At 39.6% G+C, this 117,615-nt stretch overlaps 5 protein-coding genes and 2 long non-coding RNA genes across 18 annotated transcripts; 4 read left to right on the forward strand and 3 right to left on the reverse strand.

Moving 5' to 3' along the window:
* Positions 1 to 322: 322 nt before the first annotated feature.
* Positions 323 to 6,042, forward strand: stc2a (stanniocalcin 2a). The gene is made up of 4 exons (XM_077532776.1): positions 323 to 621; positions 1,958 to 2,100; positions 3,573 to 3,784; positions 3,924 to 6,042. Exons 1-4 carry the CDS (start codon positions 483 to 485, stop codon positions 4,276 to 4,278), a joined length of 849 nt encoding a protein of 282 aa, XP_077388902.1. The 5' UTR covers positions 323 to 482; the 3' UTR covers positions 4,279 to 6,042.
* Positions 6,043 to 8,940: 2,898 nt separating this feature from the next.
* Positions 8,941 to 23,820, forward strand: LOC144025578 (cytoplasmic polyadenylation element-binding protein 4-like). Of its 5 annotated transcripts, none has more exons than XM_077531786.1 (12): positions 8,941 to 9,069; positions 9,910 to 11,044; positions 12,582 to 12,665; positions 13,187 to 13,280; positions 14,673 to 14,723; positions 14,937 to 14,960; positions 15,598 to 15,774; positions 17,996 to 18,085; positions 18,167 to 18,285; positions 19,090 to 19,204; positions 19,277 to 19,458; positions 20,882 to 23,820. In XM_077531786.1, exons 2-12 carry the CDS (start codon positions 9,986 to 9,988, stop codon positions 21,107 to 21,109), a joined length of 2,223 nt encoding a protein of 740 aa, XP_077387912.1. In that variant the 5' UTR covers positions 8,941 to 9,069; positions 9,910 to 9,985; the 3' UTR covers positions 21,110 to 23,820. The 5 variants fall into 5 exon arrangements, with proteins under 5 accessions (XP_077387912.1, XP_077387914.1, XP_077387911.1 ...); XM_077531788.1 differs by having other exon boundaries at positions 13,190 to 13,280; XM_077531785.1 differs by having other exon boundaries at positions 8,942 to 9,069; positions 12,567 to 12,665; positions 13,190 to 13,280.
* Positions 23,821 to 24,435: 615 nt separating this feature from the next.
* On the forward strand, positions 24,436 to 33,738 carry LOC144025731 (B-cell receptor CD22-like). 3 transcript variants are annotated; one of them, XM_077532041.1, is made up of 11 exons: positions 24,436 to 24,572; positions 24,689 to 25,018; positions 25,818 to 26,039; positions 26,883 to 27,164; positions 27,584 to 27,835; positions 28,156 to 28,234; positions 29,083 to 29,110; positions 29,703 to 30,001; positions 30,113 to 31,214; positions 32,041 to 32,126; positions 33,455 to 33,738. In XM_077532041.1, the coding sequence occupies exons 1-9, from the start codon at positions 24,536 to 24,538 to the stop codon at positions 30,171 to 30,173; spliced, it is 1,590 nt and encodes a 529-aa protein (XP_077388167.1). In that variant the 5' UTR covers positions 24,436 to 24,535; the 3' UTR covers positions 30,174 to 31,214; positions 32,041 to 32,126; positions 33,455 to 33,738. The 3 variants fall into 3 exon arrangements, with proteins under 3 accessions (XP_077388167.1, XP_077388170.1, XP_077388169.1); XM_077532044.1 differs by lacking the exon at positions 29,703 to 30,001; XM_077532043.1 differs by lacking the exons at positions 24,436 to 24,572; positions 24,689 to 25,018 and adding an exon at positions 25,144 to 25,461.
* Positions 33,739 to 34,627: 889 nt separating this feature from the next.
* fam13b (family with sequence similarity 13 member B) lies at positions 34,628 to 81,361 on the reverse strand. 4 transcript variants are annotated; one of them, XM_077531712.1, is made up of 24 exons: positions 81,025 to 81,361; positions 73,015 to 73,164; positions 71,774 to 71,975; positions 69,384 to 69,596; positions 67,155 to 67,332; positions 66,059 to 66,203; positions 62,371 to 62,495; positions 46,957 to 47,001; positions 44,149 to 44,247; positions 44,025 to 44,061; positions 43,875 to 43,957; positions 43,361 to 43,394; positions 43,012 to 43,108; positions 41,504 to 41,596; positions 41,066 to 41,345; positions 40,327 to 40,468; positions 39,202 to 39,283; positions 38,747 to 38,860; positions 37,393 to 37,610; positions 37,238 to 37,318; positions 37,061 to 37,159; positions 36,530 to 36,894; positions 36,346 to 36,447; positions 34,628 to 35,682 (listed from the first exon to the last, which is right to left on the reverse strand). In XM_077531712.1, exons 3-24 carry the CDS (start codon positions 71,937 to 71,939, stop codon positions 35,559 to 35,561), a joined length of 2,922 nt encoding a protein of 973 aa, XP_077387838.1. In that variant the 5' UTR covers positions 71,940 to 71,975; positions 73,015 to 73,164; positions 81,025 to 81,361; the 3' UTR covers positions 34,628 to 35,558. The 4 variants fall into 4 exon arrangements, with proteins under 4 accessions (XP_077387838.1, XP_077387837.1, XP_077387839.1 ...); XM_077531711.1 differs by having other exon boundaries at positions 37,238 to 37,321; positions 81,025 to 81,358; XM_077531713.1 differs by lacking the exon at positions 41,504 to 41,596 and having other exon boundaries at positions 37,238 to 37,321; positions 81,025 to 81,357.
* LOC144025925 (uncharacterized) lies at positions 52,957 to 54,411 on the forward strand. Its single transcript, XR_013284989.1, has 3 exons — positions 52,957 to 53,370; positions 53,740 to 53,826; positions 53,908 to 54,411. It is a non-coding gene; the product is annotated as an uncharacterized LOC144025925 (long non-coding RNA).
* LOC144025544 (uncharacterized) lies at positions 54,498 to 56,005 on the reverse strand. The gene is made up of 3 exons (XR_013284906.1): positions 55,691 to 56,005; positions 55,014 to 55,244; positions 54,498 to 54,747 (listed from the first exon to the last, which is right to left on the reverse strand). It is a non-coding gene; the product is annotated as an uncharacterized LOC144025544 (long non-coding RNA).
* Positions 81,362 to 82,999: 1,638 nt separating the features above from the next.
* Positions 83,000 to 97,609, reverse strand: cxcl14 (chemokine (C-X-C motif) ligand 14). 3 transcript variants are annotated; one of them, XM_077532615.1, is made up of 6 exons: positions 97,571 to 97,609; positions 93,413 to 93,499; positions 88,301 to 88,399; positions 86,664 to 86,769; positions 84,087 to 84,200; positions 83,000 to 83,383 (listed from the first exon to the last, which is right to left on the reverse strand). In XM_077532615.1, exons 3-6 carry the CDS (start codon positions 88,362 to 88,364, stop codon positions 83,368 to 83,370), a joined length of 300 nt encoding a protein of 99 aa, XP_077388741.1. In that variant the 5' UTR covers positions 88,365 to 88,399; positions 93,413 to 93,499; positions 97,571 to 97,609; the 3' UTR covers positions 83,000 to 83,367. The 3 variants fall into 3 exon arrangements, with proteins under 3 accessions (XP_077388741.1, XP_077388742.1, XP_077388740.1); XM_077532616.1 differs by lacking the exon at positions 97,571 to 97,609 and having other exon boundaries at positions 93,413 to 94,657; XM_077532614.1 differs by lacking the exons at positions 93,413 to 93,499; positions 97,571 to 97,609 and adding an exon at positions 92,212 to 92,230.
* Between the last annotated feature and the right edge of the window lie 20,006 nt (positions 97,610 to 117,615).

The following is a 117,615-nucleotide window of genomic DNA, read 5'->3' on the forward strand; positions in this document are numbered from 1 at the left end:
GCCTAATTCTTTGTCCAGCTTGATGCATTCAAGAACACAACATGCACTGTATCGTAAATGCAAGTCATCTGAGGTTGTAAATGTTGCTTTGGGCTCACTGGCATTCCACTCCAAACGCTGCTAACTCATCCAAGAGCCACCAATGCCAGTTCAGTGTTGAACATTTCTATAATAGCTCCACAGTTTTGTGTGAAAACGGTGGTGTGGCGGAAGGGGGTAGTTTCTCTGGCCACGCCCCCTTGAAAACGACGGACTTGGATGTCGGGTCTCTGATTGGCTGAGAGGTGCCGAGCGACAACACCTGCTTAACTCCTTCATCCAAATTGACACCCGCGACTCTGAGAGATATAGGCAGCATCCACGGCGGCGCATGCATTCACTTCGACGCCGAGCCGCAGCCGCGCGGTTCACAAATCCGAGGCGAGCCGTCACGCGCCATCCGGGCACGGTTTCCACATAGACTGGCGGATCTTTGAGACGCGATGTTTTTTAAAGTGACCGTAGCGCTGCTGGTTCTCTCGGTACTGGAGCAAGTGGTCGGCTCGGATAATATCGACATTTACGACACTCCGCCGGAGAAACCTGTCATCCCCAAAGGACGCCTCTCGCTGCAAAACACAGGTTAGCACTACAGCACAATTGTGTGGGGCAAGTGGGACACGTGCGTTCTTGCACGTTCGTGTGCGTGTATGGCGGAATGTTGGAGTCGGCTCCATGTTTGAACGTTTACTGCTTTAAACTGTAATGTGTAATCTAGGCACAAGACATACACTATCTTGATGTCTAATAATCCTGGACATGAATCTAATATGTTGGGTAACTATTAATAGTTTGGTCTAAGGCAAATGTTTCCCAACATTGAGCCAAGGCAGGGATTTTACATAATAAAATCAAATCCTCACAGCACACCAACAAAAATGTCATGAACAGTTGTAGGTATACACTTATGTACCTCCTGCCATCTAGTGGAAGATTATTTAAATTTTATAAGTTGCTGGCATAGAAGGATAAACAAAGCATTACTTGCACATTATTTGTGGTAAATAAATAATTTTACATTTGTTCATTTCCCGTTGAGCTCTCATATGCATTTTGGTTGTGAATCACTAACCTAAGGTAATTGGTAATGTGTACAAACAAAAAACGCACTTCCTGTGCGTCAAAAACGGTGCGACTCCATCATTGCTTTTCTTATAATCTTGCACCTGTACATGGTATGACTAATGAATGCTACCCCAGTCACTCAAACTTACTGGTGCAAGTATTATAGGCCAATTTCTTTGATGAAAATTATCAACTTCACAGCAGGTTTAATAGCGGAGCCCCCCCACACCTCCACCCACTCCTGCATCAGCAGTGTGTAACTCAATGCACGCTGCGGCCAAGCTCGTAAGATCCAAGCACATTCCCCTGATGCCAAAACAAGCACTGCCGTCAGCGGCTCACTTTTCCTGCGCACTTAAGCTCAACTAAGGCCTACAAACCAGGAGGCTTGTGTGGTGACTTTGCACTCAAAGCAAAGCTTCGAGCGATCGTGATGACGCTTTACTCCAACAGGTGTGATGCAGAACCCAAACGACTTTCAACAGTTTGCATTCTGTATTTCTGTGGTTTGTCTCTGCCATTCATTAGCGTAGTGAGACAGTAAAGTGACAACCAGTTGCCAATATTCGCAAAGTTTTCTCCTGGTTACAGTTGTCAATATTGTGGTTTTATTGCACATTCAGGAAATTGAAATGATTGCACAGTGGAGTACACCAGAAGAAAAGAAGCCTGCATCTGCAATGCACCATACCAATGCTCAATTCAAGGCATTGCAGATATGACTGTGGTGCAATCATTTCAACCACCAAGGGAAATTAGACCTTACCCCCCCTCTCTCAGGCTAAGCACTAACATTTGCGTAAATATTTGTATGTGATGTTTCCAGCAACTTCATCTGCTCTTTTTATTCCAGCTGAGATCCAGCACTGTTTGGTGAGCGCGGGCGACGTCGGCTGCGGCGTGTTTGAGTGCTTTGAGAACAACTCCTGCGAGATACGAGGGTTACAGGAGATCTGCATGACGTTCCTGCATAACGCTGGCAAATTTGACTCTCAGGTATTACCGGACTGTTTGCTAGAATTGTATAACCAGAGGGCAACATTCCTTAATGCTGACTCGCTGCCCCAGGCTCATCTGCGAATAGATTTGTTTATTTCTGTTTGTGGATGCCTCTAAAAGGGGATAGCTCTTGTAAATATGTAATTGTGGTATCACCTCTCCTAATTGCTAAGTTGATGCACATAGGTACAGTTATGAGTCTCAAGCAGGCTCACATTTTTTGACTTGTCACATTGTGCCTCATTATCTCCGTACGTCACATTTTTATATCAACTATTGTTTTGTTTTGTTTTTCCCTAGCTTGTGCAAAGGGTTGTCTTGCATAAAAATTACCTTTCAAGGGCGGCACGAAACTGCTGAACAGCAAACCATCTAATTTTGTGCATTTTTTTTTTTTCCAGAAAAATCAACTCACTCAAAATCATATTATTGAGATATTACGTTTGTCCTGCATATCATTCCAAATCTGCATAAAATATTCGGTCTGCTTGTACTTCGTTGTAGTAGGGCAATATAAGACCTGTAAGCCATGAAAGCCATCTAGTGGTGAAGGGTGATATTACAACTTAAAACTACAGTTGACCCCTGCACACTAGCATATTTGCATATATTATATATGTTATATTCGAGTTTTTTCATCCATCCATCCATCCATCCATCCATTTTGTTGACAGCTTATTCCTCACAAGGGTCGCGGGGGGTGCTGGAGCCTATCTCAGCTGGCTCTGGGCAGTAGGCGGGGTGCACTGGACTGGTTGCCCAGTTCCCAGGGCACACAGAGATAAACAACCATCCACACACACAAGCACACTTAGGGACAATTCGGTGCGCCCAATTAACCTGCCATGCATGTCTTTGGAATGTGGGAGGAGACCGGAGTACCCGGAGAAGACCCACGCAGGCACGGGGAGAACATGCAAACTCCACCCAGGAAGGCTGGAGCCTGGACTCGAACCGGAGTCCTCAGAACTGGGAGGCGGACGTGCTAACCATTCTACCACCATGCCGCCCCGAGTTTTTTCAATATATGTATATATTTTTTTTTTATATTTTGAGTATTTTTTATTTATTTATTTTTTTAATTCCAGGATACACCTGACCATCACCATCATCCCCCTTTTCTGTGAAAAACATAATGAACGTTTGTCAGTATTATTTTTTGAAGAAGAAGAATTTTTTTTGGGGGGGGGGGTTGTTAAATTTTTTTTAATTTTAATTATGATCTATTAGTCCATGTGATTCTCCTTTTGCCGATTCATCGTTGTTGTCATTGTAATAATTCCACAAGTGGCTTTTTCGCCATTCGGAGCGCCACGCATTACTCTGACATTTGTTTACCAGTCTCTAATCGAATATTCATGTGGATAGAGAATTGCAGAATGCCAAAATGCTTTATTCCATAACATTTTTAATGCGAAAGGGCTTTGTCGCGCCATTATTTGCATTCCTGTATGTGTTTTTCTTTCCAGGGGAAATCCTTCATCAAGGATGCCCTGAAATGTATGGCTCACGGGCTCCGACACAAGTTTAGCTGCATCAGTAGGAAGTGCGTTTCCATTAAGGAGATGGTGTTCCAGCTTCAGAGAGAGTGTTATGTCAAACACAATCTGTGCTCAGCTGCTAAGGAGAATGTAGCCGTCATGGTGGAGATGATCCATTTCCAAGATCTCTTCCCTAAAGGGTAAGGAACTGGACGGCGTGTTTCGAAATAAAGCCTGACCTTTCTGGGTTATCTTTTTGCCATTTATCCTTGTTTAGTCAAAGTATTTGACCTTTATTTGTCCAAACATGATGTAATTTATTGGTGTCTTTCTGCCTAGTCCTTATGTGGAGCTGGTGAATATTCTGCTGGGTTGCGGCGAGGAGGTGAAGGAGGCATTAACTCGCAGTGTCCGGCTTCAGTGCGAGCAGAACTGGGGAGCTTTGTGCGACAGCCTCAGCCTCTGCTCCTCCCTGACGCCCTCGCCCTCGGCTGCCGACCAGCGCCGCCCCTCGCCGCCCCACCCTCAGCCTGAGCACCCTCGCCACGTGCGCCACGGTGACAGGGACAAAGCCGGCAAGGCTGGGTTCCAGGCGCACCCCCGCGGTCGCAATCAGGGACTGCGCCGCCAGGGTCCAGATGCCGGCGTGGCAGTGGAGCAGGAAGAACCCGAGGCCAGTGACATTAGGAGGTGAAAATGCAGAAGATTACAACACTGATAACCCTTAACACCATTTAATAGCACACTTGGACATTTTTGCATGAACACAACACATACACACACTGAGCAAGGGGTAAACAAAACCCTTTTCTGTCTTTTTGTTTTTTGTTTTTCCCCCCCCACCTTCTCCAGTCATTCCAGCAGTCCCACATGGCAAACTTGCAGGGTAATTGTGGCATAGCATGTATTGTTACGCCTGACTCTAGGCCACATTTTTTTTTTTTTTTTTTTAAATGAATAATGATTGTTATTACCGTGATGATTTCTATTTTTAGGACTGTTTTTGCTCTAATCTAGCATTTCTCTAATCATACTTACTGTAAGATTTGACTGTATTTTTATTATTTATTTTCTTTATGCAATGTTGAAATATTAAAATGTAAATAGGGAAAAAAATATCTATATTTATATGAACATGTATAAATATAGTAACATCTAGGATAGTTATGATGCGTTTTAGGTAGAGTACAGTGTTTTCTTCACAGTATTGCACCTATCGCACATTGTTCTGTAGATATGTAACATACACAGTCTTGTTTGCAAGTGGAAATATGGATTGTGATTATATAGATACTTGATAGTGGAATACCAAGTGTACAGGTTTGAAGTCCAGTTCTGGCACATATTAATTGTAATGCATTATTACAGCCATGACGCCGACAGAAAAGTTATCTTTGAAAACATAAATTTGGTTTCGCGTGTCACCCAAAACTGTTAATTGTTGGCTGGTTAACAGTGCAGACAGGAGGAATAAGCTACAATGTTTAATTTAGATGTGTAGTAAAAGGCACGTCATTCATTGAACAGAACAGAAATGTCACATTCAAAGCTGTTCCTGTGCACTGGCAAATGTTGAAACATTCTCTCTCCATGCTTGTTTGCCATTTGCACGATTGCATCTCACAGGTGAACAAACACGCAATGGAAGGCGCATCAGCGTGTTAAGTGAGGTGATTGAACGTTCTGTTTTTATGATGATGTTGAGCCACAAATGTCTTTGCTGTTGCACTTTTGTCCGCTTTTGTTGGACTGCTGAAAGTTTGAGAACAAGCCACGTTTATCAACAGTCCCTCTGAACAGATCGCATTCTACGGGATGTTTAATTTGACCGAGCATCATCTATAGCACCGTGTGTGCTCAACAAGGTCTGTAGCGATGCGGGGGCCCGTTCTTCCGTCTGTTTAAGCTGCAGGCGATACAGCAAGGACCCAGGAAGTGCGTTACGTCCACACATGGGGTATGTTATTATAAATGTTATATTTACAGAGGCCACGAGAGCATTCCTCTGGGCCTCAGCCAAGATCCAGCAACTCCAAGAGACATGCCTGTGTAGGAAGAAGCAGGAGAGAAAGACCCCCCCCCCCCCCCCCCCCCCTTCCTTGAGATACTTCTCTCAGATCATCGACACAGGCTGTTGACCTTTTAAGGCCAGCCGTGCTTTTGCAGTAGAAATGAAGTTTAGATGCATGTAACACCACACTTCAAAGCACAATGGCAGTATACAATCAACACAAATTTCATTTTTTTGTTTAATATATAACCCTGTAATTTTGAAATCATTACAATCTCCATTTTTAAAACTTTTTTTTTTCCCATCCTGTTACAGAATTTGGAGGAGACATAAGCTATTTTTATTGAATATGTACTGTATATGTGTACCGTGACATTCTGTTTAATGTAGTGGCTTTTCTTTTATGTGTATGGAGAACAATAAACTAACATGTTCCTTCTATCATTATCCAATGATGTATTTCATGTTCTCTACATGACATGGTTTAGAAGTTTTCCTTCACAGTTTAAGCTTATGACCCAATCAATGCACATTTTTTTTGACATTCAGGAGGTCATATCATGCCATCATTAAAATGTTTATATCTTTGTTTCGTATAGCAAACAGTGCTTGTGTAGTTTTATCCCAGTTTTTACAGCAGTTATGCAGCGGTAGCAGTGCAAATGTATTGGCGGTAATAAAATCAGTTTAGCAGAGAGCTTTCATCGTCTCGGGTGTCCACACATGTTAAAAGACACCATGCTCTCATCTTACTAGCCGTCACTTCTTTTGGCAGTGAAATGCAGCCCGTGTTTAAAGTTTTAAAGTGGAAATGGAAATGGCTATCTACCGAAGCGTCAAAACATTGACATCATCAACTCAGGGTTAAGTTCACAATGATTGTTTGTATATTTATTTATTGATTGATTTTATTTTTTAATAGAAATATCCGCAAGAGAATGTAATTGCATGAAAATTTAACCCAAAACTGTAATTTTATAGATGCACCTGCTATGAAGTCATCATGTATATGGGGATAATTTACTAGTGTCAGATTTGCAGTGGCTACAAACTTGACGATGTAGGAAGACCGCATCTAATGGCACAATACCATAGTTTTATTTTATGGCGTATCCTCCATCTGATTTACTCTGAGTCAAAGCGTCATGACTTGAAGAGGATGCGGTGATACAAAACGACCACTGGGTGGAGACATTTATCAAATGTTTCATGGAGGGCATTTAAAGCTCAAGCTTCAATTGTTAAGCTGTTTTAAATACTGTTTATCCATTCTAGTCAATAATTGCCTGACGTTTGGAGTGGAGTGTCAGCCACCAAATTAAGACGTCATCCTACTCTAGGTCTTCATTGCACTTACTCTGAGTCGCTGCAGTCTGTTTGTGGGTGTCACTGCCTTCACCATCTATCATCAGTTTGTGAAACCCGAGTTTTATTGAAGTCAGATCAGACTACTGACCGTTGATGCATGTTCAGTGTATTGGCCTTCAAAATGTCTTGGATTTGCTTTCAGGTAATTATATATTTGCACTTGAAGCGTCCTGTGAGCAGAGGAGCATAGCCATATATTGTACACCTCGAAATTGTTCTGTCAGCAGTACCACTGTTCAGTGAACATAATCAGAATTGTGAGAACTAACTCAAGACTTTTTGAAGACTGAAAATATTCTTTACGTCCATATAAGTGGTCCAGTCTCCAACCAATAGATTGGCAAGACCCGCAAGAAGTAGCAATTGGATGTAAAGGCCCCCCTAGCAAAGCATTTCCAAGGAGCAAAGAACTAAATTAGTTATTATTGCGAATATAGAATTATTTTCTATTTCCATGTATGGTACATAGACCAAATAGTACTGTTACACATGCTGCTTGCTTGTAGCTGCAACACTAGCCTGTGCGAGTGTTGACCCCTTGCTTGCTGGACTCGAATCCACTACACTCACTGGTTGATATGGCAACTGAGCTTTATCAATACTGAGAAGTGCAGAGAACACAGAAAGTGTCCTCTGAACTGAGAAACCTGAGATAACCATCGTGGCTGCATGGTGACCATCTCTGTGGGAGCTAATAAATATATGAATGACTTGGTGCCAAGACGAATTAATCATTTAAGATCAGTCAGGAATGATTGGATGCAAATGTTCCCATTTTAAGCCTGGAAATAAATTATTTGATGGAACCAAAATATGTAATAAACATTGCATTCCATTTCAATACTAACTGTTTAGCCTTAGCAGCCCAGCTCAGTTTTTACAAAACAAGGGCAACTTGGATAGGAGTGGACTATAAATGCATTAGCCATACGTTCAAAATCTGATTCAGATAAAGATCCAGGTAAAACACTTTATATGTTCGACTGTGAATATTAAACCAGGAAGCACCTGGACCTCCATCTTAATTCTTAAAAGTAATCATAAGCTCAAACCAGGATGTGTTGTTAAACCACCCCAACAGGCCCTGCAGCACATGAGAACGGGTTGGGTGTTGAGTGTGAGTATACAAATGAGGGGGTGAGTCTGATATTGCAAATGGTAAACACACTATAGCTGGAAAAAAACATCATACTATATTAAAATAATGTCATATGGAAGTTTGTATATAGAGAATTTACTTTTGTCTTCTACGCCAGATCAACATTCAAAGCATTGTTGCAAAATTGCAAAGTCATTCAAATTTGTTCAGAATAGCCACCATCAATCAAACTCGCTGGAATTGGTGAAAGAAGCTTGTTTTGGTTGGACAGGTTTAACATAAGTCACCTAACTCCCACTTGACTCATGTATAATGCAGGCCCTCAGTTGAAGATCTCTGGTAGAGTGAGAGTGAAAAATGCAACATCTATTCACGTATACTTTTCTCCTTGTAGAAATGTTCTACTTGTGGAAAATAAGGGAGAAATAGCAGTAAGACCGTTCTGGTAGTAATTCTTTGAGGTGGTGACTATGCTGATCTGACAGCAGATGCTCAGAGAGAAAACGCGTCTCATCAGATTGTGCCCGCTGCATTTCTTTTTCATAAAATGGCTGCTGTTTAAACATTTAAATAAATTTACCTAACTTTGAAACGACCCAATTTTACAAAAAGGCCTTTGAACAACATGGAAGGATATCTACAATTGATTATACTAAAGTGTTCCACAACAACTCCTCCCATTGATTTCAATGCATCCTTATTTGGGAGGAGAACATGTGCCATTCGTTGAATAAAGGCGTGCTATAGGCGCGGCTGCACAAGCATTATCCAATCAAATGGAAGACGAGGACTCGACTGGGCGGGACTATGTGGAAATCTTGACGCTCATTGACTCCCTGGTACTACTCGGGGCGGGGCCTGTAGTCGGAAGTGTCCGCCGACTGGCTCAGCTGTCATCTCGATGAAAGGAGAAACCATTTACACCGGCCGTCTGGGAAATGCAGAAAAAGGAAAAACACTGAAATATGGCAACATCAAAACGATAAGGTCATGACGCCGAACTGAAGGTAGTTACGACCGAGTTGCTACCGATTGACGTTAATTCTCCCTGCCTCAGAGCAGCGGATGGGATTGCGATGCGTTGTTTCGAGGTGAAATTTTGATGGCTTTGCTGTGTGACATTGAACATACAGGGCACGAAATTGACGAGGTCGTTTAAAGAGCCAAGCTCCATTTCCAACTTGTCACCCCCCTGGAAATTTCCACCGAGCTCTCGTCCGTTATGGTGTCGCGTACGTTCGTTCGTTTCGTTTGACGTTGTTATCCGCAGAAAGCGCTTTAATGTCCACCAGCTGCTGTGCAATTATGCTAGCGTTCCATCGTCCCTTATGCTAGCATAGCGGCTCCGGGAAAAGAACTACCCTACATTGAGAACCGACGACAGACGTCATCAACATTTTGCTGTATTTAAATGGCTACGTGTGAGGAGGTCATTGCTTAGAAAGGAGGATTTCTCGGTATGTGTCCACGCTGTGGCCGACCTCGGCGCTGGCCGGGTCCGTCACAAATGCACAGTAATGTTCAGAGATGCTTTAAAATAGCCTGGTGCGTGTGCATGATGAAAAGGACACATGCAAGGTGGTGTAGCCGATGTTAGCTTTGCTGCTAGCTGCGCAACGACCTTTGTAGGCGTCAAACCGGCCGTTTAGTTTTTGCCTATGCTGATTCTGTTGGGTGTTTTCCTTGCTCGCTTACCACCATTATAATCCTGGAGAGACGTGTCTTGCATTTCATCCACTGCCATATTTACTTGAATGTATTTTTTTTTCATAACCAGACAGCATTCAAGGTTTACCTTGAAGTGAGATTTGTCATCCTTTTAATCAATTTGTGCCTCTCTTTTTCAGGGTTAAAAAAAAAAAAAAAAAAAAAAAAAAGTCGGTGAAAGCCCAAAACCTACTGAATATTTACTGGGTGTCCTAAATGGGGGACTACGGGTTTGGAGTTCTGGTGAAGAACAGCAGTGGTAACAAACCTGCTTTCCCTGTAAGGATCCCGCCTCACCTGCAACCCCAGCACCCTCACCACCCCTCCAACCCTCCGAGCCCCCCCTCCTTCGTGAACAACACCTGCTCCACCAATGGGGGCAGCCCTTGGCTCTTCCCAACAGTAGCCCAACACAGTAACATGCAAGATGAGATTCTGGAGTCGGACAAGTCTAAGGCTTTAGACCTCCAGGAAATGCAGGAAAAGTCTCAGGTCCAGGCCCAGCCTCAGGCCCTCTCTCCAGGCCAGCAGGAGGCCAGCGCCACCTTAGGAGAGCTGGAGGGAGCTCTTCCCGAAGACAACTTGATGGAGAAAGGTTCTCTGGAGAGCAGTGGTGGGAAGGAGAAGCTAAGGATGGAGTCACCAGTGCTGAGTGGTTTTGACTACCAGGAGACCCTGGGAATGGGTACAGGGTGCACACAGTCCCCCACTTCCTCACTGACGAGCTTCAACAACTGGTCCCCGGCTGTTCCTTCTACCCAGTCTCCAGTGGTAGGTGATGATGTTGGGGGCTTCTTTGGTCCTGCTGGTTCCAATGGCAACGCACCTCCCCTGCTGTTCCAGAGCTTCTCCCACCATGCCGGGCCTGGCTTTGGTGCAGGTGGGAATTTTTCTCCGCAGATCGGACCAGTCTCTCAGCACCATCCTCCCGCAGCTCACCCCCAACCCTATCACCCTCATGGACAGGGGGTTCCCCCGCAGCACCGGCGCTCCCCGGCAAGCCCTCATCCTCCCCAGCCCCCCTTCCCTCCGCACGCTCATCGGACCGGAGGCTTCCCCCAGATGCCCCATCTCACTCCTGCTCAGAGCAAACACCCTTCACCCTGGGGAAGCTACCAGAGCCCTTCCACGCCCACATCAACCACCTGGAGCCCCGGCGGGTATGGAGGCTGGGGCGGCACACATGGGGTTAGAGAGTACCGACGTGGTGTAGGTGGCGGAATGACTGGCCTTAACTCCATCTCTCCGCTGAAGAAGTCCTTCCCTAACAGTCAGGTAGGTGCAAATGTCACGACTCATCAAAAAGCTCATTCCTCTGTACCGTGGAAACGTCGTTGTTGAAGTTGATTTTTTATTTTTTTTTCTTCATAGTAATTAATGGAGATTGAATGAATTAATTTCACTGTTGCCATCGGGCTTTAATTTTTTAATTATTATTATTATTTTTTTAAATTTAGAAATAACTAACATATTCAACTGTCACTGAAGGGTAAAAGGTACAAAACAATACTTACTTATACAACTTGCACCAAAGGAACACTACTCATAATTTCAGACCAACTGTCAAGTCACATGAAGGAGAGGAGGAACACAGCAATAGGCTACTGTCGCCTAATAGCATTTTATAGGAAATTATAAGTTGGGCATCAGTCTGCTGGCTCTGTAGGAACACTAGTTTTGTGTTGCGTTCCCTGAAGACTGTATCCCATTTTAGGAATTGAATGTTTGTTTAAGGGGGAAGTCAAGCCAAAAATATTCTTTACATTCACATGTTCTTTACATTAGTTCACCACACCCAAAATAATATTTCAAGCCTTTTATTTATTTCAACTATTGACGATGGTAGAAGAACACAAAAATAACTAATCCAAATCCAGTGTTTCACAAAATTAGAATATCAGGAAAATGCTCAACATTGTAGGCTCCCTGTGTCCCTCCCAATCTTGGCAGCGAGTTAAAGTCACAGTGTATAATCTTTATCGTCATCTAGTGGTGAACTAATAATTAATTTAATAAAAAAAACAAAAAAAAACACTATTGATTTAATTAATATGTGACCCTCTCCGGCACAAAGGTCCGCATGTCGTATGCATCGTAACTAGGGAGTGGTTTTTAGCTTCGCTCAGTGATTCTCAACCCTGGTCCTCGGGGACCCCTATCCAGCCTGTTTTCCATGTCTCCCTCAGCTAACGCAGGTGAGGATCATTATCAGGCTTCTCCAGAGCTTGTTGATTAGCTGATCATTTGAATCACCTGTGTTAGCTGATGGAGACATGGAAAACAGGCTGGCGTCATGTTTTACATTGGTAAATATATTTTTTTTGATGAGCTACTGTGGTCGTTGTATTGCTAGTCATTAGTAACTATCCTCTCGTTTGAATAATATTTGTGTAAGCTTCATAACGCACCAACGGCTGCGACAGTTGCTTATTTACTTTTCAACTTAGCTTGTAGCAGTCGTGAGACAATTTATGCATGCTGTGCTGTGACATTTCTGATCCACAAGTGAAGGGAGACTTTGCCTCGCTCCTCTTTCATCTATCACCGCTTCAAACAACAAAGTCTATGTAGAAATGGAGAAAAATATTTTCTTGGTGTGTCATCGTATCGTTTTGTCACGTCCTGTAAAGTGCTTTGTTACAGCTGCAGTTGTTGTGAAAGCAAAGCACCATATAAATAATGTTGAGTTGAAGAAGGATGTGCTTGATTAAAATTAAGGTTCTACTGTATCTTCATATCTGCTACTATTAATGCAAAATAGTGTTTGTCTCTAGATGAAATTCTTACTGTTCCCCAGGTTCCTTCCCAAAAGTTTCCCCGAAATAGCTCTGGCTTCAATCACAAGGGTTGGGTAGAGGATACTGTGAACCGCAGTGATAGTGTCTACCCTTTTCAGGTGAGGCTGTTTCAATATTTCTGTTCATTTTCTTCAATTGTTTGCCAAGTCTTGCATTGGAGTACCTATTAGTTGTCAGTAATAAGTTGATAAGTAATGAAACCTATAATGCTAATGCTATTGAGTGCTGTGCTCAGCACCAATTGCAACAAATGAGCCATTGAGCAAAACAGGATATATGACAGTCATAAACATCCTTTCACTTGAAAGACTTACTCTTATCCCCTGGTGGCTTGCCGTTGCCTTCATTTCAGAAGGTATATTATACTGAAAGGTTTGCTTTAAAGATTCGTAGATGGCACAGCATGCCCATCATGTTTTCAGAATTACCCTTTCAAATGCTAGCATTTTGTTTTGTGTCATACTACTTCCCCCTCAGTCTTTACTGTAATAGGTCCATTAGCTAGCCCTATTAGCCTGGCATCACTAGCATCACTAGCTAGTTATGTCAGGACTGTCTCTGCCTCAGATGGTGATGGGAGAGCTGTGAGGAGGCTAATTGTTTTCCTTCTCTCTTTCAGCAGGAGAGAACCCGCTCCTTTGATGGTTTCAACATGCACTCTCTGGAGAACTCCCTGATCGACATTATGAGGGCTGAACAAGATTCCTTGAAAGGTTAGTTCCCACAGTAATAATAGTGAGGATGAGCTCTGTTGCCACTGGCTATAAATAAATACAGCCTTATATGACAGTCAGAAGCTATTGGGTGTTTCCGCATAGCATGCAATTAACACACAGCAGAGAAAAAAAATTGGAAAATGTTGATTTTGCTTTGTACATTATTTTGTGCTGTGCATTTTATTTATTGTGTGAACACCCACTGACAAACCCAGCTTTTTAGGACTGGTTCACACGGTAAGATATTCAAATTGTCAGCTGACTTCTAAACTGTGAAGGGGACTTGGGCACAACTTGAGCCACAATGTATTAATTTAGACGGATTACTATAGATGTTTTTTTTTTAGTCGAACTTAGCTTGCTCTGACCAACCAACCAAAGGATGGCAACTACTGGTGCATCATTGCCCTTTAAAGCAATTGTGAAATATGATTGTTTAAAGAAGTAGTCTAATTGTTAATATAGGCAATTTCACACTGCTACCCAAGCCCAATTGAATAAAAAAAAAAATAAAAATATATTATTATTTTTGCCCATATGCGACTTGGGACGTACCGATAACAGTAATGTCGTGATATCAGAACAATAAAACTGCCACAATATATAGTCGTCGTCATGTCACGATATTAAAAGCAGCACATCTGTTAAAAAAAAAGTCAGGTTGATTTCCATTTGTGCAGTTCTAGCACCCTCAGGTGGCTAGTTTTTGTTTCAATGTGTATGTGCATTAGCAAGTAAGTATTAAATATTAAGTGTTAGTAGAGTTTGTAGGTTGTTTATATGCTGTAATGTACAAAAGCTGTATGAGCTTTTATTTTATTTTATTTAACAATATAGTGACCTCTTTTTATCGCCAGCTATTTTTTTTTATTAATGATAAAAGTGCATTTTGTAAACTGTCAAAGCTGAAAGCACATAAATGATCAATTCATTGTCAAAAATAACTATCTCAAAAACCAGACAATTCAAAGAATTGTCTTTATTTTATTTTATTTTTTTTATTTTATTTTATTTAAGCTCAGCAGCCCAAAATTACACAGAAAGCAATAAATTATCTTTGGCACGGTAATTGGCATATTGAATAAAGTGTTATGCAGTAATTTATTTAAATAATTAGGCTTAATAATTAGATGACAGGATGACTTATACCATAGTGAAAAACCATTCCTGTTCAGTGGTAGTAGTGTCGTGCACTTGTACATTTGCACATGTAAGAATAAATGTTTGAAATAAGACACTATTTAATTTGTCTGAACTAACTGTAACTGAATTCATTGTAAGCACAAATTTTACTCAAACTATTTGGCTGCAAATAATCCTTGACGGAAATGAGGTAATTCCAGTTAGCAACATGGTTTGAAGGCTTTCCTGTTTTGTCATTCACGGTAGGACGCTTCGGCTTCTCTCACCAGGGCGGAGACGGGCCTCTGCCTATGAATGGTATGTAAATTACATGCATAAAAAGCACCATGGCATAACTGAAATTGATACGTGATACAGTGCAACAGAATAAGTCCCTAAAGTTAAAAACTTTGATGCCTTTGTTTCATTGATGCATTTTCTGTATTTAGCAACCAGCATGATTAATTTGAAGCAGCTGTTTGCATTTAACAGCAGAACTATGTGAAGGTTTTTGTTCTGTTTTGCACGCAGCGAGAAGCTATGGCAGAAGACGAGGTAAATCTTGTAATGTGCTTGGAAAGACAAAAATCAGTTCAGCCACCACTGTAAATAATGAATAACAAATTGAATGTTCTGTCTTGTAGGATATCCGCATTGTGGCCCCATTTTTGCATTTAAGTTTGCCTTCATATAATTATGCTCTAGCTTTCTTCACCATTTCCTTAATATCACTGGTCAGCAAATTTTTACTAAATTTTAGTAAACATTTCTAGATGAATTTTTCTGCGCTTATTCTGAATCTGTCCTTGTTTTTTCTCTAGCGCATCAGGTTTTCATCATGGTAGCAATGATAATATAATTACAGTAATATAAATATAGTAGTATGTTTAGTAGTATTTATGAATTATAGATTAGGTGTGCGGAAACACATGGAATGTTTTCTGAACCATCATAATGTATAAATTATAATGCTTGTTAAATACTTGCTTGTTCAAGCTTTTATTGGTCAAAGTTAAAAATAAAAAATGAAAATATGTCAAAATCCTAATGTGCTAGGGAATAAAGTAAAGGCATTTTTGAAATCAGTGTCAAAAATGCAGTCGGTGACACACAAAATCATCTGATTTTAAATTTGCTGTTGACCAATGACCAGTGTATTTTTTATTTATTTATTTTTTTAATCCTCTTGTAGGTCATTCCTCTCTGTTCCCCATGGAGGATGAGCGCTCTTTCGGGGAGGATGAGACCACTGAGCAGGGCCTCGGTGGACTTGGCTCAGCGCACTGTTTCCCTCACCTCAACGGGGAGCGCATAGAGCGCTACTCTCGCAAAGTGTTTGTAGGAGGGCTGCCCCCAGACATAGACGAAGGTACAGCGACTGCCATCATCCGAAAGACATTAAGCTAGTGAAGGTTTCCTACGCAAGTATGGAAAATGTATGTAATACATTTTCAGGTCTGGAAAAGTATGGAATGTGGAAACTATCGTATGGGAAAATGTTCATGTTTCCAAGACTGCTTAGTTAAAAAAAAAAGAAAAAAAGAAATATTCAATAACAAAGTAGTGGGATCAGGGAATTATACAGTACCTAGGTTTAAAAACACACACAAAAAAAGCCATACTTTCATTCCAACATGTTGTTTAATGTCTGTTACAAATGGCAAAAGTTATGGAAACCAGTCTCAGTGGATGTTTATTCGTTTTTTTTTTTTTTTCCACCACTGTCATATTTGATTCCACAGCGTTTTTGATGAAACACTGCACCAAATTTATCGTTTCATATCACTCCACAGCAGGAACACTCACTGATGATTACTAATAACTCACAGCCCCTCAAGCGGGCTGAACATCCGTGACTGTTTTCGTAGGTGGAAATGTCAGCCGCTAGCCGCAGAAACCCATTTGAGAGTTTGACATCAAAAGGAAAACATACCTGCGGCACTAATAATTTCTTATTCTTTGCTGTTGAAATGGCTAACTGGTGCAGAAGTGTGTCCGTGGCCGTCCTTGGCTGTGCCGGCCTGTGGTGATAACTGCTCTCATGGCTCATGCTTTATATTGCAAAATGTTTTGGGCACCTGAAAAAAAAAGGACACTCCAAAAAAAAACATGTAGCAGGGTTTGAGAAAAACATCCTGTTCCCTCATCTAGAACAAAAAAAACTTGTGTACAGTGCACGCCACTTCATTTTTAGTGGGAAAAATCATCCACACCTAACCGCATAAGTGCGTTTTCAAGCATATTCATATGACAACACTGACGTGATCGTATGACAGGAAACTGCCCTTCAATGTAAGGATGCAGTAACTCCGACAACGATAGTAGAAAGGGCCGGGACGTATGTAAATTTTCATGCCATTCCAGCAAAAGCACAATTTCCGGCTCCATCATTCTACCACCACATGTCAGTGCGTCCCAGTCTGACGTCTGCATCATTGACAAAGAACCTGCCTGTGGAATGGCAAGGTGGCAGAAAAAGAACCGTCCTTAATGTCGTCCTTTGCATCCTTCTTCACTTTTTGTTCTTGTACACCGTCAGGCGTCCCCGATCCTGATTCTCGATGGCCGGAGTCTTGCAGGGTTTAGATGTTTGCGTCCTCCAATACAACTGTTTCTAAAGATCAGGATCATTATCAAGCTTGTACACAGTTCGCTGATGAGCAGATTGTATGAATCAGGTGTGTTGGAGGACCGGAACATCTACAACATCTACAAACCCAATTATCTTGGCTTGTAAAAAAAAAAAAAAAAAAAAAAAACGCCTGTACAAGTCATAGCGCTAAAACGTTTGTTAGGGCATCCATACTGTTTCCGACAGGTCGCATATGTGGCGTAAGAATGTATTTTGTCACATTGCGAAACACAAAACCCCAGTTATTGATGTCTAAATGCAGATACATAAACGGAATATTCGCAGTTCTTCACTTCGAAGGTTTTTAAAATGATCGTTCTTAAGCCGTACAGCTGTTCTTTCATATAGATGACGAGCCAAATCACAGAAAAATATCTTAGTTTTGTGAGACGTGTGGGCAAGGCCCAAGTGTAATTATTTTTTACAACCACTAGAGGATGTCATTACACTCTTTTCTTTGGGCATTTGGACAGCATTAAGACAAGCCAACTTTATTTCTAGCACATTTCATACACAAGATAACTGAATGTGCTTCACATACTCTAATTACAAGTACAACATTTAAAAGCAGTTTCAAATGATAATGACATTTAAAAGAAAATAAATACATAAAAAAAATTGCTTGCTCAAAAATTACTAAAAGAGACACGACAGTGCAAGAGCATTTTGGAAAATGTGATTTTAAAAATGCTCTAACTTCATCATAGGTATGGCAAAATAACATTTACACTTTATTGGTATATTTTGAATTTTTATTCATTCATATTCAATGTAATAGTAAATGATACCAACAAATCAGAGGACCATACTAAATACATGTAAGGAAAATATATACATATTTTTAAATCTTAAATTAGATTAATTGATTTCTATGCCCATCTCTAATTTTGAGCATCTATATAGAGTCTTCCATGCCACTTAATAAACATTGATTGGACATTTGATATTTGCGTTTCAGATGAAATTACTGCCAGTTTTCGTCGTTTTGGTCACTTGTTTGTTGACTGGCCTCACAAGGCAGAGAGCAAGTCCTATTTCCCACCAAAAGGTGAGCATTGCTACACGCTTGTTCTACTTTGGATGCAACAGCGCTGTGATGACCATTGCTCTTCTCATCACACCTTTCAAGGCTACGCCTTCCTGCTCTTTCAAGATGAGAGCTCCGTTCAGGCTCTGATAGATGCCTGCATTCAAGAGGACGGCAAACTCTACCTGTGTGTCTCCAGCCCCACCATCAAAGACAAGCCTGTAAGTGTTTTCATGCTCTTTATTAGCCTGAAATGTAAGAACAGATAAGAATCAGCATTAGCCGGGTTTACACGGAGCCTTTATAGTTGTGCTGATTGAAATCATTCCGAATGAAGACCTGTTTACATGTGACGTGATCCATTTCATGCCCAGCTCCTTTAATCTGATCAGCCCCACGTCAGACGCACAGACTTCGATCACGTGATTTATCAAGATGGCGTTCATGCATCATTTAGCACAGTTTGAACACTTATATTAAAGCAACATCTTGATAGAAACAAGTTCCAATAGGTACCGGCTAGGGGTGTTAAAAAAAAAAAATTGATTCGGCAATATATCGTGAAATTATAACGCACAATTCTCAAATTGATTCAGTATGCGGCCAAATTGATGTTTAGATATCAATTTTTGATGGTAATATTAAACAAAACGTCTTACTTAGGGTTAGGGTTCACACTTTAAGCATGGAAGAATGTCCAAAAAAGTTTTGGGCTTCTATTTGACATAAAAATGAAAACAAATAACCTCTTATGTAGAGGCATTTTGAAAAAGTTTTTAGCATATTACTGAGTCCCTTTACAGTTGTGGTAATAGAAGAAGAAATATTATTTGTCTGCATGACTTTATTATGCTGCCTCCTTTGACAAATCATATTGAATGAGGGACTGGTAAGAGGCTTGCTGCCTCTGTGGTTCCATCCGTGTTATGTAAAGACTGCAGTGTGATAAACAAACACATTGCCAAAGGGGAAACTGCTTTCATACATGACATGTAAACCTGCTTTGTTTTTATTTCTTATGCCAGGTTCAAATCAGACCCTGGAACCTAAATGATAGTGACTTTGTGATGGATGGCTCTCAGCCATTAGACCCACGGAAGACCATCTTTGTCGGAGGTGTCCCTCGCCCTTTACGTGCAGGTACATTTGGGTCATGACTTCCAAGTGTTGTAGTCAGACCCACTTTGACTTGTGTTGTTGCGGTCCTTCCAGTGGAGCTGGCCATGATCATGGACCGTCTCTATGGCGGAGTGTGCTATGCTGGTATTGATACAGACCCTGAACTGAAATATCCTAAGGGGGCGGGGCGAGTGGCTTTCTCCAATCAGCAAAGCTACATTGCAGCCATCAGTGCCAGATTTGTTCAACTGCAGCATGGGGAGATTGACAAAAGGGTAAGTCAGTCTGGTGTTCAAATTGGTGGTTTACTTCACAGTTCTTTTCTTGCAGCTGCAATGTAACCTCAAGTGTTGTCTATAATTAACTGCTGGTAACGCAGTAGTGAAGTCATAATTACACTCTAAAAAGAGAATTGTTGAACCAACTTAATTTTAACCCTTTCAGGCCCACATTTTTTCTTTTGGGCAAAGTTTTATTTATTTATTTATTTTTACTGATTTTTTTCCCCCCAACATAAGAACATCATGGAAACATTTTGGGGGCGTTCTCATGTTTTTATTTGTTATAGTGGACGCCAGGATAATATGGCTGTAACGCGTTGTGAACTTACCAAGCTTATATGTAACATTTTTAACATGAGCATCATGCAAATCAACTTGCAATTGTGATTAGTTAGCTAGGATCAAATCATGAACCAGAAGTGTTGACATCATCCAAATTATGTTTTTATTAGTTTAGACACACAAATATGTCATGTCCACTGCAATCATCTATGGGTTCAAAGAGAGGTTAAAAAAAAGAGTGGTTGAACAACTTAAATAATAATAATAATAATAATAATAATAATAATAATAATCACTTCATATAGTAACACACGATTGAATTAAGTTAATCCAAAGAGAATATATTAAGTTTAATGAACATTAACTTTAATATATTCACTTTGGGTTAACTTAATTCAATCGTGTGTTACCATTTGAAGTTGTTTTAAGTTGGTCAACAATTGTATTTTTAACGTACATTAAATACATGTTTGAAGAACACTTAAGTCCCTAAATATAAAAGAATCCAAAAAGTACAATGGTAAGTACCACATGACGATGTATTCTTCCGCAACGTGCCGTTCGTAACCACAAAATTGTCGGATAGGCGATTGGTGTGTTCTACGGAAGCATTTGCAAATGGTGAATCAGTGACTGTTAACTCATTTGCTCCCTAAAACATATACATATTTTCTATTTTAAATATTACCAGTGTCCCAAAGACGTATTTATACGTTTTTTTGTTTTTAATGATAGAGCCTACAGAATGTTTTGCTGCAGTCTCTAAACCCAAGAGAACAGTTGAAGCAATGTTAGTTATTACAAAAGCTGCCAGTAGGTGGCAGCAGAGTATAAGAGATCAACCAGGGCCATGTTGAAACGAGCTTTCTTCGCCACTGTTTTAAACAGATTTGTGAATAACAATGAAACGTAGCTGTATTCTAATGCTAATTGCTGCAAAATGGAATCAGATCCAAATATACATTTTTTTTGCCTGATGAAAGAAGAGATCTGTAATATTTCTTTTGGTAGGTTCGATGTTTTTATAGCAATGACTCGAGTTCAGTTGAATGACATTCTTTGGTCGTGTGCACGATTTCACCACGTCCCCGTCCTTGTATTTCATCCCTCGCTACTACTCGTGTGTGCCGTGCAGGTGGAAGTGAAGCCATACGTGCTGGACGACCAGCTGTGTGACGAGTGCCAGGGCACCCGCTGCGGGGGGAAGTTTGCACCTTTCTTCTGCGCCAACGTGACCTGTCTGCAGTACTACTGTGAATACTGCTGGGCGGCCATCCACTCCCGGGCCGGCCGTGAGTTCCACAAGCCCCTGGTGAAGGAAGGTGGCGACCGACCGCGCCACATCTCCTTCCGCTGGAACTAAGGCAAGGGAGAGAAGCTAGGATTATTGGGGTAGCATGGGAAAAGGGGTATGGGGTGACCCATGATATGAAAAATATTAATGCACTTTTCTTTTAAGTTAAAAAAAAATATTTAATTTATATTATATTTTTTTTAAATTGGGCCCTCTAAACATAGTAACTGCGAAGAAGAGAGTAAGATCCCATTTATGTTTTGACTTCAAGCGTGCATGAACATATGAATGCATTCTATTTGGATTTTGATGTTTTCTTACTTGACTGTAATTTTGTTTGGTGTTAGCTGGCAAAGCTGCTTACATTTGTTGTCAAGAGTAATGAAATTTAATTGAGGTTCATCATTATACCTTAAATCAGAATACTGAATATGGAAGCGGCATTGAAGAGTTTTTTTTTTTTTTTTAAATGTGTGTGTGCAAAATTTGATAGTAAGTACCATTTAACCAAAGTTTGAGTTGTGTTTGGCTCGAGGGAGGAATGTTAATTTTGTTTGGAAACTGGCCAACGTCACGCATCAGTCTCCCCCCCGCCCCCGCGTCTGGCAAAAGCTGCGTTTGAACCGCTTGCAATTGTTTGAGTTTCCAAGTTGACACTTTGTAACCGGCAAACCAAAGATTGGCCGAAAACGCACCGTCGAGAGCAGACGCCAACGTGGGCTCGTCGGAAGTAGCGGTAGTCTTGTTGGAGTTTGAGCTCATTAAGGCCCAGCCCTTCGTGGCTCAGGTATTGGCAGTAGTATTTGCTCGCTTTATATTGTCAGGGATATTAGCACTGGAAGCTAACATGCTAATGTAGTACAAACGATGGGCATGCACGGTCCATTCTCCCAGAGCTGTCCTCATGGTGTACCACTGCACGCGCGCTCTACCTGGATTGGAGCTTCTCTCACTCGTGTCGTGGTTGGATATGGTTGTAGCTAGAAATTGCTGTCACAGAGATAAAGATATTATTTTATACATGGCCTGCTGATTTTTGTACAGTGTTTTATAGCTGATTATTTTGTCATGGACATATATACATTTATTATGCACTACTTTTCTAAATATTTTTTTCAATAGTCATTTTAGGCACATTTTTCACAGATGGGAGAACTCCTTTTGCAATACCTCATTTTTTTCACTTGGTGAAAAATAATTTTGTACCTTTGTTACTAAGAGATCTGCAATTATGGTAAACTTAATTTAAGAAAAAAAAAAGAATGATATTAATATAATTTTCTCAATTAGCTTTTATATATTTAAGTGCTGGTAAATCTGAACATTGTCTGGTGTATTGGTGTGATTCCGGAGCTTCAAAATAGGCTGTCATTAGCCAATCGTATACATAGATTCTCCTCTGCCCTGGTTAACATTATTACGGGATCTTAAGGCATGGCAAGACCTTTCTAAAAGATTTTGATAATAGTCTTGAAAATGCATATATATATACATATATATATATATATATATTCTGGTATTTCACCCTTAGGTGTAGTTGATATGATTATGAGTAAAATAAATGTTTTGGCTTTGGTCAACATGTAATCATCCTTCGATCACCTGAGTGGGTTTGAATATTTAGATCCTCGTTCTGGGACTGCCTGAAAGTTCTACTTCTTCTTGGCATGCATAATTATGTACTACAGAAACTACATGGCTAGTGTTAATGCAGGACCTAACGATGTAATGCACTAGCTCTCCTTCCTTCCTTCCTTCCTTCCTTTCTTTTCAAGATCACCTCTCTCTTTACATGACGGAGTCTGCCTTCCTCACACAGACATGTTTATGCAATCTACACTCTGACAACACTTTTGTAATGTAGAGGACACTCGGTAGGACATAGGCGAGAAGACTTGATCACTTGACCCCTTTTGTGATGTGGCATGCTTTGGGACATAACCTGAATGTGATGTAATGTTGCAAGTTAACTGTGAGCCATTATGTGCAATACTTATTTTTCTTTGCAGAAACAAGTCTTCGCAGTCATTGAATTCATAAATCATGCAGTCACATTATTGTTCCCTCATTTGTGTTCCCTCATACGGGATGTCTGCGAGACATAAATATATAAATATATATATTAAAAACAAAAAAAGCTAATTTATACATGAATTTATTTTTAAACCTTTAGTTTTGTGCTTACGTACTTATTTTGCTACTACCATGCAACTGTGATTGAAAACATTGTATAAACAAGGTTGATAATGTATTACATTTGCTATATTTCCAATTGAAATGTATGAATATGATTTGGATCAGATTTTTGTTATATTTTTGGGGTGATGTGTTTAACTTGTCGATGTCTAGTTTTTCTAATTGATGTTTTGTGCTCTGCATTTTCAGATGAAAAAGAATATTGAATATGACTTAGTATTACTTGATTGCAGATGTTCAATAGTTTTTAATTGTATGCTGGCAAGGTTATATTTATTAACTTTTTTTTTTACCTAATATAATTTGGATTTTTATTTAGTAATTTCACATTTATAATTTGGATTTTTATTAAGTAATTTCACATTTATACGCAAGTTCTTATGTTTATATTTTCTTCCTGATTATTTTACGCTACAATACCAACATCAGTTTTTATAGCTGGTTTGTAGAAGTGAAGTTAAAAAAAAAACAAAAAACAACCATCTGTCATTCATTTGCTGCCAACCTTGTTTGTAACTGTCTGCATACATTTGAAGTATTTGTAACGTGAGATGTTGAACGAATAAAACAGCTGTGAGGAAGAATCAATCTCTTGGCGTTCTTTTGAAGGAATCCTTTCCATGATGACAAATTTCGTTTTATACATAAAAGGTCAGATGCCAAAAAAAGGGGCACTATTGTACATTATGAACAGATTAAAATGAAAAATTAAAAAGAAAAAATGTCACTTTTTTTTTTTTTTTAAACTTAACATGGTACACATTTCCTAATTTACCAAATACTCTTATTTTTGTGACCACTGTAGGCTAAAATCATCCCAGCGCACTTTTACTAGCTGCAGGGTAGACATTTCCAACTTCCCAATTTTATGTATTGCATCATCATATCTTAGCACACTTACCATAGAGATTATAAGTGGTTGGGAAAATGATGCATGGATAACCGACACAAGCAAACTCACTTTGTCTATCAGAAGATGCCGCTATGTGGACCCCAACACAATGAGAGGATTGTTCATTTCAAATTGCATTTTACTGTTTTAACACTTTCAGGCTTGAATAAAGAACGAATATCTCTTACTATATAATATATTTTTCTCTAAATTGACAACTTGTTGATTGTGCCACTAACGTTCATGAGAGAGGAAACAGAAGGGGACTTTTTGTCTCCCAACTTCTGCTTATTCACGCTCTAACTGTTTTGTGAAATAATTGGCAGCACAATGTGTTTAAGGGGAGCCTAGGGGTAGCAAATTTGAATCCTCTTAACAAATAGAATGTATTTCAGGTTTATTTAACAATGATGGAAAGTTGGATTATTCTGATACTCATTTCAGGTGAGTCTCATTTTACCTTTGTAATCGGAAATGAGTTGTTACCACATTGACCATGTTACTTACCTGAAACTGGTTGATGGTTAATGTTTATTCATACTGACTTCCTTTGCTCGAAGGTGTATTGAGTGGCGACTGGGGAGTGACATTCAAGGATCAATGTGCTTTGGAAGGGGCGACGGTGCTTGTGAAGTGCCAGTACGACTACCCTTTTCCTCACTTTGTCCGTTCAGTTCGCTGGTATCAAGGTCTAAGGGAGTCAGGCAGGTGGCGCCTGCTCACATCCGCTTCCATCCCGCCCCACTTTGAATATGTGGGCAACTACCGGGGAGACTGCAGTCTAAGAATCAGAAATGTGAAACGTGCCGATGAAGGATATTACCTCTTTCGTTTTGTGACATCGCTGAGCAGTTGGACGAGCAAAAATGCACTTCAGTTGTCTGTAAAAGGTATAGACGCTTTGTTTTTGACAATGGGGTATATGCCACGGAAGTGGCGGGACGTGATTTTGCACATTAGCTTATTTCCGGTACGGGTTGCGAACGCGTAACTGAGGAAGTCGGAAGCACAAATATTTTTGACGCAGCCCACACACGTCGCAAAGCCGAACCGGAAACAAACTGATGTGCAAAAACAGTCCCGCCACTTCCGGGGCATATACCCCATAGGGGGTGGATGATGAATAGATTTTGTTGATTAATTTAAGTTTGCTGCTAATCGAGTTAAAAACAAAACGAAAAACAAAACAAAAAACAAAAAAACACGTCCTGTAATTCAAAGATGCCCATGTGCACTGCTAGCACTAACAATATGGCTGTGAGCGGAAAGGAGCTGCTAGTTGCATATGCGTTGAGCATCTTAGCCATGCATTTTTATGGTCGATTTTGTTATGGTAAATTGTTGAACATTTACTGAATAATGTACATTTATTAATTATTGTGTTTAGATTCTTTTAAAAGGGACATTCCACATTATCTGCAAAGGAGGGGGGGGGGGGGGGGGGGGAATATATTATTTCTGTAAAATTTGACACAAATTAACGCTGAAGTTGGAGTTCAAGGCATTTTTTTTTTAGATAAATTTAATCCCATATGAGGGGAATGATAGAAATTAAAACTCTGACTAATGTATTTTTTTTGTAAAATAAATAAATAAATAACACATTTTAATTGAAGGCCTTATCGTGGCGTTCATTCAAATTTTGGACGGCAATCAAAGATCTGATTTAATCGCAAATTTCTTGAGCAGAACTGACCGCCGTTGTGGAGCCAAGCACAGTGACAGAAGGGAAATCTGTCCGCCTGACCTGCAGGAGCGAATGCGGCAACCATGTGCACATCTGGTACCGAGATGGAAAAGTGGTACCAGAGCCGGTTTTCCTTGCCAACAGAAAGGATTCTGGCATGTACTACTGCGCTGTCCTCGGACAACAGTGGATCAGATCGGTCTCTGTGGCTCTAAATGTTCAATGTGAGTATTTGTTGACTCTTTTTCAAAGCACAATGTAAAAAAACAAAAAAAACCCTGCATGATAACAGAATTTTACTTCTTATATTAAAGATGTTTATTTATTTTAAAAGAATCATTTAATTTACAAAAATAAACTCTGATTTTACATGTAAAATAACATGAATTCAGTGTAACTGTAAAAACACAGTTTATGCTCTACAAAAAACTCCATTACAAATACATATAAAGATTAATACGTTCACAAATGTATCGGAATTTCACAAATATTTGTCATTTAATTGAATAAAATGTAAAATTCAACTTAAAAAAAAAAAAAAAAAAAGATAAATACTGTAAATCCTAACTCCCGGCGCAATGTAAGCGACTTCCAGAAAACTATCACGTATGTAGATTACAAAAGATATGTTACTAAACTGATCAACGAGGTGTTGTGAGTGGAATAACAAGTATTTTATAGACGTGTTTTAGTTGTCATATTGACTGGCGAAGATAATTTGCAACAGTTGACTGTTTTTTTGTTGTTGTTTTTTTCCACTTCCGCAAGGAGCTTTTCCACTTCAAACGTGGTCTCGCCATTATTAAAAACAAGCCTCATAATGATGCATTCATGAGTTTGATATGTAATCATTTATTGTCATTTGTTTGTATGCCAGTCATCAAAATACGTTGCGATGAAAGTGATTTGTCTGGTCCATGCCGCTGCCATTGATGGACATCCAAACATAAAACAAAGCAATGCATCGTAGAAACATTTTTTTTTGTGCTAGTCTTATTAGGCGATGAATGAAATGTTAATCCGAGTTTGAATTCTCCGTCTTGATTCATTTTTGTTGTTCACATCAGATGCTCCGAGCAACGTGGTGTTGTCAATAACACCAGCGGGAAACGTCGTCAACGGAAGCTCTGTGACTCTCAACTGCAGCAGCGATGCCAACCCACCCGTTCCGCCGCAAAGTGGCTACAGCCTGTACAAGGGCGATCAATTGATCAGTACTGGCCCGAGTCACACCATCTCTCTCCTTCAGCCCAGCCACGGTGGGCTGTATCGCTGCGAGGCCTCCAACAATATCAGCTTGAGGGGCAACACGTTTGTGAAATCGACTGAGCTCAGCCTGGATGTGCAGTGTACGTATCCTCACATATTGATTTCATGTGCTGTCATTTTGAGTCACGCACACCCAAGTATACAGTAATATACGCACCACCAAAATCGCCCTTCAAAAGCCTGATTTTGCTTTGTACACTCACTGGGTTTCTGGTATCCACGCACAAAAATTGAAATATTACCCACATAGATGAATTGTTTTTTCTTGTGTTCAGACTAGTGCTGGCAAGCAATTCAATTTTTTAATTAATTAATTGCACAATTTTCTGGGATTAGTCATCATCATTTTTTTTCTACGACGCCTGCAACAGATGAGTAAAATCTTGGAATTAAGGTAAAATGGTCAAAACCGTTTTTTGTACCACAATAGCTGTTTCACAAGAGCATGTCAACACTCATTTTTTTTCATACTGTCTATCAAATGTCTCATTTTTAACAGATCTGCCAAGTGCTGCAGACGGAAGTAGTGTCAAGGTGATGTGCAGTGGCACAGCCAACCCTGCCACCCACAGCTATGTGTGGTACAAGTGGACCAGCTCCAGCTCCCTACTCCAAGTGGGCTCGGGACAGGTGCTTTCTCTTTCCTCCATGGAAACGCCCCACACTGGAATCTACCTCTGCCAGGCCCGGAGCCAACTTGAAGTCATCAACTCGACAAAAGTCCTCGTTGCAATGGAGGAACAGAATTCTGGTTTGTGTGACTTTGCGTGGTGTATATAATCAGCCAGTCTTTCATTGATCATGCTAACTCTTATTTTGGAAGCAGTATAACTGTTGGAATGTAAATTACAGGCAGGATCTCTTTGAAGAGATTCCTTTTGAGTGATAGTTGATACATTCAAACTACAATCATCATTTTCAAGCCATTTCCCCTGTTTTCTCAATCACTCAAATGACACGTCAGGGATGTTTAAAAATAGTGTCATTGATGAAAGTCCATCTTTTGCCACTCGGCAGTACAGTGTGTGTAACATTATGGTGAAATGTATTTAACCCCACCCATCTTTACAGGTCGTCTGTCTGTCCCGATACTTGGTGGACTTGGAGCCTGTATTTTCAGTATACTTGTTATAGCTTTATTTTTTCTCTGGTAAGTTACTAATAACTGTGTGACTCAACAGTTACAAGAGTATTTTTTGACATCTCTTAACAAATGTGGGTATTTTTGCACTTCCTCTGTATGCTTGGAGATGTAATTCAAGTGTTGAGCAACTTTGTGAACCACGATTCCCTAACCATCGGTGTATTTCACAAAGCAGGTTCAACAAGCTGTGAGAATAACCCTGAACAATGAGTCGACATACCCTCAGATAGGAAACTGTGTTTTTGGTTCTAGTCCAGCAGCGGACGGAATGAATTGTCGTGTGTGGCTGAAAGGAGGCGAGTACAGGGAAAAACTCGAGGTTCATTATGAAAAACCTGCTACCAACCAGGTTAGGTTGATGGACCATGTTGCTATGGAAACTGACCGAGAGCTTAAATGACCTCTTTTTATGAAACAGGCTAGAGTTCCCTCTTATCCTCTCGTTTTAGTTACCTTCCTTTCTGAAACGGAAGACGCAGTTTCCTTCTCACTAAACCTGCTTTGTGAAATACACCCCAGTGGTTGTTGTAAGGAGATAAAAATCTAAGTGCCCATGATGGACAGGAGCCCAAGAACTTTTACATTTTATTTTATATATCCCCCCCCCCAATTTTCCACATTGAAGTGGTGGAGCCCAAAGTAATTTTTTTTTTTCATGGGCTCCAAATCTCTGACAGCCACATAACATATAGACAATCTAACATTATATTATATATTGCAATATAGTGTAAATGTTAACCCCCCCCCCCGAATGTTTTCATGTTGTGAAACAAAGAATTTGCTTCCAAACACTGTGTTCATGAAACATACTGCTTTTCATAGTATTTTATTCATTTTGTTCTATTTTGTCTTAGGATAAAACAGAGGAAGACAAAAAAGAAGGTTTGTATCTTCCGTACATGCATTTTTAAACAACTCATGCTAGTTCTACTGCAGATGTTAACCCTGGCCAGCTGTGAGATACTGTCAGCCTCTTTTGTGTGAAAACCCCCACGGCAGATGAACCAGTTTTTGATTGTTTACATGCACAGAGTCCTGGATCCAAATTATTCTGACGTTGATGCGTGAAAATGGCTCTTTTGAACATAAAGGTTGTTGACCCCTTGGCTATACAATAAGTAGCCCCTGCAGAATTCACCCCCTGGTTGGCCATTTTCACCTCTATAGGCACATCCCTGAAAAATTGCAAGCCAGCGTCTCTATTTCAAATTTCAAGCCATGCTCCAAGCCCCTCGCCCTACTCAAGACACTCGAGCCTTCCATATGTCAATTAAGTTTAAGTAGTTTCCTAAAATAGCTACACTGAATAAACAAAAGGAAAGTTAGTTTGCTGGAAATCACATATATAGAGTGACCAGTGTTTGAAAATATTCCAAGGATATGGGTATATATATATGTATATATATATATATATATATATATATATATATTTTGTTTTTGCACAACTAATCACTCATTATTATTGACCAACCAGGCGATGTTTCCATTCCAAGAGGTCAGCTCCGCCGCCACTGAAGATCAGTCCAACAACATTTATGCTAACTTCAACATGCATACGCCATCTCCTCAACCTCCGCCACGAACATACTCGAAGAAACAACACTCAAATGCGATGCACACGTATGGACATGTGAAAACCCGGCGCCAGCGCTCACGCCCACGCTCACAAAATAACAACTTTGCCATTTCCAATAATGACGAGGTTACCTACTCCACGGTCACCATTGATGTCAAAAAATCCCATTATGACCAAAATAGATCACAAGAATCCAGGTAGGTTTTACTGCAGGCTCTAAAACACTGTGACACAAAGCGAACATAGCTGAGGGGCGGGGAAGTTACATTCATGTGCTCATTCCTACTTTTATGTTTTTTTATCCATAGGTTCAAAATGGGACAGACTGCCGACTCAGTAATCTATAGCACCGTGGCTAATTATAGCTGAATGTACATTGTGGCATTTTTTTTCATTTTCTTTGTGAGGTTCAAGTGGTATGTTATTGCATACATCTCAAATGCATCTTGTACAATTCTACATATAATAAATATTAATGTTTTGTTTTGTTTTTAAATCTTATCTTTGATGACTCAATGTGAATGTAGGCTAATAAAAACCAGAGGTGGCAAACATACTTTACTTTTAAAGGCGTATTCAAGGATCTTTTGTCTCTCCAGCTTCCGGGTGGATCATCTTAACAATTGGTTCTCGATCCCGTCAATCAATCTGCCGTAACGACCTCGGGCGTGCTCCTTCTTAGCCGAGCGTGCGAACTGACAGACAATTTATGTCATCTAATTTAGCATTATAGTAGAATGTTCCTGAAGGAGAAATTAGAGACAAAGCCTATTCATAACATGTTTATTTATACAGCTGTTAAATATTATATCAATTCCTACAACTGTGAAAAGTGTTGGTGTTTATACGTTTTGAGACGTCAAAAGCATTTACTAAAACCTTAAACTCTTTAGTTAGCTGGAAAGGATTTAAATAAAAAACAAAAACAAAAAAAACACATAACTATAAATATTACCTTTGCTTTCAAATAAATCCGAAACATCAATGACACTATTTGTTTGAAACCAAGATGATGCTGTGATTTAGTGACGTCATCACCAACTTTAACGTTTCACGTCGTCCGGATTGGGCACTGCCGCCACCTGCTGGCTGTACTTATACAAATAAAGGAAGGCTTGATTAATTGCCGACGCGTAGACGGCTTCGTGCTGTCGAAGAAAAAAGTCGAAGTTAGCAACTCTGGACTCACATTGTCACTCGAGTCAAAGATGAGAGAGGAAGCGCAACAGAAAGAGAAACATGGTTGTAATGGGACTTCCAGGCGTATGCGAAGGAAAAGGAGCACGACAGAAGACAAAAACTCGGTCTCGCTCAAGGTCAAATTGCCAAAGTTAGCCAAAATATCTTTGCCCCAAGATATCGGTAGCCAGAAGACACCCGGAAGAGCAGCAGTGTTCACGCACCCCAAAGGTAAAAAAAAAGAAAAGAAAAAGAAAGAAATGGTTAAAAAACAAAACAAAACTCACCCTTAATGGGGGGAATAAATAACGTTGCACAATACACATTACTGTAGTCATTTTTAATAGGTAGCCAACTGGCTAGTCGTGTACCTTTAGCCTTCAGTTATGTGTCAGAATGTGTCTGTTGTTGATCAATTACGCCATAAAGAGGAACAAATTTAAACATACAATATGGTTTCTGGGCAGTTAATAATAATAATAATGAAAAAAAAGGGCTATTTGACCACCAGAGTCGTTTATGGAAGCGTATTGCTCACACGTGAACAAAATGCTTCCAGACAAGAAAATACCTGTACAGTTTGCTGCTATTCTCAATGCGAATTTAAGAAATAGAAAAAAAAATGACTATATAAAAAAGGACACCATTTGTTATGTTGTCATATATGTATTATTTAATAAAAACCTTTGGATTAACCTAGGGATTAACCTGTAATAAAAAAAAAAAAAAAAGAATACAAAAGTCAAAATTGAAAATTTGCTCCTCAAATAAATTCATTAGCTCCTCAAGGGGGGGTATTTCGAGCTTTGAAGTATATGGTATGAGTCAGTGTAGAGTGGTCGTCTTGCAACCCAGAGGTTGTGGGTTCGATCCCATGCCATTGTGACCATGTCAAAGTATTCTTGAGCAAGTTACTGAACCCCCAGTTGCTCTTGATGCTGCGTCATCAGTAGGTGAGTGAGTGGTCAAAATGTAAAGTGCTTTGAGGGCCTTGTAATGTGGGAAAGTGATATTATAAATCATGTACTACAATAATGCAGATGTTTTGTTTTGTTAGTTGCTGAAATGGATTGCAAACATGATAAAGACCATTTCTCCTCCTGTAAGAGATCCCAAACCAAAAAATCCAGCGACAAAGAGAAGGTACAGTAGGTTGTTTTTGTAGCGTAATATGTGTGTTGATTGTTCACGACAATATGTTTTATGGCAGGGGTGGGCAAACTCGGTCCTCGAGGGCTTCTGCGGGTTTTGGATGTTTCCCTTCTCCAACACAGCTGATATATGATCAGCTCATCATCAAGCTCTGCATAAGCCTGATGATGTAACTGTAGATTGGAATCAGCTTGTGTTGGAAGAGAGAAACCTCCAAAACCTGCAGGACTCCGGCCCTCGAGGACCGAATTTGCCTGCCCCTGTTTTAAGGCGATCAGTTAGTGTTACAGGTGTTTCCCTCTTCCAACACATCTGAATCAAATGATCATCTTATCTGCAGAAGCCTTATAATGGTCCTGATTATTTGATTCGGGTGTGTTAGAGGAGAGAGGACATGAAAAACAGGTTGGATATAGGGGCTTTTGGGGACCGGGCTCGGAGACCACTACCGCTATTTTAGTGCTTGTTGGTTGGCTGCAACAACAAAAAAACCAAAAAACAAAAACAAAGACTCTGTTCCACCTGGGAGGACCAGAATCATGCACAGCACTGAATGTGGGGCTGCAGGAGCCAGTGATTGTGCAGCAGACAATGAGCCAGAGCGGACTCGCTACCAAGAAAGTCTTAAAAAAAAGAAAGAAAAAAAAAAGCGGATTTTCACGAAATGTCTCTCAAACTACGCCAATCATCACCAAAATTTGTATGCACATCTCTGCTCATGCCCACTTCAACCTCTGAAAATAATATTTGCCCCAATATTTTGGATTTTATGAAGCCTTGATATTCATAGCCTTTGATATTTTCAGAGGTTGAAGTTAGGCGTAACTTGACAGGATTCCCAAAAATGAAAATCTATAAGATCTATCAATGTTGGTTCGGACTATGAGCTGTGGTTTCACTCTTACTTCTTGTAATCACTCTTCTGTTTGTTTGTTTGTTTGTTTTTTGTATACTCAATCTCATCAAACACAAAACAGTTGTTTAATGTATATTAACTTGGAATACCCTAAATAAAAAATAAAAAAAGTTTTAATCTGGAACCACAAATAAATAAATAAATAAATAAATAGCAGGTCATCTGCTTTTGTATTCAAACGCTTCAAGTCTTGACAACTGTTACGATAACATAAACTTACACACTGTAAACACTGTGTCTTGCTCTTTAAATAGGGACACGCTGTATTATATAAAGTTAACATAGTAATGTCATCATGTGGTATAATAAAGGTTCAAATGAATGTTTTATTTGTGTGAATAGTGATTTTGTCTCCATGAACAGAATAATAAGGCACTTGTTACTCTTTTTGTTATGTGTACAGGCAAGGCTTTCTGTTCTCGAGACCATCTCCAAGATGGTGGAGGAGAACCGGGTCATCAGGAAGCGTCTGGCCTCCCTCAAACACGCCGTCTGATGCTCCTTTCACATTCAAGATTTGCATTCATTGTTCTCCACTTTCTCACTGTTCTATTGTTGCATACGTTTCTGAAGCACAGTTTTTACCTTTGTGTACTCAAGTTGTTTATAGCAGTTGTGCACAAGTAGCAATACTTTCATTATTTGTTACACGTAAATATATACATTAAACTTGTATCTTATATATAATTATTCCTTGATAATTATGCTGCCTCATACAGTTACAAGTTTCTAAGACTAAGGTTTGATTTATACAAGTCTACATTTTCTTCATGTGGTAAAATGCATTGACGAAAACATCGGCATGCTTCCAACATTAGAAATCAATATCTGCAGTGCACAGTGTCGACCCCTAGATGTCAGTAATGCGTAGGGCATGAATGTCCGAATTTCATTGGCTTTTCAATAACATCAGTCACCAGGAAGCTTTGCTGTGCTGAAGCCTCGTAGAAAACTATAGCGGGAGGAACTTTTTACGTACATGGATAGTTTGCATTTTTCTGATGGGAATTTTTAAAGTTTGCAGCAGCAAATAATGTGGCTTGATGGATGTAAGGCTTGGTGTGGACTAACATTTTTAATGGTTAAAGAAACACAAGAGTTATGAAAAACTAACCAGCTATTCTGTGAAATGGATCATTTCCCCATGGCCCCAGCCACCAGACCCTCGCCAGAGGAGGGGCCCCGGTGACCCGCGTCCGGGCAAGAAAAACGTATTGCCATTCATTTAATTAGTCATAAAGGGTCTAGAGTCATGCTTTGTCTGATCCCATGGGTGACCCTGCCAGGGGCATGAAGCGTGGAATCTGCTGCGCACACCGGTTGGGATCGTGTGGCATTTTGCGTGCAGGTATGCGTATGTGTATCTACGCATGGTTTTATAAATCTCTATTTTTTTCTGCGTACGTGCGTTTTGAGTTTCGTTCGTACGTACATTTCTGCGCAGGTTTTTACGCACAGTTTAATAAATGAGGCCCCAGGTGTTCCTGGCGGTGACAATAGTGGCCATTAGAGGGCGATGATGCACTACTTGTAAGGCCGAAATAAGTTTGTGGAAAAAAAAAGAAAAAGTCAAAAATAAATGTGTAGATCAACACACTTTTATTATTGCTGCTTCTTTATGGCACAAATAATAGAAACAATAAAACATTGTGTCATTGTTGCTATGTTGTAGCATGCAAGGTTTTTTTTCCTTTTAAATCTGAAACATCACAGGACGAGCATGATCACGCACTAACACAAATTCAAAAGCTGCTTTATACACTTTGCTGAGTAGATTATAAAAAAAAAAAAAAAAAAATCATTGTCACACATTAAGTCAGATATGAGGAAATCACAGCAATAATAAAAAAAGAAAAAAACCCATCAGGTGTCACAACTATTATGCAAAAAAAAAAAAGAAAAGAAAAGAAAAGTAAAAAGACTGAGGCGACCGTGATATAATTTAAACATTTATGACATTCATCCTCATGTGGTTGTATTTACACAATATATATATATTTATTTATATTTGTATAGAAGTAGTGCTTCATCTTTAAAACACACACACACACACAAACAGGGCTGCATTCTGAAGAATGCTGTGCAAACAATTTTTTTTTTTTTAAACACATCATCATAAACACTTTTACCCCCCAAAACGCTGGCTTTTATGAGCTTTCCACAAATGTCTCACGGCACCTGCCGGCAGGAAACCACCAACACTGCCAACATGAGGTTGGAGGAAGCTTATTAAAAAAAAAAAAAAAAAAGGAGGAAAAAGAAAAAAAAAACACTTTTTGTTTACAAAAAAAAAGAAGAAGACATTTTTATGTTAAAAGGACGCCTAAAAAGTCCCGAGGTGTCAAGAGCAACAACTCTTTGAAGCCCCGGTGCCGACTGAGCTCTGCTTGGGGTTGCTACGCGGGGAGCAGTGATTGGTCGAGGCCGCTAATGATCGAATGATGAGAGCTGCTCAGTTTTTTTTCTTTGTGAAGACTGAATGTGTGAGTGTGCGCGAGCGTGTGTGTCTATATAGACTTTGAGGAATCCTGTTTGCTAATGAGCACCTCCAGAAGGCGCAGCTTGGCCTTGAGTCTCTTGTAGGCTCGGTACTCGTCCAGCATGGGCTCACGGTCCTCCTTTTGCACGTTCCTAACAAGGTGAAGAAAAACACAAATAAATACATCAAAATACTTTCTGATTGTGTTACAATTGCACATTAGACAAACCCTAACGATACGATATCACGATATGAAGGTCACGATACGATAATTATCACGATATTGGCGATATTTAAAAAAAGATCACAATATTGTTAAAAAACCCCACAACAAAACAAAAAAACAAACATACAAAAAAAAAAGAAAAAAAAGCACAATATTGTGCTTTTGTACATTAATGGCAATGCATATAAACCACCTACAATCTCTAATAACAATATTGAGGCACTAACTTGCTAATGCAAGCACAAATTGATCGCTTCACAAGCAAATTAGGTTCCCTTCACCTGATAATAGCATAGATTTTAAACATATTAGGCCAAAACATCCCTAATGAAAATTAAAATGCACTAATAAACTAGCCACTAGAGGGTGCTAGAACTGCACAAATGGAAAAATTTTTTTTTATGTGTTCCTTCTAAATATTATAAACATGACGACGATATTGGGGCAGTTTTAATATCACAATATCGCCCTTATCGTTACATCCCTAACACTGGGTTATAATTAGGGCTGAAACAACAAACAAATTGGCTTGACACCCCAATTTGAAACCATATACGTGGCTTTAAAGCCTACCTTGATGTGCACGTACCTGCCGTTCCGCTGATAGAATTCTTCCTCAAATTCTCTGATGGTCTTCCTCAGTTTCTTCTTCTCTGCTCTGGCTTTCCACAGCTGTTCCAGCAGCTCTGGCCTAACGAGCACATACACAGGAAGTGATGTCGTCTGGAAACTTTGTCGCGTGCGTGCGTGCGTGCGTGTGTGCGCGCTCTCACATGGACGAGGCGTTAGAGCTGGACAGTCTCAGGTCGAGCGCCATCTTCCCGGAGCCTTCCTCCATCTTGGTTCTCATGGACCCCCCTGCGCTGGTGCTGGTCTCCATGGCCATGATGACCTCTGAACTCTGCATCTCTCCTCCGCTGCTCTCTCCTTCCTCCTCCTCCTCATCTTCATCGTCCTCCTCGTTGAAGTCTTCCTCCTCCTTCTTGTCTTCCTCCTTGTCGTCTTTTTCTGCTGCCACTCGCTCCTCCTCGTCCTCGTCCTCCTCCTCCTCCTCTCTGATCTCCTCCCAGAAGTGAGCCGTCTCTCCCTCAATGATTGGCTGGAGGGTTTGGCTCCTCCTTTTAGGAGAAGGAGACACCTAGACGGGACATGTCAACATAAGATTGTTGCTAATGTTAATTCACGCTAATGCTAAATTATGTCTCCATGCTTTATTATGCAAATGCTCACATGCTAACGCTAAATTGAAACGATGCAAACATCCATGCTATTGATGCTACTGACGCTAATGTGCGCAAACTCACAGTGACGGCGGGCGTGATGGTGACTCTGGTGAGCATCTGTTTGATCAGACGGTAACGCTCGTAGAGAGGCTTTACCACCAGACGCTCCTCGCGAGTCACCTGGCACCACACGTGAAGAGGAAACATTGTAGAGTACGCGCCAGAGGACTGGACCAGCAAGTGACTATGTGAACTGACCGGTCGCCCGTGCAGTTCCTCGTAGTGCAGCAGGTTTTTCTGGAGGACCGTCTTCTCGCAGGACAGTTGTTCTTTTGTCATCTTCTGCGGCGAGTACCAAAGAACTGAGTGAGGATATCACGTGACGCTAACGCTAATGCTAACGCGCGTCTCACCTTGATGTCGTCAGGCCAGCCGTCCTCCTGCCGCCTGCCGGTGACGCGTCGCTGGATGAGCTCCATGGTCTCCTCTCGGGTGGGGTGCGGCGCCGAGGCCTGCTGCGGCTGCGCCGCCTCCGACGTCTGCTCCAGCGTGGAGCCGAAGCTCTTGGGCAGCGTGTTGCTGCGAGGGCGAGTCTGAGGGCCCAGCTCGCTCTCGGCGCGGTGTTTGGCGTCTGCGCCGACGACCGAGAAGAAGGACAAAGAGCGTGAGGGAGAAGTTCGGAGGGAAACAACGACCGAGGTTGAGTTGACGTCAACACATGGACAACATGTTAGACGCGTGCAGCACGTGACATTGACAATAGACAGACGTGAAAGAAGAAAATCTATCAGCAATAGAGCTGGGTTTTCATTTCTAATTTCCCTCAATGAATTTGATTTCGATTCACAAGAATTCAGTTTGATTCCATTTTGATTTTTTTCCCCCCGATTTGATTCAATCCGATGGATTAATTACGGCACATCAATTCTTCTTAAATGTCAACGACATGATTAAAATCTACACAAATATAAAATTCTAAACTACATTTTGTGGAGGCAGTAACTGGTCAAATTATTATTATTTTTTTTATTAATGAAAGTAAAATATTTTCAGAATCTAATTCAATAATTGCAAATATAAGTTACAAAGATTCTGCATTGTCTTAAAAGTACAATAAGTCAGGTTTTTCATAAATGTAAGAAAATACTTTAAAAGGGTTCGGGTTACATTAACAGAAGCCCAGAGGTGTAGATTGAGAAGGAGTTCATGGGTATCCATCCTGCATTTCCCTGAGTGAAAACGGAAGACCCTGCCTTTAAATGAGTCATTTTAAAATAAAAAAGGTTCATATATCAATTTAAACAAATCCTATTTTGTAATTGTGGAGCGCAATAACTGAAATTGTAATTGAATTTTGACTAATTGCACACCCCTATCGGTGAGTACCCAAAGAGTGAATAGTCATATCGATATCGGTTTGAAATAAAATGGTATCAAACATCCCTACTTGAAACTCGAACCTAGATATGAAATCAAAATTTGAACCCCCAACCTCATTTAACCCTGATCTGAAACCCCCCATCCTGGCATGAAACCCTAATTTGACAACTAAGACAGACTTGAAGACCCCCAACCCAAAGGACCGATGTGTGCTTCTGATGAATTACATCGTTGCTGTGTTAATAATTACCTCAACATCACACGCATGACACAAACATGACACGCACGCACACACAGAGCACGTGCGGACGTGACGGAAGCGGGATGCTCTCACAGTGCCACCTGACAGTGGACGACGCGTCTACTTACGGCCACGCTGCTACTTACTGAGGGGGCAATGGGAGGGGGGCGTGGGGGCGGGCGGCGCCGAGTGGCGCCTGTGTGAGTGGAGCACAGCCTGGTGCCTCAACGTGCTCCTGGGGAAAAGGTGGTGCTGGCGTCCTGGGTCGGTCGGGGGGCGAGAGAGGGAGGGAGGGAGGAAAGCGGTGAGCGGCTTCTCGGGTTAGTCACAAGACAAACGCGCCGGCGGGAGCGGTCGCCTCGCCGAGGGGAGACCGCGGGATTGGGCGCCACGGGACGAGTGCGACCACATCCGCGTTGCGGGACAAATTCATGTTTGCAAATTTGACACACGTCCCACTGATGGGTGGATGTGTGAGAGCCACTGGTTAGTGCTGCATTCATGCAGTGAGTTTGCGCATGTGTGTGGGCGTGGCCACGGCACAAGACACTCACAGCTCATACGACACACGCTCACATCCATCCAGGTGATGAGTGCCTACCTTTGATCTGCCGGCGGATCTTGGTGAGGTCGGTCATCCACTTGAGGACTTTGGTGTTCGCTGCCTTGTCGCCGTGAGACGGCTGGGAACACAACATGGAAATATGATCAAAGAGATGTTTCGTTACGCATTCGGAGTTGTAATACAACACACGACAGGTGGACTCTCAACTCATTCACTGTCGCAGACGTTTATACGCATCAGATTGAATCCAACTGTTTACTGCCACTGACGTATATATTTGTCATCTGCTTTTCGCATGTCATATGCCCCACAAAAATATTAAACATCGAAAGCATAAATATGCATGCTAATATTTCCAACTCATCACACAACATTACCCTAATAAAGTTACTTATACTTTCGATTTGAATTAGTAAAATGTGCATGTACATACGGCTAAGACTCTTCATAACATCCACTGACAACACAGGTTATTTTAGTTAATGAAAGCTAACGAAACAAACAAATTCAAAAAAAAATTTCATTAAAATTAAAAGTGAAAATTCTTTAAAAAAAAAAACCCCGAAAACTAACAAAAATACTAAAGCTAAAATTTAAAAATCTTTCGCTAACAAAATTAAATAAACTTTAAAAAAAACAACAACCTGAAACTCCATTTGACCTTTACAAAACTATAATTGTAGCAAAAATGTCCTTCGTTTAAGTCTTTGGTAATCAATTTAATACATGAGCCACTGGGGTTGATTTTAAATGTACATTTATTTCAATATTAACCGGAATAAGGACGTTTGAAAGTTTGTTTCACAGAAGTGACATCATCTAGCAGCAGCCAATAGAAAAGCACTTTCAGATGACGTCGCTCCTTTTGCATGTTTGACTTTTGGCTCCAATGGCTCGGCTCGCCTGCTTTTTCATTTGACTCAGTCGAAATGCAACGTTAGGTAAGAAATACGTGATTTCATTTTACCAACAGCAACAAAACTGCCTTGACACTGATTACTACTTTCCTGTCAGCCAGGGCATTAAAGAGCGCAACAATGTTTTACAGTAACAAACACAAAAAAAGTGAATTTGTGAAAATTTTACATGGCCGTAAAATCAAATGCGAAAGGGCGATTAAATACTTTTCCAGTTGGATCATACTTGACATTGTTCTTGTACCTTGTAGTTCTTCTCCCTCTCAAACTGCTCCTCAAACTGTTTGATCTTCTTCTTGAGGTGTTGAAGCTTCTTGGTGAGCTGGTGCGTCGCCGAGTCGCCTCCTCTCAGCGAATCTTTGGAGCCGGGAGACGCTCGCCTCGGCCTGAAGGGGGAGCCGAGAGCAATGATGGCAAATGAGTACAATTTATTTGTTATTACACTCAATAGAGTGGCCTATCTTATCTTAAAAAATGCTACATTAAAACTATTCTGACAATTACTAGTTATTAGGGGTGGGAATCTTTGAGGCACGACTCCGATTTTTGGTCTGTAATTTGATTCAGAATTGATTTTCAATTCAGAGAATGATTCTTGATTCAAAACGATTTGATTGACAATGATTTCTGCTTCATTTTATAGATGTGAAAACAATCGTCATGATCTACTCCAGTTTGGTTTGCAAGACAATGGACAAATAGAGAAATTAAAATGACCCCGCCCCCCCCTTTTTTTTCCTCCAATTTTTATTTTATTTATATTTAAGTTTTGAATTGTAAGGAAAGTGCCCTTTTCCACAAAAACTGTGTGAACCACAACGTCTCTACGTAGTTAGCTATAAATTTTTATAGCTTTTACAGTATATTCATTACAACCCAACTCTGGTGCCAAGTTATTAAAACGGGTATAATACATAATTCAGATTAAAAAAAAGAAGAAAAAATTGTACATACAAAAGTTCCATCAGTCGTTCTACTTTCACCTGTGTGCTTTGGTGGGCGAGGTGGCGTCGGCGTCCTGCTGCAGGAAGCGCTGTGCGCCGTGCACGCCGAAGTCCAGGAAGCGGCGCGCCAGGAGGTGCGGGTGCGAGCGGGATGACGAGGGCGAGGCGTCCTCCCGCCCGGCCCCGCCGCCACCCTCGTCCCCGTCGTACTCCTCCAGGGGCAGCAGGGGGAGGGGGACCATGCGGCCCGCCAGGGGGGACAGCTGGGCCTCGCCGCTCTCGCTGTCGTCCTGCCACGACTTGAAGGCCGGAACCGGATCTGCAGGAGGACAAGACTTGTGTTGACATCAAACTCTGCCATTGGAAGAAGAATGAGGAACAACGTTCCAGAGAAGCCGTTTTAATATGTCGTGGAGGACAGCAGGATGGGAGGGAGAAGGAGGACGGGTGAAGTCGTGTTGAAGTACAGCCACTGACCTTGGCCTTCTTTCTGCAGGTGCATACATGAGAAGTCTATGGGAGGGAGGTGATGATGATGATGATGATGATGATGAGGAGGAGGATGTGGTGCTGTGTGGATGCAAGGAAGAGGAGGAGAAGACGAGCGGTGAGCTCCATCGGTCAACGCAAAGACGCACTCCGCTGATCCAATACAACTAGTCAGCCTGCCATTATATGTAACTGGCATAGATAGATGTGCAAAGTTAAATCATTTTCAGATAAGTCAAATGTGATCATTCACTGATTTAATATCTACAGTGAAAAATTGTTTGTTTTTTTCTAAATAAATATATTGATATTTCTATTGCAAACGACAACAGTGATGCCTTGATTTGTTGTGCGACGATGCCCGTAACTCATACATAATCTTCAATCATCTCTCCCCAGAAAAAGGATGGAATAACCACTAATCTGTTACAAAAAAACAAAATGTTTAAGGAAAAAGGAATTATTTACAATTTTGTTAAATTGAGAAAAGATTAAAAGATTAAATTAAGAAAGAATTCAACCGTTTATATGTCATGATTCTTAGTTGTGACTGTGCAGCTCCCGGTGTGCATGCCTTTTTTTTTTTTTTATTTAAATTAAAAAAAAAAAAAAAAAAAAAAAAAAAAAGACTATACTTTCAGGGATCATTTCTATAGTTTCCGGTGTGCATGCCTTGGCCTCCAGGGGGCACCATTATACAGACGTGTACACAACTGCTCAATAAATTGCACTAATAGTTGTTTTTAGCAGAGGACAAAGAAAATATGCCTCAATCATTTGAGTTCAAACATCTAAATATCTGTTTCTTAAAAGAAATTATGATGCCAAGTCCTTTTTTGTTTTTTTAGAGCAGATTTAGCTAAGGTAAAACTATGCATTTTTTTCTTAATATACGATGAGTATTTTTATTTTCTTCATGTTTAGTTTGACAGTAAACTTTAAGTGGAACAGCTTGAAACCTCTATTATGGAAAACCTTTCACCATCTGCCAAATTGCTGCGTGCTCAAGTGTGTCGAGTTCACCACAACAACCAGATTTTTGCTTGTAAGTCAAAGCAAAAAATTGGCAGAAAAGGTTTGTATCTTGAAAAATTCCTAAATCTATTCACCCATATCTCAAAGTACGACTGCATCTTCATTTGGATCTTCAGCTGTCAACTTACGCCACTGTTGGCGTTTGGGTCCTTTCTCTGCAACATTCAGAAATTTGCCACCCAGTTTTTTGTTGTTTTTTTTTTCCCCCCTGGAATCTTCAATCACACTGCTACTCACAATCAACTCAAATTACTCAGGGGCCAATGCTAGCTATTGCTTCGCAAACATGTCACGTCAGGAAGGTGCAGATTGTGTTTGGGCAACATCTTGTGGAGTTACAGAAAGCACAATTTGGTGTGTTTTTTTTTTGGCTGTTTCTATGTTACTGAGCAAAAAAATAAATAAATATGCAAATGAATTAGGCGGGGGACGAGGAGTGATATTTTGTGTCTGTCACGCACCATCCCATTGGTGGTCGGGGAAGAGCTGGATGTGAGGGGCGTGTCCACTGCTTGACGTTTGGCTGCTGTTGGCATTCTGGTCGCACGAAGAATCGTCCTACAAGGTTTGAACAAGCGAATGCGTGTTACTTCATGTTTTGCGTTATGTTCAATCTGCTAGACTACACTACATTGGTTGCATTATGGGCACTACAGAGTGCGTTTTGTTACGTTCATTATATTAAATTATGCGTTCAACAATTTGTACATGTGTTTTACTCGGTTACATTTGTAGCACCGCACGTGTGATGTCAGCTCTGTTACAGTGACGTGTCACAATATGCATTATTACATGAGTATGCAAACTTACACAACTTGTGGTGTCACCAGGCTGATTGTCCTCCCTGAAAGCACAACACAAATATGGTCACATCTAATATTTTCATTTTGTGTCAGAGGGAACAAACTATTAACAAAACATTACTATTGGTTCATGTTGAACTCTGACATGGTATGAACATGTGACATGATGCTGCTGGTGACTCGAAATCGCTCGCATATTTTCCTTGGCGGCGGTACTACCCTCCGTGTCCAAATGATCACAGCAGCCATGACACACCATCACGAGTGAGTCACATGGCGGCTCAGCCATCTGATGTGATGATTTGAACTGCATTTTTGTCACGAGCTAACTCAATTAGCGTGTAGGAGAAACCAGGGCGAGCAGTAGGAACTGCAGATTGACGACACAACTTCATTGGGCCGCTTGTAGCCAAGCAAACATGGGTGATGTTAATTAATAAGCGCAAGAGGAAGCCTCCAGTGGCTCCAGCACGTGAGAGACGCTTTACAAACAGAACCAAAAAGGTGGACAGAACCTCTACCTGGCGGCATCGATGTTGTTCTCGGCATCTCGGAGGGCGTCCAGCTCCATTCCCAAACTCTCCTCCGGGGGCCCCGGTGCATCCTTTTAGGAACAAATAAGTCATTAACAGGCTCGCAAATCAAGACTCAAAGACTTCTTCGGTTCTGACCTGTGTGTTTTCCTGATCTGCAGGCTGCACTACGTCACTGAAAGAAGATGACGGAAGGTGAAGCGGAGAAGGAGAAACGCGTGTCACACAAAGTTTGGGGTGACAAGTCGTGTTGATCTCTCACCCTTGTTGGTTGTCAAAACTGCCGAGGTCCTGGTCAATGGAGGACTTCAGATCAAAGAAATGTTGCTCCACCGCTGCCCTGATGGTTCGTTCGATGATCCTGAAGACGCACGACACGTTCAACGCCACTTCATTGACACTTTACAAACATTTTACAATTCCAGTGAGAAGTTGCGGAATATATGCTGATCATACGCATTACGTTAATTTGTGCTGTCCCACGTTACATTATGCTATATGTTATATGTGTAACATGCTAAGTCTAACTTCAAAAATAATGTTTACCAAATAGAGTAATACATTGACGGCAAGACAAATAGCCTCAGTACACTTTTACTTTGAAGTTCACCCACGTTGTGTTGTGATGGCTAGCTATTTCCATTTTAGACGTTTCTGTATCGTAGTTGATTGACATTGTAGTTGCAGCCAACATCAACACAACACAATGCAAAACTCATGTTCAAATTGCTAAGACGCAAAGAAACCGCTAATTAATTATGCCATCATTGTATGACGTACGTGGCTAGACAGCTAGCTGTTAGCAATTTAGCATTACCAACAAGTGGCCGGCTGGTTGTAAATGAGTTTGACAGCTTACTTTAATTTAAAAGAAAAACAAAAACAAAAAAAAACAAAAAAAAAACGGAAATAGAACTTTGTTTTCATTTATTTTATAAAACACTTTTACCCATTAAAAAAAAGAAAAACATTCAACTCAAAATGTCAAATGTAGCTGTTCAGATTATAGGACAACTTTAAGCCATTAATACTTTGTTACTTTACGCATCAACCATGTAAAAATAAGAATGTTTCTGCCTTATAATGCACTTAAATGTTACGTTTTTAAATCCTAAACGGCTATATTAGACCTTTTGAATTTATTTATTTTTTTAGTTTTTAATTTAATGGGTAAAAGCGTTTTACAAAATAAATGACACTAAACCCTATACGGCTATATCAGACATTTTGAAATGATTTTTATTTATTTTTTTTTAATGGAAAAAGCACTTTACTAAATGAATGAAGACAAAGTACTATTTTTTTTTTGTGTGTGTGCTGATCAGAAAAACAATCCGATCCGAACCGTGGCTTTTGTAATCCGTTGCAGACGGCACACTCAATGTTTTGACGAGCAAGTTAATAAAATGTCTGCCCAAGGCCTTCAGCGTGCGCCAATGATGCTAAAGACATCAAGCCAGGCTGTAAAAGGTAAAAACGCTCGTCCCACCACACACTTGATCCTTAAGATCTACGGAGATTTTGAGACGCTTTCCTTATCTTCCTCCTCGTTTATTTTAGCTCCGAGGCCCATCAGGGGCTCGGGACACGTGATGGGAACATGGTGCGGTAATAGTGTGTACGCAGCTGTCTGCAAAGCACGAGTGGGCAATTAGTTTTGCAAAGGGGCCACATGAGAAAGTGGCATGCTTGCCAAGGGCCAAAGCCAACATGTTTACCACAACTTGGTCTATATTATTTTTAATTCATATTGTCTTCTTTCAATAAATTGCTATGTTAGATACGGTATGTGTTGTGATTTTTTTTTTTTTTTTTTAAACAAAATCATTAAAATGACATTTTTATACTTTTACTAACATATCTTTTTTTTAGATTAGGGCTCTTAAAGATTTGATAATTGACCTGGAATATAGTCACTTTTTGGGACAAATTGGTCGTAAAAATTGCTAAATATAGCAATAAGTTCATTAAGTTGGCAATACATTGCAGACACGTCTTAGCTCTTGCTTGCTACCTTGCTTGTACTAGCGTCCACAAGTGCACATCAAATAAAAGCAAATGAGTGACTTTCAAAATAAAAGCACAGAATATTTTACGCTCAACTTAAATGTGAGGGCCGGTCTGAGACTGTGGGTGGGCCGAAAGCGGCCCCCAGGACTACTTTGCCTAGGTCTGAAGAAGGCATTCATTTGAGAAGAATGACATCATCAAGAAGTCTGGGTTTGACCACGCAATACACAGCTTGGCACTCATATAAGTGTTTACTTCCACCACCCCCCATTTTGTGGTTTATGACATTACCACTTATGACCTAACACTTTTATTGCAGTCTTAAGTGGCTTCTGTCGCACCTTTGACCATATTCTTCCTCATCACAGAGATGACATTCAAATGACAGCATTTCATAATGTGACGCAAAATGATCATGGTGGTCAGTATGAGTGTGATATTGTTTGAAGATATGTTTCAGGATCTCACTACGGGTAGTGCCCATGTCAAAACATTTGCTACTCAGAGCCAAAGCAGTACGGGTAATTCTCAACATATGAGGGGGGGGAAAAAAAAACAAAAAAAAAAAAAAAATCAAAAGTTGAGGAAACATACAAAAAAAAACCCCGGAAGAAATAAACAGAAAACACACAAGGAGGAAAAATATACAAATTAGAACAAAAATAGTTGAATCAATAAATACAAACAATTATGCAGAAGAAAATACACAAACATGAGAAAAGAATACCAAATATGTTATACAAGCTATCAGAAACAAAATACAAAAGTAATAAAAAAAAAAAAAAAAGTGCAAATATTACAACAAAAACATTGGAAAATAAATAATGAATTAGAGTATTAGGAAAAGATGATAAAAAAAATACACAAAAACACAAAAATAAGTAATTTATGTAGGAAAACAAATAATACAAATAAAATTGGATGAAAAATATAAAAAACAAAAACGCAATGAAAAAATAAGCTCCACATCACCTGCCCTTCCTCCATGTTTCATTACCCGGTAGCTATTTGTGCACCTTTATTGTACCACGCGTGACTGTGTGCGTGTGCGTGCACTCACTCTGCAGAGTCAGCAGGCAGCATGGGCACAGGGGAGAGATGGGAGCTGCAGAGAGAAGAAAAAGAAGAAGGCGCGCTTAGAACATCCTGTTCTCCTGGACTGCCATGACAGACATTGAGCGACCTTGGTGCCACCACGTGTGTGCGTGGGAGTCAAAACAGGAAACAGAATAAGGACGTTACAAGGATGCTCACAAAGGGCGCCAAGGCATACAAAAAGTCAGTGGCGCCACTTCAGGCAGACACATTGTTATTTAGGCTACTTTATCGATAACACTATATGAGACTGTGTGCGTGCGTGTGTGCTTGCTATCGAGGTCACACTCGCACAGTTGTTGTTTCGACACAGCTGAGACTCGGCTGTGGATGCGCGCAAACGCTCACCGGGGCACATTCCAGGGCAACGCGTTTACGTAACAACGCAAGGGCGGTTGTGTTATATAGAGCAATAAAGTACACGAGTTCAAGTACACACTCGAGTCGAGGTGTTAAGTGGGAAAACACTTTAGAAAGACATCTTCCGTTTACTGCGATTGGCTGGCAACCGGTCCAGGGTGTCCCCAGCCTACTGCCCAGAGCCAGCTGAGATAGGCTCCAGCACCCCCCGCGACCCTTGTGAGGAATATGCGGTCTAGAAAATGGATGGATGGATCTTCCATCTAAATGGCCTTGCATGGAAATAAGATTTTAAGTGCACTTCCTACCATGATGACAGACTACAGCTAGTGCTACTGGCTAGCGCTAGAAATGTTACGTAACCTGCAGTAATGTGCCATCTCAAGACTGGTAGACCCCAACGACTTCTTGTCATTGGGGGGCCCTGAGGGGCCTCCTGACAGACAAAGCTAATTTAGTGGATCTGTGAGGTAACAAGTCAAGTCTTTCCAAGATGACGCTAAGGAGTCAAGAGTGTTGTTATAAGAGGGCATGCAAAATCTATTAGACATAATAAACATTTATAATTGCCTATATTAATAGTTTAAATTGTAAATATTACACAAACTCTGATCCTCAAACACTTTTATACAATTCCAAATGCACTCTGCAACATTACCCCGAGGAAAAAATAAAAAAAATAAATAAAAAGCTTTACTGAAGATTTGATTTAGAAAAAAATAATAATAAATAAATAAAAAAATATACACCCTAAGTGCACTTGTACATATCCGGCTAAGACTGTAAGAACCCTGGCTAAATTTAGGTCCTCCTTGACATATCCCAGAATATTGTCTCTTTGTCAAGATGTAACCCTTGAACATACTTCCTTGGATAAATTGTACTACTTTTCTATTTGGCCACCAATACAATTAATCATTAGCAATTAACTCATTCACTCCCAGCCATTTTCACAGAAGCAATCCCGTTCGCTCCCGGCTGTTTTACTGAATTTTGACTGATTTTGCAAGGCCCACAGAATATTGTGTTCAATTGCTATAAAAACATGGAACCTATCAAAAGAAAGATTAAAGTCTCTTCTTTCATCAGAAAAAAAAAAAAAAAAAGTATGTTTCTATCTGTTTCTGTTTTGCAGCAATTACCATTAGAAGAGAGCTAAGTTTTATCAGTTTTCACAAATCTATTTAAAATTCTAAGTAATTTAGCTTTTTTTTCTACAAGGCCCTGGTTGATCTCGTTTGCTCTGCTGCCACCTGCTGGCCGTTTCTTTATTAACTACCATTTCTGCAACCGTTCTTTGCAGTTGAGAGGCTGCATCAAAGCCTTCTGTATGCTCTAGCATAAAAAAACAACAACGGATAAATACGTCTTTGGGACACTTTAAAAAAAACAAAAAACGTATTTACACGTTATTGGGAGCAAATGAGTTAAGCGGTCGAATATTCGAGAGTTGCTACAACATCCTACAACATTTCCAGATTAGGCCTTAAGATCATCCAAGCTTTTTTTTTTTTTTTTTTTTTTAAACCAAGTAAATCCTTTGTTATTGTTGTCTCAATTTTGTAGATTATGACAACCACACAGAGTTACTTTGCACATAACTTCAGGGTGAAGGCCCATAACTACTTTAGTAAATGGAGCTACATTAAGTTTGTCAGATAAGCGGCACGCTCAACTGTTTTGATGAAGTTGTCAATGTGGTGGACGGTAGGCGGGATGCTATTTGATATTTATTTGCGTGGGCGGTGAGGTGTCCACGACATGCACCGATCTGTACGAGCGTATGTAGCAGATTAAACGGGGAAAATAAAGGATAAAAAAAACAAAAACAAAAAAAAACATTTTGATGTTTCAAATATGTATTTACATATGCACGAGCAATGAATCTGTTGGGAGGCCTCACGTCCTTGAAGGTGCTGCTGTCAGCGAGTCAGCAAATACGACCGTGACGCACGCAGACGCGTCATAAACTGATCCGTGAGCGGCGTGTGAGGCGTTCACAGCCCTTCGAGGACGCTCATGAGCTGGGGTGTATCAACCAAAAAATGGCCAGATGGGCCATGCCAGTCAAAGATAAAGGAAAACTGAGCGACAGCGCCGAAAACTTTACATCAGTTGCCAATCTCAGACGAGTTAAGGAATTAAGTGCTTCAATTTATTTTTGGAGAAGCTGCTAAACATTTCAGAGCTAGAACTGTGCTATGTTTGGGCACATTTCATGGACTATGGCTTTGTCGTGGCAAGCTTTCACTACAAAATCATTTGTAGCTTTTATGCGACACATCTATACATTGATTAAGTCCCCTCCGCTGGCTGCAAGGTCGTGCAATGTCACCATGCAGGTTTAAAGTTAATAATTCAGAGTAGATTGAAAACGAAGTTTGAAGAAGCCAACCTCCACAAACCGTTGCAAACAATTCCATGAAGAGAACGGTGGCCATAAAACGCTGATGTACACTAACGGGAACAAACACGATTGGTTAGTTCTTGCGTCAAATTAAGGAGAACAGAGAGACAATCACAACAAAGGTCATTCACATATTGAATAATGAGAATATGGACCATTCAATATGAGTAATTTCTGACCAACGAATACAGCTGCTCATTTCAAACAAAAAAAAATCTTGCAAATCTCATAAAATATCAATATAATATATATATATATATATATATATATATATATATATGATAGAATAAATTAAACTGAATGAAGCAATTATTACATAAAACCCAAATTGTTACACATAATAAATACAAAAAAAATCCATTTAAAATTGTTACTTTAATTATCATGAGCTAGTTATTGAATTATCAAATTTGTTAAATGTGTATATAAAATCATTACAGCAATATTCTATATTTTCTTTACAATATATTAACCAATAAGAAATTAATCCAAATGCATGCATACAATTTAAGGAGGTGAAAAACGCTAAAATGAATGCAGCAAATGCAGCAGGACTCCTCGGCAGGCTGCAGTCAAGAAGGGAACGGGCCGTACGGAAATGAACTCTACAACACAAAATGCTAAAACTGTAAGCATAGGGGGGTGAGATCCACTTTGCATTCATAATTCAGAACTGTGCGATGCCACATCATTCATTCATTCCTGAGTTATGCAACTGCCGTGTTTACCTCTGCAGCAGAACGTCACAGGACATCCTCATGGTTGCTGTTACCACTTTTTACAAAGGGCTTCTTGAAAAAAAAAACAGAAAAAAAAAACTGACTACTGCGTCTATTTGCTGGTCAGTCAGACCTCCTGCAAGGTGAACAACATCCAGCTGCTGTCTTCAGACCAGCACCCGGGTGCATCCTACATCCAGCCGCGGCGGTGGAGCTGCCCAAGTAAAGTCCTGACGTAACCAGGCAACAACACCAGCAGGCTGGGGAGGCGGAGTGGCAGAAATTGGGGAGGCAACTCCAGTTGTGTGAGCCAATCGGAATGGAGGGAAGAGAGGAGAAGCAGGCAGAGACCAAGGGAGAGGTTTTTTTTTTTTTTTTTTGCGTTCATTATGTGAGGAGTTTTTCTACCTGGTCCACTTGCCCGCACGCCAGTCCTCAGACATGCAGTCAATGATTGACAGCAGCAAAGAATCAGCGAAGCTCGAAGAGGAACAATCCAGCCTGAGTCACGGCATCCCTTAAACAGGGACTCAACTTTTGTCTGACCTCAGGGTCCAACTTTTCCTGCACCCGTTAATCAAATATTTACACTGTATTGGTTTAATTGATTAGCCAGGTAAATAAATCAAATCCGTTGCTAGTTCAACAAGCTGGAATCGGTCGCTGTGACGATCACGTAAAATGTCAGTTATTTTGACATTTATTCTATGAACTGTACATATACCTAAGAACAGGCTAACGTCCCAAGTTAGGCTGATTGGAAATGTAATAATAATACGAGTTAAAGTGGAAGCAAACCTTAAAATTTTCTTGACATTATGTTATATGTGACCTCACTAGTCTAAACACGATAATCTGATTAATATTACATTTGTGGAATATGATTTATGAAACAAAATCCAGCCGTTTTTATCCATCTGAGGGGGGCGGCCATTTTGCCACTTGCTGTCGACTGAAGATGACATCAGTGTTGCTCAGGGTTCTGGCAACAACCAATCAGAGCTCACCTGCTTTCTGAAGCCGCACTGCGATTGGTTGTTACCTGAGACCTGAGCATCATTGATGTCATTTTCAGTCGACAGAAAGTGACAAAATGTCCGCCCCCTGAGATGGATAAAAACGGTTGGATTTTGCTGCTTATCTCAATAATTAACCAGAATGTCACGTTGAGACGAGTGAGGTCACATATAAAATTACTAAAATTTTGTATGCTGCCTCTAACGTTAGTTATCAAACTACTGCTGAAAAATGTCAGCGTTAACGTTTTGCCAATTGCGATGACACAATTGGGCGAATGTACGCAACATCGCCCTATACCAAATTTTTCCAACCATGACTTGGCAACGAGTGTGGGTGAACATCCACCATCGTCAAGTGACGGCGCCACATGCATAAGACAGGGCTGGGCGATAAATCAACATCAATGTGTATTGCGATAGGCACATAATCCAGATCGACAGAGAAGATGTAGAATACAATTATGAAGGCCACCGTAAAGAGCAAAGCAATTGGTTGGGAAATGTAAACAATCTGTTACTGTTCTGATGTCATTCTTGAAGACAGAAAATGATCAGTTTGACTCAACAGTTTCACAGGCATTTTTTCATGCAAGTGCAGTGAACTCGCTCAACTGCGAAAAAAAGCAATAGTCAATCTTGTCGAGCGTCGGTCAAAGCTTTAGTAAGTCCGCTTTCTGCCCATTCAGCTTTTTTTTTTGTCTGTCCTGCTTCACTTCCCAATGTAAATAATTAACTGCGGTTCAGTAAATCACTAATAAAATTGTAGGCCATGGTTTTCATTTGACCTACATGTCACTCGTTAACCCTCATTCCAGACATCGATTACCGTAACCACATGTAGAGGTATTCATCGACAGAATTTTCAGGACAGTGAAACAGAGTATGACTTTTTTTTTTTTTTTTTTTTTATAAATTTAGATTTTAAACTTCAGTGACAAGGAGGCAGGATGGAAATAATAATAACAATAATAAAAAGTCTTCCTGGCAAAGCAGTGCAATACCAGGAAGTGTGGGTCAGAAGCGTTAAAAGTGTGGGCGTTATCTAGGTCAGTTTGAGGATCTCATTACACGCAGCGAGGAATCAGCGCATCGTCGGCAAAGTTAAGGACGTGAGGATGGCACGCAGGCCAGGCGTGAGAGCTCAAAGAGAGGACGGCACTTTTTTTTAGCAAATGCCCAAGTTACAGTTACAGGCGTGAACTCACAGTTTCTTAGTGCGTGTTGCCAACTGCTGTGCTGCGGTACATTAGTGTCGTGTTTCTTTGTTGTATCTATGCCACTTATGTATAGTGGCAGGCAGCACTAACTAAATGTCCTTTTACTCAATGGCAGAAAGACCAATGAAGCCGTGTATCCACCTGTTGCAATCGGTTCAACATGAATATAGCTTTTAAATCGTCCCCCTACTTCAAGTTTACTGTAAAACTAAATAAACCAAAAACTATTCCACATTGCCTATAGGTCGCTTGCACATCGTAATGCATCATGGGAGTTTTTCCTTCGGGCGCCATATTGGGTGTCCACCGGTTCACAAGGTACACTCGCGAGTTACACGGTAGAGCTTATCAACCTGATGTAATTTTCGCAGTATTTTCACGATTTACCGGAAGATCAAAAACAACGATACAGGCAGAAGGTGTCTCTGTGTGGCGGGATTGATCCTAATTACGTCCTGACCAAGGGTGATTTTTTTTTTTGACGGAGAAAGCTTGCTGGCCAAATGTGACTTCTCTGGACATTTTTCACTACCTCGTGTTGACAACATGCTCCATAACACGCCAACAAATCCCTGGAGGCTTACAATTATTTTGTAAGCGGGTGGATACAGAGTGTAAACTTTAACATCGCATCAGAAGAAACTGTTGCTGTTGCACGTAAGTAAACCACATGGTGTTGGTAATTCTGCACACAAAAATGTTGATTTGTTCTCAGGCTTCCTGTTATCATTGTGTTTACATGCACAGCTAGGTTTACCTGATGTGGTTTTTCTAACAATTTTATAACAGGCAAATATGGCAGAGCGTATAAGAATAAAAAGTAACTATGCACAGCCTCCCCGTGGCTTAATTAAATTTAATGCTACCCTTTCACTAGTTACATGTTACTTAATCAACTTATTCTAAATGGTTAAGGTTAACCACTCTCAGAGGACGTATTTTTAGTTTCAGTTTCCAGTACAATAAAACGTGTTCATGGTAACTACTGAGCATACTGACAGCTTTTCTTATGATCTCACGGTTAAGGAGGCTGTCACAACACCCAATTTCTGTCTGGTGCCGGATGGCAACAATTCCCATCACTTGTCACGACAACACCAATATTATTACCAGGTATGTATGGCTTTACTTTTTGTAGTTTCTTATTTAATTCTATGTTTCATATTTTCATTACAATGTTTGTAATATTTTCAGATTCAGGCACAGATGAGTTTAACTGGACGGGACTTCTGCGACTTTGTGGTGTGGACAAAGTGTGATTGAGCGAGTCCACCCAGATCGCTCGTTTTGGCCAGTTGGAAAAGCCAGAGTTTTTTTTTCCCAAAATCCCCTCCTTACCTGAACTGCTCGGGAGAGCATTTACTAGATCAGCAGTGGACTTCCAGTGTTCCTGCTCAGCCGCTGTCACCTACCACTTGCTCATGTACTTCAAAGATGCGGAATAAAGTAGTTTTTTTGTGCTGCAGCAGATTGTAAAATCAAATGATATCACTTGAAGTGTGCCAATCTAGACTGCCAAAAGGACAGTGGTTTTGTGACAAGTGTGAAACAAGGATTATTGGGAAAACTGCAACACAGTACTGGTACTTGTCTTACATTAAACAAATTTAAAAGAGAGCAACTTTTTCCTCTGTACATAGCATAATGAAAGTCATTGCGTACCCCATCAACATTACATCATACCGTCATCTCAGGATGGTAGGCACCTGTGCTAAAATAAATACATTAATTAACAGTTCAATTTTTTAACCCTGAAATTACTACATCTAATCATTATTCACTTCATTTTTTGTGCTTTTAGAAATAATAGAGATTTATGCCATTACTTTAAGAGGGACCATATTGCACATTGAGTCAAATCCTGTCATTTGTATTATGTATAGCTTTGTAAACAAACCCAACAATAGAATTTGTATAAACGCTGCCTTTATTAGCGCCAAACAAACAGTCGCATGTTGTCCTCCTCCAATGCTTTGATGCTCGCCTTCGTTTCCATCATGTCATTGGCAATCAAGTCGGTGTGGCATGAGATCCCTAAAGAAAAAAATAAAGAAAAAAAAAATACGGTACCAGTAATAGGTTTAATATAGTAAAGTAGTATAGTTTTTTTGTCAGTGTAAAAGAAATGTACACATTTTGTTGCATTTTTTAATGTATGAACATTGCTACAGGCAAATACTTATTTCTATAAACACTTCCAAATGTCTCTAAAATATAAGGTGCGTGTACACACACAAACAAAAACACATACATTCACTCATGCATACAATATATCATGTAATGAATTCTGAGTGGCATACCAGAGTCAATGATGTCAGCAGTACTTGAGGGTACAGGTTACTGGAGCCATCTGGCTGCATAACTGCAACAATCTCTGCCACTTCGAGTCGTCTTTTCTTTGCTTGTCTCTCCTGTGCACGTTCATATCTTGGCACCGACTGGGCTGAGACATAGATGTTGTAACTTGGGACCCAACTTTAATGTTGGAGCCCAGTCGGGATGATTGGACAGAAAAACGGGCGCAGGGCGACCTGTTAAAATAAACAAATATATAAACAAATAAAATATGGAAAGACTGGTTATTTTACCGCAGTAGGGTGGCCGTGAATAAGTTCTTTAGCATGATGTGTAGGCTACCGAATAAGTTCTTTAGCATGATGTGTAGGCTACCGGGGCTCTGTTTTCTTGCATCAGCCCCTTCTGTCTCTTTTTTTTCCAAGTTTACATTTTGCCACCAAAAAACATGTTATCGGCATTAAAAGCCCAAGACTAATCAATCCAATTTCAGCAGTAAACACTTTGCACTAGCACTACTTGGGTGAAAATGTTCGATGTTAGCTTTCGGCTAACGTCCGCTAGCCAGCTTGTACTACCGAACTTGCTTGCTCATGAATCCAAAACATAAGCAACTTGCCCATATATGGGCGGTCGAAACGTTATTAATCCTCATGCATTAAATAAAGGTAAACAAGCTTACCGCTCACAAAGTGATCGCTGCACACACGAGCCCAAAGTAACGACTTCCCTCCGGAGTCCGCACTCCTCTGTCTCCAGGCCCTGGTTCCTAATTATTTTCGGAATTCGGAAAAAAGACCGACCATTTTCCCCCTTGGCTTTGTTCGAACAGCCAACGATACAGCAACAATGTACCATTTTAAACGCAGAAAACAAACGTGATAGATACGTGTTAGACCGAATCGCTACGTAAATGGAGGCCACCCAGCATGGCGACTACGAGAAATCCGAGGCGGAAGTGACGACATGTGCAAGCGACCTATTTAAACAAACCACACAATTTTACCTGGTGAAAGCCTGATAGCTTAAAGCTAAATCAATGCAAAATGCTAACAGAGCTAGCATTGATGCTGTGGTGTTATAACCTTTTAGGCAAGGCGATTTGGACCCAAACAGGGCAGTTACTAACAAATGTAGCTAGACAAAGTAATAATATTTACAATGTATATTAATGTGGAATTGTGACAATCTCAACTCAACTTATTAGTGTTATTTTTTATTAAAAACGATTTTTTTTGTTGGTGTTTTTGGGGGACGGAAATAAATTAGTTGGCAGTTCATTTATTTCAATGAAAAAAACAAAAAACATCCTCAAACTGTTAACATGAGTTACAAGGTCGTGGAACAAAATGAACTCATAAGTTAAGGTAGTAGCACTCGATAAACTTTTTGTAAATATCCTCGTTTGGTGGCGTGCCATGAGATTTTGCTGCCGCCGCCTGACATTTTCCGCAACATGTGACACAAACAGGAGGCCTACCATTCCCCGCTGCAGTTTACGGCACGGCGATAAACACGCCATGTGCTGCGAGGCTCTGTTTTCATGCCAACACGCTGGTCAACCTCGGCCTGTTTGTTTTTAAGAGCAATTCTCAGCTATACTCTCACCTTTGCATGCGAATATCAGTTGCTCGAACATTTCACAAATAGACTGTTAGCATCCCGTGCGTGGAAACAAAGTTAAGTCGTTTGTGTGCAGCTTTGACTGATGGTGAGGTCTGTTTTCTTCAGTTGCCATGCAGACAGAGCACAGCATACCACACATTAGCCTGACTAAGTCCAAGTCCGCACGGAAATGGAGCTGGATTTAGATGGATAGAGATAGATGCTTTTTTTTTTTTTTTTTTTTTTTAATCGTACTTTTGCCCTGTTGGACTATAACCTTTTTACCTTTTTTCTCGTTGAATTTTAACATTAAAATATTTGTTTTCCTTGTAAAATTAAAGATTTAAATTTGGAAAGATTACTTTCACTAACACTATTCTTTTAAGTTTTAACTTCTTTTTTTTTTTTTTTTTTCTTGAATATGCCTCCCTCATCATCTCCACCCAAATTAACACTCGAGGAGTCAAGATTATGATTCCCCACGAAAAAAATGGTATTCTTTTCATACAATTTTTTCGTTCTTAAATTATAATTTTAATCTTGTAAGAGTACTTTCTCTCAAAAAAATGTATGACAATTTTCTTGCTAAAATACTAACATTATGGTACTATTTTCTAAGAAAAAAAAAATACCATTTCATTCTCATAATATTGAAATACCCCACAACTATTTACTAATTTTCCTAAAACTACAACCGTGTTCCTCAAAAAATACAATTTAAAAAAGCTGTAGCTCATTTCCTTGGAAAAAAAAATACAACTTGATATTCTATAGTAATCTTTTTTTTTTGTAAAAATATTTGCCATCAGAGCAAATTTTTCAAAAATGTATTTTCTCAACTTACGTACTGTCACCAACAAGATCAACACAGCTGTTGATGAGACCGACTACCTCTTCGTCCAACAGCCTGGTTATTTTTAGCTGTTTGTGTCAGATTGATGTCTGTATCTGGCTTTACTGTAATGTGCCACAGAGCTGATATTTCAATGTGTGGATGGAGGCATACTCAGACGAGCACAGCATGCTCTACTTATGAACTATTTCATCCATCAATCTTACAATATAAACAGATAAATAAAAAAAAAATAAAAAAAATGAAATGCCGTATTCCTGTAAGATTACATTTTTTCTTTATTCTTGCAATACTATTGCTATACAAGTTTATTCTGGTAATATAACTTGGTTTTTAAAAAATAGAAAAGAAAAAACTATTCTTGTAAAATTTTGACGGAATTCTTGGTCATCTCAAAAAAAAAAAAAAAAAAAAAAAAAAAAAAGAGGACAATTCTCATAATATATAATTTCAACAGCAATTCAAATTACAAAATAAGAAATTCAAAAACAACTATCCTCAAAATTTTTTTTTGCTTGGAAAAAAATTACAATTCCTATCATTTATGAAAATTAAACTTGATTATAATTTTATTTTTAAAAAGCTGACTTAGTGTAATATGACTTCTAAAATATATATATATATATAAAATACTTTTTCTTGAAATTTTGACCCCCTTAATAATATTACGTTCATTTTATAAGAATACTTCTAACTATATATAGCGCTGGCAATATTTCACCTCCACCCAAAAGAACCTTATTTTCATAACCATCTTTTCCTTTTCGTTTGTCCCATTAGAGGTCACCACAGCACACCATTCTTTTTTGTAGAAGTGGATCTTTTGGATCCTCGTCTCCAACACCAAATGTTCTCATGTCTTTCCTCACAACATCCATCAACCTTCTCTTCTTCAGCCTTCCTCTCACTCTGTTATTCTCTCTGTCTGGCAGCTCACCATCCTTGTACCAATATACTCACTATCTCTCCTCTGGATGAGTCCAAGCCATCTGCTTTCTCTCTAAAACTTTGTCCACAAAACATCAAATGTTGGCCGTCCCTCTGATGATCTCATTTCTAATCCTATCCAACCTGGTCACTCCTAGAGAAAACCTACATCTTCATTTCCGCCAGCCTCAAGCTCTGCTTCCTGTTGTCTCTTCTACACTAGTTACATATGGCTGTTATAGAATTGCTAAAACATGCAGAATTTTACGCAGGTCTAAAGAACTGTTAGCTGCAGATGCTTTAGCATATCCATCTTGTCTGTTTACCATTTGGTAAGAGTTGACGAGTCACTCCGGTGAGAATATGCTGTGTCACACCTGGGCATTCTATTATTATGTTATCCACCGTACAATATTTAAACAAGCATGTGGAGCGTGTCCACATGCCCTATATGCTGATATTCACAGCAGATGTAGGTCACTGCGGATCAGGTGATGCACATGCAGCTCTCTGAGGATGTTGAGGTTCATCTTTACGCATACTTGCATAAGTTGCGTTCGAATTTAGAGGTTCCACCGTGCTCGTAAATAATCAACGAGCCCTTTGCCCGAGTGCCGACATTTGCCGGGTGTCATCGCACGGGTTCAGCGTCACTTAGCCCAAAGCTCGCGTGTCCTGCTGACAGCCTCGTTTGTCATCTGCAAAAATGTCACAGAGGCAAGGTCAGCGGCAGCTTAAAAACAAGGAGGTGAATTTTTGGGCGCTAAAAAAATAAAAAATAAATGCATTTAGAAAATGACGAGAGGGGGGTAATTGGGGCAAAATAAATAGATACATAAAAAAATACTGCTAAAAAAAAAAAAAAAAACAATAAAAATCTACGAATATGTAAATCAGTGGGTGTTGAACCCTGCATATGCAAGGGTCCTCTGTAATCTGTTCCAGTCCCGCCTCCCTAAAATTTTTTATGTGTGTTTAAATAAGGAAAATGGCACTATAATACTGTACTTCATGAAAACAAAAGTAATAACAGAAATAGTATGGATGTAAAGAATGCATGCATTATTAATTCATTGCATCACCTATCTGGTGTGTGCGACTTGGCCACCGGGATAAGGTACAGTCATGCAGACCGCAAAGAAGAAGAGTTTCACAACTACTGTAAGTGACCAAGTAAGCTGGTGAATCGTAATCATTTTCCGCAGAGGATGAACGCCGCATTGATGCTATTCATACACTGTTTGTCCGTCGATTCCCATTATTGCGCTGGCATTAAACTAACACAGTTTAGTCAACGTTAAGTCCACAGTCTGTAATTTCCTTTGTTTTGTTCCTTTGTTGTTTGGAGGAGGAAATAACTTAATCTTAAAGCGTCTTTTTTAAAGAAATGTTCAGTACAATGTGTCAAACTGCTGCTTGTTGTGAAGCGAGTTAGGCTTAAGTCTGGTCACTCGTATCTCAAAGCATATCTGAACTAAAGATTCTATGATGGCAACTGACCTGGAAAATCGAAATTTGTTACATACATTGCGGCGTTACGGACACCCGTTTACGTTTGACTTAAAAGATTTTTCGCTGTAATTTACAGCGACTAAGAACTTCACCACCTTGAGAGGCCATCGAACAGGAGGCAAAAAGACACTTGTGTAAAACATTGAGGAGGGTAAAAATAAAATGCGACAGTAAGTAAACCCCCACGCTATTTGGCTGATTTGTGTGACACTTATGATATCCAGTAATGATTTTTCCTTTGTGATTGTGCAGCCACAAGAGTGACCATGACCCTCCTTGGATTACAGCAATGATACATACTGAACATTTTATCCTCAAGCGGAAGGCCAGCGGTGATCTCATTTTTCTTTGCCAATGTCAGGCGCGGCCCCCGAAAGCCTACATTACAGCATTAATCCCCTGCTGGCTCGTCTCGCAATCGTTAATACCAACTAAAACAATCACATGAGTTGCAAAGATCCAAAGAGTCGGGCCAGCGTGGCTTTAAACTCCTGCAGCTGCAGCATGAAGACCCGCACAAATCCTCCATGCTGCCTCACAAAGCAGGCATGAGCCACAAAGACGCAGACCTTGTACTGTGTTTAAATCTCGTTGCATGTTATCACAACAGTCCATCAAAAACAATTAGAACTGGACACACGCAAATCATCTCTATCTTATTACCTCAGCCAAGGAAGGATGTGTTGTCATCTTTGTGTGTTTGGTAGCAGCATTAAACAAAAACTACTTGGGCGAAGGAAGAATTATTAATATTGGCAGTTGGCACAGATATTAACACGGGCGGCACGGTGGATGACTGGTAGTTAGCATGTCCGCCTCCCAGTTCTGAGGACTCGGGTTCGAGTCCAGGCTCCGGCCTTCCTGGGTGGAGTTTGCATGTTCTCCCCGTGCCTGCGTGGGTCTTCTCCGGGTACTCTGGTCTCCTCCCACATTACAAAGACATTCCAAAGTATGAAAGTCTTTACCAGCTAAAAATGCACTAAGCACCTCTCTCTGTTCTTCATTCAAAAAGGAAACTGCAATAAGATAATTAATTGCATTGCCCACCGGAGTCATTTGTTTGTTGCAAATCCTGCCCCTAAACACACGGTTGCGTAGTGATTGGTCACTCGGAGAAAATCAGCGGGCTCGCTACAAGATGGATTTTTGGGGGTATGTGAACTCTCAAATACAGCAAAAATTCAGCTTGCAGGCAAGCTTTCGAAAATAGCCCAAAAGTGCAATTCTTATTTGAGTCAAATTACTTTTAAAGACGTGAGTGGCAAAGGCATGACTTGGGCATTATTATTTTGTTCTCAATGTTTCTTCAGTATCCTGAGTCAACCTCAAAATGTTTTGAAACTGTGTGCTTTAAAATGAACGCTGCACATGCATGTACTTACGTGTCACGCTGCCAATCACTTTGTGTGTCTTCATATAAATGAACGTGGAAGGTGTGAAGTGTGTCATGCGTAATGCGCTTTAGTCTGAGTGCAGCAGTAGCAGCAGCAACCTCTAATCATCTTAAAGGAGATCAGCTGATCAGATCTTGGCGTCACTACAGGAGGATCTTTCGCAGCCGTGTCTGGACGAGGCTCTTCTTATTATCTGGCGTACGTGAGAGTCGTCATGCAGCCACCGAACGTTGCGAGCTATATGACGCTATAAATATGGTGTCACTCAGTAGGATGCAGACCTCTGCCAAGGCCAATCAATGCCAAACAGTCAGTATGGTGGAAAAATTGCTAAGAGCCGGATACCGTTACACGCAAGTCTTGTAGGTGCCGGTTACACACATTGCAAGCAGACGTTTGCAAATTAAAAAAGTAAACCAATTACCTTTTATTGTCCAACTGGTCAATACATCCCAACCAACTTAACAACCAAGTAAATAGGCCACCTACCGATTGACTGGATATCTTTGACTAAATAACCAATCAACCAATCACCATTGAACAAAAGACCCCAACCAATGATTAACTGACTAAATAATGAACCAACCCACATACTGAAAAATTAAGACCACTGTAACATTAGAGGACTTAAAAAAGATGGACTTTGAGGCCAATGCTGCGCTTGTGTCACTGTCACACATTCATTAACAGAACATGACAAACACTGTTACTTTCATTGCATTTCAGTGGAGATTTGTTGACATAAACTATGGTAATTTTTTTCCAGAACTGTATGTATAAAAAGCAATTTGTCCAAAAACTAACAAACAAAAACACTATCCTAACACAAAGCTTTGCAATTCCTCTGTAGAGTATTTCAAGCAAACAAAAATGTTCACTTTTGTTGGTCATTCAATTGGCCGCACACTGTTAAGCTGTCAAGGTCATGGTGACCGCTACATGCTAAAATAGACTGATGGAGTAGGCCATTTTCAGAACATTACGAGCGGCTGAAAAGATTCATGTTGGACTGAATACGGGCATTACATTTGTGATTTACTGTACTAAACGACCACTACAAGAAACGCTTACCTGTCCGCCGGGTCGTCGGAGGTGGTGTGTTGCGGTGAGTTTGAGGAGACGGTACAGTCCTCACCATCCTGGGGCAACTCCTCGCACTCCGCCTCGCACTTCTCGTCGTCCAGCAGCTCGGTGATCTGAACACAAACAACAAATATGAAAATGATTCTGCTCATGTTGTCTGCTGTCTTAATGAGAAATAGAAATTTGCTAGTAATTTTTTTGGAATATCAGTCGCTAGATAAAGGTGGTAAAGTTGCCAAGCAGTAACCAAATGGCAAAGTTGGCAACACTTTTTTTTTTTTTTTTGTATACTTGCTCCTTTCTGTTCACGACCATGTTAGTGCATGTCAGCCATAGGAGAAATAATAAGAAAAAGGTGAAAAATGGACCTGACAAATAAAGTTGAATTGATGCAACAGATTAATCATTCAGCTCAATGTAAAAGCGTACATCGACTCGTCCACAAAACATCTACATGACGGCGCCATTATGTAACTTTACAATGCCTGCCTGACCTACCCCCCCCTAATCTGGGTGCTATGCCACCCCGCGACACTAAACGACCTTTTCATTTGATGTAACTCAGCTGTGACATTTAAGGCAGCGGACGCGGTTTCATAACACGCCTAAATATAGTCGCATCCACTCAGCAGGTGGACAAGATGGAGGATGAGGAACATGGGGGGGGGGGGGGGGGGGGGGGAGAAATTGCATCAAAGCGCTGAGGATGAGTGAGCTGTAATTTTATCGAATATACTCCACAGGCCCGATGATCTTAATATGTTCATTTTGATAATCACAGGAAAAAAATAGAGAAGGCAAATTTGTCTCAGTAAGCTGTGTTTATATTAAGTACCTCGAATAATTACATTTTTTTTTTTTTTTTTTTAAACCCAAGACCAGCTACAAATATATGAATATCATTGTCGTATAGTAAAATGATTCCTTTATATTTATTGTACACAGGATTTAAGAAAGTTTTGGAAATAAGAAAAAAAAAATAGCAACAATCTATTAATTTATCAAGCTGTAAAATTGAGTTAAAAAAAATGAAAAAGTCAAAATAATTTCCCCAAGTCATGTTTAATGTTTTTGTAAATAAATGAATAAATACATAAATAAAATACACCATTTTTTAATTGCTATGACCTGGATGTCCAGCAACCTAGACAGAAATAAAAGAAAATTTGTGACAGTAAATTCAATAGGGTGAAGTTAACTAGCCTAACGAAATAATTTCTTGACTGTCCTATTCTCTTAAATAGTTCTTCTATGTAAATTTGAGACATTAAATACGATAATTATCATAATTATATAAAGTCCAGAGATGTACACTATTGTGAACTAAACGTGCACTTTCATCTCACACATAAGAGACATGGCTTCTTTTCAACTTAACACATTTTTGTTGAATAAATGCATTCATATTTTGCATAATGCATCAGACAATTTTGTCATACGTCGGGGTCGGTGATAAATGTGAAGTATGTTGGTTGGTATGCAATTTCCATTTTACATGTGAAATTTTGCAGTACTTCGAGTCATATTTTGTGTCTCGCCTCACCCACATCACATAATTCATATACAGGATGTGATGGCAGGATTTTATACCTACCTACATTTATAGTAATTCACGTTTCTTTTCCCTGCCTTCAGTTTGTCCTCTGCTCCAGTCTGGACAGCAAAACCGTCTGCTACCGTGTCGCCATGGCAATACGGCTACCCAGGCACTCTTTTTATTGGTTGGCTGTAGATTCTTGCACGGCTGCATCCAGTGTGCAGCCACACGCCAGGATGACTCATCCATGACAAGATGAGAAAGACAACCGTTCCTTGCTGCAAGGATTACATTATTTGCTGAGTCAACGATATGTTAACGGTCATGGGAAGTTCACCGGCGCACTGATGTCATGTATTTCTCTACTTGATAAAAACAAACTGACAAACCAACTCCGAGTTACTAACCAAGTAACTAACAAAACACCCAATTAGCATGATAGAGAAAATAACTCAATAACCAACTAATCACATAACCAACAGACTAAATAACCAACTTACTACATAAGTCATTAAATGACCAACCACCTAACTAAATAACTGACTGACTAAATGGGCAACTAAATGACTGACAAAATAATCAACCACACTACCAACCAACCAATTAGCCAAACATAAAACTAATTAACAAGATGAAGTGAGCAAATCGCTAGCTAACTAAATATTTAATAAAACAACAACTAACAAGGGCCTAAATAAATAATTGCTAACCAACTACAAGGAAGTAACCAAATAACCAACTGACTACTTGATCATTTACTCATTAATTTTTGTATTTTTTTCGCCCTCTAATATATATATATATATATATTTTAATCAGAGATTGTAATTTGGTCTAATATTGTGTGGCATTTCCTAATTTAGCGTTGTAATTTCTGTTTTTGTTTTCTAAGTATAACAGGAAAGTAAGTGAAAAATCCTATGGATCATTTGACATTATAATAAAAGCAGAGAGGCGTCATAGTTCATACATCTGATGGCATCTGAGACATGACTAAAACAATTCGTAGTTCATGGTGCAGTTTGTCACTAACTGATTAAAACAACACACGCTGACTGGTTGTACTGGTTTAAGACGAGGTAATTAATGTGATGACATCAAAGTTACACACATACGGTAGGTGTGTATTTGGCAGATGAAAGGCTCACCTTTTTTTTTTTTTTTAATCTGTTTTAGGACACTGTAGACTGATAGGTCAGACAGGGAAGTGGTACTGACAGTGGATTATCGAATGTAATCGAGAGTAAGCAAATGCTAGCAAAACCATTCACGCAGTTTGTGCAAAATTGGCAGATCAGAGACCAGAGTACACTGCAAACCAATCAGTTTTATTGTTGTTTTTTTTAATGTAATATTTAACCTTTAAAAAGAGGTCAACTACAACTATGAAGTCAAATGAGCACATTGATCAATTTATGGATGAAAAACGCTTTCAACGGAATGTGCAAAGTGTACAAACATGTCTAAAATTATTTCAAAGTAACGGTATGTGCAAAGAAACCAGAATAAACTTGCAGTTGTCAACATCTGCAACATGAATCCAAATTGTTGCCAAGTCCAGTCATTCAAACCAGCACAGGAAATATAACTATGAAAACATTTCAATCACTTAAAATATCCACAATATTTCCAAAATAGCAAGACTTATTTTTTTATTTTATTTTTTTTTTGTGGTGCAATTTTGCTAATCAATGACTGTATTTGAGGAGCAGTTTTCTAATTTTGAGGAGTAATTTCTTTCTTTTTTTGCAGGTTAATCCTATGGACCTGAAGCAAGGGTTTTATTAATCAATACAAAATATGACATTTCCCTTCTTGACAGCATACAAAGACAGCAATCCGGGAAAAAGAAACAAGGTGCACCTTAAAGCATTTTTAGCCTCCTGAAGAATGCATTGGTGTTCTTCCAAATTTTTCCAAACAGAGATTTTATCAATTCTATTGATACTGATCATGTGTCGACCAAAAAAGGATTTATCACCCAGCCCTCGAGTCTTCCATGTTTTTGTCTGTTAAAATCTTTGGTGCAGAGACTGAGACCGCCTGTGTCGGGTACACAGTTACATAACCAAGTATTTCCCGGCCCATTTCTACCTCTCCTACTGCCTTATGTAAGCGGCAGATGAGTGAGTTCGTTACCTGTTCGGTGATGGAGCTGTAGTCGTTGGTGGTCGAGACGTCGTCGTCCTCGGAGTCAAACAGGCCCTCCTGGTTGTCCAGCAGCTCGGCCAGGACTCTGCTAACAGACTCCTGGTCGTGCAGGTCCTCACCTTCTGTCGACAGACTGTTCGTAGGCAAAAGCAGAAGACAACAGTGTGTCATAATAAGTCACATTAGAATACCATTTTGCTCCAGAAGTACAAATCGCAATTCCAACACTTCAGGAAAACCATTTTCAGTTAACACAATTTGTCGCTTCTAGGGATAGTACAATTATCGGGGCCGATATTCAGCATTTTGACGAATATCGGCATCGGCCATTTTGAAGAATCATATGGCTGATGATACTTCCTTTTTTTATTTTTTTTTATTTTTTTTTTATTTTTTTTTAAGTGTTAACTTCAGGGAACTAATTTAAATTTAAAAAAATAAAAATACATTTTCCAATATGCTGCTGACCCTGGGAACACTCTGCACCTTCTGTTTTTGTTTGAAATTAAAACTAAGATAAGTAAAAATGTAATACTTCAGATATTTTGAAATTTTGCAATACTTTATTTAGTGTAGAAACAATTATTTTTAATTGAACTTTTGAAAACATGCTATATTTGATGCCAATATTTTCCCTTTTTAGTGAAAATGATTATCAGCTCCAAATATCGGTTATCGGCATCCTTGACTACAAATAATCGTCATCGGAATCAGCCCCCAAAAAAACATATCGGTCTATCTCTAGTCGCTACATCTACAAATCCAAGTTAAAATCCAACCATGCAAAGCAAAAGCCCTACATCAACACAATGTGTGGGTCTGCCTGTGGACATTATTTTTTTGGGGGATTCTGTAAATTAAAGTCCAACATTGTTCTTTTTATTTCCACAGTGTACGGTGTTGGTAATCATGAGTAACTGACAAGAGTTCAATCATTTTCAGATTGGTCCAACCTTTTGGACTGTGGATTAGGTTTTAGCCATTTTGCGTAACATTTACACAAGTATTAAAGTTAAATATTAAACATCATGAAATTTACTACTGAATCAGCCTTATGCGTGTGTCTGTAAGATGGGCGTCTTACTGGAAGATATCAGGCCCAAAGACGGCGGCGAGTGCTCCGACGTTCCAGTTCTCGCGCTGTAGCGCCGCCACGCTGGCCAAGAAGCGGCACAAGAAACGCAGCAGGCCGTAGTTGAGCTGCGGAAGCTGCTGCAGCAGAAACTTCAGGTGGCGGCACAGCTCATCCTCGCTGCTGTATTCTGGATACAGATAAATACGAATGAACGTGTGTCACAGTGAAGGAAGAGGTGGTGAAAACAAAAGCACTGACTGCGAGTGACTCGGCACATTTTCATTCGTGCCACTGCTTAAACAGGACGTGCCTGCAATTACTCTTTTAAGGGGTTTAATAATAGAAACCCATTGTATTTCTGTGCTTTGAACAGACAGGCCAAAAAAACAAAACAAAACAAAACATGCAGACCAAGATAAAATTATCTTGTAAGAGGTGACACGAGGTGAAATTAGGATTTTAAAAAAGCCCCAAAAAAGGCAGAATTTGAAGAGTGTGCGAAGCCCCTCCCATGGCCGTCAAGGAGATTAGAGCAGATTATGTGAGATGATAACGGAGTCAAAAGGGGAAAGGATGACGAATCGGAACGCCAACAGGAGCAGCGGTGATTATCAGGCCATTCAAATTAATCCACATCTTTTTGGATTGTATATCCAGTAATTAAGGTACTTCAAAAGGTGATTATGACATGCGTGTCAATGTGTACCACGACAAAATGTGTGTTTGATTTACTGACTATGGATTGAGGTTGTCACGATACCAACATTTTGACTGAAACGTTACCTCGACAAAAATCTAAAACATCAGCAAAAACAGCTAAATTAAAACTGACAAAATAACTTTAATTATTTTGTATTAATTCAAAATATTGGGATGTATACATGTTATTTTATGTACAGTGTTTACATGTATGCTTATACCGTATGTGCTTTCACATTGCATGACATATTTTTAAAGTACTGCATTTGATGTCATCCATTTTAAATATTGGTAATACAGTGGCAAACCAATGACTCAATGTAACGTTGCTTGAGTGTACGTGCATGTCTCTGCTCTTCTCCATTCCGCTCCCAATTATTCAAATACTACAAACAAAATGGGAACAAAATAATTCACACACTACTCATTTTTAAGGGGAAGTGTCAAAAATGCGTCACAACCTGCCGCTCTGTCAGTCGTCTGAGCTTTTTCTATGCATGTCTAGGATTTCCTACTGTGTGCCTGTTCATTGAACGCACTTCGAGTCCACAGCAGGAGTGATTGTTGCTTTTTCTTCTGCTTCTACGCGAAAAACATTTGCTCGTCACAAAACGTTTCTAAAACTAAAAATCGAAAACCACACGCGCGTTCTTCATGTGTTTATTGAAAACATGCATAGACAATTCCGCATGGCTTCCACTCTGCTTGCGTGTTCCGTGAAGCCTTAATTAGCGCGTCATGCTTCTCAACGAGGAGTGGATGGCCAGCGAGCGCCTCAGCGTTCAGTGCGTGCAGCCATCTTCCTGCGCCCTCTCGCACACAAAGCTGAAAGAGGCGTGCTGCTTACTTAAGGCGTTTTCCGCATAACGGTAGAAAGGCGGTGTATGTGTACCTGCCTTTAAAACAGAGTTGGCGGGCTGTCTCACATTTATTTTTTTCAAGTACCAGGACTACGAAAAAATGATAGAGACATTTTTGACGCCAAGACATCGAGGTACAGTACTGGTACCAGTATCCCGTGTAACACTACTATGGATTATTTCTAGCCAAATTTATTTTTTGTTTTTTTTCTATTGCGCAAGCTGGTAGTTATTGAGAATAACTGGCAAGTAACAATACCATTTATAGTATCGTATTTTTCATAGTTTGCTGGTCCTGCGACTTCCATTCAAATGCAAATTGGCACTCAATTTCCCACATAAATACACAAATATTTTGGTGTGGTTCTCAAATGAGCACCAGAGGTTGTCATTTGATGCTCTTTTTTTTGTGTGTTGATTAAATTGTGATTTAATTTTAATCTGTGGAGATATACCATTTTGATGTGACTGACTATAATTTGTTTTTCACCAATTTTTATTTTATTTTATTTTTTTCCCAATTATCGTAAAACAGCGCTATGACAGGGCTACACAAGTGGCAGTTTATGAAAAAAAAAAATATAATAGAATTTACTGCTTTAGAATAAGACATCCATCGGCAAGTGGCTGTCGCCTTGAGCAAAACTGCTATCGCTCTCGCTTGGTGCCAGAGGCCCACCTTGGTGAAGCTGTAGAATGGGCCCCTGGATGGGCGCTGGGATGACAGGCTCAGGTAGCTCCTGCAAGAAGAGTCGCAGCAGACTGACGGCCGATGCCAGGTCCGCCTCCTTGTCCAGCGCCACCTCCTCGCCGCTGTCGTAGCGACGCCGCAGCCAGCCCACGCGCTCGGCATTGCCGTTGACTAGAAAGAGACCCTCCAAGTCCAGATGACCTGCCAATACAAAACAGGAAGACCCTTGAAACCCATTCGGCGTAAAAAAAAAAAAAAATCATGTCTTTTAAGGCTTGTTGAAGTTGTCAGGCTGAGTTCACAGAGGACAGGATGACAAAGCAGAACGCCAACAATAGCAGTTTAGTTATTACATTCCAGGAGAATTAAGTCCACCGTTTTCGTGTTAGGACGAGCTTTTCGGTCAGGTAATTACTGTAATTCAAAGGTGACTATGGTGCGTGTGTGTTACAGGCACCTTTTCAAAATGTTTTGTTCAATCACCAATTGAGGAATATTTCTAGTCATTCTATTGTGCAAGATGGTGGTTATCATCCAATACTCTCGCAAGGAACAATCACATTACAGTAACTGTGTACCCAAGTGCGTCATGGACTTAAAAAACGTTTACTGTGGAATATTTCAAATCATTCTGTTTATTATTATTATTGTGCAAGTGTGAGATCAAGTGTGGAGTGGACTTGCTTGGCATTGGATTTCTGATAGATGTGTATATTTCTATGGGAATTGATAAGAATAAAGTCTAACAAATCTAATTCGGTGAGGGGATGAAATATTGTAAATTATTTTGTATACTTTAACTTTTAATTACTCTATATCCAGTGTGCACTCAAAAGCTATTGGTCCATAGAGGAAATAAAATATAATATTTGTATTTGATACAACCTTAGAAGCTTTCCTATCACTCTTTCAGTGTAACATTTTAGAGTTTGGGCACAAACATTTGTGAATATTTACAGCACTACTTTCACATTTAACTTGATACAAACCTAATTTAGCTGCAAAACAGTCTTATTTAAAAAAAAAAAAAAAAAAAAAAAGTTTGATCTTCTACATTATTACAGTCTTTTTAACCACGATTGCCACCTCAGGACTCGGAGAGAGTTGGGGGAATCTCCCCAGCAGCACAACCGACTGAGGAAAGAACAAGAACAGGCGAGCGGAAAATTAATTTAATTCGAATTAGCATCCTAATCCATCCATCCATTTTCTTGACCGCTTATTCCTCACAAGGGTCGCTGGAGCCTATCTCAACTGGCTTTGGGCAGTAGGCGGGGTACACCCTGGACTGGTTGCCAGCCAATTGCAGGAATTAGTATCCGAATAATTATCTGAGTTAACACAAATCTAAATAATTTGACATTTCTGTTACGATGCATCACCATTGCACTGTCGCACCCATGTGCGGTGTTGGCCTTTATTCGGACTTTAGATTACTTTTACTCAGTCAGGATCATTCCTAATATTTCTTGCCCTTACCGTTTTATCTTACAAATATGTCAAGCAATCTTTATCTTTCATGACATGTTATATATAAAATGTAGAGAGGCGCAGTCATGTACAATTAAAATAAAATAAAATAATAATAAAAAAAAAAAAACATTTTCACTAAGTGCAGCCATTTTCCATCTGTCTCATTTTTAACAGCTCTTTTGATACTAAGCTGATGCTAATACCTCGAAGGCACACGCACACACTAAATTAGAGATTAAAGTCTTTTCGCTGGCTGAATAACTTCCTGACTCGCAGCAACGGTCCATTTCACGCACCAGCAAAGACCGGCGGGGCTTTAAAGACTTGTTACACAACCTCATATGGTCATAAGGTGAAGCCCCAGTAGGATCATATTTCTTTTTTTGCTGCAATATTTACTTTATGATCACAAGAAAGGGATATCTGCCAGGAAGTTTTCATAACAGATGTCATTAAGTTTCTGAAATGTTGGGACTTTTTGCACAACATCACAGGCAACACCAGCGATAATGATGTCATGACTACTCCTAAGGCCAAAAGTGAGAATCCCATCGGCTAGCCAAGTATCAATACAAATATAATCATCCGTTCATTTTCTGAAGCGCTTATCCTCACGACGGTCAAACAACTCTTAATTTGGAAAACAATGATAAATGTAATTGCATATTTTCAAAAATGTTACAGCCCAAACCAGTAACTGAATAATAATTATGTTTGTGCATTGTCAATTTGGAATCACGTCCTCTTTTTGAATAAAGGAATGGAAATTAAAACATGTTTCTTAATCTGTTCTTTTTTTTTTGACAAAATAATGGACAGATTAATCAATTATTAAAATCATCATTAGTTGCAGTCCTAAAGCAGAACGTAACGCTCTATACATTTGGTGTGTGCGCGCATCTCACCATGTTCCTCGATGTACTCCACAATGTCCTTGACAAGCGCCGGGACCTCGAGACCGCCAAGCGTGTGCGTGCGCGTCACCTCCTCCAGGGGCACGCCAAAGACGCGGGTGGTGCCGGCTGGACCTCTGCCCTCATTGCCTGGCAACGATGACGCGCTCTTCCTCATGGTCCCCCACCACAACCACGCCAAGACCTCACCCGTCTTGGGAGGGGGGACACAAAGCATTAAAAACAAGATTGGAGTAAAATATGTCTCACATCAGTCACTACAGTGGAAATTTAAAGTGGAAGTCAACACTAAATCTTTTTTTGGGACAATAATATTTTATTTGCAGCCCCACTGGTCTAAATATGTTATTTGGTTAATATTGCGTTAGTGGAATATGAGTTAAGCAGAAAAATCCAGCCATTTATATCCATCTCAGGGGGCGGCCATTTTGCCACTTGCTGTCGATTTAAGTTGACATCAATGTTGTTCAGGGCTCGGGCAACGGCCAAACACAGCTCAGCTTCAGAAAAAAAGGTGAACCGTGATTGGTCGTTGCATGAGCCCTGAGCAACATTGATGTCATCTTCAGTAGACTGCAACTGGCAAGATGGCCGCCACTTGTGATCATAAAAATATTAATTGATTCATTAATTAACTGTTGTGATTTGGAGACATTGATAAGATAGCTGCGCGCCATCTGCATAACCATGACAACCAACATTGGCGGCCTGAAGAATGTGACCCAAGGGTAGCATATACAAACTGAACAAAAGGGAAGAAAACGAATCGATAGGAGCTTTTCAATGACCCATGCTTACGTGGAAGCTATTGAAAAGCTGTCCACTGTAGTGACTGATGTGCTTCTCATTATCCATTAGGACTCATGCATATAGAAGAAAACAGGTTTTGAATTGCTTTAAGTTTCGACTACAGCAACTGATTTGCATATTTGATTTCAAGACATTCACATCTAGAGTAACCAATACTCATGCGCATGGAACTATTAGCTTTGACATCACTTTCTCAGCAGTGTTTTAATAGTAGTCATTTCCTGGTTTCCTTGTTTGCGTCAGACGCATTCCTTTGCACTTTGTGGCTGGCTGCGGGCACTAAACATAGTCCAAACATGACAAGTGCAGCAGTTTGTATTAATCATTTTGGCTAATATTAACTTTCTTGTCATTTCACCGTTTACGACAATGGTGAGACAGTGTTTGCATGCACGCGTATGCGTGTGTGAGAGTATACTCACCGTGTAGCAGTGAAAGTGTGTCCGATATGCTCCTCCCTTAGACAGCGAAACACTGAACCATCTATGGCTGCTTCAGGTTGTGACAAAAGATGAGCCGGTAGTTCCTCATTGACGGACCGCTAATCCTTCTTGCAGGATTCCTTTTTCGAGCTAAAAACAAAATGGGGGGCGAGGAGAATGGTAGATGGGACAAGAAAAATGAAAGGAGATAAAAGCGGAGGGTGGAGACAAATATGACACATAGTTAAGATGCAGAACATGATATCTGCATTGGCAAATATGCTGTGTTGCATAAACAAAGCATGTTTGGGACAACAAAGGTGGCGTCAAAGGGACTCACAATGGGCCTTTTGGATTTCTATTGTTCAAAGCAAAGGTACGTTGAGGTGCTTTTGGACTGTGGATTATTTCCAGTCGTTCTGCATGATTTCCAAAACCAACTGAATTCAAGTCTAAGCCACGTTAAAAAGGAGCATGGCCAACTCGTTATGATTGGCACCTTCCACGACGGGGATCCTGGTCCAACCCTAACCCCCGACACATGACTGCGATGTCCTCGAGTACTGAAACCCCAAACAGCTCCCTTGGGCTAAAGCAGCCCACTGCTTCAACGTGTGCCACCAACAGCATGACGGAAGAAAATCTTAGAGGTGAAAAGTGACCCTAAAATGTTTCGGTATTGCATCAGATTAAGGAGGAGAGGGGTGGTGGGGTTATTTGCTACATGAAACAGACCAGAATGGCACCCTCTGTCCACTGTCCCCTGGAACAAGTGGAAGATATGATGCCTATCGATACTTTCCGTTGAGGATATAGAAAACATACACGTTAATGGAGTTTCCTGGTTTATTGCAAAATTCAGAAGACGTGTGCAGCATTACTGGAAATTGTGAAGTTGCCAGCCATGACTGATGGGCTGTTGCAGCTGATCAACAATCGTACTCGGCTGACAAGTGAACTCAATCACAGGTTGAACGCGATTCCTGAGACACCTCGCATATCGGATTCCAACACGAAGAAGTTGACAGCTCGTCTCGAAAAATTTATCCGAACTGTTGTTGGTCTGTTCCCAAAACAACCGGTATTTTGGATTTGGATTCTCATCACAAATTTTCATTATCAATACAACTAAAAGTTGACAAAAGCATGTCTCCAATAGAGGAATGTGTTACTGGAGCTCAATGTTATAGTTGAGGCTGGAAAATGAGAAAAAAAAAAAGTGCATTGGATATCATAAGGGTATAAGCAATACAACATATGGAAGGAGCTTGACTGCAAGACAAAGACACGGTTCTTTAAGGCCTTTTTCATGGGCTCCAAATTTGTAGATAGCCCAACTTTAGCATATTGTTGGAGTGTGGAATAGTTGGCAACCACTTGCATAAATTCCAAGTTTGCCCAAAACTGCTTTTTTATTAGAAGGGCAAGATAGATAATGCTCTCTGAATTGATTTATTATTCACCCCAGAAGATTTTGGATGAATTGTGTGGCCTTTTTCACATTTAAAAAAAAGAAATCGATACATTTGGTCAGTCCACAAGTCTAGGTGTCATTTTTACAAATTACTGACCAATCCAAAGTGCTGAAAATGGCTTTTTAATGATGCAATGTTAATGGTTGAAAACATCATTTTTGGGGTCTCCTGAAAAGTGATGATTTTGGAGGTACAAGGTTTTGGACCAACGCCAGCCATATTCACTTTTCACTCATCGGATTCATTCAACTTTCTAGGTCACAATGTGTTTTTCATTTTCTTCCGATATGCTGTTGTGATGTCAAAGAATGTTCTATACTGTATTGTTTGTTTAGCCATCCATCCATCCATTACCTGAATCACCTCTCACAAGGGTCGAAGGATATTTTAACTAAAAATAATAGTAATAAAAAGTAAAAACAAAAACAAAAAAACACGACTTTCCTTCTTTGCAGAAGTGAGAAAATATGAGCTCATAACAGGTTCATCTGTGAATTCCATGCACCCCAAAAAAAATATGAGCGTGATCCTGATCTGTGTTGGTGGAATGAAACAAAACATCACCCTCCTACCATACTGTCTTTTGAAACTGTCAGTTCACCTTTGCACATGTTTACCTGGCTAAGCAACCTAACGATAATAAAAGAATGTAAGAAAGTCAATCTAAGTGTTACCGATTGAGTGAACACATCGTTGAAAAACATATTCGAACATGACAAACAAAATCAGACTGGAAATTTTAAGCCGCAACAAGATGACACCATGCTTAACTGGGCTCAAGCTGATTAGCATGTGACAGAGGGGGCCTTCGAAGGCCACCACACCTACTTTGTATTCAGATGTCTACATTCAACAGCTCTACCAACATCATCGGAGTGGATAGGACACTATAGTTTATGGAAGAAAAGGAGGTGCCGGTGCGGATCAAACAGATCAATCTTAAGATGGAAAAACTTTTTTTATTTTTTATTTTTTTTTATCTAAAACATTTCAGGCCTTATATTTGTTCATTTTTTTGTCTTTTAGATATACTGGATAGCTTGCTGAATGTAAGGCATTATTGTTACATAACTACATGAAAATACATAATTTTTGTTTTACTACTAGGGGTGTCAAAATTAGTGCGTTAATTTAAGGTTTGGTTCATACCATTATTATTATTTTTTTTAATGCACGATTAATGCAGTAATAAATTTAATAATAATGCATATATTTGTGGAGACTGGAGGCTGGGGTCAAGTTGGATTTTACAATTTTAAAGTCATGTTAAAGATTTGATGGCTCTAAAAGAAAAATGCAATGAGTTGTCACCATCTTACAAATGCAATTGTGACATCTAGTGGCAGAAAAATGACCAACACAAATCAATACCACACTTGTTTTTTTTTACAGTACAGGAAATATTTTTAATTTTAAGTAAGTTTTATGAATTATTATGAAATTGCTGTATCATTGACTAAAAGATGCAGCCATATTTCTATTAGCTTAACTTTTTTTTCACCTTTGTTAAGCGTATGAAAATTTAGAAAACTTTTATTGTACATTTAGAAAAAGTCTAAAATTTGCGATTGTAATTTAACTATTGAAGTCATGCGATTAATTACGATTAAATATTTTAATCGTCTGACCCCCTATTTACTACATGGCAGGAAAAAAAATCCTGAATAGGCAAGTTTTTCTGTGAATAAGTGAGCTAGGTTCACCACCAAAAAAATCCCACAAATAAGTGGTGTCCAGTCCACTATATTCATGATAGCTGCCGACCTTTCTCAATAGAGAAAAGAAAAAACAATAAATACATGGAATAATCCACACAACTAGAAATAATCCCCCGGTTGCTCAGTAGTGTCCCCTGAAAACTACATAAAGTGAGGGACACCGTGAAGAGACTGAACTGCCTATTTTTATTTCTTCCTTTTGCCATCTTCTTTGTGTGACATTTGGCATAAACATCTTTGTCATTTTATAACTATAGAATTGATAACCTGTTATTTGTGTTTGTCTGGTCACTCTTTTCATGCGCTCTTCATTGTCAACTTCAAGGCAGTTGCAATGTCAATCTGCCGCTTGGCACACTGACGGAAATGACGGGGAGAGTCCAGTGTTATTTGAGCCTGGCATGGAGCAGAGGGGCCCTTAGGAAATAAGTGGAGACACGGCAGGACTGCCTGAGAACGGCAGGATTTGTTTTTAGGGGCACATACTTTGCCGGTATTCCTCGGGTGTGGAAATTTCCATCTGACAGTCAGGCAGGGAAAGAGTGCGTGATGGAGAGGAAATCAATAAACAATGTCATCTTCTCAGTTCTTAGATGGAAAGGCAGCAAGACTGCATGTGTATTTTCACTCTCCAATTATTATTTTTTTTTTATTGTGAAATTTCTTATCTACAAAAAAAAAAAAAAAAAAGCAAAAAAAAAACAAAACGTTTTTTTCTAAACAATTTTGAAGGTGATGTAAAGGCTACAAGAATAGGCAGCATCATTCTACGTGGAAACTGGACACAAATAAAAATACAATATCACGGTCTAATGAAAAACTAGTCCAAAAATTGTGACCTTATTTCAAACTCAAAAAGCAGCAAGAATAACCATTGACTATTACAGTAGTACATGTACTATTGTAAATGTAAATGACTGCCCAATTGTACATTAACAAAATCAAAGACAAGCAGCAATCTATTATTTGTAGCAATTGGAGTAGTGTTTTATAAAAAAAATCAAGAATATAGTTTTGAAAAACTTGACAAAAAAAAAGAAAAAAAAAGAAACCGACTTGTGTGCCAGAAAGCAAGTTAGGTCAACTTTTGTGCAAAACATGTCCCTGTTGTTCTCTATCACACTCATTTGTGTCAATCCTTTTTTTTTTTTTTATGCCAGCAATATCTGCAACTAACAGGAAGTATTTATGCGTGTAAACAGATTAGACAGACATGTGACGTCATTAGTTTAGCACGTTAGATGCCTGCTACATGGTCTGGCTTTATTTGCTCATCGCCCCCAAGTCCGTAGGGCAAAACTATTTCCTGTTTACATTCTTGTGACTACCAAGTGGGTTCAAATATTGATTCATCAATACATTGCAATACTTCACCCCTCGCTCGCCATTCAGTATTTTTCAGTATTCAGTAACTCTCACCAGCCAAAAAATAAAAATGAAACAACACTGACGTCCTGTTGGTGACAGGAAAAGCCACGTTCGACAAAACAACAACGTCAAGCAGCCTCAAGCGAGCACCTTCTACGTTTAAATCTGATGTTCAGGGTCATTTTTGGATTCTGTAAATTTGCCTGCAGACGACAAGCTTTGTTTAAGCACAGATGATAACGGAGCCTCTGTCCGCGTTCATAAGCAAGGGCATTTGACCGTACAGGCAGGGTCGTGGAAAACCAGCCGTTTATGAAGAAGTTGTACACAGATTTGAAGACAGCGGCTTTGGAGTTGTTGGACTTCCACAGCGACTGACCTCGACATAACTATCACTTGTGATTTTATTGAGAGAAATTGGGTTTTTTTGGGGGGGGTTTTCAATACATGGCACAGCCATTTTTTTTTAAACCTATGTACAAGCTATGCACAGTTATGTGCAATTTTTTATTTTCAGACGTCTTATTGCTGAAAAATATTAAATGTTAAGTATTTCAAAATTGTAGAATTTTACTTCTCTTTCAAATTGAACCCTGATGAATCATTCAAAATCTAATTAAATACAGAAATTGTTCACAAGCCCATGCACAGACGTGGCTCCCTGTGTCTTCGCAGTTGCGAGATGAGTCTGGAAGGCTTCCTTTTTTTTGTGGCAAAAAAATAAAATAAAATAAACACCGTGACCTTAATAGCGGTTTTCCCCCTGCAGGACCTGCTCAATAATTTATCAGCAACGCAGTGTCAAAAGTAGGCGAGTTGCAAGTCATCATGACCATATTGCTTCCAGCTTCAGAACAGTAACTGTCAACTGGTAAAGAGTTCGATATGGAGGTACAACTGTGTCATCTTAGCACAAGATTGGATTTCTGTGTTGAATTTTAATTTTAACATTGAACAGACCATTCAGAACAATAATTCTTTAAATATCTGTCTAATTGTCAGTGTCACATGACCAATGGATCAAAATGTGGGATGAATTGGGAATGGTTTAATTGCTTCTTCCTGGTTATCCAGATGTTCATATCTAATGGTACAGGTACAGTATTTTTTTTTTTTTTTTTTTTTTTTTTTTTTGCCATTTAGAGTTGGAATTATATTTATTTTTTTACCGCTAACTTTTTCTGAAGTGCTGATCTTTTCAAAATAGAATATTTTGATTGAATTTTTTTTTTTTTTTTTTTTTACAAACTGATGCATTCCCATAGTCTGGACCCTATGTGGGTCTGTCGGTACATTTTATACAAGGCACAAGCTGACCCTGAATTGGATGATTTGTATTAATCCCACTGTAGGTCTCCATTTGGTGGTGGTGGAGGCAGAGTGCATATAGATTATGCAATATGCTTAAAAAAAAGGAGAAGGGGAAAAAAAAAAAAAAGACTTATGTCAAGACATGAAAGTCAACTTGGCATGCTCATCATAATTACAATTAATTGCAGAAGCTAAACTGCCGAGTCATGTTTATGTGGCTCTGAGCCCTTTTGGCTGACACACCACACAACACACTAGAACATTCCAGCGGAGGGAAGGGATGACTGGAAGAAAGAATCAAAAATGTAAGAATATTTTTGAGAAAAAAAAAATAAATCACCATGAAAAAGCAAGTGAAAGATGCAAAAAATAAAAATAAAAAATCAAACAAATGTGCATTTAAACCAGCACTTCTTGGTTGCAACAAAGAAAATATTTGATGCGAACTCGACGCCACAACTATAAATAATACAATTTGTCTTTAAAATGAACTGTTATAAGCACACCTATGCATAAAATTGTATCCTTAGCATTAGTGGGGAAAAGGGGGAAACAATATATTAGTTTATTAACGTTGTTATTCTCTCTCTGACTTTATCACCCCTGTTAAATATTTTTCAATGATGCTCTTACACAAAAAAGGGGGAAAAAGATAGCAGATTAGTTTGAGGATACCCATGTTACAGCCTGCGAACCCCAAAGCGTACAGGGGTCAGTGAACTACTGTTTTGGGCATTTTATTAGATAACTGCACACTTTAAACAGAGATGCTCATGGATTAAATCGGGCACTTACGACAATAAAATAAATGTACTTAAACTAATTACTCTTCCGCACCTTAGCTTTGGGCCATACATGCAAAAACACATACCAGGACAACACGTTTCCACCTACAAGGCACTCAAGGCGATTCACACTGACTCCTTTATTCACCTACTGATGACACAGTATCAGGAGTAACTGGGAGTTCAGTATGTTGCTCACTGCTCAGGACACTTTGACATGGTCACATGTGCCAGGGATCGAACTCACAACATCTATGTTGGCCGATAAGCAATCTACCACTGAGGCAGTGAAGTGACTGGAAGTAGCAACTGTCATTACAGTAAGAATAAAATACTGGCCATGAAAACAAGTGCGTAGCTCCATTTTTTAACCTGACTGGTATAACAAATAAATTGTTTTTAAGCTTAAACGCTTAGGGAACTGTGCAGACAACTTCAAACTCATATCAAACCAATGTGAGTGTGTGTGTTGTCTTACTTTTACATTGTTAGATTTTCTTTCCCCCTGAAACTAACAATAACAACCAGAAGCTAGAATTTCAGCTAGCACTAAGAAACCAGGAGGGAACAGTCGCTTGGAAGCAACAATCATCACCTCGTTAAGAAGAACATTAAAATATTATCGCCATGTAAACGTTATAAAAGAAAAAAAAATCACATAAAATTAGTACAATCGTTAATGATTTTTTTTTTTTTGCCTGGAACGACCCCAGTCAGCTAACCGCGAGCTAGCAGTCCCCCAAAGAAACACCCGATTTAAAATCACAATCTATTGCCCTTAATGCGTGTAGCGTGCATCTGCTAAAATAAATATTAAATAATCAAACATATTACTGTAAAGGGAAGAGACGACAAAAAAAATATCGTAACAGTAGATATCGTCGCCATGTAAAGGCTGCATTTTAAAAGTTAAGTGACAGGTGTAAAAAAAAAAAAAAAAAGGCGTTTAAACGGACAGGAAACGCCAAACATCTGTTTCGGATACGTCAACTGTTAAATAGTCTTTTTTATTATTTTGTTTTTGAATTTTCATCATTACTTAGCGTAAAACGTTTTCTTCCTGCTTTAAAACGCAGAACGAGCCTTAACCCCTTTTCGGCTAACCGCTAGTTAGCAGTTAGCTCCCTATATGTAACCCGTTTAAAAATACAAACCATCCATTATTCAGACAACACAAAATGCCTAAATAAACACGCAAATACTGGACATTCATATATAATGCACAACCGATCCACGAACGTAGCAAGGCGTTTGACATCGTTAGCTTCAGCTAGGCTACCGCATCATCCCCGCGTTCACCACGAAAGGAGAGGCTAAGCTATTAGCATGGCGAGCTAACGCCAGTCTTCTTACCAGGTCAAAACAAGCACGGACGCGGGCCGAGGAGCATCGATTTCCGGCTTGCTTTCGCCGGATGGCCCGCTGTTTGCCTGGCTCCGTCTGATAGTTGGATGATGGAGCAAATACGCAGAGGATCACAGCGAGCGCTGGAGACGACAAGCCGGGCTCATCGCACTCAAGATGCTGCATAAAATAACTGGAACAGCCGCCTGTTCGATGCTCGCTTTGCTGTTGCAGGTCGTCGCCGAGCTCACACATCCCTCCGGGTACAGCGCTGTAGTCACCCCGCCTCCTTTTCTCAACAGCAGCGCAAGGTGGGTGGGGGGCAGATGCCAAATAATGACCCCGCCCGTCTGGATTTGAGTTCAACGTTTTTGCGGCGCGATACGACTCGTTTCGAGGTCACGATAAATGAATTTTGTATTTACTTAGCGCGACTGAATGTTCTGTTTTGGGTTTGTTGGCAAAATTGCGAGTCGAGTAAAGGGACTCGCTTGCTTGTCGCTGACGTCACGCTTTTTAGGCAAGCACACTTGTGTTTGTTCTTTGGATTGAACATAAATATAAAATATGAACGAATGTTTTCGAACAATTACCATGTGCTTTACTTTCTGTAAGCACTTTTTTTTATTTTTATTTTAAGAAATTTTCAGGAGATCTGCGCCTTAACGATCTGTAAATTACGTCAATTGTCAAACATTTTTCTGACGTTTTCACTTGAGCTCCCGTTTCCAATTTTATATTAATAAAATCTAAACTATTTAAAACATTAAAGGAATTTTCTCTAATTGCTGAGGGATGCAACTTTCTACTTGTTTCTGCTTTTATTTATTCCGAAGTGTTTTAATTCAATTTAAAAAGCAACCATTATTATTTTACACACATTCTTGGGGCCCTTTGGGTGTGGAAAAGTTATGTGAGAAAATTCGGGAATTTATGACTGTTTTGACGCATTCTGAATACAGTAGCTCTACACTGCCATCTGGAAGAAGAAAAGATTATGACGCACTTCAGTCTACTAGTGTAAAATATACTGTATTTTGTTGTTCGACTTTACTGTGAAATTATTTCTGCTTTTTTGTTGCTTTTATTAAGACTTCCAGAATTATTATGCATGTAAAAATACGCAAACAAATCATCTCGAGTTTAATTTGAACTCTTTTTGATAGACCATTCTTTATACAAGGCTTTACAATGACATCTGGTGGACAAATTGATTCAACGCACTTTCGTGTGAAAATGACTTTTATGGCCTTTCGTTGTCCACTCAACTTGTAATAATAGTCAAATACATATTTCACTTTTCTAATCATCAATATTTGAATGTCGTCTATAATATTTACAACATTGGAGGGTGCAAAAGCTAGTCTGAGGCGGCCATTTTGCCACTTGCTGTCAACTGAAAATGACATCACAGTTGCTCAGGGCTTATGTAACAATCAATCAAGGCTAACCTGTTTTCTGAAGCTCAAGCCTTCGTCTGGTACCTGCTCCGGTTAGTGCATCTCTCTTATTTGGAGATGTTGAGATATTGCAACAATAACTGCCTCTCCTCTTCCTCAAGCTAATTTGCCTCACAGTGTCGAATATGTGCATTGCTAATATGCTTTAGATGTGCTATTGGAAGTTAGCATGCTGCATTGCTGACTCGAATCGAACGTTGACTTGTTGTGTGCATCGAGTCTGTTGCCTTAAAACATAAGCTGTACTGTACATGGTAACTTTTTTGTTGTCTCAATCTGAATGCTGCCATCTGGTGGAGGCGATGGTTCACAACTATTTAGTGCACAGTGTTTTGTTGTTGAGCAATTGATGCTGTGAATGTGTTTGCATATACATTTCAATGTACAAATTAAATCAGACACTCAGCTCTTTATGGACGTTTTATTGCTGTGCTGATTATTTTGTATACACATACAATGGAATGTTTAACGTTGTGTTGGTCAAACCAAGCACCTCAGCCCACCCCACGTCCCCAACCCAGCCCCCAAAAACATTCAAATTAAATATCAAAACAACTATAATGCTGCCCTTTTATACACAACACTATAAAGTTGCTTACAGTACCGCTGTAACAATGTTTACAAAAAAAAAGCACTTTACATTGGAATGCATACAAAACAGGAGTAATACATGTATATATTTGCAAGTATATTTGTGCGGCAAAAAAAATCCGAAAAAAAAAAATTAAAAGTAACGTAATTATATTATTAAGTGTATTTTTTTAATGGCTTCCACAGACGAGGAGGAAGATGTATTGCAGATATTTGCGACATCGTAAACAGTCTTGTTGTTCTCTTTTATTTAGACTTTTGAAATGTTTTCTTCTTCTTGTGATGGTAAGATGTCAAGGTTTTAGGCTTCGTAAACCCTGCAGGAGAATGGAAAGAGATTTGATTAAAATACCCTTTTTGAAAAGTTGCATTTTCAGTTGAAAAAAAAAAAAAGAATAAATAAAGTCTCAGCACTTCTCCACTCCTTTGTTGGGGTTAATCACATTTTAATGTCCCTTACTAATTTATTCATTTTCAATAAAGTTCTGTATTCATTTCTATTATTATTTTTTTGTGTGTTTTAAAAAGCATAATTGGCCTTTGCACTGTTTGAAAAAAATGTTATTTTACTGTCCCATTGTGAATGCATAAACTATATTCTGTAATATTAAATGTGCATATTAATGTCATGTTTAAGTTGTAAACTTAAAATTTTAATAAAGTTTTGACATAACTATATTATTTCAGATAACTAAAAATAAACCTGGAAATGTATTATACATTAATTTTTTTAGCATTTTGGTTATGTTTACTGTCTTTTACTTGAGAAAGTCAGTTTTTCACAAAATGTAATTAATTACATGTACATTTTAGTCATATTTCTAAATGTAACTTTTTGTTGTAAAAGTACTTTTTATTCCTGTGGTTCATAATTCTAAAAATACATACTTAAATGATTTATTTTGTAATGTACTGTATGCATATTGTTAAATTGTAATTACTCAGAACATGGGGGTGAGGGTAAGATGTACCAACAAATTGATGGTAATATAGTCAGATTTAAAAAAACAAATACATCACCTGTGCTTGTCTTTCCAGATGTGGAACCACTTGACCAGGTTCTTGGTGCTCTGCAGTTTAGGGTGCAAACAGTACTCCTGGCCCTTGAAGCGAGCAACATTCTCCATTGTCACACTGAAGGAGGGGGAAAAAAATATATAAAAAAAATAAAAGAACACGATTGAGTAAGTTGGAACGTTTTGACTTTGTTGAGAAAGTGTAAACGTAAATACTGTATGTAAAATGTCTGCTTCGTGTGTTAACGCTGTAACAAAAAATGTACTACAAACTTTTGGGAATTATCGGTATGTAGATGTATACTTCCCTATGGGTCCTTAATGAGCTGAGCAATTTGCTGTTGGAATGGGAAAATTTAGGTTATGCTAAAAAAAAATAGTACCCATCATATCTCGGAGAAATTGTACAATATTGTTTTTTGCGTTTCATTGTAGATTTTGAAAAAAAATAAAAATAAAAAAAATAGAAAGTGAGAATTTTATAAAAGTGGAAAAATATCAACCACGACGTTTTGAATAGGTTGAGAATTATGGAAGAAACTTTTAAAAATGTTAGCATATATTATATTTATTTACAATCATAGACAAGCAAAACAACATACGAATGATTGGCTGCGATGTGGAAGTGCCATTGTTTCATTTAGTTGAACAAAACACACACTCACACACAGAAGCTTGAGAACATTCTTTTGTGTGCAAGACGAGAAACGGCAGCTCTTTGGCTGGCATGAAACTCCCTTATTGCATTATATAACAATACGTTTAACAATTTCGCATGTGAATCTCACAAACGAGTCGGGCTGGCTCGTAACCTCCTGCCTGGCATGTGGCACATTCAGGTTAAAGAGAAAGAGAAATGTGGGAAAAAACACCCAGCATGCCCTAGGACTCTCCATCCAACCGTCATGAATGTTAAATGAGTTGACTTGGAGACAAATTGGCTTTACTTTTTAATAAAAAAAAAAAAAAAAGTATTCAGTTCATGGGACTACATTAAAGTGTTCAAATATAACTGAACTCGTTTAAGGTTTAGAACTATAATGTTGATGCTAGTTTTGTTAGCATGTCTATGACACAAAACTGCATGTCTCATTTAAAGTAAGAAAAAAACCCCAACAACAACAACACACACACAAAGAAAAGAAAAAAAAAAAGGTAAAAGAGACTAAAGAGGGATAATTCAGGCCCCTCTGGCTGGCGTTGAGCAGCGGGTCAACTTGAATGCCCAAACAAGCCAAACAAGCCAAGTGAGGCAAACCACTGCAAATTCAACAAAAAGACACTTATTCCTCTCTCTCTCTCTTTCTCTCTCTCTCTCTCTCTCTCTCTCCCTCCCTCCCTCTCCCTCTCCCTCTCCCCTTTGCTTTCTCTTTCTCCCTTTTAGCACCTTTCCAGAAAACCCACAGAGAGACTCATTTTTCACTGGGCACCAGTAAGGTGACGCCCCCCCGGTCACATGCTAATGGAGTAGATGCCACGGATGTCCCACATCCGTAAGTCATATATATATATATATATATATATATATATATATATATATATATATATATATATATATATATATATATATATATATATATATATACCTCAATTGCGCATTCCCGTTGTGTCTCGGGTGCCTCAAGTTCTCGAACAGCAATAAAATAAATCAATCAATAGATAAATAAATAAATAACAAATAAATACAAATACAAATGTAATGCAAATTTTGCGCCTTTTCTTATTGCACATGTTAAAAAAACAACATGAATAAAATGCTAACGATGCAAACTTTGGGCATTGTGTAAGCAAATTGTTTTTTTGTGAAGTGTATTGCTTTACTTTGGCAATGAAACAACCAAATTCTTTTTGTAGATGTTCACGAAATGGTGGTAAAGATCCATTACAAGTTAAAAACTTTGCTGACAAGACAATATGAATGTAAATGTTTCCACAGTTTACACTCAATTGCATCACCAAAACACATCTAAATTCAATTTACTTTGCTAATCAATACTGAAGCAAATTGACTATTTTGGTACTTGTTTTAGTAATGAAACAAGCAGTTTTATCATGTAAATTGTCATAACATGGGAAAACGTGCATTTCAAATTCAATTCATAAAATGTAAATATAAATAAGTGTTCTTTGTAACAGGTGTATTGCTTTATTTTAGTAATAACTAATTTTCCTTATTTAGTGTGTGATGAACGTGATGAAAACGATCCATTACATGTTCAAGTGTGTGTTAAACATTAAACTTGAGACATTTTACAAGCAAAGAAGTGCTTAATTGTTCTAACAACTTTACAAGATAAAATCATGAATAAAAAGTAAATGTTAAGGTCATCTTCAGGTATTTGGGTTTGTCTTTATTTTTAAAACCTCATTAAGTTTACTGTTATCTAAATAAAAAGCGCTCCTTCCGTGAGTTGTTCTTGAGTGTGATGCCACAATTGGCCTGCAGGTGGAAGCCAAGAGCACATCTTACGCAACTAGCCTCTGTGAAGCTGACATAACATCCGCCAGTTGTGGCTCCTCTTCACTGCACATCCCTGGCAGAGTTAGTAAAACAGGAATGAAGATAAAAAATAAATCTTACAATATCATCTTTTCCTGGCAGAAAGGGTGTTTGGGTTTGAGCTCCAGCTTCTGCACATCCTTGTAGCGGATCTTTGGTCCTTTCCTGGTGCACCGGCACTTGTACGCTAAAGAAAGAACACCAACAAAAACCCACTCAAATCAACTTTACCTCTCATTTGTGTCATGGTATTTTCATTTATAAACGTGTTTTAAAATCCATGTATCTTATCGTGGCGATATAAAGCGTCTTTTTGGTAGTAAGTCGGGAAGTAAGAGGATTTCAATTACAGTAAACATAGGCTAAATTTGACTAAAGTAAAAACAAATCAAAACAATGAAACAAGTAGCAATAATGTTTTGACTTGTTTCATAGTATACTGTATATACATCACATTAGTGTTTAGGGTACGTAATCATTTGTCCAGTCTTCCAGATTGATCCGCTTCAAGGGGCCGTCGCCCCCTGTTCACTGGCTGTGTTGTAAGTGTCTTAATAAAATGAATTTATTTTGGTTTGCGATAGTGGGGCAAGGGTTGAGTGCCAAGGTCGGTAACGTCCATCAGTCGGCGCACAAATAAAGCTGTCACATGGCTCACAGCCACAAACACAAACGCCACATGACAACAATGGCCAATCAAAAAGTGGTTAGCTTTCAGTTTTCATTTAAGTTACAGGTGATTTTGTACAAAAAAAAGTTACTCCTATAAATGTATCTTGATTTTGTCAATTGAAATGTCCTTTGCTAGAAAACACATAAACAATAAATACAATTCCACCATAAAATTGATGGGAGCAGAATGAGTTTCAGTCGCAGAATTCGTCATAAATGTATGTGGGAAAAAAATGGCAATGATTTAGAGGCTAAATCCAAATACTAAAAATAAATAAATGAACAAATAAATAAACAAACAAACAAACAAACAAATAAATAAATACATAAATAAACAAACAAACAAACAAACAGAAAAAAAACCTCATTCCTCATTTGAAATTTTGTTACCGACTCACCACTTAATTAATAATTCAAACATGTTTGGACACAACAACAAATACTTTTGTACTAAATATATATATATAAAAAAAAAAAATCTCAACAAAATTGCGGTGGATTTCTGCCCAATGAAACAATAATTAAAACAACCACTTATCCATGCAACTTTTTCCATGAGCAGGATTCATTTATTTATTTATTTTGGACAGCGATTACAAATGATCTGTATTAAAATGACTGGCTTGCTACAATGTTGAGGGGCTTACTGCGCTGTTCTGTATTAAATACAAATTGGGTCTGGTGGGCTAATGCCTCACCACTGAACTAATGATTAAAACAACTTTTTTTCCCCCCCCCATATAATCTGGTCATTCTAAGCATTCCCCCCCCCCCCCCAAGAGTGTGAGCAATGTGCGGTCCGCCTGCACAGCCATAAGCTTTGTCTCGTCTCTCCCACGTCTGTTAAACACATTTAATTGAATTACCTGCCCTTGGAGTCCCCCTCTCTATGCAGCCCTGTGGTATGCCTTTAATTAAATCACTTCAAGTGTAGTAAAAGGGCTTGTACACAGAAGAAGTTGACTAGTAAGCTTTCGCTATGTTTTTAGACACTCAAAACTGGAATATCAAAACAGCAACAGAATTGAACATTTTCATATGTTTACCTTCTGCACTCAGGACATATAAGGTCACCACCAGCAAAAGTAGCACAACTGAGCACCGTAGCATGTCTTCAACCTTCTTAAAATTCCAAAATCCAAACCCTGCAAGCAGAAGAATAAGTAGGGGGGGGGGGGGGAAAAGTTGAAACTCCCCCGGTGGCGTGGATCGTACGGAAGGTCTGTGATGGAGGAGGTCCACGCAAACGCACGCTCTCACCCAACCGCCTGCTTGGCTGCTGCTTTTAAAAGCCTCCCGCTACCCCCCTCTGCTCATTAACATGCACCACCAGACGGCCAATCACCATGCAGGAGAGTCGAAGAGGACACTGAGACCATTTCATGAGAAAACATGAAATGCGTGTGCATGTGGATATGACAAAGAAAACACTCACATAACACTTCATTAGGTACACAGTCTATTCAATAGCTATAGAAACATATATAGACATATTCTAAACCAATTATCCATCCATCCATTTTCTTGACCGCTTATTCCTCACAAGGGTCGCGCGGGCTGCTGGCGCCTATCTCAGCTGGCTCTGGGCAGTAGGCGGGGGACACCCTGGACTGGTCGCCAACCAATCGCAGGGCACACAGAGACGAACAACCATCCACACTCACACGCACACCTAGGGACAATTCGGAGCGCCCAATTAACCTGCCATGCATGTCTTTGGAATGTGGGAGGAGACCGGAGTACCCGGAGAAGACCCACGCGGGCACGGGTAGAACATGCAAACTCCACCCAGGAAGGTCCGAGCCGGGACTCAAACCGGAGACCTCAGAACTGGGAAGCGGATGTGCTAACCACTCGACTACCGTGCCGCCTAAACCAATTATTAATAACATATATTGGATATTCAGTGAGATACAAGTGAACCGACTTCCTTTATTTATTTATTTATTTTTAAGATGGCCGAATCTTTGCTTGGACTTGCGAGCATAAATTTGAGCGCTGTACGACAGTGATCTCAACACAAATACTTCAAAACAAGCAGCAGTTTGGCATTTAGTGAACAATAGAAAAAAAAAATACACAAAACATGTTACTCTCAAACACTACATAAAAAGCAAAAAATAATAACAATAATAATAAAAATAAATGGCGGGATGAGCCCTGGAATTCACCAAAAATAGCTTCAATTGCTTCAATTGAAAATGGTTGACTTCTCTTTTACTTTTGAAAATTGCTGTCAGTGGCTAAATTTTTGCCAACTTTACAGGCACTACTACTGAGCCAATTCTGGTGGCGGTCATGTTGGCGAGCCCTATATGATACAAACGTTTTCACTAGGCACTTGTAAAAACGTGTGAGTTTTGCTGTAACGCTGCGTTCTCACCAAATCCGAAAAGGCGAACTGAAACGCTTCGAGTTTTTTGGAACGATTGGCACTCATTCGCACTCTCGATTTAAGTTGGGGACAGCAGGCATTTAAAAATAAATAAATAAATAAAAATAACTTTCAATTTTATGAGGGCAAAAAAGTTCCCTTGCTTTCCAAAAATACAGATTCTGAGAAAAGCCTCTAACTGATGATACACGTCTTTATCTCGTGATCTTGTGTGTCAAAAGACGTACCGAAGTGGCTGAGGCAAAAGCTTGTTACTAAAAGTCCGTAATTATCTGATCAAAGCCTTTTTGGGAGCCTGAAGCACTAGTGAAATTTCACACACACAAAAAGTTCCTTTGAAGAAAGAATTAGCGGCCCCTGCGAATCGGATCGCGGACATTGAGGCAGCCCGACCACGTCTCTGTACGCTTACATAAGCTTTTTGGACTGCTTGTTTACACCACTGGTCCCAGTGTGGCGAAGCTGCACTCTGTCCTGCAGACTTTTACTGGTTCAGGCTGGAGTCAAACCACCAGCGGCGTGCGGTCCACATTTGAAACTGTTTAGTTTGAAGGGTTTGTTTTTGTGTGTTTTGGGAACGTGATAGGCGATAGACTAAAAAGCACTCACTTAAAAGTTAAAAAAAGGAATTTCAAGCTCTCATGAATTATCTGCCGACTTGTGAATGCAGAATGAAATACAGAATATGGTATAAACTTGGCAGTAATTAAGAAAATCTATAACCTCGTGATGTAAGGGAGGAAAAGAGCAGGATAGACATATTTTTTCAGTTAATTGATTTAAAGAGGTGATCAGTGTGCCACTGCTTTCGTCATCACACCTGCGAAGATTGTGACCATCAGTGTGGTGACTTTAGGGTTATATTTAGTTTTCAGACTATTTTTCCACTCTCCAGGTTATGATGTTGCTTCGGAGACTTTTACAGACTCCGGAAAAAAAAGAGGCTTCAATTAACTTACATGCATGTTTTGCAAATGTGGGAGGAAACCGAAGTAGACCAAACACTTTAAGTTACAGGAAGTATATGACAAGTCCACACTGGAAGGCGAGAGCCTGGATTTGAACCAGTGACTTCAAAACTGTGAGGCAGATGTGCTAAACCATCCAAATTTATGTAATTGTTTGTTTTTTTTGTTTTTTTTACTCTTCATATGCAGGAACTCCGCCTCCCCTGACCGCATGTCCCTACCTAGAAATGTTTCTCATACAAGTTAACCTACTTTAATCAAGACATTTCTGTTCTGACTTGCAAAACAAATTTGGGCTGCCACACATAATATGGAATTGATAAAAATGGCTGGATTTTGCTGCTTAAGTAGTATTCCACTAACACAATATTAACCAAAATACCATATTCAGACTAGTGGGGCTGCATAGAACATATTGTCAATAATTTTTACTTATTTTTTTTGTATTTGTATTTATTTATTTTTATTTTTTTGGGGGGGGGCTTCCCTTTTAATGCCAGTTACAGTCGTGTCTTTGATGTTACAATGTCAGCTACATTGATGTTGTGACATAGCAATTACTATACTGTGATGTTACAGAATCAGAATCAAGATTCATTGAATTTGTCTTTACAGACACAAGAAACACAAAAAATGATGGCCACCACAGGGAGATAGAACGGGAAGCCTGGCAGTTCATGAGTTTGCGCCCCGAGTTTCTTGGATGGGGAGGGAGGGAATAAAACCAACGCTCAATGTGTGTCAATTTAAAGGGGAGTACAGTGAGGAGGACCTAGAGGGTGAAAAAGTGTCAATTCCATTGATGTTTTCACAGTGCAGTTCTACTGAAGTAATGATGTTAGTTTCACTTGCACCGTTACAGTGCCAGTTACATCAATGATGTGATGTTAGTGTAAAGTGCATTGATATTTTATCGTTAGTTCCATCAAATTTTTTATGTTACAGTGCCTGTGACCTGTTCACTACTGCCGTGTTCAAAGCGGATAAAGATCTTAGATATCAAAGGTTTGATGGTGATTTTCATCCTCATATATGTTGCACTACTGAAGCCATAACCTTCTTAATAGTTCACAAATGACCAGTCTGCACATGTTTACAATGTGGAAACACTATTTTTTCCCTCGCTTCTTTTGCCAAGACAGACGGAGGGCGTCGGCGAACAGATGCAGGAGTGATGGGAGCCATTTGTTTCCCCTTTGCACATAAACAAAAAAGGAGGAAAAAAAGGCCTCAAACAAAATAGGAGCTGTCCTGACATGCACCCTGTTGCTCAATCCACCACATAACACAAAAACACAAAAGTACAAAAAGTGAAGGCGCGGTGTTGAGAGATGATCGTTTTCATCTCACGACATTAATAAAATTAGTTGAATAGTGTTTGGATTCGTCCCCATAAAACACAAAAAATACACTAAGCAACCATATGAACCTCACCAAACATATTCATTTGTCATGTTGCAGATCATCTTGAATGCGCAATGAGGGGATTAGAGAAAATACATCTGGATTTATGGGATGGATGGATTCCATAATGCATAAGCTATCCATACACACACATTAAGATTTAGAACACGATGTTGGTCACGTGACTCACCCTGATGGAGGAAAATGTGGAAACGTGACCAGACGCCTACATTATTCACAGAAGTACAGGGATGGCGACAATCTGCGAAATGGATCACGACGAACTTACAAGGGAACAACCTGGCTTTACGTGACATTAATAGTAACATTGTTTGCTCATTATTAAGTCATTTGGTACACTTTCATAATTTCTAGTTGCAGACAAAAATAAAACAGACTTTAAAAAGATTTTTTTTTTAGATTAATTGCATCTTAGAATTTTGATTAATCACTTAATTAAAAAGGAAGGCTTTTTAGCAACATTTTTTTGCCTGCCAAATTTGAAGAGCACCTGTTATATAGTACAGGCCAAAAGTGTGGACACACCTCATGCAATGCATTTTCTTTATTTTCATGACTATTTACATTGTAGATTCTCACTGAAGACATCAAAACTATGAATGAATACATGTACACTTATGTACTTAAAAAAGATGAAATAATTGAAAACATGTTTCAACCTTAACATCACCATCCACTGTCAAGCTAATGGATAATTTGCAGGCAAAATAAATAGTGTGATTAATTTGCATTAATACATGATTAATGCAATATTTTTTTGTAATTAATGAATGAGTTAAAAAAAAAAAATGTAAAAAAAAAAGACAAGTTTTTTCACATAAGTAGTATATTTATATTTATTTATCGTGTACTGTATTGTATAGGTAACCTGATTATTATGCAAGTCAAACAATATATTTTATGTATTTTAAATAAATAATTTCATTATTATTAATTTAGAGTAATTATATTTTATCAATACTAAATACATAAACCTGGGGAAATAGGCTTTATTAGACTAATAAATATTTATCATTTAAGGTTTATTTGGTAGGTTTGTGTTAAAACTATTTTTTAAAAAAGTAAATGGGAATTTGTCATGTTAAAAAAAAAAAAAAATCTTAAATTAGGCTTAAAATATTTCTGTGAGTATATCTTAGCGCATACCCAACTCTGTATCGTTAACATTTGCTTCTGGAGCTGCAGTCGTTCATTATTTATCACTAACTTGTGGCGCTAATTAACCGCGTGTCCTTTGGGTCTATGAGCTACGCAGCCGAAACGATGCCACCAAGGATCCTTTTGGCACGTGCGTAACACAAACACACAAAAGTCTGACACGTGAGACTTCCTTTTGTCACCGTCGGCCACAGACAAGCGTGTCTTCTCACCTCTCACGCCATCAAGTCATTAACTCAGCACCCCACCAAGTTGTACTGGACGGCTGACCAAGCGGGACGGAGGAAACCGAGCAGAACCTACAGTGGGACAAAGGATGTGATGAGTCATTTGTCATGATGTTGAGGAATGCTAGAATCAGTCAGCAATGAGGCGGGCGGGAAGCATGGAGGACCCAATGTGACGTTGAAACAAAGCGCTCTTTTCTTCTCGCTATGTTAATAGCGCTGACGTCCAGACGGGTTTATCGCCTACGTTGGTGACACACTTAACGATATGACCGACTCGTCTCATTTGCATGAAGATAATCATAGAGTTCATTCAGGGAAGGAAGTTGGCATCAACCCACATGACTATGGAAGCAAATCCTACACACAATCCATTTGACTGATGACCGCGATGATGCCACACATTGGAAGGAAGAACCATGTTGGGCTACTGACAAAATCGTCTCCTGCAGGGCATCATGTGCAAAGCTTTTGACTGCATCTGTGAACTTAAAGAAAAGTAATCAATGTCCAATTTAGAGATGAAAAGAATTTGCAAATGTATGACTTTTCAACTTAGTGTTTTGTGTACTGTATATAAGGGGTGACAGTACTCTATTTCCTGATTCCCAATTCTTGCGATGTGCCTTTTACGAAATTATTTTGGATTAGCTGAGCCAGCCAGCCACTTATAGATTGAGTATATCATTGTCATGACTCGAGTCGTGCAGGAGTAATGATTGGGTCTTGTCTCATGTCTGGGGTCACGCCTGGGTTAAGGTTGAGTTTGAGTTCATGACCTGTTAATCTAGTTTCAACTAGTTTTAGGCTGTGTGATGTTATATGATGTTTGGAACTCTCTGTAAGAACTATGTTATGTCAGGAAACTTTAATCGCGTTACTGAAAAATCTTTTATGCTATATAATGTTTGTTGATGTCAGGAACTATCTGTAATTACTGGGTTATCAGCCAATCAGAGAATTCCATGATGTCAGTACTGGTACTCACATGTCTAGCCACAACCAATGAGATCGATTCACTGTCTATATAAGCTGTCTAAGAAATGTGTCTGTTGCCGGATTATTGCTCAGCTGTTCCTGTGTACTGCTCTCTTAGTTTCTGCCTCTCAATGTGACTAAATAAAGACTTATTTGTGTCTGCGTTTGGGATCCTATCTCTCAGTACACAACAATCATACCATGGCCCAAGTGAGCCTTGTTAACGCTGGAAAAGGAAGAAAATTTGCCCTTGCATTGGATCTGAATCTAATGACCTTGATTTAATGTGTATGGTCACATGACTTTGGTAGATATCTGCAAGTTATTTGGATGTTTCACGCAGGGGTGTTGTCTTTTTTTTTTTTTTTTTTCCCTCGACGTCATTGAAATCTCTGAGTTACAGCGTGATGTCCTTGGCGACGGGGAAGAATGACGGAGGATTTTACGAGCGTTCTCCAAAACGTGATGTGCAGATACCTCGGTGACTATAATCCTCTTAGCGGCGATGATCTGAGGGCTTCATTTTCTGACAGAAGCAAGAAGGGAGAAAAACATGTAGAGGTTCAGCAGCACAAACATCTGATGGCTTAGAATCACTTCCAGAAGCACTTTCAAGCCTGAAAGGTTGTTCGGTGTAGATGAATGGTTGGCTTTTTATTATTATTATTTTACATTATTCACATGGCTGTTTTGATCACTCAGGCTCGACTTGAAATCCAAATATGAAACCCTCATTCTGGCTTAAAACCGTGGCGGCTGTTGTTCAGGGTGTAGAGACGGTCGTCCAAGTAACCCAAGGGTTGGCTGTTTGATACCTGCACTCCCCCAAGTCATGTGTCGTTGTGTCCTTGGGCAAAATGCTTCTCGCACATTACCTACAGCGCCACTCACACTGGTTCCTGAAAGGTGTGAATGTTTGGTGGTGGTCACAGGCGCACGCTGGCAGCCACGCTACCGTCAGCCTACCCCAGGGCAGCTGTGGCTACTTAAGTAGATTACCGCCACCAGAGTGTGAGTGAATGAATAATGTATCCATTGTAAAGCACCTTTGAGTGTCTAGAAAAGCACTATAGAAATCTGGTGTATTATTATTAAAACCCTATTTTGCAACTCCAACTTGAAAGACAAATATAAAACCCTGATTGTTTGAAACCCTCACCCTGGCTTGACCTGTAACCCAGGATGGAAACCCTAACATAAAACCCTAAACCTACATTGAAACTGACATTAGGCTTGAACTCACCCTGCTTAAATATCTCTTCAGGCACAAAGCAAAAAGAAAGTCACTTGTAACCAAAGTTAAGCTTGAGCGTTTTATGGTGTTTTAGAACATGTTCTGACATTTTATAGCATGTTCCATGCCTGTAAAGTTTTTATGATGTTGTTGGTGTGCTTAAAAAATGGTATTTAGAGCATCCTTTGATGAAGCATTTGAAAATAACAAGCCGCTAAAAATCGGAGTTGAAGATTCCTCAACGTGTACCAACACACTGTGACAATTTTCACCCCTCGCAAGGATTCAAACCGCACTGAGGGCAAACACGCCCGGATGCCGCCATGCTATAAAGAGCCGACATTTTGCTAATTGCTAGCGCTGGGACTCAACGTGTGCGAGAATGTGGGAATGTTTTTTGATGTAGTATGAGAAATTGAATAATGGAAGCAGTTCAGAGGTAATAGTTGGGGTGGGACGATGGTGGATTTTGCAAAACCAGTTTGTTTGTTTTTCACCATGCTGTATAATTAACGGCCTGGTAATCTAAAACTTAACGTTATTTGAAACACAGATTATGTAACTTGAACCCTTGATTGACTACCTGTGCAAAACCTTAATCCTGGCCTTGAAACACAAATATAAAACTTTTCGATATAGCCTAACGCATTGTAAGCATTTAAGCTTCTTGATTCTCAGTCATCTTTTCGTCTTGTGCGTCTGACACGTGACGCCACTTTGATCCACTCCTCCAACAATCTGCTCACGTGCATCCTCTCTTCTCCCGCGGCAAGAACTCAAACTTTAGAGATCGCCGCACACTCTGCCATGTCGCTGCTTGCCCACTGCCCCGGGGCACCCTGGCACGGCTTCATGCCGTCACACTGTTGGCTTGTTGTCTTCTGTCCTCTCCTTGCCTGCTGTGACATACTCCATCTTCTTTCTTTGTGGGGAAACTTGAGCATACTCTCAACAATCCTGCTTTGATTTGCGTTGTTTTCATGCCAAACCCATTAAACCATGCCGTTGTGGACTGTGAAAGGAAATGTTGTGTGGTGAAGCAGCATGCGGTTATTTTGCAACCTGTTCCAACTGTCAACAAGTAGACGTTAACCATGTTTTAGATTCATAGAGTTATGGTTTCAAGTTATGGCTTCAAAAAGGGTTTCAATGTATGACTGCAAGACCGTCTCAGGTTTCAAGCTAGGGTTTAAAACTGTGGTTAAGTTTTCAAGCCAAGATTAGTATTTCTGTTTCAAAATTTGGTTTCAAGCCAGGTTAGTAAGTTTTCCAAGTAGGTTTAAAGCAGGGTTAGAGTTTCATAGTTTCTAAATGGTGTTTCAAGTCCAGTTTAAAGGGACAGTAATGTGAAAAAACTTTTGGAGCCTTTAGCCATGTTATAATGCTAATTCCTCACCAAATACATGACCGAAGTAGTATTTTCCTCCATTCGCCCCTCTATGAGAAAATTTAGGCCATTCAGCTCTCCAAGCACCAGCCCCTCCCAACCTGAGAAAATGACTGGGTACTCACTTTATGACCTCATTAGGTGCGGATCCACAGTCTCTGCGGACTTAAACATATGCCCACTTTCTCTGAGAGCTCCATGGCATAGTGACAAAAGTAGCCTTTATCAGTAAGCATTCATCCATCCATCTTATTGACCGCTTACTCCTCTCAAGGGTCGTGGGGGTGCTGGAGCCTATCTCAGCCGGCTTCGGGCAGTAGGTGGGGTACAACCTGAACTGATTACCAGCCAATCACAGCAGTTAACATTCTGTCCAAATAAATTCAAAGCAATCAATTATCCTTCACATTTGCAATGTCAAAGCACAGTGACAATTGGCCGTCTTAAAATCCCAGATTCTGGCTGACATTTGTGTAAACTACGAGTAAAACCTTTGCGCTGTTGACCCTAACTGAACAAATGGTGTAGTGGTTAGTGCACTCACCTTGTAAACAGCAGGTACCTTGTTTGTGTCCTGCTCTAGGTTGTTGTTGTTTTTTCCCCTTCTTCTCCCAACATCTGCAGTGTCTGTACATATTTCAGGGACATCCTCACGATGAAGGTCAGGAGTGAGGAAGAGCAGCTGGTCATCAGCTGTGAAGAGTTTAGTCAGACTCCACACTGGGAAATAAGCAGCAGGGGAGCCAGCCAGTGAAGATTTATGGGAAGGAATGAAAAAAAAAAAGTATATATATATATATATATCCATCCATCCATTTTCTTGACCGCTTATTCCTCACAAGGGTCGCGGGGGCTGCTGGCGCCTATCTCAGCTGGCTCTGGGCAGTAGGCGGGGGACACCCTGGACTGGTTGCCAACCAATCGCAGGGCACACAGAGACGAACAACCATCCACACTCACACCTAAGGACAATTCAGAGCGCCCAATTAACCTGCCATGCATGTCTTTGGAATGTGGGAGGAGAACGGAGTACCCGGAGAAGACCCACGCGGGCACGGGGAGAACATGCAAACTCCACCCAGGAAGGTCCGAGCTAAGAACGCTTGACAGCTCGACGGAGTGATGATGGCAAGTGGAGGGAAAACAGACGCAAACAGTGTCAGCGTTTGTCCATGTCAGGAAAACGAGCAGGAAAAGGACGTTCTGACCTCAGGACATTCCTTTGGGAATAAAAATGTATGAATTCTCCGTCACAGAGTGCTCTCATGAAATAACACCATGTACTGCCATGTACAATCATGTCTTTACTTTACATGATAAGAAATGATGACATTACTCAAAGAACAGATCATCATCATCATCATCATTCAAAATAAATGGTCCCAGACAGTGAGCCCATTGGTTCTACGATGCTGATTCATAGATAAACGTTAAAGCTTTAAGTTAGCTTTCTGTTTTGAACGAAGTCCGGTCCTCGAGGGCCTGTGTCCTGCATGTTTTTGAGGTTTCCAACGTTCAACACAGCTGATTCATATTTAAGCTCATCAGCAAGCTCTGCTGGAGCCTGATAATTAACCTGATTATTGAATCAGGTGTGTTGGAGTAGAGAACCCTCGAAAACCTGCAGGAATCAGGCCCTTGAGGACTGGATCTTGACACATGTGCATTCAAAGTGGGGCTTCAATGAGGGTGAGGATTTCATATTACTGTTTCAAGCCTGCGTTAAGGTTTCCAGTAGAGTTTCAAGCCTCGGTAAAGGCTTCAAACAAGGACTGGGGTTTCAAATTAGGGCTTTAATAGGCAGGCAGATCTATAGATAGAAATAAACTCAAAGTCAGCAAACTAAATAAATACTTGGTTTTTTTTTTTCCCCACACATTTGCATCTGCAAATCTGACTGGCTTTAGATTTGTTTCTTGACAGGAAGAGAGGAAAAAAAAGGAGATAAAAGCAGTCAGTCGAGAAGCAAAAAACACATTGCAACAGTGTCACAAGCAGCGAGACCAAACGCGAGGATTTGTGTCATCATTTGGCTGGAAATCCCCTCGGGAGAGCAATACCAGGACGACGGATGTTAATGGAATCAAAATATTGCTGCAGCAGTTATGTAAGTTTGCATGTCACTTCAAAGCTGCTGCCGCTGATGATGATGACGACGATGATGTGACCAAAGCTGCCTCCTGCTGACTGAATGTTACTGCTATTGCATGGTAACGCTAACATCATACGCGGTGCTTTTCATTGGTTTAAGTGAGACTTTTTATTTATGGTCTGTACGAGTTGGTGCATGACACCCAATATACTCCACACTATGTGTTGTGGTGGGTGCTGCTGTTTTGGTGAGCAATGCAGTTCATACTGTGTTCGGCACGTAAAGATTTTTAATTCTGTGTTTGAGCAGCAGTATCTATGGAATATTTCCTCTATTTGTATCTTTATGTGAAGCATCACATCTACGTATACCAAAATGTAATGGCTTCTTCCTTATCTCGAAAAAAGTATGTCGTGTCTAATCTACACAAACAATTGACTAAACTAATCAAATGCCTCACTTCATGAACTGACTAAACTAACCAACTACAGTAACTAATAAGTCACACACTAAACAGACTAACTGACTCAACTCACCAACTGACTGAATAACTGACTAACCAGTAGGGGTGTGAATTGCCTAGTACCTGACGATTCGATTCGTATCACGATTCACAGGTCACGATTCGATTCGATACCGATTAATCCCGATACGAATTTATAAGTCGATTGTTGCGATTTTTTTTCATTCAAATTTAGAAAATACTAATCAGTAAGCTTGTAGAGTGTAAGATTTATATGAAAATGTATTATTTATTTATCTGAAATTTCAGTCTTATAGAGGTTGTAATCTGTTTCATGTTTGAACAGCATTAAAATAAAATATTAAGGCTTAATGTTCCGTTCATATAACATTCTTCCATGCTCAAGGTGTGAATCCTAAAAAAAAAAAAAAAAAAAAAAAAAAAAAAAAAAAAAAAAAAAAAAATCGATTCTGCCCTTTTTGAATCGATTCGAGAATCGCGCGATGTAGTATCGCGATATATCGCCGAATCGATTTTTTTTAACACCCCTACTAACCAGCTTGTTGAATAAATCAACCAACTGACTAAATTAACCAACAAAAGAACTGACAAACTCATAAAGCTAACCAACGAACCGATGAACCGATTAACAAACTAGCAGATTGAATAAAAACCAGACTAACTACTTGACTTACTAATTAACTGAACACATTAACTAGCTAACTGAATACACCGACCAACTATGTAACGAACAGGCTAAACTACTGTTTTTACTTTTTTTCAACAAACCATAACTTTTTGTTGTGTGTAAAATAATGACAGCCAGGTCAATTCCGTGTACAAGTTGCATTGCGCATCTGCGGATTGCTTGTGAAATTACAAATTTATATGTTTTGATTTTGGCCATCTGACTAATCAATCCGACATTACTTATTTTTTTACTTTACAAGATCATCTCGCAGGCCCCCTTTGCGGGCTTGATTTGGCCCGCGGGTTGTACATTTTACACCCCTTTGGACTAAACCAAGCAACTAATTTGCTAACTAACTAAATTACCTGACAAACTTAGTATTCACCCGACAACGACCTGTTCAACTAACTGACAGACTAATGCTTTATGTGGCGTATTTGCATAACACAACTAAAAAGCTGGCTACTGTGCCTAAGGCACTGAGAAGGAATGTACAGTGTGCAATCACACTGAAGAGAATGACGGAGAAGGGCAGTCATACATATTCTATGTGTTGAGGAGGCAGATGGTGGCGCCCTGCGGAGAAAGAGAGAGAGCGAGGGAGTTGTCGTTTCACTTCACATGCTCTCCATCCCGTATCATTTAGTACGAGCCCCAGACGTGACATGAAAAGAATTAAATGAGATCACGGCCACACATTAGCGCAACAAAACCATGGTCACGGGATGACAATGAAAGGTTTGAAAATGAGGTTAGATGCCACCTGATAGGCTGATACGTTGTAGGTGAAATCTACCTCACCTACAGAAAGGAAATGAAATGGAATTAATGAAAAAAATAACCAACACTATAAAAATAAAACTTGTACATGTTTGTTGAATAATTCTAGAGAACTATTAATCAAACATTTATATTATCTTACACCAGTAAAAGATTAAAAGAAAATATTCAATAAACTATATTGTAGCCAGTGCGCTGTTGATGGGAGTGATATTGGGGCCCAGTCAATTAATCACCATGCCAAATTGGCATTGGAAATAAGAATACGTCATATGTTCTCAATTCCCTAAATTGCAGAAATAAAGGTTACATTTATTATTTAAAAAATAGAATTTGAGTAAACGTTGAAAAGCTCAGCAGAAGCTCAACATAACAACGTGGCAGGCAACAAAAGGAGGAGTCATAATAACTTTGAGTGGGGAAACTCCACAGGAAGTTTCCACCTGTTACCGTCTGACCTAACCAATGCTGGCGGAGGATTGGCCGATGGTTGCTGCGGGCAAGCAAGAGGACAGACGTTAATTGGAAAAAATAATTAGGTGTGTGTGCGCGTGTAGGTGTTTGTGTGTCTGTGTGCGTGCATTGCGCATGTGAGTGTCTTCAAGCTTGTCAGGAACAGTTGCTCACACGACAACAGTACAACACAGTGAAAACCTCCAAGGTCCAACAGACCCAAAGTGGATCTTAGACGTCACGTCAGAATCTGAGGCTGGTCATTTGAAGCCCTAACGCTAACCCTATCTAAACCCAAAATTGTACCCACTTCGGTGCGAGGCAGAGAGGCTACAGAGTTATCTGAGGGCCATCTGAGAGCCTCCAGCAAGTTTCCACATGAAGCGAGAGATAAAAGTGAGATGTGGAAGAGGCTTGAGAGGGAAGACAGATGTATGGAGCGAGATAGCAGTCACACATGGAGCATGAGCGTATAGAAGGAAGAGGAAGGACGAGCAAGGTTACGACACGCTGAGGTTAAGGAACTCGTTACAGTCGTGACACGAGATGATGCAAGTCAACACTGGAATACGGTCCATAGAAGAGATCCAGATAATGGTGCACATTGAGGCCGTTACAGTCCACTCACATTGGGGCCAAGTGGTTGAGTGCTTACTGTGTGTAACATTTTGACAGAAAGAGGAATTAGACCCGATAATCTGATATTCTAGTCTAGCCGAGGTTTGAAACATATACTTTAAGCCTCAATTTTTCTTTACATCAAGCTTCAAACTAATTTGAAGCCCTATCTTCAAGACCTTGATAGGATTTATACCCTACTTTTAAACCCTACCCGTCACTTTACCTTATATTGAAACCCTATCCCTGGCTTGAAACGCTCACTTGAAACCCTAACATTGGATTGAAACTCCGATTTAAAATTTTTTTAACCATGGATTGAACCTCAATAAAACCCAAACATGACTTACACTGTAATGTGAAACCCTCACTCCACATGAATCCCTACTTTTTAAACCAAAAACTGGCTTGAAACACAAAATTGAAACACTAACCTCAAGTCTGTCTTGAAACCTCGATTTGAAATCCTAGCCTTGTTTGAAACCATAATTCTGGCTTGAAACCCAATATAAAGCTCTAATATTTGCTTAGTTGAAACCTTAATCCTTGTTTGAAATCATAGCCAAAGATTTGAAACCCAACCCAGGCTTGAAATACTAATTTGAAAAAAATAAATAAAATAAAATAAAAAATAAAACCTGACATCACGAGGCACAACCTATAACATCCGCCCACGTCTTCTCATCTGGCACTGAACATAAATCATCTGGTGACAGACCACAGACGCTTTGAAGGCATGCCATGGCTATCATCAATGACAGAATTAATCTGATAATGAAAGCAGACTCCTTACCCGCTCTCTATTGGCTGTTTGACCTCCATAACATCATGCAGATGGCTTTGCGACAAGGTTAATCCCTCCTTCATTCGTTTCATTCGACTTTTTGGCCTGCTTCTGCCTTCGTCTTCAGAAAAGGATTTGAAATATTTACGCTGCTTCAAGCGTGGATAAAAACAGTGGACAGTGGAACCAAAAGGACATCTTTTATTACCCTCATTATCATATCACAACTGCAAAAATCATCAACACTATAGAAAAGTGATTCTCCAAGTGTGGTAGTAGTAAAGCAAAGCAATTTACCAAAAATTATTGTTGTATGTTGTATGAGGCTCATCGAAAATGGCAGTAAGTACAGGATCACTATCAGAACATCTCAAACGCAAACAAAAAAAACAGCGCTGAATTAAACCTATAAACAACAAATGTTCGGAATCTTCCATATGCAAGGAAACACGAACACCAGGATAGACTACTGACAATGTAAAAAATATATTTTTTACTCACCAACTCACAATTTAGCTCTGTACAGTTACTGTACTCCAATTTGGATCAGCTAATGCTAGCTCTTCTGTCCAATAGCGCCATTATTTTAAGATACTAAATACAGAACTCCCACTTAAAAACTCAATAATTATCACTTTTGTTACTGGCAACAAACAGTATGTTGTTATAGCCGTTCCCGTTCTACTTGAAGTTATTAAATACAGAACTATTATAAACTATAAAACGCATTTTAGCTCAAGTTGCTAGCTACAGATGACAGTAGTTAATTTTGACCAGAGATTTTATTTTTTTTCTTAAATGATGATTCAATTAAAGGGGAGCGCAATCAAGTAAAGAGTATGATAATTGTTTTTTAACATAAAGTAGGCTACATGGCTTTTACAGTTATCATTAAGGGATTGCTGTAACTTGACTGCTCAATAACGTATGTCAATGTTTTAAAATTTGTGAAGATTATGGTTTTATAAGCTAAGAACCACAAGTTTGTTCGCTTAGTGTCAATGATAACGTCTTAATGTGTTGGCGTGCATATTCATGTGTGTGTGCGCGCGTGTTGATGGAGTGTCGGCCTGAGGGGCTGCCAAGACAGCTTGACTGGTGAGAACAGATGGCAACCGCCAAGTTTGAGCGCACATAGAAAGTCTGCAAGGATGAACGCGTGTGCGTGCGTATATACACACCAACAAGACATAACATTAGGTACACATGCACACTAAAACAATATAATATTCATATTCGTCACACTTCCTGTTCTGTTAGTGACCTCACAGTGGAGCCAAATCATTTGGCACATTGCTAGAGCCAAGCTTAACAGAAGACGATGCACTCAATGCACACACACACACGGACGTATTACAAACATTCAAAATGCCTATCAATTTTATGCACAGTATAACCATACACAACAACAACATCAACAACAAAACCTTCAATAATAAATCATATTAGGCATTTGCCAAATCTGTCTCATGGAGCTAGTTATAAGTGGCATGTGTGTACTTGCCATTTGCTACCATCTGTTGGTTCCCATGGCAACCACCAGCAGCTATTTTGTGTTGACTGTGAAAAGTCAGTCTTAACTGTTTGCTAAGACGTTTGCAAGCGTGTAACAGGAAGGATACAATGTTGTATGCCACTAGCGCCTTCTACAGAGTGAATGTCGCAAATGCACTTCATGCATGAATCGCAAAATTCAACGTCATGATTTTCTCCTGCGTCGGTTCTCTTCCTGCTTAAATATGCACACAGCAACATCAAGTGGTGCTCGTGTGCAAGTGCAACGTGGTGAGGCCTCAGTTTGAATCATGACATTGGAAAAGAGTCTAAATACAACAATAATAAATAAAACAGCACACATAATATATACACAAATATTTTTATATATCATACAGCTATTGTATTGGATTTTCTATACTTGCATGTGTCGTTGCATGTGATTTGATTTGAAAGGTCCTAAATTTGACTTCAGGAGGACAATGTGCCGCTAAATGGTAAATACAAACTTTTACCATTTAAATGCTTAAAACTAAGCAATGGATGCCGAGGAGACAGGAAGTGCAGTTATATGTTTTTGCATTTGGAGGATGGAAGTTTTTCTCCGCCACCCGAGTGGAGGAACTTTGGAGCTCTCGGCCAAATGAACCATCCAGGCACGATGAAAGCGCGACGGATGAAAAGAATTACAGCAGCAATCTGGAACGTACACTAAGAGTAATAGAGCTGTTTGAAGGAGAGTGTTATGGTGGGGGAGTATGAAAGGCGGGGAGGGAGGGAAGAGGGCAGAGTTGAAGACGAGGGAGAAAGTCTGATGAAGGCGATTTTCCACATCACACTCAGAAAACAGCAGCAAAGAAAAACACTTTGAAAGATAGATAGTGGGGAGTGACAGTTCCAAGAGGTCAAAATGACAACATTCATTGAAATATCAATTTTGTCGACTATTGGACTTTATTGCGTTTCTTTTATGTTTTGCTTTTGAATACACTTTTAAAAAGTAATTTTAAAATAATGAAATTGATTTTATCTGACATAATTTGGCTTATTTTATCATTATTGAACAAATTAACTATTTCAAATCTATTTTTAAACTTTAGAAATGTGTTATATAAGTAATAGAAATGGAATTTGTTTTCCTTTTGAATAATTGACTTTGAATAATTATAAAAAAGTGAATTATTGCCATTACTATAGGCTACTTTTACATGACAACTATTACAATTCTTTTTATTAAATTACTAAAGTAATTATTTTTAAACAAAAAATACAACAACAACAACAACAACAACAAAATCTGCATAATTAAGCAATATTTGAAATAAATGAAATAAAATGTCTCTCAACAAATAACAAACCAGTGATCAATTATTGGCATTTAAAAAGTAGGCCTACACTATTGGGGGGGGACTTTCACTTTTTAATATTCAAATGTATAACTGAAAGAAGTTGTGTTAGAAAAAAACAACAACTCCTTTTTGAGAGTACTCATTGAAAGTTTAAAAACAAAGAAATTTAAAATGGAAAATATATTAAAATACTTGAAAACGTAAATTGGAATTGTTTGTTGCGCAAGGAATTAACCATTTGAAAATAAAAAAATTACAAAACTTTTAAATAATTTCAATGAACTTTTATTCATTAACAATAACTTCATTTATTTCATTATTTATAGGAATCAACCATTTTTAAATGTATCAATTAAACTTTAAAGATGTAGAAAAAGTAAATTGATTTGATGCATAAAACATTCTCTTTACATATGAGCTGTAGTAAATTATTGGCATTTAATATTGTCAATTGCATTTGTACAAATACTAACCTTGAACACTAGACAATGTACTTAAAAAATAAATGCATTTTTTTTTTATTATTTAAAAAAAATCACGATTAAAGTACTAAAGTATTTTATCTATTAAAAAACAAATTATTTTGCAATTGTATTGTACCTCAAATGCAAGGAAAAGCGTCTCAGACAGAGCACAATAGATGGCAGCAGTGTACCAGGACATTGATACGGCCCTGCATCACAAATAAACAGGACCACTAATGAGGCTGACATGAGTGTCTCTCTGTCTGTCTCTCTGTCTCTCTCTCACAAACACACTCACGCATGCGCACGCACATCGCCTTGTCTATTGAGCATTTTAGAAGATAACTGATTCGATATAGATTCGATTTGCTTTACGAGTTTCAACGGTTTCAATAGCTGCCTGCCGTCCAGCGTCCCGGAGGGGGCGTTCCCATGAAGGCTGTGACATCACGTGCAAAAAGTCTATGGGACCCTTCCAGCTGACGTCCCCTCTTAGCTCCTGCTGGACCTCCCGGAGGGCCAAACATCCCATAACAAATGAATGTAGAGAGCTTGATTTTCGGCGAGCGTTTTCGTTAAAAGGTGGGAAATATGTAAAGTGTCACAAAAAACAACATCCCGAGTAGGACACTGAATCATTGAAACCAGCCGTTTGGAGCCACTAACTACAAAAAAATGAGGTTTGTTGGAGGGAAAAGTGGAAGTTGAAGCCCAAGGTATGTCGTTTTTGGTTGAAACAGTATGCCGATCACTACTTTTGTGGTGTAAATTGTCATTCATTAAATCATTTGTGTCCGTTTGTGTCGTCTTGCTGTATATTGAAGTCTTCCAGCTATCTTAGCTTGCTAGCTGTTAACAAACGCACGTTTACTACGCATTCCTCAGCAGAAATCAAGCCCGAGTTAAAGTGTTAATCGTGATAATTGTGTTAAATCGGTAACTTTTTGTTCAAAATTACTTGAATACTTACGCAAAAAAAGTATGAATGATTGTTTCACTAAAGATAATATGGCACATTCATCATATTTGCCTCGAATTTACAATCAGAGGTTAATGTTATGACCAACTGGATATGAAAAAGAGAAAAACTACCTGATATAAAATGATCTGAGCATATCCTCGTACTTTTTGTGGGTGCAAAGTAGTTGCGTCGTAGTTTCACTCGCAGTCGCGCTAGCCACCGTGCTTGTCTTTCACTCCTCACTGTCTTCCGTTTAGTTTAGAATCGCTGCCGCGAGACATAGCGAGATGATTCATGACTGACAGCTCTCCTTGATCAATAAGCCCAACATTTTCTCACTGGGCCAAGATGAAACCGACTTGGAAGAGATTCATTTTAAAACTCGGTCAGGCCAACTACTCACTGACAATTAAATCCCCCTCACGGAGGCGCTCACCGCCCGAAATCTTTTTTAACGCGACCCTTGCCTTGCTTCCATTGTGCCAGCAGCCTGGCATCTGATAATGGCGAGGTACCTACTCCAAAATGGTGGGCTTCTGATTTATTGAGCCGGCGTGATACGCCGCCCCTTGTTGCTGACAGAAACAAAGTAGCGGTGCCATACGGAGCGAAGGGGCTCTTCATCTTGCCTGCGGTGAGTCATCTTCTGGCGCTGGAACGGCAAGGAAACTCCGAGTGCGACCACACGCGCGACGATTGTCGGGGAGGATGTCGCGTCCCGTGATCGATATCGTACTCCAAACACCTTTGTCTTTGGGATTCGATTTAAGATTCATTTCAAAACAAGCAGTAAGGAAGACTTTTGATAACACATTTTTGTCAGTAGGGGGCACCGAATACCTAGGAGTTAGTCATTAGTCATTGAAGAAACCCTGGAAAAGTGCAAATGAATTTATTTATAAATTTAAAAAAAATATATATATAATATAATATAAAAAAATGTATACAAAACAAAATGGCAGAATTCCTGTGGCTTTTTGGGCATGGATTTTCAGACTTATTTGTGGGACTACTCAGGATAGTCATGGTTATCATTTTACATGTTGATAAGGGAAACTGGCTATGGCGTTTTGATTGAATGGACAAAATGGCTGCTTTGAAATGAAATGGCAGACTCGCTCTGTCTTTTTGGGAAGAGATTCTCGAGACTTTTTTTTGTGGGACTGCTCATGATAAACGTACTGACCATATGTTGTGTTGCTAAGGGAAACTGGTTGGCGACATAATTTCTAATATGAATGGTCAAAACAATCGAAAGAATGTCCTATTTCAGCTGCTATGGCAGACTTCTGTCCTGGTGGGCATGGATTCTTTAGACTTTTATTTTTATTTATTTATTATTTTCACACATGATAGATAGACATTATTTCCAAATTTCATGATGCTAAGAGAAACTGGCTGCGGGGGCTAAATTTCTGAATTTACTAATGGCATACATATACAGTATCAACCAAATATATATATTTTTGAAATACACATAATTGAAAATGACAAAATAATACATCGTTGTGTGTAATAATAATAATAATCACAAATGAAACTGCAATAGATGATTCGGAGCATCTTCAAATATAACAAAGATGTCCGAAGCACTGGCCGCAATCTTATTAGCCGCCCAGGCTCGCCTCGGGATATAATTACGTGAACACGCATTGTGAGGTTATTATTTTTGTTAAATCCATGTTGTTTATTTCTCCAAATGATGCTTAGGTGATCTGCATGTGCCCTCGGGCACGAGAATATTTTACACGTTATTATCTAACTTCAACTCGCTGTGTTTGTTATAGCCCTCTTTAATATCCGCATTCTAATTAGCCTACAATTAATAATGTCTATACAGGCCAATGTGCAGTATATATATTTATATATAGTAGCTCCTTAAGGCATTGCTACATGATGGATTAGTCTTCAAAGTAATATAGTAATAACTGAATATGGGTATGAGATAATGCATTTTCAATGTAATGTTCTCCCCTTTAATCCCACCTTGGCTTTTGTGTCAGTAATCTTTAAAATCATTCGGGTCTTTCCTCTTCAAATTTGGTAGCAATTTGGCTACATTTCTAGGACGGAGTTCACCTTTGAAGGATCCATGCACACGGCAATAAAATTGTCTCCTTAACTGGGAGCTGCTACTGGGAGTCTTGTTATGTATTTATTTATTTTATTTATTTATTCATTTATTGTGAGTAATTAAACTTTGCTATTATACTGTAAAGGACAAAATCTGAAGTTCAAATTTTGTAGTTCGGGCAAAATCTCGGCAGCATGTCTGTCTTCGATGGAACCCTAGAAATGGCAATTACACTAACATGACCCACTTTAAATGAAACTAGCAGACTTCCTGTGTTTTTGTTGATGTTCTACAAAATTCCACATTGCTAAGTTAACCTGGTTTTGGGTGTTGAATTTTTGAATTTACTCTAAATGGCCAAAACAACAAATGTTTTTAGCAACCCACCCTGTGTCTTTTTAGGCGTGGCATCTTGAGACTTTTTTTTTACTTATGATTGACATGCCTACCAACTTCTATGTTGCTAAGTGAAAACAGCTTTAGTGGTTGGATTTTTAAACGATTCCAGTTAAGCATACATTTTCACCAGGATGAACATAATCCGCATTTGCTCCAATAATACAATAAAATAAAATAGCATGTTGATCTCACTCGTGAACTGTCCAACTGTGACAATCTAATTGACCCCCGAGGCTTCGCGAAACTGCACTGTAGTGGAAAGTCTGTTGTTTACTGAAAGCAACTCAACAAACACCAGCGTGCATCTTGGCACTGACACCTAATGCCACACTAATGACATTGTTATCGACCGCAACGCTTGCGAATTGTCACTCTGCATTCATGAGGCACCGCCGCCAAGTTGGTGGATTAGATGAAACGAAGTGAGCATAGTCTGCAAGCGGTTTAATTCCTGTGAATGGAGGACCGTCCGCTTTGCAGATGAACACGCACTTTGACAAGTAAGGCTGCTTGCATAGTTTGTGCCGACTTGTGCAGAGAATTCTGAGGAAGGAAAGTGCTCAGTCACAGATGACATGAGGGTGGCCCCCGCAAAAGGAGGTCGTGATGCCTTCAGCTCTGCCAGTACCATTTGTACTGTATTTCCCCACAACACTTGCTGTTGACATCATGGCAAATCCCTGAGATGATGATCAAAACTTTGCGCCATGCTCCGCCCACATTAAACGTGTACGGTAATTCAGTGTCACCAAATCGGCGAAGGGTACCTGCTTCTAATTGGCGCTCATTTGGGTGAAGGGTCGACTTCTTTTTCAGTTTTGGGCATAGTTCCTTGTGACTTTTTCATGCGTTCTGTTATGACAGACACATCCTGATGACATCTTAATGTGTTTTGTTAGTTCTGACTGCTGTGTTAGATATGGTTGACCACAGTTGGCTCGTTTGCAGCACCAAGTGGGCATAAGTGGTACCGCACTAGATTGGTTTCGATCGTATTTGGCAGAAAGAACCTGTTGTGTTAGACTTGGCTGCTTGGCTGAGTCCCACTCTGCCCCACTTCTTGTCTGGTGTTCCACTGGGTTCAATTTTGGGCCCCATGCTGTTGTTCATTGTATTTGCCACCCCTGGGTTCCATCTTAAGAAAACAGTCAGATCTATGTCCCACTGAGCAAAAAGGACGCTTTCTATTGAAGGCCACTTTTGTCCCGTCTGGGGAAATCAATGCCTGGATGGTACAGAACTTCTCGAATTTCAATGAAAAGAAAACTGCAGTTATGGTGTTGTTATGGTGACATTATGGTGCTTAGTCCCAGTGGCCCTTTCACGTTAATCAGTGAAACCACAATTTTTCGTTCACAAACTTTGTCATGGTGAAACTTAATGTTCTACTTCGAGTATGGGTCTTTTCAAAGTAACTTAAAGTAACTTGTAATCTAACTTTGTTACTTCTAAAGTTAAGTAATCAGTAAAGTAACTGAGTTACTTTTTCAAGGTAACTGTGGCAACTCTGGTCCTGTTATATTAGACATGTTCCCTGCAGTTTTATGTTCGTTGGTTCAGGAATAATTTTTCTTAACAGTCCGGGAATCCTTTAAAAGCCATTTCAAAACCAAAATGGCCAACTTCTTGTTGATTTTCGGGTTCTGGAGACTTTTTTTGTGCATCATGTCATGACGGACACGTACACCCAATTTAATGCTGATCGGTGAAACTGTGACTGGTGGCGGTGGCTGATTTATTTATTTATTTTTTATGACTAGCGCTCCACCGTAACATCATCTGTCTCGCCACCGACAGCAGCGACATCTCATGCGTAAAATGAAGTGTCGCACAAACCCGGAGGAGGAGGAAGACGACCATTTTCCGGCAGCCATTAATAAGCCACAACGCAGATAGCAATAATAGTGTGCGCGTGTGCTTCTTTTTTTTTTGCATTTAATACGCAGAACTCCTTTGGATTCCTTTGAATGGAAACAACTTTTAACGAGAGGTCTCCCAGAGGCGATTACAAGCTTTCAAGCTGTTTGGCTGTTTTGCGCTACGCCGCGTAATAACGTCATTATTTCCTCTTTTGCACGTAGATGGAAAAAGGCGCTGATGTCTTTGTACTCGCTCCATGACTGACCCATCCACAAATTAACATCCAGTTTCCATTGATTTTGTATGCCAATGATGCTACAATATTGATCATTATACTGTACTAGTGAATAGACAGCAAATGTAGAACAGGGACACTCCAACCTTACGGGTCCAAATCTGCTTTTAATGACCAACGTCATTACAAAGTGAGTATTGATACTAGCTTTAATGCAAGATGTGTCAGGCTCATCAACTAATAGGGCTAAAAATAGGTGATCCAGGGGCTGCCATGGCAACAATAGATAACAGTCAAGCGTCATGGCCACCAAAAGGATATCAATTATTAACAAATTTGTTGTCAATGCAGCTAAAAAGAGAGGTTAGCCCACACATACACACACATTGTTTAGGCCCTTATCATTGGGGCAATTTAGCTGGAAACAGCTGTTGTTTTAAATCTTAAAGGATCTTTGTGCAGTTTGTTACTTTTACTCACGACTGAAAGTTAGCAGCTCATGCGTACAGTGTCGTATGCTAGCTAACGCCACAGGCTAATGCTAGCACAACGCTACATGTCGGCTACTCCGCGGGGAGGCGCATGACGTTACTCTCCACACCTCCCCTCCCTAAGAAAGTGTGCGGGGTCCGCACACTTTACTTATAAAGGGAAGATAAAAAGCTGATAGGTGCAGTTAGAGTAAAACAGTCAGGGCTTTTCGTACTCATCTGGGCATTGGTGGAGCATGCATGATGGAGAAAAGACCTTAATATTACCTTTTTAAATCGCACAATGCACCTTTAATGAGAAAACGGTTTGCTCAAAATAACAGGCATTTCTGACTAACAAATATAGCTTGGAAAAAAAAAACATCCTGCTCATTTCCAATCCAAATTATCTTGCATCAATTAAAGAACATAAACGATTATTGAAAAAAAAAATGATATGGTGTATGGGAGCTTTAATGCAAGATACGTCTACGCTGGTTCAACCGATATAAGTAGGCTAAAATGTAGGTGATCTGTTGTTACCACGGCAACAGCAAAGATACTAATCAAGCATTAGGGCCACCAAAAGGATTTTAACGTGCTGCAGTGATCAAAGTAGTTACGTGACACTAAATGTATCCAGGCTGGTCCCCTAATATGAAAGCTGGCTAAAGAGCAGGCGATGTTGGGTTGCCATAGCAACAACACAAATGCTATTGAAGCATGAAGCCAGTCAAAATGATTTTCAACAGAAATTACCTAATCTGCTTTAATGATCAAAGCGGTAGTAAATTGATGTTAGCGCTGATGCTATCTGAAAATGATAAACGTGTCCAGGCTGTTCCATTGATAGGAAAGATACCTCAAAAGCTTGCCAATTGCAACAGAGTTTCTAGTCCCATCAAAAGGGATTTCCAACATAAATACACATAAACTGCTTTACTTACTAACTCGAGCAAGTTTATGTTTCCTTGTAATTCACCTGGAAATCAGATGTTAGATGCCACACTGGAAACATTTTCAAGAGAGATTACATCAGGCAAGCTGAGCTGGCAGCTGATTGTCTAACAAGCTGCAGCAGCAGGACCAGCAAGAACCCCCACCCCAAAGAAGGGGGTCTGCATAGGAAAGATAACGCTACAAGGAGCACTGAATTCTGTAAACATCCCGATAGGACCCGATATGGAAAGTGGCAGCGACGTCCCGACTCGACCTCTCTTTGATTCCATTCCTGCTGTCAACGCGGCTTCCTTGATGAGGAGACCGCGGAGGTCCCGCCACCTGGATGGGCCCCCGCTGACATCAGAGGCCCGACCTCCCCCCGCGGTGCCGATCTGTAAACCGCAACACGAACCACCCGGCTGCCCTCTCCCGCTTCAAACAGGCGGACGATTACAGTGGAAAGCTGTTCTAAAGACGTGACTATTTCCTGGGAGACGGCGCAAAGTAGGTTGCGAGGATGAACGGAGCACGATTCCCTCTCCCGCTGGTCTACACTTAACACTGGACATGCGGAAATTAGCCCTCATCATGGCTTTAAAGGGAGTGAAAACTGCTTGTAGCGGTCTTATGGGAAAGCCCGAACGTACAGTGGTGCCTAGCGACTTACGAGTTTTTCAAGATGAGCCATTGCTTGACTGATCTACTGCTCCGACTAGCTCGCACAGGCTTGATAATGATATGAGTGCTGTATGGTGGCAATGAACTCATCTCACTTCATAACAAGCAGCAGTTTAGCAGATGAAAAAAAAAAGAGCCTTCAAGCTGATTATTGCCAGTTGAAATTTGAAAAACAGAAAAATGAGAATTACAAGTGAATTTAAAACAACCACAATTAGCCTTTCAGTCTGCTAGACTAATACTAAATAGCATATGTCGCAATGCCTATAAATCCCTTTAAGCAACGGATTAAACTCAAAGAGTACAGCAAGACATGCAGACAGACAATATTACAGAAGTCATAGTCATATATTTTTTTATCCTCTGTGAAGAATGACTAATATTTGTAATGTTCTGATGATCTGAGAGGAGTTGAGATGTACGAAAGGTACAGGTGTCTGTCTTGTACTGCCTCCAGGTGGCCAAAGTGGGTACACCAGAAAGGGCAGCACAATGGCCATTCAATTGATGAAGTGTGAAAAACAAAACAAAACTTCCATCCATCCATCCATCCATCCATCCATCCATCCATTTTTGTGACTATTTTTTTTTTCATTTTTTATTTAATTATGCCATAACTGTGTGTGATAAAGTATAATGTTGTTCCTCAGAAAAATATAGTTTCCAACATTTTTCATGCAACTGTCAATAGATTACAATTAGACTTTCCCTTTTGTGCTTACTGTAATAAGGCTACATTTAGATCACAGGTGATGCAATAAAAAAAAAAAATACATTCATTAGCACTCATATTCTGACGTCAGCAAATTACTCAGAAACCGATCTCGGAAATTGGCTCCTTAATCTGCAGGTCACCCTGACACTTGAGTGAGGTTGTGATTTTCAAGTTGACGTTACAACTGAATGGCGGCAATAAGAATGGTGGATGACTATCGCACTCATTGCATTATCTTTTGAGTAATTAAGAAATAAAGAGGCTTTTTACCAAACACACGTCTAATGGAGCATCTTTACATCATATTTAATGATTATTTATACACTTCTAATTTTAGAATTTAACATATTTGCAATACATCATAATTAATGTACACTATATAAATTGAAATATGTTTTTTCCGAAATTAGGTCTCGAATAGATGTGTGATATGACATCCCAAAATTTAGAAATAGTTTGTCACCTCCAAACCACGACTCATCTCGGCCCAATTTTAAAAATAACACGACCCACTTTAACTGGCCCCTTTCTCCATTTTCCCCCACGCTCGTTCACGCTCCAACAATTAGCCCGGCGAACAATCACCAGCCAAAAAACTGACGTGCGGCAGTTACCCCTCCCACCATCTCCTCGACTCGAGGTGAGATCGATAGTCCGGCCTGCCGTGAACTTCCTCTCCCAAAAGGCTCATTATTTACAGACGCGTTCAGCACGCCGGCCGTTAATGCGCAATTAAGGGGAAAAAGGGGAAGCAGAGCAATATTTAACAACGCAAGCGTTTCAGTCCATTAGGTGGTATTCAGTGGTAGGGGGGTTATGAATTGCTTCCAGGTTCAGGTAGTCGTAATAATTGTAGGTAAGTGCAGGGTGAAAAACATTCTTGCATCCCCCTTTTCCATGGCAGACCTTCAGAATGATCATTAAACTTTTTGGACATTTTGATGACTCATTCGAGTGGCAATTACCAAGTAGGAGTCGTTTACTCAATGAGCTTTCTTTTAAGGGAATATCCCCGTGTTGTTTTGATTGTCCAAAAAATCCAACTTTCATTTGACCAGATTGACTAGGCTTTTTTTTTTTTTTTTTACCCAAAACGAAGTGAGCATGAATAAATGTGGAAAGCCTCGGAGAGTATTCCCATTAAGATGGGTGGAAAATTCCCAGTCCAAAAAGCATGCGGTGTGAAATGGGAAAGCGAGTATTTCACAGGGGTGGCATTAAGGCAGCAGATGCCTCCCCTATGCGGGAGGAGTTAAGACACAGAGTGTTAGGATAACTGCGGTGGGAACCGCGCCACCACCAAACTCAACACGGATCATGTTGCTATGTGGTTAATATTAAACGAAGATCTCGTTCGCTTTGGTGTTTCCCGTGATGGTTAATTCATACGTCGCTACTATTTTCTATTCTCATCTGACCGCCATCTTTCCTCGCTTCTCAGACGGAGTGGATGCTTCCCATAATCCCTTGCTGCGCTTCCATTTCATGAGATCTTTTTCTGTGGGATTAACACGGGTGGCCTGAGGGTGGCCGATAAGCGCCTTCTCACAAGACAGCCGCCATTGAGGTCTCGGGAAGGAAGCAAGACGAGACCGCAAACATCTGGGTGACTTGGCAGTGTCATGGATAGTCACTAAGGCCTTGCAATAGTAGAGCTGCAGTAACATTTTGATGTCACTCTATGGGTAACATGAATACTGTACATGAAGTTTGAGGTTTTGACTTGAAAATGTGTGACATTTGGTACACAAACAAAAAGCACAATTACATACAAAAAGTGACATTTGGTATGAAAAGTCAGATGTTTGGGCTGAAAAGTTTGACGTCCAGCAAGAAAGGTTTGGTAGGAAAAGTTTGACATTTAATATGAAAAGTCTGATGCTTAAAAGAGAAAGTTTGATATTTGGTATCAATAGTTTGAGCTTCCTGGAAAAAGGTTGACATTTAGCCTGAGGTTTGATCTTCCGTACAAAATATCCGATGTTCGGTCCGAAAAGTTTGATGTTCGGTTTGAAAACATCAATGTTTAATATGAAATGTCTGATGTTTAGTAAAGAAAGTTTGATTTTTGGTATCAAAAGTTTGACTCAAGTGGAAAAAGTGTGACATTCAGCCTAAAAAGTTTTGTTGTTCTGTATGAAAAGTTTGATGCGTGATACGAAAACTTTTAGGTTTAGTATGAAAAGTTTTATGTTTCGTATTTGATTTAAAGAAAAAAAGAAAAAAAAAGTTTTGCACCGTACGACTGGTTTGACATTTAGTAGGAAATGTTTGATATTTATTAGGAAACATTTTATGTTTCTTACCAAAGGTTTGACATTTGGTACAAAAACTGAAATGTTGACCTTTCGTACACAATTGAAGAATTGGATGTGTGGCACATTTGGTCGAAAAGCAGTTTCACGTTGTAGGAATAATTGTAAATTATAAGTTATCATACATTTGCTGCTTCTGTTTGCAACGAAGAATTCTTTGCTCTGTTCCAACTCACATTCACGTAGCCTGAAGATGACTCAAAAAGCCGAAGAACCACAACATCGAACGCAGCAGAATGGTTCGAGCCAGTCTGCTGAGGTCGCCTGTTTTCTGTTAAGAAATGATTGCAAACGTGACCACACACGTACTTAGCAATCTTCCACTCACATGCACAACACATAGACAAACAAGTACACTGTGTTCCAACTATGCCTGCATTTGCATTTTTAGGGTTGGGACACCCATGTAACTAGGGGCGTGGAAAAGCAAATAAATAGAGAGGGTGAGGAGAGGAATCTTCAGAGAGTGCAGGAGTGAAATGTGTCAGTCAGTTCCTCTCCTCTCTCCTCGTGAGCCTTGAACTGAGTGTCTTCTCTCCTTTTTGTGTCGTGTTTAATAGATGTCAAACAGGTAAACCTGACACACGTTTTGTATCATAGTGTTGAGAGTTGTAATATTTACAATATTAATAACTATTAACTATAAACAAGTTCCATATGAAGGCTTTAAGAGGGTACGTTAATTGTAAAATGGCACACCAGTTTGGATAGCACTTAACAATCAACCACATGTGTTGCTTATTTTGGCACAA

The sequence above is a fragment of the Festucalex cinctus genome, chromosome 9 (genome assembly GCF_051991245.1).
Source record: "Festucalex cinctus isolate MCC-2025b chromosome 9, RoL_Fcin_1.0, whole genome shotgun sequence".
In the NCBI taxonomy this organism is placed as follows: domain Eukaryota; kingdom Metazoa; phylum Chordata; class Actinopteri; order Syngnathiformes; family Syngnathidae; genus Festucalex; species Festucalex cinctus.

Excerpts from the sequence above, each read along its gene's own strand:
- stc2a (XM_077532776.1), top strand. The coding sequence starts at position 483 with ATGTTTTTTAAAGTGACCGTAGCGCTGCTGGTTCTCTCGGTACTGGAG. Across the intron at positions 2,101-3,572 it reads CTGGCAAATTTGACTCTCAG|GGGAAATCCTTCATCAAGGA; the intron begins GTATTACCGGAC and ends TTTTCTTTCCAG. Across the intron at positions 3,785-3,923 it reads CAAGATCTCTTCCCTAAAGG|TCCTTATGTGGAGCTGGTGA; the intron begins GTAAGGAACTGG and ends CTTTCTGCCTAG.
- LOC144025578 (XM_077531784.1), top strand. The coding sequence starts at position 9,986 with ATGGGGGACTACGGGTTTGGAGTTCTGGTGAAGAACAGCAGTGGTAAC. Across the intron at positions 18,086-18,166 it reads GTCCTATTTCCCACCAAAAG|GCTACGCCTTCCTGCTCTTT; the intron begins GTGAGCATTGCT and ends ACACCTTTCAAG. Across the intron at positions 19,205-19,276 it reads CCCTCGCCCTTTACGTGCAG|TGGAGCTGGCCATGATCATG; the intron begins GTACATTTGGGT and ends CGGTCCTTCCAG.
- LOC144025731 (XM_077532041.1), top strand. The coding sequence starts at position 24,536 with ATGATGGAAAGTTGGATTATTCTGATACTCATTTCAG. Across the intron at positions 25,019-25,817 it reads ACTTCAGTTGTCTGTAAAAG|AACTGACCGCCGTTGTGGAG; the intron begins GTATAGACGCTT and ends TTTCTTGAGCAG. Across the intron at positions 27,836-28,155 it reads AATGGAGGAACAGAATTCTG|GTCGTCTGTCTGTCCCGATA; the intron begins GTTTGTGTGACT and ends CCATCTTTACAG.
- fam13b (XM_077531711.1), bottom strand. The coding sequence starts at position 71,939 with ATGAGGAAGAGCGCGTCATCGTTGCCAGGCAATGAGGGCAGAGGTCCA. Across the intron at positions 66,204-67,154 it reads TTTGGGCCTGATATCTTCCA|TCTGTCGACAGAAGGTGAGG; the intron begins GTAAGACGCCCA and ends GCCTACGAACAG. Across the intron at positions 37,322-37,392 it reads GCTGGCCTGACGACATCAAG|AAGATGACAAAAGAACAACT; the intron begins GTGAGACGCGCG and ends TACTCGCCGCAG.
- cxcl14 (XM_077532615.1), bottom strand. The coding sequence starts at position 88,364 with ATGCTACGGTGCTCAGTTGTGCTACTTTTGCTGGTGGTGACCTTATAT. Across the intron at positions 86,770-88,300 it reads ATATGTCCTGAGTGCAGAAG|CGTACAAGTGCCGGTGCACC; the intron begins GTAAACATATGA and ends TTCTTTCTTTAG. Across the intron at positions 84,201-86,663 it reads TGCCAGGAAAAGATGATATT|TGTGACAATGGAGAATGTTG; the intron begins GTAAGATTTATT and ends CCCCTCCTTCAG.